The sequence below is a fragment of the Marmota flaviventris genome, chromosome 2 (genome assembly GCF_047511675.1).
Source record: "Marmota flaviventris isolate mMarFla1 chromosome 2, mMarFla1.hap1, whole genome shotgun sequence".
Taxonomy (NCBI): domain Eukaryota; kingdom Metazoa; phylum Chordata; class Mammalia; order Rodentia; family Sciuridae; genus Marmota; species Marmota flaviventris.
In genome coordinates, this window is record NC_092499.1 from 1,813,719 (window position 1) to 1,951,546 (window position 137,828).

The 137,828-nt window shown below is 57.2% G+C and overlaps 5 protein-coding genes and 1 long non-coding RNA gene across 8 annotated transcripts; 2 read left to right on the plus strand and 4 right to left on the minus strand.

Moving 5' to 3' along the window:
- The first annotated feature begins 6,239 nt into the window (after positions 1 to 6,239).
- Positions 6,240 to 15,391, plus strand: Cdca4 (cell division cycle associated 4). Its single transcript, XM_027946718.2, has 2 exons — positions 6,240 to 6,428; positions 12,590 to 15,391. Exon 2 carries the CDS (start codon positions 12,596 to 12,598, stop codon positions 13,319 to 13,321), a length of 726 nt encoding a protein of 241 aa, XP_027802519.2. The 5' UTR covers positions 6,240 to 6,428; positions 12,590 to 12,595; the 3' UTR covers positions 13,322 to 15,391.
- A 4,138-nt stretch (positions 15,392 to 19,529) lies between these two features.
- Clba1 (clathrin binding box of aftiphilin containing 1) lies at positions 19,530 to 26,954 on the minus strand. The gene is made up of 5 exons (XM_027946637.2): positions 26,152 to 26,954; positions 24,765 to 24,910; positions 23,120 to 23,249; positions 21,455 to 21,571; positions 19,530 to 20,236 (listed from the first exon to the last, which is right to left on the minus strand). Exons 1-5 carry the CDS (start codon positions 26,572 to 26,574, stop codon positions 20,072 to 20,074), a joined length of 981 nt encoding a protein of 326 aa, XP_027802438.2. The 5' UTR covers positions 26,575 to 26,954; the 3' UTR covers positions 19,530 to 20,071.
- A 10,514-nt stretch (positions 26,955 to 37,468) lies between these two features.
- Positions 37,469 to 40,216, minus strand: LOC139703262 (uncharacterized). Its single transcript, XR_011705664.1, has 2 exons — positions 39,951 to 40,216; positions 37,469 to 38,290 (listed from the first exon to the last, which is right to left on the minus strand). It is a non-coding gene; the product is annotated as an uncharacterized lncRNA (long non-coding RNA).
- Positions 40,217 to 48,800: 8,584 nt separating this feature from the next.
- On the plus strand, positions 48,801 to 69,173 carry Ahnak2 (AHNAK nucleoprotein 2). Its single transcript, XM_071609118.1, has 8 exons — positions 48,801 to 48,859; positions 48,969 to 49,067; positions 49,715 to 49,820; positions 50,487 to 50,624; positions 50,895 to 51,076; positions 51,190 to 57,207; positions 57,433 to 60,213; positions 60,700 to 69,173. The coding sequence occupies exons 3-8, from the start codon at positions 49,802 to 49,804 to the stop codon at positions 68,374 to 68,376; spliced, it is 16,815 nt and encodes a 5,604-aa protein (XP_071465219.1). The 5' UTR covers positions 48,801 to 48,859; positions 48,969 to 49,067; positions 49,715 to 49,801; the 3' UTR covers positions 68,377 to 69,173.
- A 3,429-nt stretch (positions 69,174 to 72,602) lies between these two features.
- On the minus strand, positions 72,603 to 80,142 carry Pld4 (phospholipase D family member 4). The gene is made up of 11 exons (XM_027946656.2): positions 80,041 to 80,142; positions 78,189 to 78,275; positions 77,580 to 77,743; positions 76,826 to 77,009; positions 76,342 to 76,462; positions 75,733 to 75,860; positions 74,537 to 74,737; positions 73,728 to 73,867; positions 73,426 to 73,591; positions 73,220 to 73,316; positions 72,603 to 72,934 (listed from the first exon to the last, which is right to left on the minus strand). The coding sequence occupies exons 1-11, from the start codon at positions 80,089 to 80,091 to the stop codon at positions 72,732 to 72,734; spliced, it is 1,542 nt and encodes a 513-aa protein (XP_027802457.1). The 5' UTR covers positions 80,092 to 80,142; the 3' UTR covers positions 72,603 to 72,731.
- Positions 80,143 to 89,593: 9,451 nt separating this feature from the next.
- Positions 89,594 to 114,792, minus strand: Cep170b (centrosomal protein 170B). Of its 3 annotated transcripts, none has more exons than XM_071607466.1 (19): positions 114,686 to 114,792; positions 112,211 to 112,342; positions 105,237 to 105,326; positions 104,031 to 104,111; positions 103,525 to 103,581; positions 102,278 to 102,416; positions 100,639 to 100,743; positions 100,034 to 100,504; positions 99,067 to 99,779; positions 98,647 to 98,808; positions 98,097 to 98,187; positions 96,214 to 97,932; positions 94,726 to 94,966; positions 92,983 to 93,142; positions 92,530 to 92,673; positions 92,320 to 92,408; positions 91,909 to 92,002; positions 91,756 to 91,807; positions 89,594 to 91,655 (listed from the first exon to the last, which is right to left on the minus strand). In XM_071607466.1, exons 2-19 carry the CDS (start codon positions 112,313 to 112,315, stop codon positions 91,408 to 91,410), a joined length of 4,761 nt encoding a protein of 1,586 aa, XP_071463567.1. In that variant the 5' UTR covers positions 112,316 to 112,342; positions 114,686 to 114,792; the 3' UTR covers positions 89,594 to 91,407. The 3 variants fall into 3 exon arrangements, with proteins under 3 accessions (XP_071463567.1, XP_071463566.1, XP_071463568.1); XM_071607465.1 differs by having other exon boundaries at positions 98,635 to 98,808; XM_071607467.1 differs by lacking the exon at positions 92,530 to 92,673 and having other exon boundaries at positions 98,635 to 98,808.
- Positions 114,793 to 137,828: the final 23,036 nt, after the last annotated feature.

The following is a 137,828-nucleotide window of genomic DNA, read 5'->3' on the forward strand; positions in this document are numbered from 1 at the left end:
AAATAAATATTGAAATTCTCTCTCTCTAAAAAAAAAAAAAAAAAAAAAAAGATACCTTTCTTCAAATAACCCAGCAGGAGGCAGTAAAACCTAAGTGATGTTCCGGAAGACTGTGTCCCCCTAGGTACTCAGCCAATGAGGATAAAACACTGGTTGTATCCAATCTGAGGGTCCTGACCACCAGGCACCTGATCTTGCAAGACCATCATTGAAGGAAAACCTTGCTTCTGCTGCCCTCATGTCTCTTAGTCCATTCTTTGGGCTTGGACAGGTAAGTGTGTTTTTCACTGGACCAGACAGGAATGGGCTGGACTCCAGCCAAAGGCTAGCTCCTTGCTGGACAAAGGGGCACCCAGGGATTGAGGCTGAGGCTCTCCAGGGCAGTGGGTGGAAGGCATCTTCCCAATCCCTGCAGGCAGACTGCGAGGGAGGGCCAGCTGTGTGTGCTCCACTTGCTCCCAGTCGCTGCCTCCCGGCCACACCTGTCCTCTCCTGCATGAATGATGGGCATGACAGGGTTTTGTCATCAGGCACTCCTGACCATAGTGCGTCCTGGCTCTTCCTGCTACAGACCACATCCTCTCCCCACAACACTGCAAGGGGCTGTGGACCGAAGGCACACACACCAGGTGAACCCCTAGGCGAGACAGCTAGGGAGAAGCCGCACTGGCCTCAGTAGGCTGGGAACCTCTTATTGGGGATTCCTGTGTCCCCTTGCCTGGGGACACAGTCCCAACAGCATTCTGAGTTGGGGGAGGCTTTCCAGAAACTCTGGCCCTTGGGGCCAGCCCCAGGGAAAAGGGGTGCTGAGACCCCAGGCCAGCCCAGGCTGAGGGTGCTGAGTGTGCCAGGTCCCCTTGAATGACCCTGTGTGGAGCAGCTTGCTGGCTCATGGTTGCGGGTCACCCACAGGCAGCCCAGTTCCACCTGGGGAAACAATCCAGCTACCTGGATACCACCTGTCTCTGGGAAGGCCTGGGAGGTTTGAGCCTTCCCAGAGACAGCTCACTTGAACAGGTCACGTCCCCTCTCTGCCTCAGTTTCCTCATCCATCATGGTGAGTCAGACACTGCCCGTAGGGCTGCAAGTCAGCAGTTGAGATGTTTATGCCAAGCCTGAGCTGCCTGCCCGGGGGAAAGTCCTGTGAAGATGCAAATTCACTTACTAAACCACCCAGCTGTCCCTAGTAATGGCTCTCCAGGTGCCAGTGGCAGGTCCTCAATGGCCACCAGGGGGCAGTACCCCACAGGGCCAGAGCAGGGGGTCCGCATGGCGGGCAGTGTCTGTGCCCACCCTGATCCTTTTCCTCCTCTTTGGCACATCCTTCTAGTCCCTTCCTAAATGTGCACCTGCTTATGGGCATCGTGGAAAATGCATGGTGTGGGTCTCTGTAAGGGGTGGTGAACATTTAAATTTAGTTTTAATTGACTCATAATAATTGAACATATTTATGGGGTACAGTGTGCTCATTTGGATACATGTATACAGCATGTACTAATGACATGAGTGTAATCAGCATTTCCATCTCCACAACAACATATCATTTCTAGGCGGGGCATGGTAATCCCAGTGACTCAGGAAGCTGAGACAGGAGGATGGCAAGTTCTAGGTCAGACTCAGCAACTTAGTAAAAACCTGTCTCAAAATGAGAAATAAAGGGGTTGGGTGTAACTCAGTCATAAAGCACCCCTGGGTTCATTCCTTAGTACTGAATACACACACACACCCACACACACACATATATAAACTATATGTACATATGTGTGTATATATGTATACATACACTTTATAATTGCCGTCTTTGAGCTCCTCTCTGCTCCATCTTTATAAAGTTATATTATGGTTATGGTGAACTCACTGCACTGTGAGACATGGAACTCACCCCTCCTGTCTGTGCTTGGGTCCCCTCTTTCCCTACCCTTCTCAGCCTCTGGTAATCACTATTCTGATTTCTGCTTCTACAATCAGGTAGTTTTTTTTTTAATATTTATTTTTTAGTCGTAGTTGGACACAATACCTTTATTTATTTTTATGTGCTGCTGAGGATCGAACCCAGGGCCTCACATGTGCTAGGTGAGTGCTCTACCGCTGAGCCACAACCCTGGCCCAAGATCAGGTAGATTTTTAATTCAACTTTTTATTCTGAAATAATTTCCAATTTATAGAAAAATGGCAAACAGTACAAAAAATCTGGATGCTCCCTTCCCACATGCCCCAACCTCTAATATTTTCCACATTTGCCTTATTATTCTTTCTTCCCATTTAACTTTTTTTTCTGCACCACCTCAGGATACATTGTAGACTGATGCTTGTGACCCTCCACATCTCCAAGTACTTTGGAAGTAAACAGACTTGCCGAATCAGTCAACATAAGGAAACTGCCACGTGTCCAAGGCCTGCAAATCTGCAGAACTCCTGCCAAGGTTTCTGCATTTCCAGCAGGAATCCCTCTGGAGTGAGGTCTCTAGAGTGAGGTCTCTCTGCTATGTGGCCTATCCCAGGCTCAAGGTGGCTATCTCGGTGGCACCGGCAATGCTAACTCCTGTTGTCTGGGTGAGGTGGGGGTCCACCAAGTCTCCCCACTGCAAGGTTAGTCAGTAAGCATTTTGCATTCATTAAATAAAATAAGTAGTTCCTGGGAGGTTGAGATCCCTCTGTGAGGTCTGGCCCCTTTCTCCCATATGCATGCATGTTACATACTTTCTATGTCTGAATTTAATTCAGGCTCAAGAGTTGTTCTTCGGGGCTGGGGATGTGGCTCAAGCGGTAGCGCGCTCGCCTGGCATGCGTGCGGCCTGGGTTCGATCCTCAGCACCACATACAAATGAAGATGTTGTGTCCGCCAAAAACTAAAAAAATAAATTAAAAAAAAAAAAAAAGAGTTGTTCTTCTGCTCTGTAAGGTAGGCTGGTGCTGTGTCCCCTCCGCCTGTCTGTCCACTCTTGAACACTCCTCACTTCCTGGAACACGTTAGTTTACCTGGCTCTGGTCTTGTCTTGGCCCTCCTCCCTGGAGCTGGTGGGGGTTGGAAGCCAAGACCTGGGCTCCAGGTGTGTTGCTGCTAGGGCAGCCATTTCAGAACTTGGAGTATACACGTCTGAACACATGCACATACACATATACGTCTACATCTATATCTAACTATAGTCAAACTGTGGATTTGTATCAGTATCTCCAATTTCAATCCAACAGCTGGTCCAGCCTGCCCATTCCTTATTTGCAGTTCCTTTCTCCAACAGTGAGAGGGCTTGAATTCTTTATCCACACTATATCTGCTTATTTTTTCAACTCCCAGCACCCTTCAAGATCCTTTCCCTGGCTCCCTAGGCAGGTTAAAGCTGTTTTTCATGAAGAGGTTAGAAAGGAGAAATGGAAGGTTAGAGATTTTCCCAGCTTGTAAGCTCGTAGTCTTGTTTTCTATTGCTATAACATAATATGTGAGCCTGGATATTATATGAGGAAAAGAGGTTTATTTAGCTCATAGTTTTGGAAGTTCAAGGGCATGGTGCTGGCACTGGCTTGGCTCTGGTAAGGGCCCTATGGCAGATGGCATTACAATGTTGAGAGCATGTGTGAAAAGAGATCACATGGCGAATCAGAGAGCAGGGAGGGCCAGTCTTGCTCCTTAAAAAAAAATTTTTTTTTTAGTTGTCAATGGACCTTTCTTTGTTTATGTTGATATATGGTGTTGAGGATTGAATCCAGTGTCTCACATTTGCTAGGCACGCACTCTGCCACTGAGCTACAACCCCAGCCCAGTCTTGCACCTTTATAACCTTCTCTCTTGGGAACTGAACTGGTACCTCAGAATACCCCTTCCGAGCATGATTTCTCAAGGCCCCACCTCTTAAGGGCCCCACAATCCCCCCAAATCATCACACTGCAGACCAAGCTCCCAACGCATGAACCCTGGGGACACTGAAACCATATTCAAACTACAGCTCAGCCAACAGGCTGCCAGTGCTGGGCACGTGATGGGAGACTGGAGACTCCTGGGCCTCAGACAAAAGGCTCTGCTACTCATGGCATTGAGGGCACAGTGGGCTTCATATTGTCCTTTGCTCCCCAGGTCCTTCCGGCAACAAGGTGCTTGGATGGCAATAGTGGCAACTGCTAGCTGGTCCTCATCTGGAGCTCAGGACCCCTTCCCAGCTTGTTCCTGTCATGGGTAAGATTTGGCTCCTGTGGTGTAGACCAGAGGTTCCTTTTTTTCTGGTGGCTGCGTCAATGTTCTGAGTTCTTGTAGGGAATCTTTAAAAACATGGCTGTGGTCCTCGTGACCCCCAACCTTGCATTTGGTGTCAGAAGTGAGGGCAGTGCTGTGGACTGTTTTTGAGTCTGTATGTGCATATTTCCCATCCTTTCATCATGAAAGGATGTCAAATCTTATCAGATGCTTTCTTTGTCTGTGCTTACTGAGCTTTTCATGCCTTTTTCTCCTTTATTACACTTCTGTGGTGAACTGTGTTGACTTTGGAATGTGAAACCAACCATGCATTCCTGGAGTAAGCCCAACTTGGTTGTGATTGATTTATTTTATCACGCTGGATCTGATTTGGAATCTTAAAGTAAGCTCATGAAAGACGAGCCTGTCCATTTTTCTTGTCCTCTCCAAGTTTCAGCATCAAGGTTTGGCTGACTCTAGTATAACAAACTGGAGACTTGTAGGTGGGCATGGTGGTCACACTGTACCCCCAACTACTCAGTAGGCCACGGCAGGAGGATTGCTTAGGCCTAGGAGTTCAAGCGCAGCCTGGGCAAATAAGGAACTTTTGCTTCTTAAAAAAGATATTTAGGCAGGTGCAGTGATGCATGCCTGTAATCACAGTGGCTCAGGAGGCTGAGGCAGGAGGATCGCAAGCTTGAGGCTAGCCTCAAAAACTTAGCCAGACCCTCTCTCAAAATAAAAAGGGTTAGGGACACAGCTCAGGGGTGAAGTGTGCCTGGGTTCAATCCCTGGTACAAAAACATAAAAAAGGAGGAAAAAAAGAATTAAGATTGATGATGCTATTTCTTCCACTTGGATGGAAGAAAAAAGAAAAAGGAAAAATTTTTTTAATAGATTCTAGTTTTTGTGGTTAAATTTCCCTGAACACATTAATTACAGTTTCCTGAAAACTTGACAACTCTGATATCTGTTTCTGTTATCTGCCCCTTCGGCCCCCCCGCCCCGTTTTCCCACCTTTTTTCGTCCTGACATGCCTTGTTAATATTTTATTGAATATTATTGGACACTGAGTGAAAGCAGAGTCCAGCTGCAGAGAATATTTTTGATCTCTGCAAATTTGGTGGGTGGAAAAATGGCATACATCACTGCTCCAATTTGCGTTGAACTTCTTGTCACCTGCTTAAGGGTGTGCGTTATCTCCTTTGCCCAGTTTCTACTGGTTTGGAGTCTTGTTTTCGTGCGCAGGACATCTGCGTACAGGGAACTGCATTTTCTGTGTGGGTCCGGCTACAAGCGTTTGTTTTTTACCGGACGTCGGACATGCAGAGCTCGCAAGTTCTCACAAGCTGGACTGCAGCGACCTGAGCGAGCTGGCTCCTCCGCGCCGCGCCTCCCCAAATGTATCCCCAACTGCGATTCTCTGTGGTGAACTGTGTTGACTTTGGAATGTGAAACCAACCACGCATTCCAGCACAATTCAGGTCCTGTCGCTCCTCTGCATCCCGCAGGAGGAAGCTGAGTCCCTCCCGGGGCCACAAGTCCCCCTTCCCCGGAGAGGCGGGCCCCTAGCGCGGGGCACACGGCGCGGCTGTCAGCGCCTCGGGCCTCAGGTCCACTCTTGTTTCTCCACGGCGCCGGGCGAACCCGGACGTCGCGCACGGCCCTACAGCGAGCCGCCCCGCCATCACGAAGCCGCCACTGCTCGCTGTGCTCACGGCTTCCTTGCTGACGAGCGGGACGGGCGGCACGGGGCACCCGGGCCTCCATACGGTAGCCCTGCAAGTCCTCAGCTACCCTCCGCCAGAGAGCTCGCGAGAAGGAGGCGCTGCGCAGACGCGGTCCCAAGCTCGCGCGGAGACCTGGGAGCAGGAGGCGGGCCGGGGCGCGCGGAAACCTGGGAGCAGGAGGGGCGGGACTGGGCGTGAGGGCACCTGGGTGCTGGGGGTGGGGCGCAGCGCCACGGGGAAGTTGGGGGCGGGGCCGGGCGCGAGGCCGTCTGGGAGCTGGGGCGGGGCCGGGCGTGAGGGCGTCTGGGAGTGGGAGGGCGTACGGCGCGGGGCAGAGTGGCGGAGCACGAGGGCCCAACGGCCACCGCCGCGCGGGAAGCGGTGTCGCCAAGCCCCGCCCCGCGCGGGTTTGAACGGAGCCCCGCCCAGCGCTCGGCCAATCGGCGGGCGCGCAGCGGCGCCATGGCGACCCTTTGTGGGCGCTGAGCGGCTCCCGGGCTCCGAGCTGAGCGGCGGCCGGCCTGGCGGCGCAGGTGAGCCAGCAGGCGACGGGCTTTGGGGAGCCTCTGCGCGTGCCGAGCGCTCGCGGGGTGGGCGGGTCGCAGCGGGCTTCCCGGCCGTTGCCACGTGCGCGCTCGTCGCACCGCGACCCTTCGGGAGGGCATCCGCCTGCCGATCGGAGCGACACCCTGCCGGAGGCCTCCTGCCCTCGGGCTCCGCGCCCCTCGCCCACTCGCTCTCGGTCCACCCTCCGTCCTCGGCTCCTCTCCGTCGCCCTCCGTCCACCCTCTCCTTCCTCCTGCTCCCACCCTGCCCGCGCCCGTGCTGACCCTCTGGCCTCTTCCTGCCCGGTTTCCCTCCCGAGGGCGCGTGGGAGCGCTGGGCCTGCCCGGGGTCCTGCTGGCGGAGCAGCCGCGCCGGGGATCCTTCCTCCCTCGGGTGCAGGGCAGGCATTCTTTGCTTTTGTTTCCCGTGTTATTTAGCGCCCAGGGGGCGTCTCTCCGCCTGCTCAGTGGACCGTCCTCCCTCTGAGCTGGTCGTGGGCTGCCCTGGACAGTCCTGCCTGTTCTCTTAGGTGGGACCCGAAAAAGCACCAGAGACAATTCCAAAAGCTTCTCTCCCTAAAGTAGGGTCACCAAGGAAAAGGCTTTTCTGAGCACTTTCCGGAGATGCACTGGCCCAGACAGCCTCCGTGTTTTTTCCCCTCCTGGCCTTTGTGTCTGGCCTCTCAGTCCATAGGACTGAGGTAACCATTCTTTCAAACGAGCTGATAAAATTAAGATTAACGTCTTAGGAACTTAGTAATATGACTGCTTTGGTCACCATGTTTTTTAGTGAAAGACTAGAAAGTCAGCCATGACTTTTCTAGGCAGAGCGGCAGGTTTTATCTGGGAAGGAGGCCAGGAAGTTCCCCTCAATTTGCCCCCGGAACCTGCTTCCAGGCATAAGAAAGTCTTATATCCTCTGAGCATCAAAAGTAATTGTAGCCAACTGGTAGGAGCTGTCAGCAGATGGTGGTGGAATGATGAACTCACATGCAGCCAGAGAGACCAGGGGACTCTGCACTTTCCCACCTTGTTACATCCTCCCTATTTTTTTTTTTTTTGATGATATATTTCACCTGAATCTGATTGTGTGATAGAAATGGACATTTTTAGCATTTAAGCCCAATATCCATAAGAGTGGTTGAGGTAAGAGCCAGGACTGTCCCTGACCACCCAGCCCTCCTGATCAGAATATGGGGGTCTGAATTTTCAGCCACTAAGAACTGCTGCTAGAGTACAGTATGCAGCTGGGGGCCGTCCCTGTCTGTCTCCCTTGGGTTGCTCCAGGGGAGCAGTTACAGTCACTCCCCTTGCTCCTGGCTAGCTTCTGCTTTGCCTTGCTGCCATCTCAAGAGTTCCTTTGTTCACCTGGCCCTGTCTTCAGGCCTGTGCTTGGCCTGGAGGAGGCCTGAGGGTGAGGATGGAGGGCTAAATCCTGCTGGTGTTGGTTGTTCTGAAGACACCAGTTGGTGGGATTTGAGTCATTTAACTAGACGTGGACAGACTCTGGCTTCGTGGGAAATAAGGGAGGTGTGAGATAGCTACCGTACTCTATGTACAACTTAGCAGGAAGCCAAGCTCTGCAGCCCACAGGGTTTTGCATTGGAAGGGCTAAGCAACCTCAGGGCAACCGCAGTGAGTTGTTCCCAGACCAGGTCAGCTGAGGAGGATCTGTGTTTCTTACCTCTGTCCCAGACATCCTTTAGGGCCAGTTAGAACCATGCTTAATGCAACTTGGTCTCCGACAGAGAATCTGAATAGGGGTTCCTTACAAGTCTCCTGGGCCCACTGTTATCCCCTTATTCTGGATCACAGGTTTTGGGCAATAGCACTTTGGGGTCATGAAATTGTAAAAACTGCCCATGAACTCTTTTTTGTAGTAGTAAATTTTTTTTTTATTGGAATAACAATATTACCACTTGCTTGGGATTAGGAGCACTTGAAGTGGATGATATTATTAGAGTGCACAGAAGGAGATCTGGCACACCTTACATGCAGAAGAGGCATTTGCCAAAGTGGCTTTCAGTTTTAATGTGGTAGCCCTTTACCACATCCTTAGCTGACTTATTTACTTATTTTCTTTGTAATCAAAGTATAATTTAATACAATAAAATGAACAGATACAGTGCAGTTCAGTGAATATTGACAGATATGTGTCCTATGTTGCTGAGGGGTGTGTCCCCACATCCTAGAGTCCCTCTGCCCCTTGCCAGCAGTTGCTATCCACAGCAGCAGCAATGTCTGCCGTGTATTGCTATCACTAGGTTGTCGACTCAGGTGGGTGGGTCATGCACTGTGTATTTCAGCATAGGACCTTTGTGATCCATTCCTGTTGTTAACAGAGGCCTCTATGTTTTTTGTTGCTGAGTTGTATTCCATTGTGAGACTACACTGCAGCTTATCCATGTAACTTGGGATTGAACTCAGGGGCACTTGGCCACTGAGCCGCACTCCCAGGCCTATTTTGTATTTTATTTAGAGATGGTCTCACTGAATTGCTTAGCAATTTGCTGAGGCTGGCTTTGAACTCGTGATCCTCCTGCCTCAGCCTCCTGAGCTGTAGACTTGTTTTTTATTTATTTTTGGGGTGCCAGGGATTGAACTCAGGGGCACTCAACCACTGAGCCACATCCCCAGGCCTGTTTTGTATTTTATTTAGAGACAGGGTGTCACTGAGTTGTTGAGCGCTTCACTTTTTGCTAAGGCTGGCTTTGAACTCACTATCCTCCTGTCTCAGCCTCCCAAGCACTGGGATTACAGGCATGCACCACTGCACACAGCAACTTGTTTATTTTTAATGTTTAAAGAATGTCCTCAAGCTGGGGCTGTAACTGGTGGTAGAACCCTTGCCTGGCATTCTCAGGGCCCTGGGTTCCATCCCCAGTACTGGGATGGGGGAATGTCCTCATCCCAGGGTGGTAAGAGAAGGCTAAGGGCAGAGTGTGAGCCCAGCAGAAGCATGGATGTGGAGCAGGGTCACTCTGCAGGTAGAGCAGTGAACTTAGAGAACTGGTAAAGCAGTAGGGAGAATTTTCCAGCATATGTGCAAACATTAATGCAGAATAAAATTGATAGGGTGGTTCAGTCCTCCCAAAAAGCAGCTTTTGTCGATGTGTTCAACAAGTGCCTTTCAAATGTTTCTGCCCCTGTCCCTGGTACTAATCCAGGAATCAAGGGTTAGGAAACCAAGTGCCAGAACCATTGCATCACCTGAACTTGGAAACCATTATTACCTGTGACAAAAATCTAGGTGTAGGTGAGTGATGTGGCCTGGCCAGGTACAGCTGCTGTGCTCCTGCAGACTCTGAGTGGGCATCTCCCCACTGTGGGGATCAGACTTCCATCCAGGCAGAGCTGGCAGTGGACCTGCAGGGAAGGGCTGCCTTGGGAAGGGCTGGGAGGAAGGGACCCACGGGTGACTGGCTTTCTCTGAGTGCTTAGGATTGTAGGACATTGTGTTTCGTGCTTTTTGATTGTCAGCAAGCTGTCTCAGCAGCCAGGCAGGTGAGAACAGGTGGTGGATGTGTAGGAGCTACTATAGATAGGGGACAGTTCCACCAGAGACGGAGGCAAGGGTGGGAGGAGGGCTATTTGTTTGCCCCTCTCTGACTAGTCCAACTCTGCAGCAGGGACAGAAACTAGAGCAGCTGTTGTTTTTATGTGTTGGCTGGTGCCTTTGTTAGCAAGTTGCTGTTTAGCTTCCTAGAGAGCCTGTGGACTTCCAGGTTGTCCTGTAGGTCAGCAGCTGGCTTGTGGGCTCCTTGCTGCAGGTTGTGGGCCAGGGTTCTGTTTGAATGTGGTCCAGCTGTTGCTGATGTGTACATTCAAGTTCTAAGAGCACATCCTGTTAAGGGTGCCTTGGTTTGCTTTCTCTGCAGCAGTGCCGTCCTGGCATGGCCTAGGGGCTGCTTACCAGCTGTAGCCGAGCACTGAACTCAGGCTTTTCACATTCCCTGGGGTCCTAGGACCACATCTGGCTTCCAGAACTCAGTGTGAGGGTCTTTGTTGAGTGTGCTGCCCAGAGGCTTATGACCAGGAGATAGGGGTGTCAAGGTCATTAGTTCTCAGGATAGTTTTGGAGCTGTGTTCAGGTTTGAGGGGTGGGTCTTGGTCCTGCCCCATTCTTACTCCTTTTGTGAGTTGCCCCATGTGCCCCTGGTAGGCTATCCTGACTTCTGGTGGACCTACCCAGTCATTACCTGGTTTCCAAAGTCAGAGAGGGCAGCCAGAAGTTTTGTAAACTAGGACTTAATTTATGACATTTGAGTCCTACATTAAATCTTGCAGAGTTGGAATTTTATGGTTGAAAAGAGAAACCCAGAACCAAAAGAGAAAGAGGGACTTGCCACGGAGGAATCTTTGGAGTTTAATTTTTTTCCCCCAAACAATTTTTTTTCTGTGGTTTGACATAATCTTATATTTTCTTGATAAACTTGACAATTTTATACCAGTGATTTAAATGTGATTGGGTTTTTAGAAACAGTAATTCTGTAAAAGTTGAATTTGCACCAAGACAAAGAACTTGAATGCTATAATACCAGACGGGATAGAGTGTAATGTGTCTTGGTGGTGAGCTCCTGTTCATTTAAGAACAGGTCCGCTGCTGTGTGCAGTGTGGACCTGTGTAGGTGGTCATGCCACTTTGCTGCTGGGGAAAACCATGGCTCAGGCTTAACTCTTCAGTTTGAAATTCTCTAGACCCACAGCAACTGGCACAGAGGCCCTGTGTGCGTGACCCTGATGCTCCAGGTGGGTGCCAGGGGCAGTGGGGAGTGGGGTCCTCTGCAGTGTAGCACACTTGCCCAGGTGTAGATCCCCTTCACTCCAGGGATTTCTTGTGCCTGCCCTGCATGGCCCTCCCACCCCTTAGTTTGCCACTGCATAAATGTCAAGTGAGATCCCACAGGGTGGTGATCCCTTGGCCTCTCCTTGGCCATCCCCAGCTGAGGGGACTGTTTCCAGCATGGAGCTGTTTGGTGTGAACACTGTGAATGTTCTTGTATACATTTATACATAAACCTTGGCTTTCATTTCTTTGGGATAAATGCCCAAGGGGTTACTTTAGTTAATAAAATTTAAAGTGTTGCAAGCATGGGAGGTGATATCTAGGACTTTGAAAGGATATTCAGAAGGACAGGGGATCTTTTCCTGTCCTTCCCAGGGTAGAGCCAGCAAGACAGTCACCACCAGGGCTGTCCTGGGGAGGGACACTTGGCAGCTGGTTCTTCCACACTGCATAGCTTACCTACCGCTTATTCCTGGGCCCTGCGTGGGGGACAGCACATGCCTCCCACATCAGCTCCCCAGAGCCACCTGGCTGCACTCCAACCACAGGGAGTCATTGGATTGAAAAAAAAAATCCTAAAAGTTTGCATTTTTAAAAGACTCTGAATAGTTTGAATTTATTCATTTATCTCAAGTTAGTTGAAATAAAAATGTTCAGCTCCTGCACGAGCATGGAAGGAGAGCCCCAGGTAATCACTGTGAGCCCCAGCTGTGCTGAGCCACTGTGTTACACAGCATGAGAACAAGGGGGCTTTTCGGGGCCCTGGTCCCTTCTGAAGGTGCTGCTGCGGAGCCAGGTAATGCCTGCCCGCTGGAGGACATAGGCCAGCGTTCTGATCTGTGCATCTCTGGAGTACGATTTCCCAGTGAGCCGTCCGCCATAGGGGACCATAATTTTGTTAGTGAGCTCTCGAAGGGAAGGAGCAGCCCTTCTAAAACATGTAGGACTTTATCACTGGTGAGGATCCCATAGCTAATCGGTTTTGGAAGGTGGACAGTATTGTTGATGTGGTCTGCAAGCCCTGTCCTCTCCATGGCCGTGTTCTGTGCCTCACCGCAGAGTTCCTCTTCTTTCACAGGCACGAATGCGTGGATTGTTTCATGCAGATTTTGAGCCTGGCTCTAAGAAATAAAGTTTCTCCTATTTCTGTTCATTTTTCTGTGGGTAGAAAAGTCGTGCTACAGCCTTAAGCTTTGTTGTTGCTGACAGTATGGCTGTGAGTATATCACAGACACAACGCTGCCTTCCAGGACATGCCTTTGTGCCCGTATGCAGATGCCCCTTCTCTCTTTGATGAGTGTCCTGGGGGCACTGTGCCAGGGTGCCAAGATGTGCTAAGTGGCGTCTTCCTTGGTTCCCACAGGGCACAATGTTTGCACGAGGACTGAAGAGGAAATGTGTTGACCAGGAGGAAGATGGGGAGGGTGCCTTGGCTGGCTTTGGCACTGTTCCTGCCTATAGCCTTCAGCGGCAGTCGCTCCTGGACATGTCCCTGGTCAAGCTCCAGCTCTGCCACATGCTGGTAGAGCCCAACCTTTGCCGCTCAGTCCTCATTGCCAACACAGTCCGGCAGATCCAGGAGGAGATGAGCCGGGATGGTGCATGGCGAGGGGCAGCACCCCAGAGTGCAGAACGGGTGCCGCTCGACCGCCTTGTGTCCACGGAGATCCTGTGTCGCACAGCAAGGGGGCCAGAGGCAGGGTGCCCTGCTCCTGACCTGGGAGATGACCCCTTGCAAGGTCCAGTTTCTGAACTTTCCACAATCAGCTCAGCACAGGTGCCGAGGAACACTCAGAGTAGCCTTTGGGATACAGGCAACCCTCGAGAAAACAGAGGAAGCTTTCAGAAGTCTCTAGATCAGATATTTGAGACCCTGGAGAACAAAAGTCCCAGCGCTATGGAGGAGTTGTTCTCAGATGTGGACAATTCCTACTACGACCTGGACACTGTGCTGACAGGAATGATGGGTGGCACTAAGCCAGGCCTCTGTGATGGGCTTGAGGGCTTTGCCTCGGCAGCCTCACCTCCCGGCTCCAGCTGCAAGTCCGACCTGGCCGAACTGGACCATGTGGTGGAGATCCTAGTGGAAACCTGAGGCCCCCAGTGGGCCACGGACAAGGCCACATGCCCCAGAGAGCTTACCTGATATACTGTGGCCCATGTAGAAACGCAGGGCACCAGTCCTGTGCAGAGTTCTCACCACTGCAGCCTGCGTCCTGGCCCTGTGGGGCAGTCTGTTGATTCTGAGAGTGTCCTGGGGCAGACTCAATGGCTCTGGCTCCGGCAGCAGAGGCCGGTGCTGGGAGCTGGAGCTCTCTGAAGGCGCCTCAGCCCTGGGCTAGGTGACATCCCACAGCTCCAGGCCCTCCCTATGCTGGCTGCACCTCCCGCGGAGATGTCGAGCAACAGGCTGCATTCAACCAACCTCATTAAAATCTAGATAGGTGAACTTTTAAAACTCAGTCTTATACGTTTGGGGCAATATTTTGTCTTTTAAGATATATTTTTTAAATGTTTTATACTCTTAGATTTTTGCAGCTATTTTCTTAAAAGTCTATTTTTTGTATAAACATCATTTGCTGCTACATTAGAAACTTGTATAACCTGAACAATTGCAGTTGTGTATTTCATTGTTTGAAGGTTTAAATAGTCATTTCCCACACTCTGATGCAGCAGCGTAAGTGTTCTGTTTTCTACTTTGGTTGTTCGCAGGACCCTTATGTCATGTTCTGTGTTACAACAGAGGATGCTTAAAATGAGAACTGCATGCAGTTAGAACCCTCTTCACTAGACCTGCTCTGAAGCCGTGTCTTTTTAGACTTAGTGAAAATAATGGAGGGTTCTATTTAAGCCTATTTATATATGTAAATGCCACTGGAGGGGAAGGTTGGGTATTTGTGTGAAATCACAGGCACCATTTGATCTTAAGAGTCTGGAGTCTCAGCTGTGTCTTCCATGAGGTGGTCACAGAGGGCGCCTCCCATCTGTTCCCAGCACGGCCCTAGCAGAGCTGCGTGCCCTTTTTAGAGCATACACATGGGCTGCTGTGTGCCAGACGTGTGTTTGGAAAGAGTGTATGCCTGTGTGCTGTTGGTAGAAATGCTTACACCTGCTCTATTAAATTGGTGCTAGAACAGAATTGTAAGGTTAAATTTAAGTCCAGAATGAAAGAACTCTGTAATTCATGTCCTCTCAATCCAAAGGATCACACAATGAAGGGAGCTGGTGTGGCCCTGTGCCTGGCTGCCACATCTCCAGATCCTTGTTGCCTACCATGCACAGGTTTCCTCGTGCCTCTTCTGACCTCCCATCTCTGAGCCTGACAGGCATGTGGTTTTCCTTTGTGCACATGACCATATTTTTTTGTATCAACATGACAGTGATGGATGTAAACCTCACTTTATTAAAAATATCCAGCGCACAAAATGGGAATGGTGTGAACTTTACCATGTCATCCTTGTTTTGTTTTCCTCGTTGGTTTCAGCTGTAATGTCTGTCTGTCTGTGGAGGTAGGGAAAGAACTTCACTTGAATGCATTAAATAGTCAATGGATGGTTTTTCTTTTCCTAAGCTTGGCGGGGCTTCTGCCAGTTTGCGGTCCAGGGATCAGGCAGCGTCACCGTAGCAGGGCTGGCCGTCTTTGGATCCACGGAGGGCCGCCTCCTGGTGGTGAGAGTGCTGCTACTCCTGGAAGCAAAAGGGTGCCTGCTGATAGCTGAAGCAGTGTTTGCTTTTTTTGCAGCATTTCTATTGCAAATCTCATGTGTTCAGCTTCAGAGGTGACAAGGTATTGCTGGCTTGGCAGGCTGGCAAAAGGTAAGACGGAGTGAGGGAACCGGCTGTCCTCGCGCACGGAGGCCTGGTGCCCCAGCTCCTACACCAGGCGGCTGCCTCCCCTTGTCTGCCAGGTGGTGGAGAGCCCCTCAGCCAGTCCCCATTCTATAAGCCAGGCTTATAGACCTAGGCCTGGGAAGGTACCTGCTTCTGCAGTAGTCCCTGTGGCTCATCCATTGTTTTTACAGAAATTTCTGGCTGTTTCATCATGTGTATGTGTGTTTTGAAGATGTAGACATAAGTAATTGACTGGAAGCAGTTTTCCAAACATTCGATAATTTTGTTTACAAAATATCTATATAATAAAAAATATGAATTCCAGTTATCCAAACTCTGTAGTGTTTTGTGGATCTGCCTCCAGTCAAACCCTGACCCCTCTACCCTGAGGGGTCAGGGTATTTGGTTTTCAACTTAGCTGACAGGTTCTCGTACGGCTAGAGTGCGTGCTCTAACACACAAGTATCGAGGTGGGGGCCCAAGACCAGAGCGTGCTGCGGAAGCCTTGGGAAGCAGCCCTCCTGCAGGGTTTCACACCCTCAGCCTTGGAGCCCCTTTGCCTTGGAAGCGCATTAGGTTTTTAAAGGTTGAAAAGTAAAGCACTGATTTTAAGTATGAGCACCAGTGCATGGCTGCAATCCAGCCACTCCGCAGGCCGAGGGCTGGGGTGTACTCCGTGGTGTGCACTAGGGATGAGGAGAACACGAGAGCCTATAAGTAGATTTTCCACAGTGTACTGTGCCACACGTCTGCCCAGGTTCTCAGTAGAGGCAAGAAGGGCAGGGCTGAGGCGAGTGGTGTCTGTGAGCTTGAGTATGGCCCCTCAAGGCACTTCAAAGCCCCGCAGGGTCAGCCGTGGGGAGCACTTGCCTGCAGATGGAATGAGGTTCAGCCTGGCCATTCCCACGGAGCCCCGCTGCTGCTGAGGGCCCTGCTCCCCTGCAGGTGACCATTTCTGGCCCATACACTTCATCCTGTGCTGCCCAGTAGGCAATAAGCCCCACTACTCCATCTGCCCTCCGTGCCTCCCGAGCGAGCTTGTGCTGCCCAGCTGGGATGCCAGGCCATTGGCTAGTGGTTTGCTTCCCAGCGTTCCCAGAGCCTGCTGACCAGCCAGGCCCACCTCTTGCTGATGATGTCAATGCCTGAGCAAGAGACTGGAGAACCTGATGGGGGGTGGGGGGCGCTGGAACGCTCAGAGAAAGCCCTAAGAATGAGGTGCTCAGAGCAGCCCCCAGCACGGCTGCATAGGGGGGTTGCTGCCTCTGTGGGCTGCACCTCGTCTTTTTTGTAAAAATCCCCGAGATGTGTAAATGACAGCTTGCAGCAGCCTTGGGGCTAGACGCCGTGTTCCTGTAGTCAGAATCTGGTTGGACCTGCTGACTTGCTGCTCTGCAGTCAGCAGGGCTGTGGGGGACCCACAGGTGAAGCCCAGAGTGAGCTGAAGATGCCACTGCAGCTGGACTCAGGGCAGAAACTTGGATGGGACTGAAACATGGGTGTCCTGCTGCCTCCTGCCCTCTACCTGCCTCCATAAGTGGCTTCATGTGCTCTCGGCACCTGGCGCTCAAGAAAGCTGCCACCCTGCCTGTGTTAGGCTGGGGGACAGGCAGGACCCAGGCTCCAGGGGAGCAGATGGCCCTGGGCACTAGGTACCCTGAACTGGAGCAGGCTTGATTCTTGGGAGGCTCTGCCAAGCCCTCACCTCTCCTTCCAGCTCAGGCTGTTGGCCTGGCCCCACTGGGTCAAGGCACCAAGTAGGACACACAGCGGGAGCATGGGCCCATGGAGGTACCAGGTGCATGACCTGGTACCCTAACACACTCAGCCCGTGTGGTGCCCGTCACCTCCTCTCCAGCCAGGGTGAACAAGGCTGGGGTATGGTGCACTGCCCAAAGCCCAGCCCCTGGTGAGGAATGAGCGGGGAAGGAGCTTTCCCTCTGGGCCAGCCTGCTGTTGCTGTGGGCAGCTGTCCAGGGTGGTGTGGGAGGGGCATGTGAGGGCTGGGGACTGGCTGGGGTCCACTGGCACCCAGCACCCAGGGTGTCTGAGTGTCTGAGGACCCTTGCTTACCCCGCCCCCACATTCCTGTGGTGGAGCTTCCTAGGGAAGCACCTGGCTTTTCTGTACTCTTCCCGAGGGCCACAGGGTCACAGCTCCTGCCAACACCTGGCAGGGGCCCCCTTAGCCACAGCCTACAGTTCCCTGTACTCCCCTGCAAGGACCCAGAAGACAGGCTGTACTTCAGAGTAACTGAGGCATGCTGTGCCCACCGAAAGCCCCTTGTTCACACTTCACACACTTCACGTAGCAGCAGAGGGGCTGTATCAGGCCCTTGAGCCTGTTGCCCAGGTTGGCCAGTTGTAAATGCTGTCTTTTGTTTTTCTGAAATGTGTATATATTTATTTTGGCAGTGCTGCCCAAGGCCTCACACATGTGAGGCAAGTGCTGTGCCTTTGAGCTACTTTCCCAGCCCCCTGAAACAATTTTTAAGCTAATCCGAGCTATAGGAGGCCATTTTCACCTTAAAAATCCGGTTAGCCTTAGAAAATAGAGCATGTTTATACATTGACGATTCCATAATCAGGAAATAATTCCTGAATATTCTCTAATACTTAGCTCATGTTCAGACATCTGTGCCCTAAATTCACTCCCCTGTACCACAAAAAACAAAAACAAAACAGTTAAAAAGGACATTTGGGGCTGTGGTTTTTTTTGTTTTTGGTACTGGGAGATGAACCCAAGGGTGCTGTATCACTGAGCTATACCACCTGCCCTTTTTTAAAATTTTGAGTCAGGACCTTGCTAAGTTGCTGAGACTAGCCCGGGCCATCCTCTGCCTCAGCCTCCCAAGTCAATGTGATGATGTCAGGCTACCTTTTCAATTTTTAAGAACAGGTTTCAGGGTTGGGGTTGTAGCTCAGTGGTACAGCGCTTGCCTAGCAAGCATGAGACACTGGGTTCGATCCTTAGCACCACATAAAAATAAATAAAGGTATCATGTCCATCTACGACTTTTATATATATAAATTAATTAATTATAAAGCGAACAGGTTCCATGCAGTGGAGTTCACAGCATACCCGAATCGCACCCCCTGGGTGATGGTTTATTGGAAACACTGGTCACACAAGCAGGGTGTGGCCCTCCTTGCCTCACAGCCCCCTCGTGGGCCAATGTGCTGCCGCTGTAGGCAGATAGCCCAGGACTCGGCATATCCCCATGCCGTGTGTCCCTGTTCTTTACTGGTTCTTCCAGTTAATCTTTAAGTGGGAAAATTCGAATCTACAAGGTATGTGCTGTTTTCTGCATGATGGGTGGCTCAGGCCCGTTAGTAGTGTGTCACCTCAAGAGTCATCCTGCTTTGTAGTGGAAACACAATCCAAGAATGTAACTGCTTGTGCGGTGGGTCTCCCGAGGGCTCATCCGGTGGGAGACGGCACCCTTGCCCCTGTAGCCGCATGCCCTTGGCTCCTGTGAGGGTGGCTTCTCTGGTCCACCTGTGCCTGGGGTGTGTCACCCAATGGCGTGCCCAGGGCTACCCCAGGTGGCAGGCTCCACCTGGCTGGTGGATGACAGTACTCCCTCATGCATGTGTACCACCTGCCTTTACCACTTGTTTGTGGGGGCCATGCGGCCCATTCCTCCCTCTATTGGGGAGCAGGCCACAAGGAAGTGGGCCTACAGATGCCTTCCACAGCCGGAACTGGCCATCCCCGGTAAGTGCCCAGTAGCAGGGCTGGGATCACACAGGCCGTGTCTTGGGGGCACCTCCATGCCGCTCTCCATGAAGGCTGCACTGCACTGTGCTCCAGCCGAGCCGGCAGGGCCCTTTCTTCCGCCCTCACCAGCAGGCCTCGGTGTCCCACCCGCACTTCTCTGAGCAGGACTGATCCTTTGGGCCATTTGTGTGTCTGTTCTGAGAAGTGTCCCTCCAGTCCCTTTGTCCACCTGTAATTGGTGACACTGCCCCTGCAAGGTCTGCACTCTCCCTGCCGCCCGCCTCCCTCTGCTGCGCAGAAACTGCCTTTTCCTTTCTGTGTGCTGGTCCACACGTCCTCTGGTTAAGGGCGAGAGGTCAGAGCAGCTTTCCTGACATCTGGTGCCAGGGAAATGATCTGAGCCACCCCTTGGTTGTGGGCCACATGGTATTGATGCACAGCCACCTGGGGTGACCAGGGACAGCCAGCTTCCTTCCTCCTGGCGGGCACAGCAGCTGTCACCTGCACCTGCATCAGTGGGTCAGGTGAAGGGAAGCTGGCACCTCCTGAGCAAATTGGTCCTAGAGTGGCCTTGGTACAGAGACAGCAGGGGCTCTACCTGGAGTGCCAGTCCCCAGCATGGCCTCTGTAGCCCCTCCAGCCTCAGGTCTCCCCTTCGGGACAGAATGTTGTCATCAGTCCTTGCAGAGTCAACGAGTCAGCAAGAGCACAGGCTTACTGAGGCCTTTTATTAAGTAAAGCTCTACAAAGTCAGTGCTGCCCGCTTGGCCCTTTCCTGGAAGAAAACCGTTGATGCAGGAGATGACCAGTGAAATACACTTGCCTACCCACCTGGGCCTCCAGGGCTGGCCCAGTGTGGCCTCCCAGCCATCAGAAAGGCCTGTCCCCAAGGCCACCAGTGTGAATGCGGTGGGGAGTGCTCATGGCACTTCCAGGAACAACACAGAAGCCCAGGACCTCCTGGGACCAGGTGCCAATGCTGTTTCTCAAAGTGCAGCTGTCTCCTTGGTGGTATTTCAGTACATTCCCCACTTTGGGCCAGGTCTGGGATCATCCCTGACATCCTCCACCAGGAGCAGGTGGCATCTGCTGGGCAGGCTGCAGTGCATCCAGAAACCCCTCCCCTCTGCTTGGGGACTGGCTCTGCCCAAGACACCCCTTCCTGATCAGATCTGAGGCAGGGGTTTTGAAAGATCCTAGGAAACTGATGTGGGTTTGGGAAACTGCTCTACAAAACAGAACCAAGCCCAGCCAGTGAGACGATGTGAAATGCCTACATGACAGACTCCTGTTTCTAGCACACATCCCTGTTAAAAAGCGCCAGCTTTAGGTGACGTGGAGGGAAAACCTTCTTTTCCTGTGGACTTGTGATGTGCCGCCCGTTTCCATGCAGGGGTGTCTTCAGAAAGAGGCTGTAGGTAATCAGGCTCCCCTGTCTGCTGCCAGGTGTCCCTGAGAGCTGAGAGGAGGGCAGCAGTCAAATACAAGTGCAGGTGACTAGAGGTGCCAGGTTGGCATCTGCCCTGCCCACCTCTGGCCCCTCAACAATCTCTCCTTGGTCACCATGATCCTAAAAACTTCATTGTGCAATGCAACCAGAGAAGCGCACGGGGCTGGTGTACTGGGACCAAGGCCACTAGTGGCCCACCTGTCCCTGGCCTTCACCCCACTGCAGCCAGCCACTGCCACCTGACTTCTACCACTGAGCAACATTCCCAGCCCTTTTTATTTTGAGACAGGGTCTCATTAAATTGCCAAGGCTGGCCTTGAACTTGGAATCCTCCTATTTCAGTGTCCCAAGTGTTGGGATTGCAGGTGTGTGCCACGGTGCCAGAAGGGCCAGTCTGTTTCCTAAGTAGGTTCCTGGCCCTTATCCTGGGTCTGGTCCCCCTGCTTTCCATGCTCCCGGCCTTGGAGTTCCCACATCGCAGCTGCTGGACCTCCTCGAGTGCTGGCTACTGTAAATGACACAGCTACAGACAGGTAACCTGTTGTGCTCAAAGACAAGTAGTGTCTACCTCGAGGCTTCTTCCAAAGAACAGAGGGACCCAGAGTCCTCTAGGGCCTGTGACAGACCTGTGTGTGTTCATGCAAAGGTCTTCCTGGGTGCCTGCACACCTGGCACCATGTGCCAACCATCAAGGCTGCAGCTGGCATCGGCTGGGTGGCACCACACCTGCCCCAGACTCCCTCGGCACGTGGCTGCAGTGTCCTCCCACAGAGAGCTGTGCCTCACTGCTGGCCCTCCCCTAGCAGATCTGTAACACACACTGCCCAGTGCCACGCTCTCCCACCTCCCACTCACACACAGAGCCCTGTGGCTGGGCCTGGCCACCTGCCCCTCCTGTAACCTGATCCAAGCTGGGCATGAGACGCCGACCCAGATGAAAGAGAGGGCTTCTAGAACACAATCTTCCACCTGCCCTTCTTCCTGCCTCGAGTCCCACTATGAGGGTGGCAGCAGGTCTCCCGAGGAAAGCTGCTTGGCTGACTTCAGGCGCCCACCCCTGCCCAGGCGGGAGACCCAGGGCTACCCTGCCTGCAGTGCAGCCTTCCTACCCGCACATTCTAAGTGCCTAGGCATCGAAGAAGAACAGAAGCCAGGCTCGATGAGGACACAGGGAGCTGTGTGCAGACCCAGCCTTGCCTCCTGAGGCCTCTTCTGTGGGGTGCTCACCTTCGTCTGGATCAGGGCTTTGCAGTGGGGCAGGTCGAAGGTGCTGAGTGCCAGCAGCTCTTCAGGACCTTTGAGGTCAGGACCTTCTGAAATGTGACCCTGGTCTCTGGAAGGACTCTGAGGAGACAAACCTCTATGTCACACAGCTGACAGGGTCACTGTTTCCTCTCACCTTCCGTTTTAACCGGAGCCCCTCTACCTTAATTCTGGACATGCATAGCCCCTGGGAGGGTCAGGCCAGGGCCCTCCCTGCTCAGTGCTGCCACCTGCTGTCTATCACCTGGTTCAGGGGCAGCCAGACCTGCCTGCTGTGGTTCCAGTGTGTCCCCCAGAACTTCTGTACTGAACACACAACCCCAAATTCACAGTGTTGATGGCACTTGGGGTGATCAGGGTAGAAGGAGGCCATGAGGTGGGGTCCTCCTAGCGGCACTAATGGCTTTATAAGAAGAGAACTGAGCTGGCGTGACTGCTCTGTTGCCTTGTGATGGCTGGCACCATGTTAAGGTGCAGCAAACAAGGCCCTCACCATGCCAGCACCATGCTCTCCTGGGCTTCCATACTCCAGAACCATGAGCCAAACAAAATTCTATGCTTTACAATTACCAGGCATTTTGTTATAAACAGAAAATGGAGTACGACAGTGTTCAACAGAAACACCCTCACGGCCACCTGAAGGATGAGCACCCACAGCCTGCCACTGTGGTAGCTGTCCTGCCTGAGCCTCCCCTCCAGAACCCCCTGGTTCTGTTTCCCCAGTGGTTTCCCCACCACGAGGCCTCCTGACCAGTCAGCATGGCACACTGGAGACATGGCCATCGTCCACATGACTATCTTCATTGGGCCATGAGGCCCGCCTTGTCAGCTCCTTTTTGAGCTCCATTTTAAAAGTTTCCACCTAAGAATGGAGGGCTGCGGCTGGGGCTCAGTGGTGGAGCGCTTGCCTAGCACGTGTGAGGCACTGGGTTCCACCCTCAGAACCACATAAAAATAAATGAATAAAGGTATATTATGTCCATCTACAACTAAAAACATTTTAAAAATACTCAAGAGTGGAAAAAGATCTGTTCTATATTGACTGCTGAAAGGTGGCCCTGTTACTGTTTCTTGATCACACAGGCCTGATGTGTGTACCCTGGGCTTGGCTGGCTCTGGGCTGCTCCTGCCTCATGCAGCAGCAGCTCCTGTCTATGAAACTCTCTCTGCCCATCATGGTGCACACTGGCCATCCTCCACACGCCAAGGGCCTCTCCCTCTCAGCCTCATGCCTGTGCCCATACTGGAACTTGCCCTTGTCCCCCTCAGCAGGCCCTGGCCTAACCCCAGCACCTCCTGCAACACCTGAGGTGCAAGCACACCTTGGTGGCTTGCAGTGCCCTGCAGAGTGCTCCCGCCCATGCTCTGAACTTCACGGTATTCCACCTCCACACATGGCACCTTCCTCCTCTCCCCACCAAGTCCATGTGCACCCTGTCTCCACATCTGCACCCACTCCTGCAGGACCCCGCACCAGTGTCCAGGTGCTGCCCACAACAGCCACACCCACACCCACACCCCTCACCACCAGTGGCCTTCTAAGTAGTCAGTTGGCCTTCCGGTGTCATTTTCTCCACCACCCTCCCTGTCCTGGGCCCAGTGACGTTTCCACCCCCTGAACCACGTCACCTTCTGAGCAGCTTCTATGCCAAGAACCAGGAAGAGCTTCTCCTGGCAGTGAGACTGGCTCCAGAGGCATCGTGAAGCAGACATGGTGCTGGTGTTCTGAAGGGCTCGCCAGACTTTTCTAGATTCAGAACTGGAAAATAGAGGAAGTCACTAAAGATGAACTTGAAAGCCTTCTGAGCAGGTCAGGAAGCCCAGTCTCACAAGCAGAGGAGCACCTGGCACAGGTGACACTAGATGGCGCCCCTTCAGGGGCCCTGGCCACCTCCTTCACTCAGACACACACCCCTGCGGTCAGTGTTCCTGATGCTGCCCTGCCTCTTCTTTCCACAGTGCGTCCCAGCACAGGAGGCCTGTTCTCATCAGGGAGTATCTTCAAGGCCAGATGTTTGCTGTCTGGTTCACTATTACAGCTGTGCTGGCCACAAAACCCATGTTCACAAACTAGGAAAACACTGAGGGCTCCCAAGAATGGATGAAGAAACAAACAGGGTATGGTCACCATCACCACCAGGCACTGGGGCAGAGGGGCCTGCTGGTCAGAAGCTTTTGCCCTAGTGAGGACATGGTAGGTATCCGACAACACGGGAGCAGATGGGACATGTTAAATGCCTAAATCATTTCCCAAACATGCCAATGTCTCGGAACATGCAAACAGGGTTCTTCTCCAGCCCAACAACATTCACCACCGTCTCCTGAGTGTCAGCCCTGCCAAGACTGACTCTAGAACCACTGTGCCTCTAGGGAATGGTCTGCCAGTGCCACCCCACAACCCTATGGCCTGAGGGGCCACTCTTGAGGCAGGCTCTCTCTGGGGCTGTGCCAGGCAGGAGCAGCACACACAGGGAGCCAGGCATGTGGACAGTGGAGGCCACAGCCTTTCGGGCTCCAGGTGTCCCTCCCCAGACCTCTGTAGCAGGCACACTGGGAAGGTGCTGGGTTACTGCACAGCAGTGGCCATGATGGGTCAAGCCAGAGCTCTGAATGGCCTGGAGAGCTGTAATAAAGCCAGGCCTGTCCAGACATGCACAGACCCCCATGGCTTGCTGACCTGGCCTTCCCCACATTACTGAGGGGCAAAGAAGCCTGCTCATCTCACTCTCTCCCCTCCTGGGGTCTTAGGCCAACTTATCTGGAGCATCTCAGCCCTTCACTGTCTCACCCTGGAGCCTGCTTCTGTCAACAGGTGCTGGAAGCATACCCTTTCAAAGCCACTGTCGGCACCCACTGCCAAGTGCACCTGATCTCTCTGGGAGCCTGCAGCCCTGCAGGCAGTACTGGAAGCACATGGCCACCCGTGGGTTAGTGGACAGCTTGGGGGTGTTTTCTACAGCTCTGTGGCTGAGGCTCAACCAAGTACACCAGGGCTGCTCTGGGGCCCACCATCCCTCCCATCCTCTCCTGCACTCGTGCTGAGACACAAGAGGGCTGGCACCTGGGCCAGCTTGCTCAAGGTGTGCAAGGTCAGCACTGCTGGAGCCTCCAGCTGTGCTGCCAGCTCCCCATAGGACACTGTAGCCCACAGGAGGCTACAGGGGCAGTGATGCTCTCCAGGAGGCACGCACAGAACTTTGTGCAGCCACGTTATCAAACAACCGTGCAGGTACAGCGCTGCCATGGGGTTCTTAGCTCTGTTGGTGTTCATTACCACAGTCTATGTGCAGATGCAAGGCCAGGGTCTTCTTCACTGCTTATGTCCAAGAAATGGTCTAAGGTGGAAACATCTTCAGTTGCCTGCTCAACTGTGACTTCTTGAAAAGCAAACCTAAATATGTTCTCGTACCTGAGAACAGGCTGGAAAGAAAGAACATTCCAGAATCAGGAGAAATACAGGCATTTAGGTCACCATATTCTGAGTAATTAATTTTGATACAAAAGAAACCTGAGCTCAACTGTGCAGTCAGTGCCACCATCACTGGACACAGCCTCTCCTAAAACCTCTGTTCTCTATAAAATCACAGTGAAAATCACAGAGCTCACAGGAGGTGGGTGAGAGCACAACTCAGAGCTCTCTCATCGGAGATGCAGGGAAAAGGTGGCCTTTCAAACACTGGCACAATTTTTCATGTGAGCTGGCTGAGAAGTTCACACATACAATGGATACAGCCTCACCTTGAAAAGGCCCTGAGGTTTGCAGGCAGCCAGGTGAGGGGTCGGGGACAGTCTGAACTGGGTAGTGTCCTAACACCAAGTGGGGTGGGGGTGGTAGTTATCTGAGGTGTGCAGGTGCAAGTTTTATGTCTATCAACATGCCTCAGCTCTGTGGGGTGCAGGTGTTCCATTTGCCTAGTGTTTCCTGCAAAATTCCCGTGTGCTCAAATGTTCCTTAGTGCATCAATTGCATTGGAAAGGAGTCCTGGTTTTAGAACAAGTGTTACAGCAGAACTGACTGTCCCAAGAGCGGGTCTCACCGAGGGCCAAGAAATCGTTGGTGTAGGAGAGTTTGGATTACCAGCAATACCTTTTACTTCCCTCCTGACTATTGAACTTATCTTTTGTTCCCTGGTGTGTGCGGTGAACCATCTGGGAAGAGATGGCAAAGAGAAACAACAGAAGGAGGAGAATGACCAGCAGAGAGGAGCCAGAGGCAAGGGTGGGCACTGAGTTCTGAGGAGCAGACAGGATGAGGGGCTGGGGCTCAGCTGGCCAGCTCCAGTTCCAGGGCCTTGCACAAAGCTATCTGGGATTGTGTGACTTTAGGACTTGGGACTTTATAAACCAGTAGAGCTTCTTCCCCATAGGCTCTGAATGAGGCCACACAAGTGCCACCTCTGCTGATGGGAAGTGGTCATGGAAAGTGGCCCAGCTTGGGTTGCCCCCACCTGGTCTTGCCCAATCCATTTCTGCAGGCTCTGCTGTCAACTGGTTCCTTCTCTGGCCTTGTGAGGACAGGACAGCCAACCCTATGACAAGGGATGGAGGCCAGAGAGAAGAGGCCCCTCAAAGGCTGGTAGCCCCCCAACCCAGTGCCTGATGCCTTTGAGAGGTCTTAGGGCATTTCTCACTCCGTCTGGTGACAAAGACCACAGAAATACCTCTGAAGATGGGTGGGAAGTGATTCCTGTTGCCCCGGATCCACCCTGGTGTGGCAGGTGAGAACCACCTTCCTTTAAGGCAGGAGTTTCTAGTGGCTGAGGATCGGTGGGTCTCTCCAGGAGTTCAAGGGACTGAGGGAGTCCAGACTTGGCTGAAGATTCTCTAAAGCCTTCAAACTCCCCCCACGTGCTGCTGAGCTCCCCAGCGTCGGAACAACTAGTGGTGCAAGTCGGAAGGCCCTCTCCCGTTGGGGAGCTGCTGGCTTTCCCACCTGGCACAGACAGAGGACCCTCACTGTAGATCCTTATCCGTTCCAAATTGTCACCACTCTGTCCTTCAGCTGTGTAGCAGCGGGAAACCTCCGCCCGTTCCCCTGTGAAGTCACTCACGGACTCTCCCCACCACTTCTGCCGGTCTTGCATCTTCGTGCGGCCAGGCCAGCAGACCAGATGAGGAGCTGCGCACGAAGCATACAGTTGCTGGGCTGAAGCTGCCCAGGGCTGCGCTAGACAGGGCCTGGGGTGCCGCGAGCCACGCTGTCGGGGCCGGCGTGGCTTCCGGGAGAGTGCCCACGTGCTGCTGTGGGCCGACGCCGCCTGGCCGCTCTTGATCAGTCCAGCACAGGGGCGTGTCCCGCGGCCAACCAAAGTGCCGGACCCGTAAGCCCACGGACAGGACCGCCGCAGTCTGGAGCGCGTCTTGGGGACCCCAACGACAAGGCGGGCTCCCGGGCTCTAGCGCCAGGCCCAAAAGGGAAGAAATGGCGCGGCGCTCTAGAGCCCCGGAGCGCGTCCCTGGCGGGAGGGCGAAGGGCAGCCCCACGCACTTCTCTGTGGCGGCTGCCCGCATCCCCTCCGGCCGCGCCAGTGTTGCCCGGCAACGGCGCGCGTCGGTCCGCTTCCGGTGCCCGCCGCCGTGGCGTCAGCACGCTGCCGTGGGCGTGGTCTGTCCGCCCGGCCCCACCCCTTGCTCTCCCCGCGCGCTGCACCTGCGGTGACCCCAAGAGCGGTGGCGCGGCCTGGCCGGGTCCTACGTGCCAGCCCGCGGGAGAGGTTCTCGCTTGGTGATCGCGCCCCGCGTGCCTTTGTGCACCCCGGTGCATGCCCACATGGAGCGCACACACCAGAATAAGCAAACGCGGGCTGCCGCTGGCCCTGGGTCGCACTTTCTGGTCTTGGTCCCCTCATCCTGCTGCGTAGACGCTGTAGGGGCGATTGTGCTTCTGGGGAAGGATTTTTCTACCGAACTGGAGGCTCCCTAAGGACCAGGGACCAAGTCTGTCTTCCCAGAACCTATCCCTAAATGGCTCGAGGTTGTAGGAGAATGAGGGTCCACTGCCTGCAGAGCTAGAGGAGGGGCACGATCCCCCCTGTCTGTCACGAGCCAGTTCCCAGAGTAGGACTAGTTGGGGTGGGGGGACAGTCACCCCCTCCTGCTGCCACCTGCCCCAGCGTAAGGGCACTAATGAGTGAGTTTTGCCCTCTGCCAACTGCCTCCCTAGGCATTCCTGGTCTTTTCCCATCTGTCCACATCCCCTGCCCACACCCCTAGGCTCATGAAGTCAACTTGTGCTTCACTCCATGTCCCCTGCAGCACCCCCAGACTGGCAGCCATACTGGCAGCCATGTTGGCCTCCTCTGGGAAGGGGAGGGCCACCTCCATGCTCACCCCACCTCCCGCAGCCTTCTTGAGCCCTGCAGAGGTCTGTCCTTGCATGACTTATCCAGCCTCTCCCTGTCCTCAGCCACGCTACTGAAAATTTTGATTTTAAAAATGACAAGATGAGATCATTCTCTGTACCCTGGACCACAGCCTCCTGACACCACCACCCCACACACTTCCTGAGAGGCAGAGCAGCCTGGCAATGCTCAGGAAGCCTTGCAGTCTGACTGCTCGGGACTAGGTCTCTGCAGCATCGCCCTAGCACCCATGGTGGCCCTTCAGGATGGGGGGTCAGACACTGACCACTGTCTGCTGGGCTTGCAGACAGTGGCTCCACTTGTCTCATTTTCACCCGGGATAGCCTCAGTCAGCAGTCCTGCTGTCTGTCCAACTCCCCTTTCCCACTGGGCTTGCCACCTTGAAGTCCAGAATTGGAAAGGAGATGAGAATGCTGTCCTCTTAGGGGCTGAGGTCTGGGCCCAGATGCCTGAGTGAGAAGGGGAGTGGGTCTGGAACACTTTTCCAGCAGCTTCCAAGTCCTCTGGGCCTCAGCTTTCATGTGGGAAACGTAATGGCCTTCAGGTGGTAATAGAGGAAACCACTCAGGCACCAAACAATGGCAGGTTCCAGCAGTACCTGACCATGGGCTCAGGTGGGGGCCACCTGCACTTCTTGAAATGGCAAATGAATGGTGTTTTGGGGAACATCACTCAGTATTTCCTAATCCCTGGCAAGCTGGGTCTTCTGAAGTGGAAGGGACCTCACATAAGTGATTGAAGCAAGGCTTTCGAGATGAGGAGGTAGTCCTAAATTATGTGGTTGAGACCCGCATAATCATGGGGTCCTCATAAGGAGAAAAGAGATGGAAGGTGTGGTGGTGCATCGGAAGGCAGAAGCAAAAGGATCACAAGTTCAAGGACAGCCTCGGCAACTTAGCAAGGCTCTGTCTCAAAAGAAAAAAATAAAAAGGGCTGGAGGTGTAGCTCAGTGGTAGAGCACCCTTGGGTTCCATTCCCAGTACTGCAGAAATAAATAAGTGAAGGGCTGGAGACACAGCTCAGTTGTAAAGTGGCCCTGGGTTCAATCCCTAGCACTGAAAAGGAAAGAAAGAAAGAGAGAGGGGGGAGAGGGAGGAAGGGAGGAAGGGAGGAGAAAGACTGGGAGATAGGTCAGGGCTAGAGAGAGAAGATACAAAGGTGCAAGCAGAGGCCGAACAAGCAAGACCACCAGCCACGCAGGACCACAAGCCCCTGAATGCAGGCAGCAGGAGGTCCAAAGGACCAGGAGGCTGAACTCCCCTGCAGCCTCCAGAAGGAACACAGCCTTGCCACCAGCACTGGGAGGGAGGATGAGCTTGTGCTCTTTCTAACCCAGGCCAGGTGTGGCATTTTGCCGCAGCAGACATTTGGAACCATTATACCTGGATGACCCCTAGTGACCACACTGAAGAAATGCTGTCTTGAGGAAGGGCCAAGGTGACCCTGACATTGGGTGACCAGCCCTGGCTGCAGAAGAGGTGGGGCGGCCCCGGTAGCTGCTAGGTGGCCTCTGCCACTTGGGCCAGCATCTGGGTGGAATTTCCTGCTTCACAGCAGGGGGCATGAGCCTGGGCAGGACCTCCAGGTGCATGGGCAGATCAGGTAGCTGCTCAGATTTAATTGGCTCCATGTGCGGAGGACAGTGGCCCAAGAGGAGTGATTCCTCGCTAAAGTCAGGAGGCCATGACTTCCCCAGGAGGAGACCAGGCTGGTCTCCCAGCCTCCTCTCCCTCTATTTGTGTCTACCCCCAAACCCCAGCCCTACTTAGAGCCAAACCTCCCCTATTCCATCCTCAGGAGGAAGGGCCACCCTGGGCCCTGGGGCACCTGGAGCAGGCGCCACTCTGCCTGGAGTCCGTAGTCACCCTGGTGGATCCTGGCATCACCAATAGAAAGAATTGGCTGAGCAGGGGTCCCTTGCCCCAGAGATACCCAGGTGTCCTGCTCCTCCAGGATGCCTAGACTCCAGGGAGATGTCCATCCCTGCCTGTGTCAGCCTGTGGTCCCTGGGTAGAAGGACCCGCCCTGGAACTTGCTGTGACCCTGTGTCCTGGTCCTAGGCATGTGCTGAGCTGTACAGGCACAGAGGAAGGGACCCCATGCTCAGCCCTGAGTCAGGCTCTTAGCTTTGGGGGAGACTGAGACAATTAGAGACAGGGCTGCTGTGGTTGTGTGGGCCATGTGCCACCTGCTCATGGCCAACGTCATCAGACCCTGGGCCAGCAGGCCTGGAACCATCCCCAACATCTCTGCAAAGGACGAAGGGGGCTAGGGTAGCTGAGGAGTCCTAGATGCCCCCACTCCCTCTGGCTGGGCTGGGCTGGGCGAGGCTGTGGCGGGAGGAGCAGGGACAAGGCAGAGCTATTTTCGTTATGCTGCTGCAGTTACTGCAAGGAGGCATCAATCATTGATGCTCTGGGCATCCCGGCCTGCCTGGAGATACGCAGGAGAGCAGGGGAGCATCCAGTGGGGGGCAGGGTGACATGGCCAGCTCCTGGCCCAGGCCCCACCTGGGAAGGAGAGAGAGCAGGGCGAGTTCTGAACTGGCCTTGTGTCCTCATGATGCTGGGGGATGAGGGGCACTGATTCTGGAGCTGAGCCCTGCTGCAGTGGCCTTCCCCAGCTGGCACATGTCCCCCGAGGGGCACTTGTGTGTGTGATAACAGGAAGTCCTGGCAGTGCAGGGCTCTGCAGTGGATGAAGGTCAGGCTTCAGCTGGTGGGAGGGATGGGGATGGGGCAAGACGCACGTTGTCCCGGCTTCTGCTTGCTGTGATCCCGGGGTCCAGGCTGGGCTTCTGAGACCTGGCCCTGGGTATCAAGGTCCAGCTTGTGACTGGCCCCATCTGTGGGTAGGCCCTCTTAGAGACAGCCTCAGGGAGACAGAGCCCACAGTTCCACAGGGACACTTGGGGATGAGTCTGGCCCCTGAGGTGGGGAAGCTCTCTGGGCTGACACATCAAGTTGTCTATTCCTCAAGACACTGGCCTAAGACCTATGAAGGGGCTCCCAGGAGGGCAACGGCAGGCAGGCCTGGGTTAGGGCGCTCAGCTCCCTCTTGACAGCCAAAAGGCAGCCCCAGCACTGGGGGCAGAGCAGAGCCAGACTCCACCTGCTGGGGGAGGCAGCCCTGGGGACAGGGCTCATGCCACCCTCAGTCTGGAGTCCAGGGCTCTAAGCCAGCCAGAGGCAACCCAGGGCTGCAGATGAGCAGGACTCCTGCAGGACAGTGAGCATATCTTGAGCTTTACCGAAGCCCTGGCCAGGATCTGGGACTATCTCTGTGCCAGGAGGGACAGGACCAGTGGACACAGCTCAGGGGATCTTTGTTGACCCAAAGTGGGGGTGGGGCCGGGGCATGGCCCTCTGGGTGTGATGCTCTCCCACTCTCAGGGTGGCACATGGAAAGGCTTGGTCCCACCAATTCAGTCTTGAGGGCTGTCCTGCTTTGCTGAAGGGGAATACAGGTAGGGGGAGCATTAGGTGAGCCCAGGGTCACACCAGGAGGCCACCCCTGCCTCCTCTCCTCCACGAAGTGGACAGGAGCCACTACAGCCCTGTGGTGATCACACCGGATGATCAGGATGTGTCACATGGAGTGAGTCCACTTGATCTGGGCAGAGCCCAGTGGACCACATGGCTTCCCTAACAGCATACACCTAATGGGGTAGGGGTCACAGTTGGGCCTTTTCCATAAGGCCCTTGATTCCACAGACTGGCCCTTGTTCCCAGGACCTGTCCAGGGACCCAGAAGCCAGATTCAGACACAGTGGAACAGCAGGCTGGGCAGACACAGGGACACAAATACCCAGGCACATGACGGTTCTCTCTTCCTGAACCCAGGGCGGTTCCCCAGAGGAAGGGGTGAGACCCTGTGCCCCTGCCTGAAAGACAGGGCTATGCCCCATTGTGCCACTGGAGGAGGCTGCCAGGGCCCTTTCCCAGCAGTGACTCCAGTGTCCATCTGACCTGCTACTGGCAGCCTGCCTGGCAGCTGCAGTCTGGCTAACGGGAACTGCCAGAGTGAGTCATCCCATCAGCTGGCTCACCTGGGCCCTACTGGTTGAGCACGGTCCCCATGTGAGTCTGAGACCGTGTGCATCTGTGTGTGAATGTGCAGGTGTCTGCATTGTTGTGCATATAAGTGTGTGTGCGCCTTAGTGTGTGCACATGAGTGTGTCTGGGTACGTGTGAATGTCTGCTGGACTGGGATGTATCCAAGGTGGCCTGTGGTCTGTGTACTGGTGTGTGTATGATCTTGCTCACAGCTGTGTCTATGTGGTCCTTCTGTTGCAGCCTGGCCCCTTGGAGCTTCTCAGCCTTCACTGCCCCCCAGGCTGCCCCCTGCACCAGCTTCCAGCCCCAAGAATAGGTGTGTGTGAGTGTGTGTGTGTGTGCGCGTCCAGCATGACCAGCACATTGCCAGGAATGTTTTTTCTTGGTAATAGCTGTCCTGTCTGGGTTGTACCTGCCTGCAGTGCCTCCAGGGTGGCACATGGGAGGGCTTAGTCCCAGGATTCTGCTTCTGGCCCAAGGTGTCCTCAAGTCTATGCCAAGCCAGGTCTCAGTAATCTCTCTGCTGAAAGAACTGTTGGGCCCTGCCCTCCATGCCCATCCCCTATGCATGGTGCCTATGGGGAGCCAAGCAAGCTTCCCAACTTGCCCTACTCCAGGCCTCACCAGGTCCCTTCTGCCAGCCTCTGCAATATATCAAGGTCCCCCTCACTCTGTCCCCACCTCACTGCCCTAGTCCATCTACTCCTGACTTACAGCTTTGCCCCCATCCCAGCCACCAGGGTGGCCTTTCCTCAGCTCCCACTGACGTTTGCAGACACAGGGACTGCTTGGAGCCCCCTCTGCAGAGCCACCCTCTACCCTGTCCCAGCCTCAGCAGGTCTAACCTTCAGGTCCCACCTCCCGCCCCCACCCTCTTCACCTACACTATCCGTCTGCCCTACTGGGAATACTTTCTGCCCTGCGGCTGGCTCACAGCTCACCCCCAAGGTTGCCCCAGCTTAGGTGTCTGCCAGGAGCCCTTCCCATCCGCAGCCCACTACCACCCAGCACTGCCCTGCAGAGCACCTCAACTTTACAGGCTTGGCTATGCCCTCACCAGCCCTGAGTCCCAGGTTAGGGCCAAGTGGGACGCTTGTCACCCCTGTGTCCCAGCCTCCAGGCTCTTGACAGGAACCTGGGGAAGGATGAATTCTGGGGGTGGTCCTGGACTCCAGGACAGCCCCCAGCACGGGCACTCGGAATTGCACAGTCCACTGCAGTCCTGCCCAGGCCACCCTGTCCTTCCTGGACCGTCTAGCCCAGTCTTTGTTCTTGCGGCCCGCCTCCCTCCTTCCTCTCTTGGAGAATTCCATCTTGTCCTGATCAGCCCAGATCACAGGCCGTGCTCCCGCTCCCCTACTGTTCCCCAGGTTGGAGGTGACAACTGGCAACAAGTGCCAGAGCCCCAGTGCGGGCAGGCGGAGGGTCTCCAGCCAGTTCTGCGGGCCCAGAAAGGCTGACTGGGGGCGCGAGGCGGGGCCAGTCTCAGGGGCCGGGGGCGGGCCTAGAGCGGGGCGGGGCCAGGGCGGCGCAGCCAATGGGCTGAATGAGGCCAGCGGCACCGCCCAAGCGCTCGCTGCGCAGTGGCCGGCGCGAACGGGGCGGGCCCGGGCGGGTCCAGCGCGGTGGTCGCAAGGCGCGAGCAGTGTCCGCAGTCCGAGGCTGGCCGCCCGCAGCAGCGCAAAGCTGCGAGGCCGAGCGCGGCGCCCGCCCGCCCGCTCCCGCGCTGGAGCAGGGACGGCAACTGGACACGCCGGGCCGCCGCTGGCCCGCACCTCCCGGCCGCCGCGATGTGCGACTGCTTCCACGTGGTGCTGCCCACCTGGCCCGGAGCCCCAGGCAGCGGTGCGCCTCCTCCCCGCCTGCAGCCCGCTCCCCTCCGGCGGGTGGGCTCCGCGGGCGCGTTGGGGGCGAGCAGCGCCGGCTGGGCTGCCGCGGGCGGGCGGGAGGGCGGGCGCCTCAGGGAGGGCCCGCGGGTCTCGCGCGCTCGGGTCTCAGCCTTTTACCTGCCCCTGTCTCCCGGCTTCCCACTTCCCTCTCCGGTCTCCATCTCGACCCTCCGCTCACGTCTCTCTCGGGTCTCCATCACTGTCTCCCTGCTCCTGTCTCTTGGCTCGCTGCTCCTGTCTGCTTCTTCCTCTCCGTCTTCGTTCCTTTATCATCACTCTCGGGAACTCTTGTCTTATTCAGAGAGGCGACTTTGGGCAGAGCATGGCCGCATGTTGACATGGACTGAGAACTCTGGGAACCAGGCCTGCCCTCTGACCTGCTTTGGGGGAAGCAGCTGGTGGGACCAGGAGTCAGGGCTCTTGGCCTTGATCCAGAGCTGCCAGGCTGGCCTCGGCAGGGTCCACAGCGTGGCTACTGCGTGTTTGGATCATCAGTGAGGTGGTGACTGTGGCAGGGCTAGACCTGAGGCTTGGGAAGGGGTCTAGTGGGGCCAGAGATCAAACCACAGGGTCCCTCTGTGTTGGGCAAAAGAGTGTGGGTACTGCCTACAGGGGTGACCCCTTCCTCAATCCTCTGCTGCAAAATGAGTACCTGGTGCTCTTTGTCTTTCTGTTCCTGCCCTGGGCCTGGGGCTGGGTGTCTCAGCATCTTGGAGGGCAGGGTGGAGCAGCAGGGGTTGTCCTTCAGGCTCTGGGTCAGCAATGCAGCCTGCCACACCCAGGGCACCTGGCCAGACCCTGGCACAGGGACTGGGGCAATGCTGCATTGGCACAGACTGGACCCTACTCCCTGGGGGAAAACAGGTCGGTGAGGCTAATGAAGCAGCTAGTGATGCAGAGGGGTGCCCAGGATGGGCGTGTCCCTCCACCTGCAGTGGAGCTCCCAAGGGCCCTCCTGTAGGACAAGGACTGAGGCCAGTGTGCGAGGGTTGATCTGCAGGGCCACCAGAGCAGGGAGCCTGGGCCCCTTCCTGCAATCTCCTTCACTGCACTTGACCTCCTGTTTGGGCTTCCCCTGCCTATATGGAAGTCTAAGGTACACTGACTTGCCCTGGACACCAGAGGGAGAGGGCTCTGGTGGGGGGAATAGATCCCCACCCTCTTCTTCCTTCCCTGTTGCTGTGGATGGGCTTCAATGGAGGGAGAAGGGTGGGGCCCCAGGGATATGGGTGATCTCTGCCTCCAGCTACCCCCTGCCTCCACTGCCTGAGGCTTCCAAGCTGGGGGGGGGGGGGGTCTCACAACCATCTCACCTACCTCTGGCTCCACAGAGCTCTGTTCTGGCTGCCCCTCCTAGCTGAAGGCCTTCAGTTCTGCTTTTGGCTTTGTGGTTCCCTGGCCCGTCTGGGTCAGTCCCTCCTCCTGTCCAGCCTATAAACTGCCTTCTTTTGAAGAATGAGGTCAGTGGTCCTCGCTGCAGCTTGGTGGGAGACCTGCCAGATCAGAACCCATGGGGGTTCCATCCAACATGAAGATCCTCAGGCCCTCTCCAGCCCTTCAAGGGGCCCTGGGACATGCTTAACTGATCAGGAACCTCTGGAGAGTTGGTCCTGGGCCTTTTCCAGCTTCAAACCCCCTTCCCACCAGCAGGCCAGAGCTACCCTTGTCTTTCTGCCCAGTCCAAAATTGCCTTCCTGTACCTGCCAGGCCCAGTTCCTGAGCCCCCTGGTGCCAGCCCCTCCCAAAGCCTATCTGGCTTCCTGCTACCCTGGGAAAGGAGCAGTCTGTGGTTCATCTTGTCTGGAGGTTGTCCCCTAGTGGCCATGCCGGGAACAGGGAGCCTGTGGTCCCTGCATAGGGATCCGCCCAGTCTAGGGACACTTCACCCAACACATTCATCTACCCCATGCAGGAGGGTAGAATTTCACTCCCGTGGGGGCTGGAAGTCACACCCACCCCTGTACCTGGGGAAGGCCTGTTCCTTCCCAGAGGCAGAGCTGAGTCCTGGGTAGTTAAAGTGGCGAGGAGACCCCACACACCCAGCCTTGGCCCCTGCCTGGGACCTGCAAGTGCCTGGTGTGGCCTGAGCATGTCCCCCAACTACACCCTTGCCTCCAGGGAGGCACTGGGTTCAGTGACACCATGACTGGTATTGGGGTGGTCTCTCCTCCAGGAAGGGGCCAGAGTGTAACTGGGGTCTTTCCAGGATTGTTCTGCAGCCGGCTGTGCCTCTGCATGCTATGGGGCTAGGGGGCTGCAGGCTTGGATCTTGCCTCTGCCAGTGGCGCCGAGGGCTGCCACACCGAGCTGCAGCTATGTAGCCAGGAAGGCTCTGGGCTGGCACTGCAGTGTTATTCCTGACCAGGTTGTCCACACTGATGGGGGGCTGGGACCCTGAGGCCAGAGAGGAAGGCCAGGTCCTGCACCATAGTGCCACTCCTGGGTGTCAGGTCTGCCTGCTCTGGGCAGTGATGTGGGTCTGACAGGTGCAGGCTCTGCCCTGTCCCACCAGGAACAGGGCTTCCAAGGCCCCTTCTCAGCCTGGAAGTATCCATGGCCAGGTTGGGCAATGAGGAGGAGGTAGCCATGGTCACCCTGGGATGCCACCCTTCTTGAATGAGGTAGGTTCTCAGAAGCCACACTGGGGGTGCTGTTGCTCCTGGCAACACTCCAAGTTGTTTCCCTGGCCAGGGGTCAAGCTGGGCAGTCCAGGGCTGAGGCTGTGCTGTCTCCTGGCCTCTGGTTCCTGTCCTAAACCTCAGGCTGTGCTTACCTGGTACAGCCAGGGCAAGGGGTGGGCAGGGCCCAGGAGTGGCAAAAGGGTGGAACTGGTGGAGCCCCCAGCCTCCACGTGCCCAAGCAGTTGTGTGCCTACCCCCACCCAAGGCTGCAGCAGGAAAGCCTTCTCTCTCTCTGCCTAGACATGCTCATCTGTCCTGGGCTAATTGTTGCCTCTTCCAGGAAGCCCCTGGATTGCTGGGCTGACCCAACTCTTCCTGACTCTGACCCTCTCTGTCTTCCCTCCTATGACTTCCTTTCAGAAGGCCTTTGTGTTTGGGGTTCAGCTGGGGCTGACTGCCCAGGGCATGGGGGAGGTGTAGGTGTAAGCAGGAAAGAGCCTGACCCCGGCAGCCAGGTGGGACACTGACCACCTGCGGGTCTCTGCCACCTAGTCCAGGAGTGAAAGCCAAGCTCTCCTCAGTCGCTTCCACACCCTGCACTCGAGGACAATCGGAAAAGCAGAGGATGCCACCCATCTCTGCCTGTCCACCCATCCATCTGTGTCTGAGAGCCACCCAGAGCCAGTGTGTCCTAGGGCCCTGGGACACAGGAGGTCACACGTGAGCAGAGCAGGGATTCACCCAGCGTTTGCAGACAGAAGGCAAGCTCTGCTGTGGCCATATGGCCTCAGGTAGTGGGGAGTCAGGAGGGCTTCCTGGAGGAAGGCCCACCCAGTGGAGACCAGGAGCAGCTCCTAACGAGAAGGAGTGCAGGAAAGGGGCTCCTGCCGAGGCCTGGAGAGCCCGGCAAAGAACCACAGCAGCAGAACCGGCGGGTCTGGGGGTAAGATGGACAGGTGGCAGGGAGCAACTACTAGGAGGGAAGGAACCCCCCATTTTTTTGGTGTTGGGGTTTGAACCCAGGGGTGCCTTACCACTGAGCTACCCCAGCCCTTTTTTAATATTTATTTTTAGGTGTAGTTGGACACAATACCTTTATTTTATTTTCATGTGGTGCTGAGGATGGAACCCATGGCCCCACACGTGCTAGGCGAGCGCTCTACCACTGAGCCCCAGCCCCCGCCGCCCTTTTTATTCTGAGACAGGGTCTCCCTGAGTTGCCCAGGCTGGCTGTTAAGGTGCAATCTGCCCAGCCTCCTGGGCAGCTGGGACTACAGGTGTGCGCCACCTTGCCTGGCTCCACATTTTGGGCAGCTCCAGTGGGAAGGGGTGAGGCTGGGTCTGGGAACTGCCCAGGTGTTGGGGGCTGAGCCTCGAGGGGGCTTGGCCTGGACAGAGCCTTAGCTAGAGGCGCAGTTAGGACGCCCCACTCCCTGACCTCTGCCCCGAGGGCGGCTTGGTCTTGAGGGGTGTCTGCCCTGCTGGCCCGTCTCTACCTCCATGTTCCCTTTGTTTTCTTTTTTTGGAAGCCGTGGCCAGGGAGCAGGGCCTGCCTTGCTGGGGTGAATATTTAATAGTCAGAGCAGTTTCTCAAGTGGAAAATTGGAACGGGGCCCAGGAGGCCTGGGGCGGGAAGCTGCACTCCCCTCCCGGCACCCCAGACACGCCCGAAACACTCCCAGACACCCCGCCCCCGCTGCCAGGCTCCTGTCCCCCATGGGTGTGCTTGTGAAGTGGGGTGGTAAATAGAGAGCTTCTGGCTGGATTCCTTCTTGCATGAGGCCTTGCTCCATGGTTGAGGTGGATGGTGGAGCTGGAGTTGACCGCCACTGGACAGGAGTTTGGGAAGGGATGCATCACTGAACATGGGGTTCTGGAAGGACAGCAGGACAGAAAGGCAGTCAGGGTGCCAGGGACACACAGCGGACAAGGCAAATGAGGGGCCTCCCGAGGCCTGGGCCTCCCTTCCTTTTAGCACAGGGAGGCAGCGGTCAGTGCTGGGCCTGTCTGCAGGCACCGGCAGCCAAGTGTCAGCTGAGTCAAGGCCTCTGTGTCTGCAGCTCAAGCCCTGGTCCTCCCCTGCTCTAGTGGAGTCAGAGCAAGGCTAGCCTCTCCTTGCCTGCTGGACCCCCTGACCTCTCCTTGCTTTCTGAGAGCTGGACCCTCTGTGCGCAAGGAAGAATGAGGCCTCCTACAGGGCACCTGGAGACAGGACCCCTGTGGTGACTTCCTCCCCGCCCAGCCTTGCTCCTGGTGCAGCAGCACCGACAGCTCTGACACATCCCCCGGGAATGCTCTGCTCCTACCGTGGCATCCATATCAGCTGATTCACCAGGAGCTGCCCACCCCCTCCCTGCCTGCCCCCTGCCAATGCCAGTTCCCATGGTGACGCTAAACTGGGCTGTGGGTCCCGGTGGCTTTGAGCTAGGTCTGCCTGTGCAAGTGGGCGCCAGGACACATCTAGGTCCCAGGGTCTGTGACGTGGCTCAGCAGTTACCTGTGGCTCTTCTACAGACTTAGCCTGGCCACTGAGCCTGGCCACATGGAACAGGGGTCCAGCAGTGGGGTTCCTGGGAACTGAGGCAGGAGGGCAAGGTCTCCTGGGCTGTCAGGTAAGCTTACTGTGGAAATGGACACTGACCAGGGGCAGGTGGTGGGGGTTGGCAGCTGTGCCTCCGTTCCCCTCCCCTCAGGGGACAGTGGTCCTGAGCGCAGAGCCATGGGCTCCCAGCCTGACCTTAGCCTTTCTGCAAACCTGCTGCCCCTGCCGGCATCTGCTACTCACCAGCTTGGGCCCAGGGCTGCAGAGCAGGCCATCTCGTTTCTGAGCAGGGAGCGTGCCCCAGGCAGAGCAAATGGCTCATGCCTGAGCCTGGGGACTGCAGAAGGCCTGGAGTGGGGTACCGTCAGTGCCTTACGGCAGAGCTTGAGTTGGTGAGGGCTGTGCCAGGAGGGGAGGTCATGGCCTCTGGGCCACCCAGCAGTGGGTGGCTTTGCAGGGCCCTTCCTCCAGCTGCTGTGAAGTGGGCATGTCCCAGCTGGGACCCCAACAACCATGTGATAGCCCAGGACCCCAGGCAAGTTGGCTGGGAGTCAGGAGGCCCCGTGCAGCTGCTGGGGTGGGTGGCTAGTTTGGTCAGCACACACAGGCTCAAGGGGACAGTGGCAGCCCATGCTGCTCGGGGCCAGCATTCCTCACCAGCTGGGCCAGCAGCTGGGCTCCCTCTGACCAGCCTGCATTGCCTGGCGTGCCCTGGGCAAAGAGCTGGCTGCCTGGTGGGGCAGTAAACAAAGTCCCCAGGTGAGAGCTGGGAGTGGGGCACAGGAGTGGCTGCCAGCCGGCTGTGGCAGTGTGAATAGAGTCATCTCCTTCTGTGACTGTTAGTCTTACATCAGGGCCTGGGGGGTGCCTGGTGCCGCCCTTGCCTTCCAGGACTGGGGTGTCCCTGGGTCTCTCATCCCATTTCCCTCTGCCTTCTCCTTACCTTAGAGCCTTCCGACTCACCTGGGGCCCTTCTCTTGCTGTCCCTCACCTCAGGGTGCCTCTGGCTCCCAAGTCCCAGTAGAAGTTCTGGCTCCCTCAGCTGCTGCAGGAAGCCCCCTCTCTGGGCCACCATGCCGGGCAGGGCTGTGGGTGCAGGCCATTCTGTGCTGACCCCCCCGGGGATGGCGGGACCCCTCCCAGCCCTGGAACCTTGGGCTCGGCTCCTCTGCTGTGAGGGCCTGCTCCAGCCTGCCCATGGGAGCAGGTACCCACTTCCAGCTGGGCCCTGCCCACTGGGCTTAGGGCACAGGGCGTGGCAGCCCTGGGATCCCTGCATATCTGCAGCCAACACAGCTGCTCTGTCCTGCCCAGGCTTGCTGGATGCCCAGAGGCACGAGCTGGGTGCTGAACCCTGAGGAAAAAGGGGGAGGTGGCAGGAAGGGGCAGGCCAGGCAGCTGAGCTCTGGGTGGTGGGTGATTGGGGTCACTGGACTCAGGAAGAGTGTTTCTCGGCCACCATTCGAACGGGAAAGGGTGTGGTTTGCTAAACATGCTGGGGCCCAGCCACACCAGGCTCATGGGTGCCCTGGAGCTTTGACGGCTGGGAGCTGTCAAGTCAGGGCCCAAGAACTGGAAGGGTATTTTGGGCCAGGCTGCCCTCACGGGTGGCAGCAGCCACAGCCACTTCCCCAAGGGCCCAGCTTGGCCACCCTGGGGTCTCCGGCCTGCACTTGGAAGGTACCTCCCTGCCCCGTCGCTTCATGCCCAGCCAGGCCAGCTCTGAGCAGAGTCTCCCTGAGGAAACTGAGGCAGGGCTGTCTCACAGCAGCCATCCGCACAGCAGGGACGCACACGCTGGGCTGCAGCGGTGACTCAGGAGGGCGTTTCCCCTCCGAGTCAGCTGCCTGGGCTGGGGGGCACTCAGGGTGGGGCCCCCGGCTCCCCAAGCTGAGCTGGGGAGGCTGGCCTAGCTCCTGGCCTGTGCGGGACCCGCCCAGCCCCTGCCTGAGGAGGAGGCCAGGAGGGAGGGACAGTGGAGGAGGGCTGTGCAGGGGAGGAACCAGGCGGGGCAGTCAGGGAGGCAGCCAGCCCAGGAATCTCTTCTGGGCCAGCTGGGAGAGCGTCTGAGGCCTGGCCTCCTCCGTGAGGCTGCTCCCTGCCCTGGGCAGCCTGTCCCCTTTCAATTTCAGCCCTGCGGCACCTGCCCCCTCACCACTCAGCAGGTCAGTGGGGGCCAGATGGGCTGCCGGCAAGGGGGGATGCAGGGGCAGAGCTGGCCTGGGCATCTCCCTGATGCCCTGTTCTGTCCCCGAACCCACTTCTGGCTAATGTTGGGGGCAGGGCTGTCGGTTCACAACAGCTCCTGCTAGCTGGTGCCAGGGCCAGTCAGGCTGGGCAGCCTGTCGGCAAGGGGCTATCTCAACTCCAAGTGGCCTCAAAACCAAGAGGCCCTGCAGCTCCCAGTTCCTGGAACAGTCTCTGGCCACCACACCCCAGGGTGTGCAAGGTGTACACAGGGCTCAGGAGGAGACCCTGGCCCTGGCCAGTCAGGGGCGGTGCCTCTCATTTGAAGGGAGCCTTGGCTAGGGGTATGTTGATGCCAGGGCACTGGCATGGCCATTTGGCAGCAGGACAGATTCCCAGGGCCAGCTGCATGTCCTGGGACGGTTCTAGGGTAGTAGTCGCTGACCTTGTCTGGCATAAGGGGACCTGGGTTGTGGAGGTGGCTCGGCAAGGCCTGCTTTGCTTTCCTGGAGCTGCCAAGGTGGACTCTTGGGCCTCAGGTGGGGGCCGCCCCTCTTGGTCACAGTGTCCTGGCATCTAGGGTTCTGGCCTTTCTACCCAGACTCAGTTGACGTCAGGGATGGGTGGGCATGGGAGGTGCACTGCTGGCTGCTGGATCCTGGGCTCACCTGCTGCCCTCTGGCCCCGGGACTAATCCCGCTAAAGCTGGGCAGGGCTTAGTCCTCGCCAGGGGTTTTGACCAGCTCCTTCCCTTTCCCTGCCCAGTGCACACCTCACACTAGCATTTATTATGCACCGACTATGTGCCAGGCTCTGAGTGCTTGGTGAGTATGGTGCTCTGAAGACCAGAACTAAGGAGTGTCCAGAATCAATGGCAGAGTGTCACCTTGTGAGTTCACTGAGTGAGGACACAGCATGTGAAGTCCAGAGGCAGGAGGGGGCGGGGCCCCAGGTGGAAGCAGAGAGGGATTTTAGATGGATGGCAGCAGGAACTACAGAGATTCTTCTGGGAGAGGGTGATGTGAACACCCGGTGGGCCAGGAGCCCTGGCCCCAGGGCTGCTGAGGCTGGTTCCCCACTCGGCCTCCAGCGCCTGGCTCCGTCTCCACATTCACAATAATCTCCAGAAACATCAGGGGTGGGGGCAGGCCCCTGACTGCCTGGGGTGTTGCTCATAAGGTCAGAGGGTCTCGTGACAGTCAGCCGAGCTTGGCAGTTTCCCTGAAGTCCAGGATGTGGTGAGGCAGAGCTGCAGGGGCGAGTCCTGTGGGCGCCCAGTGAGGGCAGGGCGGCGGTCTCCTCTGGGAGAGCCTGCTCACTCCACTGCCAGAGCCAAATTGGGGGCTGTCCAGGGTGTTGGGCAGGGCGCTCAGCCACACAGGCCTCTGTACACACTCTCTCAAGTGGATGGAGAAAGGAGCACCTCTGCAGTGTCCTGTCCCAAGGACCCTGTTGCCCTGGTGACATGCAAACAGGCCCACCACACGGGCCCAGCCTGGAGGCCAGAGCTCACCCTGGGTGGTGGTTTGGATGCAAACTTGAGTTTTGTTTAAGTGAACGCTCCACCTATGTGGCTCTGCTGAAGAGGGCCTGCGGGCCAGGTGTTGTAGGGTCATCTGGGGTGGGATGCCCTTCTCTGCAGTCCCCACTTGTGTCCCTCCCTGTCCCCTGGGCCAGTACCTACCCTCTCCCAGCCCACTGCTCAGGCCCACCCTGAGATATTCCAGTCACTGGAATCAGCTTTTCTGGGCCGGGGGCTCCCCTGGGGCTCAGGAGTGTGAGGGGCTGAGCTGGGTCTCCTCCCAGCTGGGGTCACACCTGCAGGAGTGTGAGGCCCTTTAGAGGAGCTGGGGGACTCCCAGGAAGAGGCACTGTGGAGGCCACAGACACCAGCACCCAGGACAGCTGGGCCCAGCCCAGGCGGGTCCCCTCCATAGCCTCCTGTGGAAAGTGGGGCTTTGTGACTGCCAGCCACAGTGTCACTGTCCTAGCCACAGTGCTCTCCGATGGGCTGTTTGCAGAGCTTCTGGTGGGCAGGTGGGTGGGATGCCTGTCCTGTGCTCTGGGGCCTGAGGCCATGCAGCTGGTGGAGGTGGGGACACAGGGTCTTCCTCTCCCAGGCGGGCAGGGCGCTGGGCAGTCCTCCTGCAGCAGGCAGGATTTCCCCCTTCCTGTTTGTGCGTCCCAGGGCCAGGCCCACGGCAGCTCCTGGGCACTTGGGCCCCTGGCTCCTGGCTGCGCTGCCTCCTGGCCTCTGCTGGTGGCGCTTCCCAGGGTGGCTAGGAGGGAAGACTGGCTACGCGTGGGCCTTCCTGAGGCTGGCAGTGGGCCAGGCCCCCAGGCCAGCTGGGCAGGGCTGGTTGGGCCTCTTCCTTCCCTCCTCCCCCTCCCGGGTTCCCAGCGCAGGGTGTGTCCTGCTCCCAGTTGTCAACACCTTTCCTCACGGCCCACCGCCCACAAGACGCCCCTGAGCAGATTTAGGTGCAGCTTCCCAGGGCCAGGGGTGGGTCCCTGCCTGACCATGAGGGGCCTCACGCGGGGCCCAGGACCCTCTAGCAGCCGTGGGTCTGGGCTCCCTGCCTGGAGGTCCTCTTTTCCAAGGAGCTGCCTTGCAGACCCCTGTCCTGTCAGCCACCCACCACCCCGTGCGAGATGCAGCCTCTCATTGGCTGTTTTGTCTGACCAGAAGGCCGCCAGGAGACTCAGAGGGAGAGGGTGGCTGGGTCTCTGGGTGTCCTGAGGAGCTTCTCAGGCCAGCCCCCTCCCAGCCCAGGGACCCCAGGCCCACCCAAGACTAGGGGAGTTGCGATGGGCCAGGTGGCCCAGGGAGGCCCAGAGCGGCAGTACCTAAAGGTGACCTGGGCAGTCAGTGGCCAGCATGGGGTGTGATGGGCTCCCACCATGGTGAGTCCCAGCTTCTGCCCTGCACTGAGCCTTCCTCAGCCTCAGTTTCCTCACATGTCACACACCAGGCATCAGCCTAACAGCCTGGGGAAGGAGCATTTGCTCTGGGACAGCAGAACGGGAGCCTAGCTCCTGAGGCTAAGGCTGCCCAGCTGTTGTCCAGCTGCCAGAAAGGGGAGCTGCTCAGAAACCCAGAGCCCCCCACCATACCTGCCCTGTCCTGCAGTCCTGGCCTGTGGCTGTGGCTCAGATGGGTCCTCTGGGGAACTCTGCAGGAATGGGGTGAGGGGCAAAGTGGGGCGCAGGCAGCTGTTTGGGAGGCAGTGACGGGGCATCAAGTATTCCAGTGGGAGCATCAGGGGACCCTGGGGGTGGCAGACTGGTGCCTGCCAGTCAAGGCAAATGAGATGGCCCTGGGAAGAGGCCCCATCTGGCCCAGGTCAGAGCTGTGCAGGAGAAGACTGCCCCCCACCTGGTTAGGGAGTGAGGGTCTGCGGGGGGACCCGGGGGGGGGTGCCAGGAGTATTGGGGACTTGAGTGGACCCCCTTGCCCAAGGTCAGACTTGCAGATGGGGAACCAGGGTTGTGGTTCTCCCATGGAGCCCTGGAGGCCAGGGGTCTGGGCCTGGCCACTGGAGCAGTGGGAAGGAGGTGGGGCAGGAAGTAGGGTGGGCCCCAGCAACTCTGGCATGACCCAGAGTATCTGCTCTGCCTTGGCCTCCTCTCCGTCTCTCCCGGCAGAGCCAGTCTCAGAGGCTGTCCCCTGCCCTCCAGAGTCACTTTGTGGAAAGACATGAAGGCCCAAGAGGAAGCAAGGGAGGGCCAGGTGCTGTTGGGATGCACAGGAGCAGCCCAGATGTGGCTCTGCAGACAGGAGCATCCAGGGCCTGACACTCAGGCGGGGTAAGCAGGCTGGACCCCGGTATCCACGAGGAAATCTGAGCTCAGGGTCACACAGCATATTGGTCAGAGACCAGCAGCCAAACCCAGACTCCTGCCCAAAGTGGGCTTCCCCATCTCCTTGGGTCCCAAGGGTAGGGCTCCTCCCTGTGGAACAGGAAGCACGGGGTCCCAGAGGCCAGTGCTGCACCCCACAGGTCAGATTTGCACAGGGGTCTGCTCTCCCTGATCTGCAAAGTCTGGCCCAGGGTCCTTAGGAAACTCGAGGCCCCTGGGCAGGTGGGCTGGAGAGGCACTTGTTCCTCTCATCACAGCAAGGTGCCTCAAGAAGGAGGCGGTCCCTGAACACGAGCCTGTGTGCAGTCCCACCAGCATGGTTCGTCCTTGCAATATGCACTAAAATCCAAGGGGGGTTGGGCCTGAAATTCTGTTTGTGGGAAGATTTTATTTATTTATTTTTTCTGTCTCAATAAAGCCTTATTCACAAAACCTGTCCGTGGGCCAGATTAGGCCTGTGTAGTTTACCTGATTTTATTTATATGTGTGTGTGTGTGGGTGTGTATTTAGTTGTAGATGAACCTTTCTTTTTTTAAAAAAAATACTTTTTATTGTAGTTGGACACAAGGCCTTTATTTATTTATTTATCTTTATGTGGTGCTGAGGATGAAACCCAGGGCCTCACACAGGCGAGGCAAGTGCTCACCACTGAGCCCCAGCCCAGCCTGAGAGTCCAGAATGAGCATGGATGAAGGAGGGAGTCACTGGGCCGGGTGCAAGATGGCAGGTTGGGTTTGGAGGGAGGTGGCTGAAGATGGACAGTCCTAGTCTCTTTTTTGAGACAGTTTCTCACTAAGTTGCTGAGGCTGGCCTCAAACTTAAACCCTCCTGTCTCGGCCTCCTGAGGCACCAGGATCCCAGGCATGGCCACTGTGCCTGGACAGTCTCTGGGATTCCCAGTGTCCCGTGCGGGCAGTGGTCCCCCGGAGTGGTGCTGTTTGGAATGTCCGCTGCTTGCGCAGCACTGACTGTTTTTACAGTTGATCTGACTCTTCCCATTCGTTGGCATAAAGTTCAGAATTTCCTCATTTTGATTTTATGTGAAATTTTTAAATTTTTATGAGAAAGAACACAGATTATGCAGCTATCCCAATCACAGGAACCCTTTGGGAAGCTGGCCGCCCAGGACTTCCAACGGCAGCGGGGCACCTCCCTGGTACCTTCTCTTAGTACCTTCTCCTACGCGCCGTGTTTGTGAGCTCCACCGTCCCGCAGGCCGGGAGTGGTCCACTCATCCTCATCCTCGGTGTTTCTCAGTCCACTCTTGACCGACATCTGAGCCTTTCGGGTTCTTGGGTGCTGTCAATGGGACAGCTTTGGCCACACCTCCTTGGCTCTTGAGTGGCTGGGCCACAGGGAAGGTAGGACATGGTGGCTGTTTGCCAGAGGCTGTACCAGTTTGCCCCCAGGCCTGGGACAGGGCAGGTCATGCTGCGCATCCTCGTCACTATCAGATGGCCAGGCTTCGCTGGTGGGCTGTGGCTTCAAGTGGCACTGCCCTTGAGAGGAGTGTGCCGGGCACTGCTCTATGTGGCACTGCCCTTGAGAGGAGTGTGCCGGGCACTGCTCTATGTGGCAAGTGACCAGTCCACTCTGGCCAGTGGCCCTTCCAGTGCTGCTGTTCTATTGGGTTGTTTTGTCTTTTCCTGAGCTGTGAGAGCTCGGTTCCTTCTGGAAGGAGGACCACTTTTTCTTGCGCTAGTTGGCCATTTGCACATCTTTTGTGAAATGCTTGTTCAGATTTACCTCATTTTCAATTACAAGTTTTTGGATTAATATATAAACACACATATAAATAGCAATGTGTGTACTAGCTGAGTGGTAGAGACATAATGTGTATTTTAGTGTTTCATTTTAATTACACTATTGACATACTGGCTAACCCAGGGGCGCTTAACCACTGAGCCACATCCCCAGCCCTTTTGTACCTTCTATTTTGAGACAGTCTCACTAAGTAGCTAAAGGTCTTGTTAAGCTGTGAAGGCTGGCTTCAAACTTGTGATCCTCCTGCCTCAGCCTCCTGACTTGCTGGGGTCACTTATGTGCACCACCACAGCTGCCTATATCTTTTTTTTAATTTATTTTTTAAATATTTATTTATTTTTTTAGTTGTAGTTAGACATAATACCTTTATTTTATTTATTTATTTATATGTGGTGCTGAGGATCGAATCCAGGGCCTCGCACGTACTAGGTGAGCGCTCTACCGCTGAGCCCCAGCCCCAGCCCCAGCCCACTATCTTTTTATTTTTTAAGTGGTTGCTTTATGGATAATGTTACGTATGTTTAACTCATCACAATCGCCTTTGGTAACATTGGACCACTTCAGTGTGAGAACTGACCACCGTAGTGCTGCCCTGCCCTGTCCTTTGTGCGAACTTATCACTTGCTTTTCCTCTGCACCTGGTACGTTTGACAACAAGCTTTTTTATTTTGCATAGAGTTCATTGCCCTTTTTCTTTAGAGCTTCATTGAGGTTTGTAAGCAGTGACACTAACCGTCCTAAGTGTGCACTTCAGTCATTTGTGGTGGCCTTGAAGACTTGTACCTACCATCACCATGAGCCCTTTGCTAGAACGTTGCTGCATCCCTGGATCCCCTCCACCCTGCTGACGCTGGGTCTCCCCCAACCCCAGCCCCGGGCGACACTGGGTTAATTCTGGTAGAATGAAGCCCCATCCCACTTCCCTCCGCTGCTGTTTGGTCCTCGTGGATTGCATGGCCTTGGTACAACCCCGTGACGTGGGCGAGGAGCACCGCTCTATCTACGGGGTTCACGGACTACAGCCTGTACCCCGATGAGCCAGCTGCTTCTGTAAGTCAAGTCTGGATGAAGTGCAGTCACGCTGTGCCCACTCAGCGTCCAGGCAGCCGCAGCTGCTGACCTGGAGGTGCCGGCCATCCGGGCTCGCACAAGAAAAGCGCAACTGCGCACTTCACACGGTCCTGTCAAATAAGTTAGTGAGAAGTGCTGCCAGATGTGCACGGGTCACTTCTGTCAGTGAGGGGGCCTGGGACAGCTGTGCTGGGAGATCAGGTCACCTCAGGACGGTGGCCTCCTGCTTGAGGACACACTATGATGGCTGGCTCTCGACCGGTTCCCCCGCGTGACGGACGGCCCTGGTCTTTTCTCTTCTGCGTCTCAGCCGCAGCCTCCTTTCTCTCCGGCCGTGCCGCCCCGGAGCTCTCTGAGGTCTGTTGGTTCCGCTGCTTCTCCGTCTCTTCACCTTGTGCAGTTTCTACTAACCACCAAGTGGACAGCTCTTTCTCTGGGCTCTCCAGACCTGCAGTTGAGCCACTCTGGGGCAGTTTCACCTTGGGAATGTCTGCACTGAGCGCGGCCACGCCTTCCCTCCATTCTCCAACACACTTCCCTCCAGCTGTGACAGGCTTTCGGTGGGTGGTCGCCTGCATCAAGGCACCTCCTGTGGCGGTTCAGAGACAGGGTCCGCTGGCCGCCTGCTCCTCGGCTGGGGCTGTGCCCGAGGTCTCTGTGTGTCTTGTCGTTTATCGCTGAGTGCTGGGCGTTGAGGTCAGGTGTTGTATCAGCTCTGCCTTCTGACTTCACCCCCCTGGAGCGGGCCACTCACTTCTGTAGCTATTTTCTTGACCAAATCTGCCAAGTCTGAGCACAGTGTGGGAGCTCCCCAGCTCCAGCACACTACTGTCCAGCCTCATGCCACGGCCTCCCCACCCAGTGGCTGTGGCTTTCCCCGGGACTCAGTGTCCACCTCCCCGTGTGCCATCTGGTCCATCCACCAGTGTGCCTCCACCAACAGCCTCTCTTCCCACAGTGTCTGGCCAGCAGCTGCAGCCCGAGGAGCCAGGTGCAGCTACTGAGGAGGACCGCACTGTAAGTGGGACCAGGGAGGGAGGGTGTCCGCCTCGCAGCCTGCCCCCAGGCCTTCTGGCCTTGCAAGAGCCTGAGTGCTGACAGGAACTCGACTCTCTCCTCCTGCCAGGTGACTGAAGGGCCTGTGGACGAGGTCATTCGGCCACGGCCACAGGGGTCCTCCCCTGTCTACGAATGCACAGCAGAAGGCACTGGCTTTGGAGTCCAGGTGAGCCCCGGGCGGAGCTCACAGGCCGAGACGAGGCCTGGGCACAGGGCCCTGCACCGCTCTCCCTCCCGATCACCTGTGTGGGCGGCCCACATGCATGTCTCTGTACAGCACCCTGCCCTGTCGGCTGCCATCAGGCCAAAGCTGTGCCCATCACTGTCCCCTCTGGGTCCCCTGACATGGAGATGCCTGCGGCTACTGAGCTCGTGAGGGTGGGGCACAGACCCAGGCTCCCATGTGTGGGGCCCTGGTGGGACACGGGACGTGTGCACATGTGCAGCCTTTGGGGAGGACACAGGCCCCCGTGGAGGACAGGAGGGGCCATGGGAGGAGACGTGTCCTCAACAGATGGCGTCCTGCCTTTGGAGCTCCTCCTCCGTTCTGAACTCCAGTGCCACAGGGCTGGCCGGGGGAGCTGAGGCTGGCCTCAGGTGGAGGAGGCCCTGCGCTGCCTTTTCCCTGGTGGCCCCCAAGGGACGCAGCTCCCTCTGCACCCAGCTGCACCCTGCAGCTCCCGAGTCCCTCTGCACTGGGGTCTGCTGCCTGGAGCCTTCTGTTCTCCCTGACCCAGGGCCAGGTGGGTGGAACCTTCTCTCCTGCCTGTCCCAGGCTGGGTGGCGGGTAACTCCCAACCCCTGTGGCTACAGGAAGACGCCCCGGGCCGGCGAGGCTCCTCAGGGAGGCGGAGGTCCTGGTGGAAGCGGGCCTCGGGGGACTCGCAGGTCTTCTCCAGGATGAGCCACCCAGAGGTTGGTATGCCAGACCCAAGGTGCTGAGGGAGGGTGGCGGGCAGCAAGGAGACTGGCAGCGTCCCTGGGTCCCAGGGAGGGCAGGGCTACGGGAGGCCCCAGTGACGAGGGCCCTGGGTGTGTGGTCCTCATTACGCCCCCATCCAGAGGGGTGGTGCCAGGTCGGGCACCTGCACGGGTTGCAACCAGAAGCTTCAGAGCTCTGTGGGTACCCTGAGGGGTGCGGGGGCCTCTGCTGGACACAGAGGCCACCATCATGTCCAACATGGGTGGCCTGCATCCCTTCCCTGTGTTGGCCTCAGGTCTGTGGCCCTGCTTGATTTGAGCACTGGGTGTTCTGCATGTGCCCAGTGCGTCATTGGTGAGGGAAGGAGGTTTGACCACAGTGCCTGCAGGGGCCATCCTCTCTGCTGGGCATGGACAGCCAGTCCTGGCAGGCTGGGTAAGGCTGTGGGAGGCAGCTCCTACCTGAGGCTCTCTGTAGCCGGCGGCCTCCAGTGCTGGGACAGTGCAGCCTGCGTCCATCTGAAAGGTGCCCCCACCTCTGCCTGTGGTGCCCACGGTGACAGGTGGATGGTGTGGTCCCCTTCTTGGGAGACGCCAGCCCCTAGCACTGATGGCACAGCTCACCGTGGCTCTGATGTGCTTCTACTCCAGGCTGTGCGGGAAGTGACAGAGGTGACACTGGAGACTGAGGTGGAGGCAGGAGCCAGTGGTTACAGTGTCACAGGTGGGGGACACCAGGGGATCTTTGTCAAGCAAGTGCTGAAGGACTCCTCGGCTGCCAAGCTATTCAGTTTGAGAGAAGGTACAATGGCCAATCCATCCCTTTCCCCATCATCTGGGCAAAGATGGCCGGGACATGGAAGGGACCCGGAGGGGGCAGGGCCACACCTAGATTCAGGACCACCCCGTCATGTCTCTACTCGTCTGCCCCAGGCTGGGCCACCCACAGTTCCTCTTGGCCGTGCAATGGAGAGAACCTCCATTTCTCCCTGTTGCCCCAGGGCTGGGGGTCCCAGTACCCCCGACTTGGTGGGAGTGGGAACTAAGCCAGAGCTGTTCCTTTGTCCTCTAGGGGATCAGCTGCTCAGTGCCACCATCTTCTTTGACGACATTAAATATGAAGATGCTCTCAAGATACTTCAGTACTCGGAGCCTTACAAGATCCAGTTCAGAATCAAACGGAAACTGCCTGCCCCAGAGGGGGAGGAACTGGCCGTCCCTGGCCCTTGGCAAGACTCCCAGGGCAAGGAGCAGGTAAGGCCCCTTCAGCAGGTAAGGAGAGGCTGCAGAGGCTGCCCCTGCGTCCTTGTGCACAGGGCACCAGGCTCTGCGCCAGCTCCAGTGAGTTCCCTCCCCCTGTGTTTCAGGACAAGGATGTGACTGACGAGTGTACAGAGACCCCTACGAAGACACTGGAGGCAGATGGTGACCGGGAGAGGCTCATCTCCAAGCCCAGGGAGAGCCGTGGCAGGCGCCCCCACGAAAGGCTCTCCTGGCCCAAATTTCAAGCCCTAAAGAGCAAGCGGGGGCCTGGACCTCGGCGTTCACACAGTTCCTCCGAGGCACACGAGCCTGGAGATGCACGAGACGTGTCCCCGACAAGCACAGACACAGAGGCCCAGCTGCAGGAGGAGCTCCGGGCACAGAAGGCAGGGCCAGGCCGCCAGAGGAGGAGGAAGTTCCTGAACTTCAGATTCAAGATGGGTTCAGGACAGGAGCCCTCTGCCGCAGGGCAACTGGGCAGAGAGGCCCACGGCAGGCCACATCCTGCTGGGGTGCTGGGGGAAATGGGCGCCTGGGAGGATGGGCCAGGGGCCACAGGGGCTCCTGCGGGAGGCAGGCCCGAGGAGAGAGCACAGTGGCAAGAGGCTGGGCCGCCTGTGCAGCAGGGAATGGAGCCAGGCCTTCCAGCACACGCCCTTGGTGACAGAGCTCCTGCAGAAGGGGTAGGGATGGCTGCCAGGGGCCAAAGGGAGACACAACCCGTGAGCACCCAGCACAAAGCAGGGGAGCACAGCAAGCCCAGGAGCGGCACTGGCGCAGGCCGCGGGATGAGCTGGGAGCAGGAATGGGAAGAGATTCAGAGTCTGGAAACGGGGATAGCAAGACTGTCCCTGCTGGACACCCAGGACCCAGGCAGCTCACAGACACACGGACCGGAAACACAGGTCCAAGTACGTGACTTAAAGACACCCAAATTTGGAATTTCCAAAGAAAAAGTAACAGAGACAGGAAAAGGTGGCAAAGGACTTGAAAAGAAGAAGGGAGAGCAGACATCACCAGGAGAGGACGAGGGGGGCCGGACGGAGGCCACCGCAGAAGAGGACACACCAGTGGGCACAGGGCCCCAGGCAGACGCTGCAAGGAGGAAAGAACAAAAACAGAAGACACCAAAGACACCGCAGGACGAGGGGGAGACACAGAAAGATGAGGACCCAGAGAGGAGGGAGGCTAAGGCGAAGATGCCCAGGGCGCCAAGGAGCTCCATGGGACGGTCACCAAGTCGGGAAGGGAGAGCAAGCTCACCTAGAGCAGGAGGGGAAGGGAAACGGGAGACGGCCCGCGAAGACAGGAGGGCGACGAGGGGACCTCACGCGGTAGGCACAGAAGACGCCCTGCCAGGGGAAGAGCAGCAGCAGAGACAAGTGGGAGCCACACAAAAGAGAGACGCGGCGACCACAGAGGAGAACATCAAGAAGGGACACAGGGACCAGGACGCAGGAGAGGGCCAGCTCAGAAGGCCCACGTTCAAGATGCCCTCCTTCAGCGGGTCCGCCGTCGGCAGGGCCTGGGACGCGTCTGTGGAGGTGAGGGCACCCAAGGTGGAGGCTGATGTGGCCTTGCCTTCCACACAGGGTGACCTCAAGAGCTCTGACCTCAGCATCCAGCTGCCTGCCACTAACTTGGACACCAGGGATGGCCAGGTGGACGTGACCCTCCCCGAGGCCACCTTGCCTGAGGGAGACCTTCTGGCAGACACTGACTCTGGAGCTGGCCTGAAGGGGTACCTACCCAAGATGCAGATGCCCAGCATCAAAATGCCCAAGGTGGACCTTAAGGGCCCCCAGGTGGACATAAAGGGTCCCAAGCTGGATGTGAAAGGGCACAAGGGTGAGGTGAGTGCCCCCAGCCTGGACATGGAGCTGCCCTCTGGACAGGTGGACATGCAGGCCCCCACCACCAAGCTGGAGGAGGACCTGGCTCTGGTAGACAAGGAAGTGGCCACCAGAGACAGCAAGTTCAAAAGGCCCAAGTTCAAGATGCCCTCTTTTGGCATCTCTGCCCCCAGCAAGACCTTGGACACATCCATGGAGGTGAAGGCACCCAAGGTGGAAGCCGATGTGACCTTGCCCTCCATCCAGGGTGATCTCAAAGACCCTGACCTCCACATGCAGCTGCCTGAAGCCAATGTGGACATCAGGGCTGGCCACATGGACATGACCCTCCCCGAGGCCACCCTGCCCAAGAAAGTGCTACTGGCAGCCCCTGATGCTGAAGCTGGCCTTAAGGGGCACAAGCCCAAGGTGCAGATGCCCAGCATCAAGATGCCCAAGGTGGACCTCAAGGGCCCTGAGGTAGATGTCAAGGGCCCCAAGCTGAACGTGAAAGGCAAGAAGTGCGAGGTGAATGCCCCTGACCTGGACGTGGAGTTGCCATCAGTGCAGGTGGACACACAGGTTCCTGGTGAGAAGCTGGAGGGGGACCTGGCCCTGGCAGACAAGGAAGTGGCCACCAAAGAGGGCAAGTTCAAAATGCCCAAGTTCAAGATGCCCTCCTTCGGTATGTCGGCCCCCGTCAAGACATTGGACACATCCATGGAGGTGAAGGCACCCAAGGTGGAAGTCGATGTGACGCTGCCCTCCATCCAGGGTGACCTCAAAACCTCTGACATCAGCATCCAGCTGCCAACTGCTGACCTGGACACCAGGGCTCGCCAGGTGGAAGTGACCCACCCCGAGGCCACCGTGCCTGAGGGAGAATTTCAGGTGGCCCCTGCTGCTGGAGCCAGCCTGAAGGGGCACCTGCCCAAGGTGCAGATGCCCAGCATCAAGATGCCCAAGGTGGACCTCAAGGGCCCCCAGGTGGACATAAAGGGCCCCAAGCTGGAGGTGAAAGGCCCCAAGGTTGAGGTGAGTGCCCCCGACCTGGACATGGAGCTGCCCTCTGGGCAGGTGGACATGCAGGCCCCCAGTGCCAAGCTGGAGGGGGATCTGACCCTGGAAGACAAGGAAGTGGACATCAAAGACAGCAAGTTCAAAATGCCCAAGTTCAAGATGCCCTCCTTCGGCCTATCTGCCCCCAGCAAGACATTGGACACATCCATGGAGGTGAAGGCACCCAAGGTGGAGGCCAATGTGGCCCTGCCCTCCATCCAGAGTGACCTCAAAACCTCTGAACTCAGCATCCAGCTGCCTACAGCCAACCTGGAGGCTGGGGATAGCCAGGTGGAAGTGACCCTCCCCAAGACTACCCTGCCTGAGGGAGAGCTGACGCCAGCCCCTCCTGCTGGAGCCAGCCTGAAGGGACACCTCTCCAAGGTGCAGATGCCCAGCATCAAGATGCCCAAGGTGGACCTCAAGGGCCCCCAGGTGGACATAAAGGGCCCCAAGCTGGAGGTGAAAGGCCCCAAGAGCGAGGAGAGTAGCCTTGACCTGGAGATGGAGCTGCCATCAGGACAGGTGGACATGCAGGCCCCCAGTGCCAAGCTGGAGGGGGACCTGGCCCTGGCAGACAAGGAAGTGGCCACCAAAGACAGCAAGTTCAAAATGCCCAAGTTCAAGATGCCCTCCTTCGGTATGTCGGCCCCTGGCAAGACCTTGGACACGTCCGTGGAGGTGAAGGCGCCCAAGGCAGAGGCCGATGTGGCCCTGCCCTCCATCCAGAGTGACCTCAAAACCTCTGAACTCGGCATCCAGATGCCCACTGCTGACCTAGAGGCTGGGACTGGACAGGTGGACTTGACCCTACCCAAGGCCACCCTGCCAAAGGGAGAACTGCCGGCGGCCCCTCCTGCTAAAGCCAGCCTGAAGGGGCACTTGCCCAAGGTGCAGATGCCCAGCATCAAGATGCCCAAGGTGGACCTCAAGGGCCCTCAGGTAGATGTCAAGGGCCCCAAGCTGGACATGAAAGACAACAAGGGCGAGGTCAACACCCCTGACCTGGACGTGGAGCAGCCATCAGTGCAGGTGGACATAAAGGCCCCTGGTGCCAAGGTGGAAGGGGCCCTGGCCCTTGCAGAAAAGGACTTGGCCACTAAAGAGGGCAAGTTCAAAATGCCCAAGTTCAAGATGCCCTCCTTCGGCCTATCTGCCCCCAGCAAGACATTGGACACATCCATGGAGGTGAAGGCACCCAAGGTGGAGGCCGATGTGGCCCTGCCCTCCATCCAGAGTGACCTCAAAACCTCTGAACTCAGCATCCAGCTGCCTACAGCCAACCTGGAGGCTGGGGATAGCCAGGGGGACGTGACCCTCCCCAAGACCACCCTGCCTGAGGGAGAGCTGACGCCAGCCCCTCCTGCTGGAGCCAGGCTGAAAGGACACCTCTCCAAGGTGCAGATGCCCAGCATCAAGATGCCCAAGGTGGACCTCAAGGGCCCCCAGGTGGACATAAAGGGCCCCAAACTGGACATAAAAGGGCCCAAGGTTGAGGTGAGTGCCCCCGACCTGGACATGGAGCTGCCCTCTGTGCAGGTAGACATAGAGGCCCCTGGTGCCAAGCTAGAGGGGGACCTGGCCCTGGCAGACAAGGATGTGGACACCAAAGACAGCAAGTTCAAAATGCCTAAGTTCAAGATGCCCTCCTTCGGCCTGTCGGCCCCCGTCAAGACATTGGGCGCGTCTGTGGAGGTGAAGGCGCCCAAGGTGGAGGTTGATGTGGCCCTGCCCTCCATCCAGGGTGACCTCAAAACCTCTGACATCAGCATCCAGCTGCCCCCCGCCGAAATGGGGGACAGGGCTGGCCAGGTGGACGTGACCCTCCCTGAGGCCACCCTGCCTAAGGAAGAGCTGCCGGCGGCCCCTGCTGAAGGAGCCAGCCTGAAGGGGCACCTGCTCAAGGGGCAGATGCCCAGCATCAAGATGCCCAAGGTGGACCTCAAGGGCCCTCAGGTAGATGTCAAGGGTCCCAAGCTGGACATGAAAGGCATCAAGGGCAGGGTGAGTGCCCCTGACCTGGACGTGGAACAGCCATCACTGCAGGTGGACATACAGGTTCCTGGTGAGAAGCTGGATGGGGACCTGGCCCTGGCAGACAAGGACGTGGCCACCAAAGAGGACAAGTTCAAAATGCCCAAGTTCAAGATGCCCTCCTTAGGCGTGTCCGCCCTAGGAAAGGCCTTGGACGCGTCTGTGGAGGTGAAGGCGCCCAAGGTAGAGGATGATGTGGCCTTGCCGTCCACACAGGGTGACCTCATGAGCTCCGACCTCAGCATCCAGCTGCCCACTGCTGATCTGGACACCAGGGATGGTCAAGTTTACGTGACACTCCACGAGGCCACCCTGCCTGAGGGAGAGCTGCCAGTGGCACCTGACACTAAATCCGGCCTAAAGGGGCACCAGCCCAAGGTGCAGATGCCCAGATTCAAGATGCCCAAGGTAGACATCAAGGGCCCCCAGGTAGATGTCAAGGGCCCCACGCTGGACGTGAAAGGCTCTAGGGGCGAGGTGAGTGGCCCCGACCTGGACATGGAGCTGCCCTCTGGGCAGGTAGACATACAGGCCCCCAGTGCCAAGCTGGAGGGGGACCTGGCTCTGGCAGACAAGGAAGTGGCCACCAGAGACAGCAAGTTCAAAAGGCCCAAGTTCAAGATGCCCTCTTTTGGCATCTCTGCCCCTGGCAAGACCTTGGACGCGTCTTTGGAGGTGAAGGGGCCCAAGGTGGAGGTTGATGTGGCCCTGCCCTCCATCCAGGGTGACCTCAAAGCCTCTGACCTCAGCATTCAGCTGCCCACCACTGGCCTGGAGGCTGGGACTGGCAAGGTGGACGTGACCCTCCCCGAGGCCACCCTGTCTGAGGGAGAGATTCCGGCTACCCCTGCTGCTGGAGCCAAGCTGAAGGGGCACCTGCCCAAGATGCAGATGCCCAGCATCAAGATGCCTAAGGTGGACCTCAAGGGTCCCCAGTTGGACATCCAGGGCCCCAAGCTGGAGGTGAAAGGCACCAAGGTCGAAGTGAGCACCCCTGTCATGGATGTGGAACAGCCATCAGTGCAGGTGGACATACAGGCTCCTGGTGCCAAGGTGGAGGGGGACCTGGCCCTGGCAGACAAGGACGTGGCCACCAAAGAGGGCAAGTTCAAAATGCCCAAGTTCAAGATGCCCTCCTTAGGCGTGTCTGCCCCAGGAAAGGCCTTGGACACATCATTGGAGGTGAAGGTGGCCAAGGTGGAAGCCGATGTGACCTTGCCTTCCATACATGGTGACCTCAAGAGCTCTGACCTCAGCATCCAACTGCCCACCGCAGCCCTAAACACCAGGGATGGCCAGGAGGATGTGACTCTCTATGAGGCCACCCTGCCTGAGGGAGAGCTCCTGGCAGCCCCTGACTCAGGTCCCAGCCTGAAGGGGCATCTGCCCAAGGTGCAGATGCCCAGCATCAAGATGCCCAAGGTGGACCTCAAGGGCCCCAAACTGGATGTGAAAGGCCCCAAGAGCGGGGTGAGTGGCCTTGACCTGGAGATGGAGCTGCCATTAGGACAGGTGGACATACAGGCCCCCACCACCAAGATGGAGGGGGATCTGGCCCTGGAAGATAAGGAAGTGGCCACCAGAGACAGCAAGCTCAAAAGGCCCAAGTTCAAGATGCCCTCTTTTGGCATCTCTGTCCCCGGCAAGACCTTGGGTGCATCTGTGGAGGTGAAGGCACCCAAGGAGGTGGCCGATGTGGTCCTGCCCTCCATCCAGAGTGACCTCAAAAGCTCTGACCTCAGCATCCAGCTGCCCCCCGCAGACATGGGTGACAGGGCTGGCCAGGTGGACGTGACCCTCCCCGAGGCCACCCTGCCTAAAGGAGAGCTGCCGGCGGCCCCTGCTGATGGAGCCAGCCTGAAGGGGCAACTGCCCAAGGGGCAGATGCCCAGCATCAAGATGCCCAAGTTGGACCTCCAGGGCCCCCATGTGAATATCATGGGCACTAAGCTGGATGTGAAAGGCCGCAAGGGCGAGATGAGTGCCCCTGACCTGGACATGGAGCGGCTCTCTGGGCAGGTGAACATACAGGTCGCCACTACAAAGCTGGAGGGGGATCTGGCCCTGGCAGACAAGGAAGTGGCCACCAAAGACAGCAAGTTCAAAATGCCCAAGTTCAAGATGCCCTCCTTCGGTATGTCGGCCCCTGGCAAGACCTTGGATGCATCCATGGAGGTGAAGTTGCCCAAGGAGGAGGCCAATGTGGCACTGCCCTCCATCCAGAGTGACCTCAAAACCTCTGAACTCAGCATCCAGATGCCCACTGCTGACCTAGAGGCTGGGACTGGACAGGTGGACTTGACCCTACCCAAGGCCACCCTGCCAAAGGGAGAACTGCCGGCGGCCCCTCCAGCTGGAGCCAGCCTGAAGGGGCACTTGCCCAAGGTGCAGATGCCCAGCATCAAGATGCCCAAGGTGGACCTCAAGGGCCCCCAGGTGGACATAAAGGGCCCCAAGCTGGAAGTGAAAGACCCCAAGGTTGAGGTGAGTGCCCCCGACCGGGACGTGGAGTTGCCCTCTGGGCACATGGACATACAGGCCCCCAGTGCCAAGCTGGAGGGGGACCTGGCCCTGGAAGACAAGGAAGAGGCCATTAAAGACAGTAAGTTCAAAATGCCCAAGTTCAAGATGCCGTCCTTTGGTGTGTCTGCCCCCAGCAAGACCTTGGACACGTCCGTGGAGGTGAAGGCACCCAAGGTGGAGGCCGATGTGGCCCTGCCCTTCATCCAGAGTGACCTCAAAACCTCTGACATCAGCATCCAGCTGCCTACAGCCAACCTGGAGGCTGGGGATAGCCAGGTGGACGTGACCCTCCCCAAGACCACCCTGCCTGAGGGAGAGCTGACGCCAGCCCCTCCTGCTGGAGCCAGGCTGAAAGGACACCTCTCCAAGGTGCAGATGCCCAGCATCAAGATGCCCAAGGTGGACCTCAAGGGCCCCCAGGTGGACATAAAGGGCCCCAAGCTGGAGGTGAAAGGCCCCAAGGTTGAGGTGAGTGCCCCCGACCTGGACATGGAGCTGCCCTCTGGGCAGGTGGACATACAGGCCCCCAGTCCCAAGCTGGAGGGGGACCTGGCCCTGGAAGACAAGGAAGTGGACATCAAAGACAGCAAGTTCAAAATGCCCAAGTTCAAGATGCCGTCCTTCAGTGTGTCTACCCCCAGTAAGACCTTGGACACGTCTGTGGAGGTGAAGGCACCCAAGGTGGAGGCCAATGTGGCCCTGCCCTCCATCCAGAGTGACCTCAAAACCTCTGAACTTGGCATCAAGATGCCCACTGCCGACCTAGAGGCTGGGACTGGACAGGTGGACTTGACCCTACCCAAGGCCACCCTGCCCAAGGGAGAGCTGCCTGCGGCCCCTCCTGCTGGAGCCAGCCTGAAGGGGCACTTGCCCAAGGTGCAGATACCTAGCACCAAGATGCCCAAGGTGGACCTCAAGGAGCCCCAAGTGGACATCAGGGGCCCCAAGCTGGACATAAAAGAGTCCAAGGTCGAGGAAAGTACCCCCGACATCGACATGGAGTTTCCCTCCATACAGGTGGACATAGAGACCCCCAGTGCCAAGCTGGAGGGGGACCTGGCCCTGGCAGACAAGGAAGTGGCCACCAGAGACAGCAAGTTCAAAAGGCCCAAGTTCAAGATGCCATCCTTCGGCATCTCTGCCCCCGGCAAGACCTTGGACGCGTCTTTGGAGGTGAAGGGGCCCAAGGTGGAGGTTGATGTGGCCCTGCCCTCCATCCAGGGTGACCTCAAAGCCTCTGACCTCAGCATTCAGCTGCCCACCACTGGCCTGGAGGCTGGGACTGGCAAGGTGGACGTGACCCTCCCCGAGGCCACCCTGTCTGAGGGAGAGATTCCGGCTACCCCTGCTGCTGGAGCCAAGCTGAAGGGGCACCTGCCCAAGATGCAGATGCCCAGCATCAAGATGCCTAAGGTGGACCTCAAGGGTCCCCAGTTGGACATCCAGGGCCCCAAGCTGGAGGTGAAAGGCACCAAGGTCGAAGTGAGCACCCCTGTCATGGATGTGGAACAGCCATCAGTGCAGGTGGACATACAGGCTCCTGGTGCCAAGGTGGAGGGGGACCTGGCCCTGGCAGACAAGGACGTGGCCACCAAAGAGGGCAAGTTCAAAATGCCCAAGTTCAAGATGCCCTCCTTAGGCGTGTCTGCCCCAGGAAAGGCCTTGGACACATCATTGGAGGTGAAGGTGGCCAAGGTGGAAGCCGATGTGACCTTGCCTTCCATACATGGTGACCTCAAGAGCTCTGACCTCAGCATCCAACTGCCCACCGCAGCCCTAAACACCAGGGATGGCCAGGAGGATGTGACTCTCTATGAGGCCACCCTGCCTGAGGGAGAGCTCCTGGCAGCCCCTGACTCAGGTCCCAGCCTGAAGGGGCATCTGCCCAAGGTGCAGATGCCCAGCATCAAGATGCCCAAGGTGGACCTCAAGGGCCCCAAACTGGATGTGAAAGGCCCCAAGAGCGGGGTGAGTGGCCTTGACCTGGAGATGGAGCTGCCATTAGGACAGGTGGACATACAGGCCCCCAACACCAAGCTGGAGGTAGACCTGGCCCTGGCAGACAAGGACGTGGCCACCAAAGAGGACAAGTTCAAAAGGCCCAAGTTCAAGATGCCCTCCTTAGGCGTGTCCGCCCTAGGAAAGGCCTTGGACGCGTCTGTGGAGGTGAAGGCGCCCAAGGTAGAGGATGATGTGGCCTTGCCGTCCACACAGGGTGACCTCATGAGCTCTGACCTCAGCATCCAGCTGCCCACTGCTGACCTGGACACCAGGGATGGTCAAGTTTACGTGACACTCCACGAGGCCACCCTGCCTGAGGGAGAGCTGCCAGTGGCACCTGACACTAAATCCGGCCTAAAGGGGCACCAGCCCAAGGTGCAGATGCCCAGATTCAAGATGCCCAAGGTAGACATCAAGGGCCCCCAGGTAGATATCAAGGGTCCCACGCTGGACGTGAAAGGCTCTAGGGGCGAGGTGAGTGGCCCCGACCTGGACATGGAGCTGCCCTCTGGGCAGGTAGACATACAGGCCCCCAGTGCCAAGCTGGAGGGGGACCTGGCTCTGGCAGACAAGGAAGTGGCCACCAGAGACAGCAAGTTCAAAATGCCCGAGTTCAAGATGCCCTCTTTTGGCATCTCTGCCCCTGGCAAGACCTTGGACGCGTCCATGGAGGTGAAAGGGCCGAAGGAGGAGGCCGATGTGGTCCTGCCCTCCAACCAGAGTGACCTCAAAAGCTCTGACCTCAGCATCCAGCTGGCCACTGCCAGGACTGAACAGATAGACGTGACCCTTCTCAAGGAAGGCCTGCCCAAGGGAGAGCTGCCGGTGGCCCTTCCTGCTGGAGCCAGCCTGAAGGGGCACCTGCCCAAGGTGCAGATGCCCAGCATCAAGATGCCCAAGGTGGACCTCAAGGGGCCCCAGGTAGATGTCAAAAGTCCCAATTTGGATGTGAAAGGCACCAAGGGCCAGGTGAGCACCCCTGACCTGGACATGGAGCAGCCATCAGTGCAGGTAGACATACAGGTTCCTGGTGCCAAGCTGGAAGGGGACCTGGCCCTGACAGACAAGGAAGTGATCACCAAAGAGGGCAAGTTCAAAATGCCCAAGTTCAAGATGCCCTCCTTCGGCATGTCTGCCACTGGAAAGGCCTTGGACGCATCTGTTGACATAAAAGTGCCTAAAGTAGAGGCCGATGTGGCCTTGCCTTCCACACAGGGTGACCTCATGAGCTCAGAACTCAGCATCCAACTGCCCACCGCTAACCTAGACACCAGGGATGGCCAGGAGGATGTGACCCTCCATGATAGCCCCCTGCCTAAGGAAGAGCTGCCAGGGGAACCTGACATTAAATCTGGCCTAAAGGGGCACCAGCCCAAAGTGCAGATGCCCAGATTCAAGATGCCCAAGGTGGACCTCAAGGGGCACCAAGTGGACATAAAGGGCCCCAAGGTGGACGTGAAAGGCCCCAAGGTCGAGGTGAGTGTCCCAGACCTGGACGTGGAGCTGCCCTCTGGGCAGGTGGACATACAGGCCCCCAACACCAAGATGGAGGGGGACCTGGCTCTGGAAGACAAGGAAGTGGCCACCAGAGACAGCAAGTTCAAAAGGCCCAAGTTCAAGATGCCCTCCTTCAGCATCTCTGTCCCCGGCAAGACCTTGGATGCATCTGTGGAGGTGAAGGCACCCAAGGAGGTGGCCGATGTGATCCTGCCCTCCATCCAGAGTGACCTCAAAACCCCTGACCTCAGTATCCAGCTGCCCACCGCCGACCTGGAAACCAGGGCTGGCCAGGTGGATGTAACCTTCTCTGAGGCCACCCTGCCCAAGAAAGAGCTGCCGGCAGCCCCTGCTTCTGGAGTTGGCCTTAAGGGGCACCTGCCTAAGGTGCAGATGCCCAGCATCAAGATGCCCAAGGTGGACCTCAAGGGCCCTCAGGTAGATGTCAAGGACCCCAAGCTGGACATGAAAGGCACCAAGGTTGAGGTGAGTGTCCCCGACTTTGACATGGAGCTGCCCTCTGTGCAGGTAGACATAGAGGCCCCTGGTGCCAAGCTAGAGGGGGACCTGGCCCTGGCAGATAAGGATGTGGACACCAAAGACAGCAAGTTCAAAATGCCCAAGTTCAAGATGCCGTCCTTCAGCATCTCTGCCCCCGGCAAGATCTTGGACACGACTATGGAGGTGAAGGCGCCCAAAGTGGAGGTCGATGTGCCCTCTATCCAGGGTGACCTTGAAGCCTCTGACCTCAGCATCCAGCTGCCTGCCACCCACCCTGACGCCAGGGCTGGCCAGGGGGACGTGACATTCCCTGATGCCACCCGGCCCAATGGAGAGCTTCCGGCTACCCCTGCTGCTGGAGCCAGCCTGAAGGGGCACCTGCCCAAGGTGCAGATGCCCAGCACCAAGATGCCCAAGGTGGACCTCAAGGGGCCCCAGGTAGATGTCAAAGGACCCAAGCTGGACTTGAAAGGCACCAAAGGTGAGGTGAGCACCCCAGACCTGATGGTGGAGCAGCCATCAGTGCAGGTGGACATACAGGCTCCTGGCGCCAAGGTGGATGGGGACCTGGCCCTGGCAGAAAAGGACGTGGCCACCAAAGAGGGCAAGTTCAAAATGCCCAAGTTCAAGATGCCCTCCTTAGGCGTGTCTGCCCCAGGAAAGGCCTTGGACACGTCTGTGGAGGTGAAGGTGCCCAAGGTGGAGGCTGATGTGACCTTGTCTTTCACACATGGTGACCTCAAGAGCTCTGACCTCCACATGCAGCTGCCTACTGCTGACCTGGACAGGAGAGATGGCCATGTGGATATGACCCTCCATGAGACTGCCCAGCCTGAGGGAGAGCTCCTAGCAGCCCCTGATTCAGGAGCCAGCCTGAAGGGGCACCTGCCCAAGGTGCACATGCCCAGCATCAAGATGCCCAAGGTGGACCTCAAGGGCCCCAAGCTAGACGTGAAAGGTTCCAAGGGCGAGGTGAGTGTCCCAGACCTGGAGATGGAGCTGCCCTCCATGCAGGTGGACATACAGACCCCCAGTGCCAATTTGGAGGGGGACCTGGCCCTATTAGAGGAGGATGTGGCCACCAAAGAGGGCAAGTTCAAAATGCCCAAGTTCAAGATGCCCTCTGTAGGCTTGTCTGCCCCAGGAAAGGCCTTGGACACGTTGGTGGAGGTGAAGGTGCCCAAGATGAAGGCTGATGTGGACATGCCCTCCATTGAGGGCGACCTCAAAGGCTCTGACCTCTGCATACAGCTGCCCGACACCGACCTGGACTCCAGGGCTCTCCAGGTGGATGTGACCCTCCCCGAGGCCACCTTGCCGGAGGAAGAGCTTCTGGTGGCCTCTGCTGCTGTATCCAGCCTGAAGGGGCACCTGCCCAAGGTGCAGATGCCCAGCATCAAGATGCCCAAGGTGGACCTCAAAGAGTCCCAGGTGGACGTCAAGGGCCCCAAGCTGGACATAAAAGGCTCCAAGGGCAGGTTGAGCACCCCTGACCTGGAGCTGCCTTCTGTACAAGTGGATATTCAAGCCCCTGGTGCCCAGCTTGAGGGGGACCTGGCCCTGGCAGACAAGGAGGTGGCCACCAAAGAGGGCAAGTTCAAAATGCCCAAGTTCAAGATGCCCTTCTTTGGCATGTCTGCCCCAGGAAAGGCCTTGGACACGTCTGTGGAGGTGAAGAGGCCCAAGGTGGAGGCCGATGTGGCCCTGCCCTCCATTCAGGGAGACCTCAAGGACTCTGACCTCAGCAGCCAGCTGTCTGCCACTGACTTGGAGGCTGGCGCTGGCCAGGTAGACGTGACCCTCCCCAAGCCCACCCTGCTCGAGGGAGAGCTGCAGGCGGCCCCTGACTCTGGAATAGGCCTGAAGGGGCATCTGCCCAAGATGCAGATGACCAGCATCAAGATTCCCAAGGTGGACCTCAAGGGGCCCCTGGTGGATGTCAAAGGCCCCAAGGGTGAGGAGAGCACCCCAAACCTGGAGATGGAGCTGCCCTCCATGGAGGTGGACATACAGGCCCCCAGTGCCAAGCTGGAGGGGGACCTGGCCCTGGCAGACAAGGAAGTGGCCACCAAAGACAGCAAATTCAAAATGCCCAAGTTCAAGATGCCCTCGTTCAGCCTGTCTGCCCAAGGAAAGGCTTCGGATGCATCCGTTGAGGTGAAGGTGCCCAAGGTGGAGGCCAATGTGACCCTGCCGTCCATTCAGGGCGACATCAAAAGCTCTGAGCTCAGCATCCAGCTGCCCACCGACCACCTGCAGGCTGGGCCCGGTGAGGTGGATGTGACCCTCTCTGAGGCTGCCCTGCCCGAGGGAGAGCTGCCAGTGGCCACAGTCTCTGGAGTTGACCTGAAGGGGCACGTGCCCAAGGTGCAGATGCCCAGCATCAAGATGCCCAAGGTGGATGTCAAGGGCCCCCAGGTGGACACAAAGGGCCCCAAGCTGGAGGTGAAGAGCCCCAAGGGTGAGGTGCTCCCCTCTGAACTTGATGTGGAGCAGCCCTCCGTGCAGGTGGACACACAGGCCCCCGGCGCTAAGCTGGAGGGGGACCTGGTTGTGGCAGAGGACTTGGCCCCTGAAGACATCAAGTTGGAAAGTGGTGATGTAGACACGTCTTTTTCAAAAAGAGAATCAGAATTGACATTTCATAGACCCCATTTTAAATTTTCTAAATTGTTCAGTCCTCCTAAGAAATCCCCTCGGGGTACTGCTGGCGTGGAAGAGGCCCCCGGGGCCTGCCTCCTCCGCGTGTCCCCAACATTGTCCTCACAGGTCCCTGGGGTGGAATCGCAGGAGTGCACGGTGTCTGGGGTCACTTCCTCTGTGGAGAGTCCCAGTTTTCTCACGTCTGACCTTCCTTTTGCTGGAGCTGACGGTGCTGCGGGGCGCGCGGGGCCCCCTGTTGTCACGGGTAGTGAGCGTCCCTCGCGGAGCCAGCCCCCGGAGGCCTGCTTCCCTCCGGGTTCCAGAGCCGAGTGCCCGCAGGCCTCCTGCTCTCCACAGCGGGGCGCTCCTTCTGCTGGTTCTGAGAGCCCTGCTGTCTGTGTGTCAGGCCCAGGGGACCCCGAGCCTCCTGCACCCCTTCCCCGGGTGACTTTTCCTAAGTTCCACAAGCCAAAACTTGGGTTTTCCTGTGCTGCTGCAGCTGTTGCTGAGGCAGATTCACGTGCTGCCGAGGACAGCCCCGGCCTGTCTCTGCTCGGCCCTGTTGAGGCAGTGGATTCGTTAGGTGAGGGTGCCGTGGTGACCGGTCTGCCTGCCTCTCAGCCCCTGTCCTCAGGTGTCCCTGAGTCCCCAGGGAGGGAGGAGCACTTGGGTCTGGCTGTCGTTGGAGGCCCAGCTGAAGCCGCTGACCGTGATGGGAAGGGCAGTCCCTTTAAGATGCCTCGCCTCAAGCTCCCGTCTTTTAGCTGGTCTCCGAAAAAGCAGCCAGTGGTAACAGGGGACCCTGGGGGCCACCCAGAGGACGCCACACTCAGCCTGGTTCTGGACACAGACGAAATGCATACCCAGCACACGGTCCAGGTGCCCCCAACGGAAGCTCAAATGCATCTGCCTTCAGAGAAGGAAGGAGAGAAAGGGAGGCCGAGGAAGCCTGCCTTGGCCATGCCCAGACTTCCACTTCCCAGACGGAAGGCTTCCAAGGCGCAGGAGAGCTTGCCTCCAGGAGACACAGACGCTGCATTGTCCAGTACCACAGATGGACCTGACTCCGAAGCCACAGAGAGGGCCAGCTGTGATGGTGGTCAGGGAGACACTGGCGTGACGGCCGGCCCCCTGGAAGGAGATGGGGGGCATGTCCAGGTGCCACAGGCCCATCCTCCCAGTTTGTGTTTTGACAAACCCAAGGTGGAGGTGAGTCTGTCGAAGGCTGACCTGCACCTTCCCAAACATGACCTGGCTATCAGAGGTGACAGCAAAGAAAGCCGGCTCGGGGACCTCTCCATGAGCCAGTCCCATGGGGAGAGGATGGCACACCCCGAGGATGTCCCCACTGTGGAAAGCCCAGAGGGGGGCACTGCCACCAGAGCAGCACCGGCAGACTCGCAGGCACACTGGTTCAGGATGCCCACGTTGCGCTTGCCTGGCTTCAGGCGCTCTTCCTCCAAGGAGCAAGGGGGACCCCGGGAGCAGGACACAGCCGAGATATGCAGGCTGGCTGCCCCCACACCAGCAGAGGCAGCCCCCGATCCTGGGTCAATGGCAGAGGCAAGTGTGTCCCCACGGCCCCTAGAAGCCCAGATGGAAGGGGCCGCTCCTGAGAGTGAATCCTACGCAGACGTCCCAAGGTGTCATCTCGAGAGCCCCAGCTTAAAGCTGCACTTCCCCACTGCTCCAGTGTCCGAGTCGGGCCTGCCCAGCCCTGGGGGCGGGACCCATCCAGCCATAGACCCCCTTCCCCTTCAGATCCCTGGAGTGAGGCCTTCTGAACCCTTGGCTCCACCAGGAGAAGCACGTGGGGAGCCTCTTTCCCAGCCAGGAGGATGTGACCTTGCCAAGGCAGAGGCGAGAACAGAGATGTGGTCCTTCCAGCCCAAAGGTCCTCTGAAACTGAAGGCTTCCAGCACTGACGTGCCATCCCAGGTTTCCGTGGTGAACGTGAATCAGCTCTGGGAAGATTCTGTGCTAACAGTCACATTCCCCAAACTGAAGGTGCCCAGGTTCTCCTTCCCCGTGCCCAGCTCCGAGGCGGACGTGTTCTTTCCTGTGGTGAGGGCAGTGCCCTGCACGGAGGCAGGCACAGAGGTGGCCCTTCTCCAGGACAGTCCTGGGCTCTGGGGAGCCAGCCTCCTGAGGGCCTCTGGCACTGTGGTGCCCGGGGAGCAGCCTGAGGGCCCTGACCTCTCCTCAGAGGTGTCCCCAGTTTCTAAGGTCAGAGTGCACATTCAGGAGTCCCAGGGTGAGAGTCAAGGGGTCACCATTTGCAGCAATGTGCAAGGAGAGTGCTCTGATATGGCAGCACCCGAGGCCCCTTCCACTCAGACTGTGCGGGAGTCTGAGATCCCCACGTGCACGGTTCAGATGCCTTCCTATGGGTTCTCCTTGCTGAAGGTGAAAATCCCAGAGCTGCCTGCACAGGCTCGCACGTACACCACAGCTCAAGACTCCGCAGCAGGGGAGCACTCGGGAGGGTCCCCAGGAGGAGACACCGTTCCTGGAGATCCGCAGCCTGACACTGGAGAGCCATTTGAGATGATCTCCGGCAGTGCCAACCTGCTGGGGCCACCAACATTCCCGAGTGAGGCTTGCTCTGGCCTCCAGCTTGCAGACAGTGGCTCTGATGAGGAGCCAGCAGAAATTCTCGAGTTTCCCCTTGACGACCGCCCGGAGGCAACGACCCTGCTGGCAGGTGAAGACAGGGCTCCCAAAGAGAAGCCAGGAGGTAAAAAGTCTTCTGGGCTGTTGTGGTCTTGGCTTCCAAACATCGGGTTCTCTTCCACCAGCGAGACCAGTGCCGATGCCAGGGATGACGCCCAGAGGTCTGCTCCCATCCAGACACAGCCTGGGGCACGGCCAGACCCGGAGCCCGAGAAGAAGCAGGACAGGGCAGGCTGGTTCCGGTTTCCCAGACTAGGGTTCTCCTCTTCCCCTGCCAAGAAGGGCAAAAGCTCGCAGGAGGAGGCAGGTCTGCCCGGGCAAAAGCTGCAGGAAGAAACAGTCACCTTCTTTGACGCCCGAGAAAGTTTTTCCCCTGAAGAGGAGGATGATGAGGTGGCAGCAGGGGCTGCAGGTGCCAGGCTGGGGTCCAGAGTGATGGTGGCATCCCCAGCAAGAACAGAGCTGATCCTGTTGGAGGACAGCAAAAGTGTTGGCGAAGGGCCTATGCCCAGGCCCACAACTGAATGAGGGTAAGAGAGGTGCGGCCAGTCAGCAGGAGAGAGATGCAGAGGGCAGGGGTGGAGCGCCTGGGGGCCCTGGGCTGGCCGCACACGCATCCACCTGGATAACGGACCGGAGAACCAAGCAGAAATGAACATGAACATCTGGGTCACATGGCCCAACCTTCCTAAAATGGAACCAAAAACGTGACCAGCTCCCTCCAAGCTTTGGGAGCACAGAGGTGCCCAGACTCCCACCTGTATGGATTCACCCAGCATCGTGGGGCCACTGGAGGCACAGCTGGAGAAGCCTGCTGGTCTGCATGCATGAGCTCCAAGCGGCCTGCAGGAATGCCCAGAGGGGCCGCGCTCCTGACGGCAGGGTTCTTGTGCCCACGGGTGTCGAGGCGGTTGGCGTAACCTGTGCCCTGCGTTGCCATCTCGTGGTGAAGCCAGTTCTCTGGCTCCAGGCGGAGCACGCGGTGTTCTTGAAAACCTGTTACTGGCTCACGTACAAGCTGGCTCCTTTGTCAACATCCTCCTCGTGGCCAGCTCCAGGATGCCTTGTGATGATGCTGGGCACACAGGAGATGGCCAACGGTTGCCTGATGGGAACTAAGTGGCGACAGATGTTAGGACACCTGAGAGTCATCGCGAGACACCGATGTGTTCTCCTCAGTTTCTCCAGTGTGCACAGCCCCACGCCGTGGCCCCCGCACCCCTTGAGGTACACATTGTAGCCAGGCTCAGCTGCCCCTGGATAGGCAATAAAGCGCTGTATTCCGTGGTAAAGGCTTCCGCGTCCTGTGTTCCAAACCCCCAGCGCTGTTGCCTGTCCTGCGCACACTCAGTCCTGCTCTCCACCAGGCTGCTCCAGAAAGCAGATCCAGGGTGCACAATGGGTGGCCATCCTGCTCCTCTGTCCAGATCGAGACGAGGAGGGAGACAGGGGCCCTGAGTCCATGTGGGTGGGGACCCAACACACACCCCTCTCACCGGCTGGAAGCAGCACTGGCATGGAAGACAACATGCAGAGCAGGACAGCAGAGCGGTCCTGGCTGGAGGCCCAGCTGTCCCTGGCAATGCTGGCCTGTCCTCACAAGCTGCTTCCACCACTGTGGCCTTCAGGGCAGCCCACAGGAAGGGAGTCCACGGGGGGCTGAGCAAAGCTGAAGGTTTCCTGCATCCTCCCTGCTGCCCTGGCACGTTCCTGGCTTTGGCCTGGGTTTGCAGTGTCCTGAGGGGCAGCTGGAGCCTGTAGCAGGCCTCTTCTGGCCCCAGCAGGCTCCTGTGACAGGTGCTCCTTGCTCTGGAGGGAGGACAGTTCTCTCCTGTTCTGGAGGACTGTGGCTGGGGCGCCCACTGCTCCCGAGGATGCCCACTCCCTGAACTGCCCTGTGAGGGCCTGAAGGGTGGGGGCCAAGGTGTGTGGGAGCACGCTGGGTGCTTCTCCCTGTGCCACTGTGACCCACCATGTCTATCCTTGTGGATGGCTAGGAGGGTCACCCACGTCAGGGGACATAGCGGCTCTTAGAAAGGGAAGCAGGCTTCTGTCCCACACTCTAGTGGGGCTGTTGCATTCTCCACCCAGGGTGCTCCGCTCCCCTCTGCCCAACTTCCCAGGGTGCTCTGCTTTCCTGTGCCCCAAATGTACCAGATGGCTTGGCACAGTCCCAGGGAGCTCACGGGGTCTACCTCGCTCCAAAGGCTTCTGCCCTCTGAACCTGGAGCAAGGCCTGAGGAGTGGGATGCCAGGGCTGGAGGCCAGGAAGGAGGTGGCTGTACAGAGGCCCCACAGGATTTTCAGGGACCTTGGTTCCCCGTGTGTGAGTCATCTATGCTACAAAAGGACACCATCACCACTTAGCACCTAAGACAACACACGTTTATAATCCCCATTTCTGACAGTCAGGAGTCCAAGTGTGGCTCAGTGGGTCATGGGTTCAGGGCCCCACACAGCTGCCACCAAGATGTCAGCAGGCTGGGTCTACCTTGACTCGTGTTCATTCCCTGAGTGCTGGGTGAGTGAGGGCCTTGGCTTCTGGCCGGCTGGAGGCCACCTGGTACTCGGTCACCTGGACCTCCCCATAGCACAGCTCTCTTCATCAAAGTTAGCAGGGGACAGACTCCCGACAAGACAACAGTGCAGTCTATGTCATGTAACCAAGGAGATGGCAGCCTCCATCACCTTCGTGTGGGCTATTAGTGACAAGCAGGCAAGGAGGTGAGATTCACAGGGGCAGAGACCACGGAGGCTGGTTTCCAGTCCGCCTACCCCATCCAGGGAAAGCCACGTCATGGCGCCCCATCCCCAGGTCTCCCGAGCCGTGTCAATCTGGGTCGGCTGTGGAGAACCGGTGTCTGCTTTGGAGCCGGCCTTTTAGGAGGTCACTGAGATGTGGCCACAGGACCCCTGGGTGTGGAAGCAGGCCTTTCCAGGCTGAGGGCCACCAAAGCTGCCCAGAACACCGAGTGTCTCTTGGGCATCGTTTCTAGGCCTGGACAGCGGGGGCCGGAGACCAAGCCCACACATGCAGCCCTGAAGGGCAGAGGTGGGCGAGAGAGTGTCTGCTCCAGAGAGGGGTGCTGCTCCCGCTCCTCGGCCAGAGGGGAGGTCTGGGTGGTGGGGAGGGGAAGCACCCTGCAGGGAGCGGCCACAGCAGCCTCCGGGTTTGGCTCTGCCAAGTGCCGCGCACACCTGGACCCGGGACCAGGAGCTCCAAGGGGCTCGCAGGGCTCGAGGATTCCCAGGCCTCCCACAGACACACTCTCTCCAGATCCCCACAAAGCAGGCAGGAGGCGGGCTGGGTGTAGGGGACCTTCAGCACGGACCAGAGGGTGAGGGGAACAAGTGCAAGGACAATGACGAAACGGAACTTGCAGCTGCCTGTGCAGACCGGGTTCGCCCTCCAAGAGCACAGAGGACCAGAGAGGGCAGGGAGACCACACAGTGCGGCACCAGCAGCCTGGCGTCCATTCACTGTCGGGCAAGCCAAGCTGCAGTTTGTGTGCCTCTGGGCCTCGGCAGGCCAAGTGGGCCCCGATTCTTGGTCAAAAGCCACCATGTGAGCAAGGGTAAGTGCTGAAGCAGGCTTCTGACTCAGTGCACAGAAGAGAAAAATCAGAACTCAGTCTCCAAAATGGGCTAACCTCCTGCTTCTGCATCAAGGACAGGGGCTCCAGTGAGGTCCTTCCGACTCCCTATCCCAGCTTTGTGTCCTCTTCCTCCCGGAAGCTCAAGTCCAGGTTCTCTGGAACCCATACTCTAGCCCGGCCACCAGGGCCCTGCAACCTGGCCCGGTTCTAACTCAAATCCTGGGCCCACCCTCAGACCCCAGGCCGGCGCCACAAAGCCCTAGGTCTACCCCCACGTACTAGCCCCACCCACACAGCCCCAGGACCCACGCCAAACGCCAGCCACACCCACACGGTCCCAGTCCTGCCCCCACAGGCCAGCCCCCCGCCCCTCCTATACACTCTGGCTTCTTCCGAGTCCTGCGACTTCCAGTGACAAGCTGCCGGCGCAGTTTGTGTTGCCGTGAGCCAGCCCCGGGGATCTCACTCTCTCAGAGTGGAGCCAGTGCTGGGGCTTCGGATTAGGAGAGGGTAAGTGCGGCCCGAGTTGATCCTTGGCGCCAAGGACCCCTTCCAATCCCTAACTCCGCCCCTAGGCTCCTAAGGCTCTGCTGACCCTGTGGACAAGTAGCAGGGCTGGAGTGACCACAGAGACACTGACCCTTTGCGGGGTCCCTGGGGCAAGGGGTGGGACACTGGCTTGCAGGCCTCACTTGTGGGCTGGGATCACTCCCTAAGGTCAGCAGTTTGCACCCACCCAGAAGGTTAGCACGCCCCCCTCTGGAGAATCTGGGTAGGAAGGAGCTGCCGAGCCTGGACAGAGGCGGCTGTGAATCGCAGCCATGATAAAGAGCGCTTCAACGGGAAGCCGAGGCCAGCGGCTCTGGGTACACCCGACCGGGGCGAGACCTGCAAACCGTCGGCATCTCTTACTGGGGGTGGTACTTGGGCAGTGCTCAGCAATGCCCGCAAGCTGTATGCCTGGGTCTGGCCCAGCCCTCACGGGTGGGTGGCCAGTGAGACACAGCTGGGGCTGGTCCTGTGGCAGTCGAGGCCTTTCCATGTAAGGGCTACAGACCCTCCTCCCCTGAGAAGCCAGTGCCACCTGAGGGTCTGCGGAGCTTAATTCAAAATTGTCAGAACCTGTGTTCATCTGAATTGCAATTCTCTGGCCCCAGGTAACGTTCTTTTGCATTTATAATTTCTGAGCTTCAACAGCCTGGTGGACAGCAGGGTTCACTGGTGGACAGCAGGGTTCACTGGTGGACAGCAGGGTTCACTGGGGACCAGGAGCCAAGGGGTTGGGTCTCAGCCCTGCCAGACACAGTCCTGGCCTGGGGCTTGTCCGTCCAGGCCCACAGCATAGCGGGAACTCCAGTCACGCTCAAAGAGTCGCCGCAGTTGTTCCTGTGCGGGCTGCACCCCTGCCTGGGCACCGGGGGCCCTCTGGCTGACCACCAGACCCACGCCCGAGGTGCTGCTGAAGTAATCCTCCGACCAGTTGGAGGTGCCTGGGGAGGAGGTCCAGAAGAGAGGCTGGGGTGCTGGGCTCAGCCCCTGCCACAGGCCCTGGACTGTGGCCCCAGCTGTAGGTGGGGACAGTGGGCACACTGGCTGCTCTGCTATCAGTCCAGCCAGGGCAGGTGCAGGAACTCCACCAGGTCACCGTGGGATGGACATCCTGGGCCCTGCAGCTCAGGATTCCTCTGCCTGCCCCTTGACAGATGCCTGGTCCCCAGAACTCCACTGGAGACCCTGACCGCCTTCAGCAGTAGCCAGGCGTCCCAGCTGCTCACCTATGTAGGCTGCCTTCTCCGTGACCAGGAATTTGTTGTGGTTCACCCGGCTGAAGGGGATGTTGGAGTGATTCCCCACAGGCACGATGAAGACTTTCTTTGGAACAGAGAAGGGGCATGGGAGGGGATGGGAAGGGAGGGAGGGGAGGGAGGGGAGGGAGAGGAGGGCCCACCTCCCCCAGCCTCTCCTGGGAGCAGAGCCTCACCACGTCCACTGAGATGCCAGCGGAGGGGTTGCTGATCGCCTGCAGGGACCGCAGGTAGGGGAACATGGTGGGGTCCGTGCCGAGCCCGCAGCTGACCAGCAGACGCACACGTACACGCCGGCCAAAGGCGGCTTCCCGCAGTGCATTGTCCAGCACTGGCCAGTACCTGGGGAAGGCAGGGTCAGGGTCCTGCCTCAGGGCCCTGGGATGAGCAGGGGTCCTGGCAGAAGGGGAGACCTGCGAACCCGGGAGCCGCCCATGGGGGGGCTGTGCTCTCCAGGGCCTCGCTTCCCAGCGGTCACCTGGCAGGGTGGCTGAAGCGCGTGGTGGGGAAGTACTCCATCACTGAGGCAAAGATGAACTCCCGGGCACCCTCCATCACTGCCAGCACTGCATCCAGGTCCTGGGTGCGGCCTCTGGGGCAGAGGGCTGGTGGCGAAGCCTGTGGTGGAGAAGCACCCCTGCAGCACTGCCAGGGCCCCCACCTGGGCCCCACATACCACCCAGGGGGCTCGTGCTGGGGGAGGGGAGGCGAGCTGCACTGCCTGGGAAGAGGGCTCTCAGCAGGGCCCTGGGCCCGGCCTGCACCTAGCCAACGGCCAGCCTCTGGGGCTCTGGGCTGCACTGACTCTTCACAGACTGCTCCTGCCCCAGGAACCTTCTCCGCTTTCTCCAGAGTGGGACCCCCTTATCCAGGGTCTCTCCGCGTTCTGACATAGTCTTGGCTGCAGACCAGTCACTAGGGTGGCTGGGGGCTCAGAGGGTCAGTGCTCTGACAGAGGGGAGTCGTGGGCATCCCCTTCCGCGCTGCAGAGTGTCTGATGCCTGGCGTCCCTAGCCCCCACAGCCTCTGAGCCCACCCACACTCAGCAGTCTGTTTGAGACCCCAAGGGCCACAGATCCCGCTGCCTCTCTGGCCAACTGTCTCCCACAGATGGCGCTGACCTGGCATCCTTTCCAGGAGCTGGGCCTGCTTGTCCCTGGCACTGGTCTCTGAGGACCCAGAAGCTGCTGGTGGTGCTGAGGACTAGGCCCAGGGTGTGGCAGGGCCCTTGCTGGTCTGGCCAGCTAGGGGAGAGGAGGGTCCTGATGGCCTCTCTGCCCACCTTACCGAGAAGTAGGCCATGGTGGGCAATCCGTCAAAGTGGCCCCGGAGGGGCTGGAAGCGGTTGATGTGGGATGAGAAGTTCTGAGGCCAGGTTTTGGGGAGGACAGCCTGGGGTGCCCCCAGTACCCAGTACGTCTGGAAAGTTTTCTCCAGGTCCTGGGCCAGGCGGCTGCAGTTGTAGATAATGGCTCCAAGTTCCTTCACCTGCAGGAACCAGGGTCGGTAGCCACAGGGAGCAAGGCCTACCAGGGGAACCTGGGGCCCATCACCTGGCGCTGGGCAGGGTGCAGCCCTTCCCCCCTGGCAGCAGCTCTGCGGCGTCACCTGCAGGACCTGTGACAGTGCACCCAGGTGGAGGGCCACTGCTCCCTGGGTCCCTGTTTTTCCTGAGCGGTGTTTTCTAGTGCTGAAAGCGATGTTTGTTGGACACCCCAAAATTGCATAAAACACAAGGAAATAAAATTGCTCTAAATTGCACTGTTAAGGGATAACAACTGCTACCATGATCACATTTATTCTCTCTCTCTCTCTCACACACACACACACACACACACACACACACGATCTCTTTAGTGGAATGAAAGTACACTCCATGGAGAACTTGGGGCCACTCATCCCAAGAGAGGAAGCTGCTCACTTTGGTCTTTGACATGTGGTGTGTGTGGTGCTGTGGGTTGGACCAGCCTCCAGCATGTGCCAAGCTCACACTCACACTCTGCCACTGGCTTCAGCTCCATCCCTCGGACACATTTTTGCTTTTTGATATTTTTTAGTTGTCAGGGGATCTTTTATTCATTTCTATGTGGTGCTGAGGATCGAACCCAGAGCCCTGTACATGCCAGGCAAGCACTGGACCACTGAGCCACGACTCCAGTCCCCCTTGGACATGTTTTTAACGCACTGCTTCTTCTAAAAAGCCTCTTGCTTTGTAATCTGCATCTTTCTCTGATGGCTGTGGTCTAAGCAACTTCCTGTCCTTAAATGTTACTCCCTGGCATGAGTGCTGGGCCGGTGGAGCCTGTGTCTGATCATTTCCTCTACAGAAAGGTGATGGCATGGCTCTGTGACCCAGGATTCCATCTGCTGACTTCTCGTGACACTGACTTCCTCTGACCAATGGGGACATCAGGCAAAGCCCTTGGGACTCGGAGGGGGAGGAACTCCAGAGGGGCCTCCTGTCCATGAGTCCTGGGACTTACCTGCGTCAGGGACCGCCAGTCCATGTTGGCACTGCCCACGTAGATGTGCCGCCCGTCTACAACCCAGAATTTGGAGTGCAAGACACCCCCAGTGAACTGCCTCATGGGCACCTGTCGCACTTGGGCACCTGTGATGGAACACGGGCTCTTTGTGTGTGCTAGCTGCAGGGTGAGCCTGATTCTGATGTGTCGGTCCTCAAAACAGCAGTGCCACCTCAATGTGGACGCTCTCCTCACTTGACTGGTGAGGAAATGGAGGCACAGCTGGCCCTGGGTCTCTCTGGGCAGCCCAGCTCCAGAGCATTTGAGATGACTGAGCCTGCTGTCACCTGCCACCTGGCCTCAGCCTCGTCCTCAGGGCCAAGCAGCAGGGCACCCAGGCCACCCCACACTCTGCCCTGTGGAATGTGCCACTCTGGCTTCTGGGAGTCTGCCTGAGTCCAGGTGACATCAGCTCAAGGGAGCTCAGAGTCCTGGGCTTCTCCCTCCAGGGTCGAGGGGAGCAGTGGGGGCCTCCCCCACCCTGCCCAGCAGTTCAGTGGCTCTTTGCCTTTGTCCCGTGGCGTCGGCAAGGCCGGGCCGCAGGGCCAGGGTGGAGAGGGCGCCTACCGTGGGCGGCCAGGACCTGCAGGTCGGTGGAATTCCTGGTCAGTGACGGGCTATTGGTGGCCACCATCAGGGAGATGTCCTTGTCCAGCAGCTGCTGCAGCTTCTGAAGAATAGCCTCTCCCTGTGAGGCCACGCTGGCCATGAGAGGTGGCCCCCAGCTGGGCCCTCTGTCCCTCCCCCCAGGACCTGTGGCTGCCCATGGCCTAGGGCTGGGCCAAGGGTCTGGATGACCTTGGCTGGGAGCAGAACTGCACTTAGGCCAATCTAAGTGCTCTGACCCCCAGGGGCCTCCCCTCTACCCTGCCCAGAGCTCCCAAGAAAGGGCTTTACCCTGCCCTTTCCCAGTCCCCACCATCGCACTGGCCCTGGGCCTGGGCCCCAAAGCTCCACACAGATGGGTGCCCTGACTTTCTGTGTGCCCATCCCAGGGGCAGGTTGGGGCAGCCTTTAGTCTCAGGGACAGGGGTGGGGGCCAGGGATGCACCGGCTGGGAAGACGAGTCATTGACCCCGATGTCAGGCCCCGTGAGGGACCAGTAGTATGAGGCCACATGGATGCTCTCCTGGGCAGTGTCCAGCAGCTGCAGCCAGGCCTGGGCCAGTGGCTGGGCGGATGGGCTGCCAGCTGCAGAGGGCAGGTCCTGAGGGATGCTTTCCACAAGGACAAGCCTGGAGAGAGAGGCAGGAGGGGGCCGGGTGTGGCTGCCGGAGCCACCAGCCTGCCTTGGCCATCTGCTCCCTCCCTGCCGCCCAGCGGGAGGCACTACGGCCCATGTGGTGAGGATCCGGGAAGGGCAGCTAGACGGAACTGGCGGAGGAGGCCTGAGCCCCACAAGCTGTGGCAGCAGTGACACCCTGAGGGGACGGGGCTGCCTGGCCTGCAGCCAGGCTCCACCCCAACCCGATGGATAGTGAGGTGAATGGGGAGGCTCCGGGCTCTGGGACCCCGACAGCAGGGAGCTGCCTCGGGGCAACAGCACCAAACCCCGGGATGAGAGGACCTGAGGTGCCAAGACTCACTCAACAGCGGACAGCGTTCACCAGCCTTGCCAGGGCCCCGGGCAGCCCTGTTTTCCGCCAAGAGTCCCCAGCCCAACTTGAGCCTGACACTCCAGGCCCTTCCCGTGACCCATGTCCCCTGCAGGTGCTGGTGGGGGGTGGTGCTCGGCCCAGAGGTGGTGGAAAGCAGGCACTGTCCAGGAGACCTGCCCCCACCGCAGGCCCTGTGGGCTCACTCACTGGCAGGAGTCCCTCTGCTGCCCAGCCTCTCCTTCCAGGGCCTCCCAGGACTCAGGGGACACTTCTTCGGGGTGCTGGTGCCAGGCGCGAGGAAGGGGCACTTGCCACAGGAGGTAGGTGAGAGTCACGAGGCCCAACCCCAGCACGGCCAGCGTCCCCAGCACCTGCGGGAGACACTGTCTCTACAGGGTCCTGGGCGGGCCGTGACCGCCCCCCAGTACGGGAACAGACTGCCAGGCGCTCCAGAGGGCCCTGCTGCAGCTGGGCTAGGCCTGGCGGGGGAGGAGAGGGGGACAGAGGGAAGCCAGGCCCTCTAGGTTGGGGTTGGTGGTCTGCAGCCCACTGTGTGGCGCGGTGGTCAGCGGTAACTGGCTGCCCCAGCTTCCCTGGCCGTGAGATGCAGGCAGGGTCTCCAGCAGCCCCGGGGCTTACCTCCCCGCTGGCCTGCCCTCCCACCCAGGGCTGGTTTTCTCTTCTGTACTTGGGCCCAGGGTTCTAAGATTCTATTTAAAATTGACTTTTAAAGTAATTAGAACTGGGAATTGGGCTACAACTTGTCCCAGGCTGTGGCGTCCCTGGTAAACCCTCCCGCGAGACCCCGGGTCCTACCGTGCTGGTTCTGCCGCGTGGGCTGCCGCGTGGTCTGGGGCAGGGCCACGCGGGGTCCTCTGCTGTTCTGCATAGTGGAGCCAGCAGCTGCAGGAGGAGTCTGGGCTCACAGGCAGCTCTGGCACCACGGTGTCAGCCCTTTGTGGGGTCCCTGCAGACACACGCTCAAACCCCCCGGAGTGGGTCTCAGCCCGGGCGGGGCCGGGCTCCGCTGCACACCCGCCACGGGCAGCCTGCGTGTGGACCCGGAGCTGGCTGCACGTGGCTGTCCTGGGGCCTTGGGCCTGTCTAGCCTGTGCCCTGCAGGCTGTGCTCCCCTCCCGGTGCCCCCGTGGCGGGGTCTGGACGTCTGTGTCTCGGTTCCTTGTTTCAGCCCAGCTGCAGCCGAGTCTGAAAGCACTCTTTCTGCTTTTTCGGCTTGGTTCCTCCTGACTGGCCCCAGCAGTTGCCCCCCTGCCAGGGTTGGCTGGTCTAGGCCCCTGGGTATGTGACCGCTGCTGGTGGAGGCCAGACCTGGTGGGGGACGCAGGCAGCCAGAAGCCTCCAGCAGACCGCGTTGTGTCCAGGGCAGGGCCTCCCCTGGCAGCAGGGAGTCTGCAGTTCTGGGATGGACTCACCTGTGCCCACAGAGTGGTCCCTCCATGGGGAGCTGGGAGCCCGGCTGGCACCACTGCCCTGAGGGCACCACAGAGCAAGTACCTGGGAGCTGTGTCCACCCTCCCCGGGTACAGGGAAGGGCCTGTGCACAGGATGGGGCCACTGTGCCCTCTAGCCCCCGACTGAAACACCACAAAGGCCCTGGTGACGCCAGGGGTCCGAGGTTCAGGGCCCGGGGGGCACTGGATGCCTGTGTGGAGTATGGGGCTGGGCGAAGGGGCCCCTGGGGCTTCTCCCTGCTGTCCTTCCCAGCTGGGGCTCAGAGAACTTGGCCACCTCAGCCTGGGAGGGTGCCCAGGGCCTGGGGCTCTGTGTGGCCCAGAGCCAGAGCGCCACCGGGTGGTGGGACCCGAACCCATAGCTTGAAGCATGGGGGACATGGGCTCAGGCAAAGTTACCAGGCCCAGGGTCCCTCTGCCCAGGTGTCCCTGAGGAGGAGAGTAAGGGTGACACCCCAGGCCACCTGGGCTCGAGCTCTCAAGATGGCCGCCTACACAGGGGTGGCCCAGGCCCTGCGAGGCCAGCTTCAGGCTTCCCCTCCTCCGTGACTTTCTGGGGAGGTGGCCTGGGTGGGGTTCTGGGCTGGGGCACTGGGGACCCTCGGGGGCTTGCTCTGCACTCCGGCTGCCCCTCCTGGGAGAGGGCTTTTGCCCTCAAGGTGCCCAGACAGAAAGGCTGTCCAGCACTGCAGCCCGCTGGACCTGGGTCCTGTCAGGGGCGGCTCAGGCACCACAGACCCTCGGACCTCCTTCCAGCCAGGGGACCACACTGGGGCTAGGGGACGGGCCTCCTAGGGCCTGGGCAGCTGAAGCTCTGTCCTCCCACAGGGGCCCTGGGGACCTGTGTGGCCCTGGGGGAGGGCTGGCTATCTGATGGAGGGAGGCATCTCAGGGCTGAGCTGGGCTGGGGGATGGGCCCTGAGCCTCCCCAGCCCCATGGTGGGCCGCCAGGGAGCCCTGGAGGCATCAGAGGCCACAGCCGAGGTGTGGGGATGTGCCCTGCAGGGCGTGTGGCTCCCTGGATGTCCCAGCTGTCCTGGCCGCACAGACTGGGCAGGGAACCGGTAGTGCAGGGCCACTGGAGGCTGTGTGAGCCCCTGGGCCTGGGGCGGCTGGGAGCATGAGCCGTGGTGGGGACAGCAGCTCTCCCCAGGGCTTTGGCCTTCTCCACCCAGCTCAGGCCTCCCGGCACCTACCTCTGGGGGCCCTGCCTTGGCATCCATCCGGGCTCCAGTCACAGACTGCATCCCCCGGCTCAGGGCAGGCCCTCCTGCCTCCTCTGCAGCCCACTGCTTCCCTCCGGGCCACTTCCTCTTTTTTCTGCCTACCCCACCCCCAGTTAAGAACAGACAGCTAGAGCTGTGTGGGCCACGAGGGGTGGGGCTGAGGACTTTCACCCGAGAGAGAAACCACCCCTCAGCCCTCCTAGGGGTCACACAGAGGGTTCACCTTGACCACAGGCCACAGAGACCTGAGCACCCAGACTGACCACATCTAAGAGCAGGTGGTCTACAGGCTATGATGGCTCCACAGCCACTGGGGGTGGGTCCTGTGGGCTCCCAGTCCCCAACCCCTAGGGTCCCTAGCTTCATGGTCCCACAGCTGCTGCTGGAGCTCAGCCATTGTTCCATGTGCCCAGCAGAGGGGGGCCGCTGCACTTGATCTGCTGTACTTTGCCCTCCGCCCTTTTGAAAAGAGAATAAGGGACATCCCAGAGGGGGCTCCCCAGAGCTCCCACGGCACCTTCTCTTACCTGTGATCTAGAAGTCGATGGAGATCTGGTCACAGGCCTGCACCTAGCTGCACAGGAAGCTGGGAGGTGGAGGCTGCTGGGGCCTCTGTACCTGAGAATGCAGAGGCCTGGCTACAGGTCAGCCTCACCCACACCGCCGTGGCCGGGGTCTCCCGAGTACAGTCCCTCTGGTCCTTCAGACTGGGCCTGGGGAGTAGCCCTCCGCTTGAGGTCAGTGCTTACTCACCCCTCACTAGGCGGTGAGCTTCTGTCCAGGGTGCTGACCTCAGAGTGTCCACAGGGAAGGACATCGGCTCACCGAGGCAGGTGGTGTTCCCCAGAAAGGGAGGGAGTCCTCGTCCCTCAGCCAGCAGGGGTGTCCACGGCCGCGGAGGACAGTGTCGTGGAGCGGTCTGCTGTGGCGGGAGCATCACGTGGGCCTGCAGCCCCACGCAGCCTGGCCACCACACCCACAGCGTCCTTCCCTGCCTCTTGCGTGGCCAGGCAGTCGCCCATGCAGACCCTTATTGGCCACCTGAGCAGGGGAGTTTGTCCACCTGGGGGCCGTGAGGAGCATGACCACACAAGATGAAACCATGCGCAGAGAAACAGGGAGATCGGGATTTAGGTGGACACCAGGGGCTGGGGCGGGCGTCACCGGCCTGCCGACTGATGCGGGTTCCCAGGCTGGAGGCGCTCCCACCATGACCGAGGAGCCCCCAGCTCCCTCCACTCCACATGCCACCCACTCCCGGGCCTGTGCTGCGCTGTAGGCCCTGGGCTCCCACGCAGGCACCGTGGCAAGGTGGTCTGTCCTCCCTCTACACGGTCAGGTGGTCCTGCAGCCTCGCTGCAGTTGACTTTCTGTACTTTGCCCCCCACGCTTTTAAAAACTTCTCTCTTGTCCACTGTGGAAATCACTGAGTCTGTGTTTTCTTTACGCTTTTTACCACATCCCAACGGTTTGAAAAGTACGTACTTTCCCTTCAAAAATAATTATTTTATGGGCACCTGAAAATACATGAGATGCACATGGTGACAGTGACGTCAGTGACACTAAAGCAGGCATTTGTGCCAGCACGGGCCTGTGTTGGAGCCACAGCCATGCTCTGAGCCCCAGCGGTCCACTCCCTGGGACCGCACCCAGCGGAGACTGTGCTGGTCACCGCCTCCGGCTCCTGGCAGGATGTGGCTCACCCCCGGCTGCACTTGACCTGGAGATTCTCCTGTAAGCACTTTTCTCACGCAGATGTGTGGCTGCTGGTCCTGGGTCCCGTGGACCTTTGGGAAGGAACCTCATGCAGAAGAGATCACAGTACGCCATGCTCCACGCGTGGCCTGTCCACAGTGGCTGAGTGGAGGGACGGGGTGTGGACCTGGGGTTCGCCTCTGGGTCCAGTGTGCTCTCCCTCTGGCCTCGGGAGCTGGGCCCGGGCAGGCGCAGTCAGCTTTAGTAGATGCTGCCACTTCTCCCAGGACACCCGAGCTGGGTTGTAGGGCCGGCCCAGGGCTCTCGGTTCAGCTGTGCGGTAGGACGGTTGGGCCCGCCATGGTTCCAACCTGCAAGTCTCTGCTGGCCACTGGTGTGGAGCCTCTTCTAGTCACTGACCACGGAGCCTCTTGGACGGTGCCTGTCGGAGTCTCATGCCCATCTTTCACCCCCTGGCTTCTTTCTCTGACTTGAAACGTTTGTTTTACGCTTTGGATACAAATTCCTTGTAGGACTTTGAGGGCGTGACGTCTTTCCTCTCCTCTTCCTTCAAGGTGAATTTGGATGAGTGGACGCTCTGAGTTTAAGGAAGTTTAATTTATGTTCTAGTAGCTTCAGTTATTTAAAATGTTTCCTTTGTAGGGAATGCTTTTTATGTGCTATGAAGAACCGTTGTCACTCAAGTCACCTTCGGATGACTGGTTGTCACAGCGTCCCCTCTGGGTTGGAAGGGGGCTCTCGTTCTCACCCCGCCCTCTGTGTGTCCTGAGCCATTTCCGTTGCTCTGCATCGAATCTCAGCAACGTGCTGATGAGACGTCTTAGGGATCACCTGTGTCTTTTTCTCCACAGTCGTTGGGTGTTTGGGATCCAAGGGCTCATAACTCTCCTGACCGCTGGACCACCTTGTGCCACTGCTTCTTTGAGGATGTTTCTATCCTGCCCTGTGGATTGCTCCACGCCCCACAAAGTCGGGCCTGTGCTGTGTTTTGTTTGTTTGTTTTCTTGTAAGTCTTCTTTCCCTTTTGTCTGTGATTCATTTTAAGTGGTGTCTATCATTGCATCTTCCAGATGCAGAAAGACTAGGCCTGGGATTGTGGCTCAGCGGTGGAGTGCTCCCCTAGCACAGGCGGGACCCGGGTTCCATCCTTAGCACCACATAAAAATAAAGGCACTGTGTCGTGTCCATCTACACCTAAAAAAAAAAAAAGATGCAGAAAGACTTAAAAAAATGCTGTTTTCCTTAGCCTGCCCGTCGCTGTGTGTTGGGTGTTTTCTTGCCTCCAGATGTGCCTGCTCTTTGCAAGTCTGGTCATTTTAAAAAAAAAAAAAAAAATATATATATATATATATATATATATATATTGGTTGTCAATGGACCTTTATTTTATTTATTTTTATGTGGTGCTGAGGATCCAATCCAACCCAGGGCCTCACACATGCTAGGCAAGCGCTCCAGCACTGAGCCACAGCCCGGCCCAAGCTTGGTCATTTTTGATTGGACATTATGTGGGTGCTGGATTTTGTTGTGTTCCTTTAATGAATGCTGGACTTTGTTCGGGCAAAGATCCTTTCGTCTTGGGACTTGCCCTTAAGCATTGCTGGGGCACAGAGAGGACCACAGCTGGCTCAGTCCTGCTCGCGCTGCCAGGCCTCGTCACGAGTTCTGTCCTCTGGAGCACAATGCGCTCGGCCAGGTCGGGTTCAGGACCTGTCTGGTGGCCATTCCCAGCCTCCTGGGGCTCCTGTTGTGTGTGTAGGCCGTGGCCTCTCTCCTCTGCCACTGACTTGGTGCTGTCCCCTCCGTCCTGCTGTCTTGCTTGCTGAGCTCTGGCCACCTTGGCCCCCCCACCAACTCAGCCACCTTGCCACCTCTTTGGAGGACCCTCCCTGTGTGATTACAGCCACCATCAGTCAGTAAGTGGCGACTGCGGCTCATCTGGCTCGTCCCCCTGTGAGGGGACAGTCCTGTGCCACCACCGCCCAGTGTCTGGAAACTGCTGTTTTGGGTATTTCCCACAGTTCCAGGAGAGGGACGAGGCCCCACCTGACTTCTTGTTAAAGCTGATTTTTTAATTCTATCTATTTTTGAGGTGCCGGGATGGAACAGGGGCCTTGTGCATGCTAGGCAAACGCTCTACCCTGAGCCACACCCTCAGCCGTTAAACTTCATTTTGAGCAGGATTAAAGTTTACTGTCATTTGGGGGCATATTTTGAATGTTGGGCAATTATTTCTTTTTTTTTCTTTTTTATTTCATAGCTTTATTGAGGTAAAATTTAACAATAAAATGCACACATTTGAAGTATGCGATTTGATCAGTTTTGACCTTACACATATATAACCAATACAATTGTTATGGGCCAGGCTGTATGGGCAATGACCAGACTCCATTTACCCTGAGACCCCATATCATATAGGAAATGCTTCTCCAGTGGGAAAGCCCCACCTCTGACCCATTCACATACCAGCACAGCACTAGGCAACACAGAACAGCAATTCTTATACAATGTGAAATTGTTCTTTGGTTTCCATTTTTCTTGGGTGACTACCGCGTCAGAGATTGATTGTCTAGATGTTAGTGACCACTCTCTAACTTGTAGTCAACTGGAGTCATTTTGGTCCCCTTCCCTTCTGCTTGCTTGCTGCTCTGCCAGCCTGGAAAGTCCTGTGGGAAATACCAGTGGACACACTGCATTGTCTCACTGGCTGCCCAGTTCAGCTCTCTACCTGCTTGTCTACAGCTATGTCCGCCCAGATGTGGTTTTTGCAGTTTTTGCCCTTGAATATCCTAAATGCGCAGGCTCGGGGCTGTTCCTTGCAGAGACAGTTATGGGTTCTGTGGGGAGCAGTCACTGGCCGGCAGGTTGAATAAAGACTCTTCAATTTGGACAAAACTGGGACTTGGTTGTTTTCTGAGCAACCTGCCCCACAACACAATCAATATAAAAAGCATTTTTGTTACTCTTTTAAAATTTGAAATCATACAGACCGTGTTTCCTGCATGATTTATTACATTACAATCAATCATCATAAGACTCATAGAACCCCACCCCCACATCACAACTACTTCAAAATTAAATGGTGCACCTATAACTATCTCACAGGTCAAGGAAGAAAGCACAGAAAGGTAAATAAAAGTGCTCTGTACTAAGTTATAATAAGTGCTTAAAACCCAAAATCTCTGGGATGAAACAGTACTCAGAAAAACATTTATAATTTAAAGTACTTGTATCAGAAAGAAGCTAGAATAACAATCAGATTACTTTTAAATTAGGGAGTAGGATGGAAAAAGTAAGAGTGGGAGCAGAAATACATGAAATAGAAAAGAAATAATACAGCTAAAATTGATAAAAATCAAGTAAGTCTAATCAAGGAAAAAAAGCAAGAACACAAAATTGATATCAGTGGAAAGGGAGCTATCAAAGTACCCCTTCAGATGCTAAAATATATTAAGGTCATATTACAATTGAACACCAACTTATGTGATAGCTTATATAACATGGTCTATATTAGAGAAAGATCCGTGTGCTTATGAGAAGAACGTGTATTGATCATTGATGGATAATATACTCTATATATGTCTGTTAAGTTTAAATTATCAATGATGTTTTTTTACCTCTATAGATTCTTTATTTAGTTTTTGTTTGGAGGATCTACCTGGTGGTGACAGGGGTATGTTAAAGTTACCCAGTATTATTGTGTTGTGGTCTATTTGATTCTTGAAATTGAGCAGGTTTGTTGATGTACTTAGATGCTCCATTGTTTGGGGCATAAATATTTATGATTGTTATGTCTTGTTGATATATAATTCCCTAAAGCAGTATGAAATGGCCTTCTTTGCCCCTTCTGATTAACTTTGGCTTGAAGTCCATTTTATCTGATATGAGGATAGGAACTCCTGCTTGTTTAAGTGATCCATGTGATATTTTTTTCCCCAATTTTTTTCTCCTTCAGTTTGTGGATGTCCTTGCCTATGGGGTGAGTCTCTTGGAGACAACATATTGTTTAGTCTTGTTTTTTAAAACCAATCTGCCAGCCTGTGTCTTTTGATTGATGAGTTTAGGACATTTACATTCAATGTTATTATTGAGAAATGATTTTTTTTAGAGAGAATTTTTAAAAAATATGTTGTGGATACAACATCTTTGTTTGTATGTGGTGCTGAGGATCAAACCCGGGCCGCACGCATGCCAGGCGAGCGTGCTACCGCTTGAGCCACATCCTCAGCCCGAGAAATGATTTTTATTCCCTGTCTTTTTCATTTATTTCTGGTTTTTACTTTGAATTATCTTCTCCTTTGATTGCCTATTCTTTTTTTTAAAGAGAGAGAGAGAGAGAGAGAGAGAGAGAATTTTTTTAATATTTATTTTTCAGTTTTCAGTGGACACAACATCTTTATTTTATTTTATGTGGTGCTGAGGATCAAACCCAGCGCCCCACGCACGCCAGGCGAGCGCGTTACAGCATGAGTCACATCCCCAGCCCTTGAGCCACGTCCCCAGCCCGATTGACTATTCTTCTAGCATAGTTCCTCCCTTTTCTGGTTTTCACTTTTATTTTTCATCATGAAATGTTTTATTGAGTATGTTTTGTAGTGCAGGTTTTCTACTTGTGAATTCTTTTAACTTTTTTTTTTTCATCATGGAAGGTTTTTATTTCATTGTCAATACTGAAGCTTAATTTTTCTAGGTATAGTATTCTTGGTTGACATTCATTTTCTTTCAGAAGTTAGTATACATTATTCCAGGACCTCCTAGCTCTGAGGATCTGGGCTGAGAAATCAGCTGAGATCCAGATTGGTTTCCCCCTATATGTAATCTGATATCTTTCTCTGGCAGACTTTAAAATCCTTATTCTGTATGTTAGGCATTTTCATTATAATGTGCCTTGTGTAGGTCTGTTGAAGTTTTGTACATTTGAGGTCCTGTAAGCCTCTTGTATTTGATTTTCCATTTCATTCTTTAGGTTTGGAAAACTTTGATATTATTTCATTGAAAAGATTGTGCATTCCTTTTGTTTGTATCTCTTATAAATCTTAAATTTGGTATTTTCATGCTATCTCATATTTCCTGAGAGTTCTGTTCATGGTCTCTTAACATCTTTTCTCCATAGTTAGCTGTTTACAACATTATACATTTTGTCTCCATTGCCCAAAATTCTGTCTTCCAAGTGGTCTAGTCTGTTGGTGATGCTTTCCATTGATTTTTTAAATTTGGTTTATTGATTCCTTTACTTCCAGGATTTCTGCTTGATTCTTTTTTCAGAATCTATACCTCTTTTTTGATCTTTCACTTCCTGTATTTTCTTTCTGATTTCACTCCTTATATCATCCTTTACCTCACAGATCAGTTTGACTATATATACATTCTAAATTCCTTCTCTGACATTTCTTCCACCATGGTGTCATTAGATTCTCTTATTGAAGTATCTTGGTTTGTTTGGGGTGATTTGTTCCCTTGCTCTTTCATATTATTTGTGTGTCTACCCATCTAGAGTATGTATCTGACACAAAAGAGTTTCTACCCTGTGGACTTGTAGTGTCCCTGAAGGTTTCCAGGACCTCACAGCATAGGGACAAATAATAACAACCAATGCAAACAACATACAGCATAAACCCAAATAGTTCCTACTATGACATCTACAGTGCTAATTGTCACAGTGAACAGAAATGATATGTTCAGTATTGCCCACAGTAAAAACAGTAAAGTTTGCAAAAGGGTTTATAATTTTGAATGCTTGCCTGGGAGAGAAGAGAAGTGATGCAGCATGTGATGATTATGAAGGAGGAGGAGTTTGTTTGTTTGTTTGTTTGGTGGTGTTGGGGATTGAACCTAGGACCTGGTCATGTGAGGCAAGCACTCTACCCACTGAACTATATCCTCACCCCAAGGGAGGAAGAGGGAAGATAGAAGTAAAAAACTAAAGGAAGAGTGAAAGAACAATAGAGATTGGCTGTTAGCAGAAGAAGAGAGAGAAAGAAATAGATGAGTGAAATATATATGTATATAGATTAAAAATTAGAAAAATAAAAAATATAAAATTTAAATATACTACCAAACATCCTAGTGCTCAAAATATTGACTCGTGAAAAATAATTGGCTTCAGAAATGCTAGAAATGGGGGGAAAACAAACATGAATCTGTCTAAATGTCCATGAACCATTAAGGTCACAATTAAACAGAGAAAATAGAAAAGAAAAAAGAGATCTCCATGAAAAGTTAAAGAATCGAGTCCTTTGGAGTTCAGAACATTCTCAGTTTCCCCTCTCAGCGTGTTGGTGGGTGGCTGGGGTGAGAAGGGGATCTTGGAGGCGGGACTCCCAGAGGCAGACTTCAGGCTTGGGAGGGCTCAGGCTCTTTGCTCGGTGCCCACTGCTCTGGAGGTGTTAAATCAGTGCCCTTCCATAGTTGGGCCATTATTTCTTAGAATATATTTTTCTGAAAGTTTTCTCTGAGAACGAAAGGTCACTCGTTTTTGCATGGAAAACCACGGGCCTGGTGCTTTCTGGAGATCAGTTTCTTTAGAACAGGGACATCAGTGGCAGGTGCCGGCGTGCAGGTACACGTTGGGGGCTTTTATTCATTTCTGCAAATGAACTGAAGCCCACACAGGCTCAGAGCCACTGACCTTCCACCTCTGTCCCTACTGGGGTCTTGCCCAAGCCCCACACCTAGCTCCCCAAGTGCGTCCCCAGCCAGTGGGAGCTCACCTCACCACTGGAGCTGCTGCCGTCCAGCCACGCACCTCTAGGCCAGGTGATCCAGAAGGTTGAGCACCGTGGCCCCCTGCCCCCAGCCCTGGCCTACTGCAGGCCCCAGCCTCCCCTCCCCAATTCCTCTCTTATACCCCCAACTCACTCCCCACCAGGCCAGGCCACTCTGTGTGGCAGGTCTACCTCCTCACTACCCTGAGTTCAGCCACCCATCCAGGAAGATGAGGAAGACAAGCCCTGGCTCCGTAGGACAGGGACCTGAGTGTCAGCCCCCTGGCCTCCACCTCCTGCAGCCACTGGTCGCTGGGTGGTCTGCTCAGGCCTCCAGGAAGGCTTGCTGACTGTAGGGCCCACATGATCCACTCCGATGCAGACCTTGGGGCCCCCAGCTGGCCTAGCTTCCTCCTCCGTGAAGGTGCCAGGCTGGGGTGTCTGCCACAGAAGTGGGGCCTGTTCCTGAGCCACTATGGGCAGCTGCCAATGGGGACTGTCAAGATTCAGGAGACGGGCCTGGCAGCTGGGCAGGTGCCAGTGAAGGGGGTGGGCTTGATGGGGGCCACAGCATGTGCTCGGCACCAAGAAGCCTGACCACTGACCACTGCCTTGGCTACTCCCCAGGTTCCCGGGCTGCATCCTGCAGATGCCCAGCCAGCAGCCACTTGCACAGCAGGGGCCTTCTAGGATCAAGGTGGTGGGGACAGCGATACCCTCAGGCTTGAAGACCCAGAGCTGCAGGCACCCAGTGATGTAGGTCAGGGGAAAGAACTGTGGTGGCAGGGACTCCTGGCACAGGGTGCTGGCACCTGCTGCCCATTTCTACACAGCTCAGGCATACTGTTGGGTGTTTTTGAATGCCGTGTCACTGACGTCTAAGATAAAATATACTTTCTCTCGTTAGGAGGGACCATCTGCCTGGCTTTCTTGCCTAGGCCGCCACCTGGTGGCAACACCTCTGAATTGCAGCCACAAGGGTCTGGGGGTCAAAAGGCATGTTTGACCCCATGAGGAAACTAGCTGGGTCCCAGGCAGCACCCCACCCCAAGACCGTGGATGGAGGAGCAGACCAAGGCAGCAGACACTGGTGTGCTGCCACGTGATACAAGAATGATTTATTAGAACTGCATGACAAATCATATAAAATAACCATTTTCTGAAAGACACCCACGAGACCACCTGAGAACAGTGTACAGCCATACCTCCAAGAAGCCAGGCAGGTAGGTACTAATCCCAGGTCAAAGGCTGGAGGGGAGGAACACAGGGACTCGCGTGGGGGTGGGGACACCAGTTTGTGCATAAAAAGAATTGTACAGCAGTGAGCAGGGGTGAGGGTGGATAAGTCTTGGACAAGGCAAGTGGCCACGGCTTGATTCCGGGAAACAGGATGTGGGCAGCTGGGAGGGGCATGCAGGGGTGGGCGGCACCCGGGCAGGCTGGACTAGCACCTCCTCCAAATGGACAGTGGGCTCTGGGGACAGGGCCAGGCGGGATCCCCCAGCCTCCCTGCACACACACACATAGTGTACACACACACGTACACACACGTAAACATGAGGTGGGCCGGGGCACGGGTGTGCAGGGCCCTGCACTGGATTCCACGCCAGCTATCTGTAAACAGGGAGCCCATCACCCGTGGGGCCTGCAGCCACCTCCCACAGTGGAGGGCCCACCAGGGTCCCACGCCTGCACTGACACCAGGAGCAGCGCAGGCACAGCCACCATCTGATCCCAGGGCATGCCCCACCCTACCACAGCCAACAGGCTCTTTGGCTTGGTGGCCCCAGAGACGGCCACCGCTGCAGCAGGGGAGCAGGTTCTGCTCCCCGGCATGCTCCCAGCTGAAGGATCCTGAGAAAGCACAACCTTCCTGGGCCAGCCCCTGCTCCCCACCTCGGGTCAGGCCGCAGGAGCCTGCTGCGGAGGACTGACTCAATGCCACAGAAGAGGGAGGCCGGGGGCGCGAGAGGCAGCCATGTTGTCCAGACCACCAACCAGGGAGCTTCGGGGAGCCTGCTTCCCAGCCCCTTTGGTCTTGCACTCACCTCACCCGGGGGCTGTGCGCCCATGTGCCCACCCCCAAGCCCCCTAGAAGTCCAGGTCCCTGGCTGGGATGACCTCTGCCGCTCTTTGCAGTCAGCATGCCGGCGGACCTGGGCTGGCTCTAAAAGGACCCTGTCTCCACAACTCTGCACCCGGGTCCACAGGCCAGCTTATGCCACCTGCCCACACGTGGGCCGTCTCCCTGGGGCAGCCCGAAGCTCCGTGGGTTTGGCAGTTGTGTTGGCACCAGAGGCTTAGAGTTGTGGGCTTTCTGCCTCAAACACCTCCAGGGTTGCTCACCTGCCCAGGCTGCTGACTGGAGCAGGTAGAGCCACCAGGGCAAGTCCTCTCCCTCCTGGACAGGAGTGGGAACATGCCCGAGCCCTCCCCAGCTCCACGTCTGGCACTGAATGACCCATGCCCAGCATACAGGGTGGCAACAGGTCAGTTCAGAGCCTCCCAGTGAGTCCAGGCAGGGCCCTGACAGGCTGAGGGTAGCATTGTGGTCACCTGGTGGGACCTCCCTGCAATGGCACAAACTACATTTTTCTTTAAAGCTAAGAACAAAACTAACAGTGATGAGGGGTGGGTATGTGTCCTGCAGGGCTTGCTCTTGGCAGTGGCCACACCAGACACTGGGCCAGGAGGCTTGTGGGGGTAGGGGCAGCCATTGGAGGCTGGATGAGGTTGGGGTGCTGGCTGGGGCTGAGGAGGGGGCCTGGGTGTGGGAGGTGCTTGCCCATGGGGTTATGGCACATGTGGGGTTTTTCACAGAGAACTGCCTGAGGTCGGGCAGGTGGGACAAGAGGTGGGTGGGCAGGTACAGGACACATGCGCACAGGGAGGCTGGCCTGGCCCTCCTGGCCTTGGCCTAGATCAGGAACCTCTCTGCATCGGGGAGGAAGGCAGGCTCCGGGAGGCCGGGGGGCCCACAGTTGGCCCGCTGTGGGAAGCTCCTCAGGGGCAGGGCTGGCAACAAGGTCTCCACTGAGGTGGGCGTGGACGGGCTCTGGGCTGCTGTCCAGCCCTTCCCGAGCCCGGGCTGCCCCGAGCTTGTGCAAATTCTGTTTCCTGTGAGCAGGTCCAGGTTCCCACTGGGGTCCACGATGGCATTGATGACTGCAGGGTGGAGGTCAGGAGGGTCAGGCCACAGAGGGTCCAGCAGCAGGGTGGCCCAGCAGCCTCCCCCTCTCCTGCCCCAGGGCTGGGCCTCACCTACCTTCGAGCTGCTTCTGCACTCTCCGCAGTTCCTTCAGGATGGAGCTGATCTCCTGGGGAAGAAACAGTGAGTGGGTGGAGCAGGACCACTGGGGCATGCCCTGCCAGGTCTGGGGGGGTGGGACCCTGCCTGACCCTGCCCACCCAGCCTCACCTTGTTTGACGTCTTCAAGATGGGCACCTCATTCTCGGCGTTGATCCTGGCCTCCAGGTCCTCCCATGCCCGGCCCGTGTTCTGGAACAGGATCCTTCCAGGGGAGGGACAGGACAGAATGAGGATGCAGGGGACCTGGGCGTGACACCTCCCAGACCTCTCCTGCTCACGTGACCCATTCCTGGGCCCCAGAGCATAAGAAGGGCCAGGCTGCTGGTGCTGTGGTCCCCATCTTCGTGCAGAACACTGAGGGACTAGGGAGGGAGGAGGTGGGGTTCTCCGAGCCTAGGTTCTGCTTGCCGCATGGGGCCGGATTCAGGCGAGCAAGCGCACCATGTGGCCCCGCAGGCCACGGCCCGACAGGGTCTCGCCCACCTACCACATCAGCCCCTGCCTGAGGGCCAGACTCACTTCATCTTCTCAGCAAGATGCTCCGTGTTCTCGCGGATGGCATGTGACAGCTGGGACACAGGATTCAGCATCAGGTTATCGAAGATCACCTGGGAAGACCCGGGCATTAGCATGGCCCAGCAGTGCCCAGGTGGCCCTGCTCACTCCTTGCACCCAGACAGCCGGTCAAGACCCCGCGAGCATGGCGGTGGGGCAGGAGGGGACCTGCACCTCCTCGCGGCTCCGAGGCCGCGTCTTGTTGGCCAGGGCACCCTCTCGGTTGTCGTTCATGTTCTGGTCGAAGTCCCGAGAGTTCATGGAGCCAGGTGGCACCTTCTGGAAGTTGAGGCTGGCCTCTGGGATGCGCTGCACCAGCTGCAGAGGGGCAGGGCGGGCAGCATTGGCACGCTTGGCGGAGGGCAACCACCAAAGGGTGGAAGGAGCGGCCCCTCTGCTACAACAGGCAGAGAGCATGAGGGGCTCTGCCCGCTCAGTGCCCCCGGCGCCTGCTCCCTCGGATGGGGGCAGCTGAGCTTCAGGTGTGTTGGCCTCCCCAGGCCATGGCCTCTTGGGGGGGTGGATGGCAGGGGGTCAGCCCAGAGGGTCTGAGCTCAGGGTGTGCAGGACTCTCCCTTGGTAGCAGGTACTGCCCCTGGCACATGCACCCAGGAAGCCAGGGCTTACCTCCTCACGGGCGGAGATGGTTGAGGCGGGGGTGCTGGGCACATTCCCAAGAGAAGGACTGCGGGTGGGCCCTGGTGAGCCCAGCGAGTCACCGTCTCCAGCTACGTCGTGGATCTCCTGGGCCAAAATAGCCACGTCCTTCACCAGGGTCTGGCTTAGCCTGCAGCCGGCAGGAAGGACAGGTCTGTGGGGGTCCTCATGGAAACTCCCGCCATGGGGAAGGGGCAGCAGGAGCCCACGGGCCTCGAGGTTGCCCCCACCTGATAGTGCACTTCCTCCAGGCACAAGTGGGACCCTGCCACGTTGACGTGGCACTGGATGGGGGACAGGGGCCTGGGATATGCAACCCCCCACTCTGGCCCCAAGCCGTGGCAGCAATGGAATGGGCCAGAGCCCCACCAGGAGGTTCCACTCACCACTGCCCTGGGGAGGGACAGGGTGGGTCTGCCAAGAGGAGGGCAGTGCCCCCCCTGCTCCTGGGCAGGACTGGGCATGGTGGCTGCTGGGTGTGGGTGCGACTCAGCCACAGGGTGTGTGGGGCACAGGACCACCCCTGCAGGCAGGAGAGCTGAGGCAGGGAAAGGGTGGACCACCATGGCAACTAGAACTTGGGGTTCCTAACACCCTGGGGGAGAGCTGGGCAGAGGGTGGGGGCAGAGCCTGGAGGCCAGGGGCCTTTTGCAGGCAGCGGCCAGGGAGCAGGGCATCTCCCCGTGCCCTGGTGAGGGCAACAGGTATGCCCCAGCAAGGCACCTAGGCAGCTGGAAGGGGCAGAGACCTGTTGGGGGTAGACGCTGTTCCCTGGCCCTACCACCCACATGGCCTTAGCTGGGGCCACACCCTGGTCCTGGGGCCCATGGAGGACCAGGTCTCTGTCCCCAGCTGTCACAGGGTCTCCACTACCTGCCCCTCTGTGGCCAGCAGTGCCTCTGGCCCATGCCCCAAGCTGGGCTGTCTGATCAGCCTCCCCATGCTGCCCACCAGGACTGCCTCACTGGTCCCACCCCTACATTACAAGAACATACAAGGACGTCCCTCTGACATGGGGGACGTGCCTTGTCTGCTGCTGTGGGCCCTCTCTGCCCAGGGACACACTGGCACTCAGGATCCCCCCGCCCTTCGCCTCGCCCAGGTACAGTGCCTCCATCCAGGGACCACACCTCTCTTCTGGGTGGCCAGACAGTCCCCATGCTCTGCTCAGGTGGCATTATCCAAGGGAGAGCTCCGCCCCAGCCCTGCTCTCTCCCAGCCCCCGACACACCTACTCCACAGTGGCTTCAGTTGCCATCCCTGCCAACATGCCTGTGTCCCCCATCTTCTTGTGGGTCACTCTCTGGAGGGCCACCTGCCTCTCGTCAACTTCGGGGTGCCTCAGGGGCTCTCAGGCTGAGCATCAACAAAATACGTGGCATCCACCTAGGTCCAGGACCTCACCTGTCCCTCCATAAACCTTTGAGGCCCAGCCTTTGTGGCACTGACCACTGCTCAGGGGAGACCATGTTCACTCCACTTATCTCCCCGCACCGTCCTCCCATCATCTGGGCTGGAGACCGACAGCTGCTGAATGTCCACGTGAGGAAGCTCATTTCTAATAAAAACACTGGGGTGCCCTCCTTGTTCCTGGGGCCCCTGATCCTCATGGGCAGATCTCCTTCATCCACTGCCCGCCCAAGCATTCTCCACATCTACCTGGGGCCAGGAGGAGAGCCCCAGTCCAGCCCCTGCCGGCTCTTGGCCACTCACCTGGCTATCTCCGCGATCTCTGCTGTCTGCACGATGAAACCATAGGGGTCAGGCTCCTCCTCGTCATCAGTGTCCCGGAGGCCGGGGGCCCGGGGGCGAGCACGGCCAGCACCGCTGGCCCGGGGGGTCTGCGTGGCTGTTGAGGCGTGGGAGCGCGAGTGTCTGGGGGAGCCGTGGTGGGAGCCGTACTCCTCCTCGGAGGTGGACGTGTAGTCCGAGCCCTGCTGCCGGCGACGCGCGTCTTGGATGAGTGGGTTGGTTCAGGAGCAAGAACAGAACAGAGCAAGCTCAGCACCCATGCACCCCCAGGGCCCTTGAGGTCCCCAGACTGCAGGATGACTGCAGCTGGCGCCCATACCCAGAAGCTCTTCAGCAGAGCACCAGCAGTCGCTGAGCTGCAGGGACCACAGGCCACCACCAGCCACCACCTGCCCAGAGAACACGTGGGCTGAGTGGCCAGGTACTCCCAAGTCCACCTCAGTGACCCAAGTGACATCTATCCCTGATGAGACAGGAACCAGTCCAGGACAGCAGGGAAAGGTGCTGAGCCGACATGGAAGATGGGGGTGGACCTCCCCTGAGGGTCAGCCACACAGGGTTAGGGCACAGGGTGAGCCCAGGCACGCCCCTGGGCAGGGTCCTGGCTCTTGACCCAGCCCTGAGCTGAGGCTCTGAAGCAGGCTCTGTGGCTGGGGTTGGGCGCCTGAATGCCTGGGAGCATGGAGGTGTGACATGCAGTGACAGTGGGTTCTGCCAAGCAGACTTCCTGCCAGTGCACCCAGCAGCCATGGGTGGGCGGCAGGTAGTGGGGGCAGGTGGGCCAGCCCTGGGCAGGGCAGTGCGGCCAGAGCAAGGGCAGAGCTGCAGCTCCTCAGCCTCAAACCAATCTACTCCATGAGCACAGCTCCCCTGGCAGGTCAGGAGAGGGCAGGCTGTGTGTGTGAGGACCCTGTCAGGGAAGGTGGGCAGCAGCTCCAGCGGCCACTGTCACCTGTCGCTGGACACATGGGCCTCGGGTGCAGGGTGGGTCTCTCATGGGGGTCTGACCCAGCCTTCCCTGGCGGAGAGGTCTGTGGGCTCGGAAGGCTGTCAGAGAGCCTCCCACCGACGGCACAGGCATCCAGTGCTCTCCCCTGGGCTTCAGCCACAGCAGCACGGGGAGCAGAGGACCACGGAGAGCCCCCCCAGGTCCCCAGGCCCTGTGGTGGCTGGCTCAGGAGTCACAGGAGGACTCAGCTAGAGTGTAAGAGCGGCAGGGCCAGCCCCTGGGCCCAGTGGGGAGATGGGATGTGCCCCTTGTCCCCAGGGAGGTCAGAGTCATCTGCCTGCACGGGGTGGGGGGGGGGCAGCAGGGACACTGCAAGTTGGCAACACAACCTCCAGCTCTGGGAGCAAGGGCTCCCCTGGCTGCCACGGGGCAGGCAGGCGCTGGAGGCCGCCCTGGTCCCGGCCCGCTCGCCAGCCCGCCAGCCCGCCACCCACACTCACTGGAAGAGTATCTGGCGCTGCCTGGGCGAGCCCGGCTGAAGGGCTGGCGGGAGCCCACAGGGGTGGCAGTGGCGGCGGCGGCGGCGGCCTTCCTGGCAGCGGCGCGGGCTTCGGCCATGGTGGGCTTGCGGCTGGTGGAGTATAGCTCGACACTGCGGCCGGAAAAGCCTGCGCGGGCCGGGGCTGTCTCAGAGTCGCTGGGCCCTGTGAAGGAGCCTGCCCGCTTCCGGGGCATGGCCAAGATGTCCAAGCGCGACAGCTTCTTGGCCTGCTCAGGAGCTGGCCGGCCGGCTGGCTCGGAATTAGCCGGGGGCCCCCGTTCACTGTCCATGGCCTCGGTGTCTGAGGTGTCCCCCAGTCGGGCTCGTCTCAGGCGGGAGGCCCGAGTGGGCCGGGGGGTGGACAGGCTGTTGGAGCGGGTCAGTGCCTGATGTACCTTCTGGGCACTGGTAGAGCTGCGGTTCTGCTCTTCCCGAGCAGCGGGCGATGGCGGGGGGGCCACTGGCTTCCGACGAGGTCCTGGCCGACCTGCCCCAGTGGCCTCCGGGGTCTCATGGTTGGAGATGACCAAGTCTGAGCTGGATGGGTGGGTGAGGCCAGAGCCCCGCTCATCATCAGGCCAGTCCAGGGACCCTCGGGGCCCATGGCCCCGCCGTGCAGCCAGGCGTCTTGGGGGCTCCCCGCAGCCCAGGTCTGCTGGGCCTGGTGGGTGCTGCTGCTTCTCGGACAGCTGTTCCCGGGTGCTGCTCTGGGTGGCACCCCCAGGGTCTGGCACTGCTGGTGGGGAAGGCAGCTTCTCCTGTCGCCCTCGGGGCTGGGGGGTTGTTGGACTGGGTCCATTCTTGCCACTGAGCAGGCTGACGGTGCTGGCCGTGTCCACATCTGAGTCCCCAGACAAGGAGTCCTCTGGGGGCCTAGGGGTGCTGCCCCCCTCCCCCTCTTCCTCTGCAGACTTGGAGAGCAATCGTGCCTCCAGGGCCGCCAGGGCCGACTCGGTCTCCTTCAAGATCAGGTGGGTGTCCTGTGAGTGGCAGTCCATGCGTGAGGCCCGGGCTGCAGCCAGGTCCTGCAGGAGGGGGTGACTGGAGATGTGCGGGAGCTTGCCAGGTGCAGGGCAGCTGCTGGCCGGCTCCTTGGTGAAGCTTTCCTGCCGCACAAAGGCCACAGCTTCCTTGGGAGGGGGCAGGCAGGGGCTGTGGGGCTCTGGGGACGGCCCAGTGCGTAGCTGGATGACCATCCTCCCGCTGGTACTGACATAGAGGCCATCGCTGGCTGGGGGGCTGGTCTGGGCTGCCCGACCAGGGCCCTGCACCTCCCCAGGAGCCATGTACGGCTTCTGGGAGGAAGCGGCCTCCCTGCTCTGGCCTCCAATGAAGAAAGACGTGGGGGCCGGCTCCCCAGGAGTCCTGGGTGAGCGCCGCGTCCCAGCTGGCCCCTCCTGGGGGCCCCTGCGTCTCCCCTCCAGCTGCTCCGCGCCTGGCTCTGGGACCCCGTCCGACCCGCTGGCATCACTCAGGCTGTCGGGCTCCAGGTCCTCCTGTCCCACGGGGTAGCTGGCCGGCTCTCTGCCCAGGTCGGGTGGCCCGGGCCCACTCCTTCTGGCAGCCTCGTGGCCTGCAGGACTGGCAGCCCTGTTGCCCGGTAGCCGTGGGAGCAGTCGCCGCGTGCGAGCAGGCAGGGGCCCCTCGGCTTCTCCAGCCCTGGGCCCAGGGCCGTCGTCTGCAAGGCACAAGGACAGCCGGTCAGAGCGCCTGCAGGTCTGCAGCCCTGAGCACGCGGCCCCACCCTGCTCTAGCCCAGGACAAGGCAAGCCAAGAATGTGGCCGGTGGCCTGAGGCTGTCCTGACCTGGCCTCCACCCCATGGCCTCCCTGGGTCACATACCTGGCAGACCTGGGTCTGAGTAGCTGTCGGCCAGGCTGGCCCAGCGAGATACCCACTTCTGAGCCCCAGGGGAGCCCGGAACCAGGAGGCCCTGCAGAAAGAAGGGCAGGAGTACGTGTCCACAGCATGGGCAGCACACATCTGGAGGCCAAGGGCCAGGAGGGTATCCACTTGTGCTACCTGCACCTGCCACATGCACCCCCAGGCACAGACAGCAAGGTGACCCCACTCTCACGGTCTCACCTGGGCCTGTATCAGCCCATCATGAATACCCACTGGGCAAGCTCTGCCAGAGGGGCAGAGTTGGGAGTCAGGGCTCAGCTCTGGTCAGCAGCTGTGGCTGTGCCCTGACCCTTGGCTCCATCAGTCCAGTCTAGGGCAGCCCATGCCCCTGGTACCCAACTCAGCTTGGCCTCAGAACCCGGCCCTGAGCCCTCCATGCCAGAGCCCAGCCCAACTGCCCTGGGAGCCTGCCCTAATCAGAGGCCTGCTGACCTCGGGCCCCAGGCCCTCTCTGGAGGGCCACCTGGGCTCACACCTGGTGCTCCACCTGGGGTGCCAAGCCTGGTGGCCGGGAGGCAAACTCCTGCAGCAATGCCATGCGCTGGGCCACACCCTCATCACTGGACTCCTCTCTGTCCCCTTTGATGACTGGGCGAAAGGTGGCCGCTGACACCCTGGAGAGTTCGGGAGACTCGAATACCCCAAATACCTGCAAGGAGACAGCACTGAGGGTCAGAGGTGCCTGGTCCCACTCCTACTGCAGGGGACAGGGCAGAATGTAGCTGGACATGTCAAGTGGGAAATGGGCCCAGCTCCAGCCAGGTAAGAGGCTGGGACAGGGCTGCTATGAGGCCTCCTGGAGCCCCTCCACCCAGGTGGACCAGGCATGGGGCCAGAGGCCTGGAGCAGACCAGTGGGAGTGCCCTCCCCCCGTGCCCCATGGGCACTCTCCTAGCTGCTATGGCACCTGGTCAATCATTTTGCGGGCCTCCTCCACCTCCCTGTCCTGGGCCTCTGTCTCGATGGTGTAGGTGCCCGCGTCACTGAGGCTGTCCTCCTCCTCCTGTCTGCGTGCCTTGGTGAGCTGGGGGTCTGTGGGAGGTGGTGGGGGTGTTGGGGGTCCCACGGGGCTGGCCCCTCGGGGTGTCAGGGGGGCAGGCAGCACTGGGGGCACCTTCTCGGGGCCAGGCCTGGTGGATGGGGAGCTCTCCCGCAGACACTGGGCCATGAAGTCCTGGGCCAGGCGGGAGCGGCGCCCCACGCTGCCAAAGGGGCGGGCAGGTGCCCGGGGGGCGGGCGAGGTGCTGCCCAGCCGCTCCTCAGTCTTCTCCCGTTTGAGTGAGCTGGCTCTCTGTGGTCCCGAGCCGCCGCCTGCCGTGCGGGTGGGAGCACCCGGGCGCTCCCTGTCGGCAGTGCCCGGGCCTCGGCGCCTGTCGGGCTTGGGCTCCCCGGCAGGCGTGTGTGTGAAGGACTGAGAGCGCTTCTTGCGGGGCGTGTCCTCGTCAAAGAACTCAATGACAAAGGCCTGCTGGTTGTGCAGCAGCTCCTGCGGGTCCCGCTTGATCTGCCTCTGCAGCCGCACCTGCTCCCCGGAGCCCTCGGCAGTGGCCCCGGCCCCCGTGGCCGCCTTCCCCAAGGGGTCCTCGGAGTCGCTCTGTGTGCCATCCTCATGCTTGTGGCCTGGGGGGGCAACTCATCAGGAGACAGCACTCAGCCCAGAGGCCTCGCTGCCCTGGACAGAGGTGAGCCATCACACGTGGTCTCACGTGGGGAAGGGCAGGGCAGGGCACCCCACATGCAGGACCCTGCCCCTCAGGCCCGTGGTTCTCGGGAACTCATCAGTGAAACCGACCAAGCTGATGGGGCCCATCGCTGGCATGGTGGACGTGCGGCCACCCACAGCCCCCACCTGCTAGCCCCTGGGCAGCACTCACCCTTCAGGGTGCGGGTGTGGATGGGCAGGTCACTCTTGGTGCTGTGGCGGTCATCCCCGGGGCCGGGCCGGCGCAGTAGGCTGGGGTCATTCTGCACCAGCCAGTCGGCCACCTTGGTCTCGGCCGAGACGGCCTCCACAGGCGTGGGCTCCTTGCTGGGCGGCCTCCGCTGCCGCAGGGAGAACTTGGTGATGTGGTCCTTGATCTTCAGCTTGCCGGGGCTGCCAGCGTCGAACTCAATGGTGAAGGAGGCGTGGCTCTGCACCACAGGGGCCGCGCCCTCACCCCCCTCCTCGTCCTTCGTGGGCACCTCGTGCACAGGCGTCTCTGGGGGCCGTGTGGGCTGCGGGGCCTCCTTCGTGGGGATCTCGAAGTAGCTGGGCTCCCGCCGGAGCGAGTAGCCCTGGGGCTCCACAGGTGCACGGAAGCCATCCAGCTCTCCATCCCGCTGGGCCGCCTCCTTGGGACGCTCTGGGGGGCAGTGTTCTCAGACCAGGCCTCGGGGCAGCCACCCTCTGCCACCATGCCCGTCTCCCCGCAGGGCCCAGCCGTCCCCACCCCGCGCCCCCTGGGAGTGGGGAGGCGTGTGCCAGTGTGGGGCCCACCTGGGCAGGGCTCCTCCTGGCGCCGGTCCTCGGGTGTCGTGCCACCGTCGTCCTCACCCCACCAGGAGGGCTGCCCATAGAGGGGCGTGCGGTAGGCCACTGCCTCTGTGGGGGGAGTTGAAAACTCTGGGACTGGAGCTGGGGGACAGGCGGGGCTCTGGAGCGGGCCCTGGCATCACCTCCTGGCTCAGACTGTGCTACCGAAGACCCTGCTGGCAGCTCCCTGCTCTGAGCCACATGCCTGGGGAGGGACAACTGCCTGCAGGGCCTTGTCCCTGCCTGAGCCTCCTTGGGAGTGGCCATGCAGGAACTATCCCTAGGGGTATAGTCCTCCACAGCCCATCCCTGGGGCAGGCAATCTGGTCAGCCCTGGCTGGCCCTCTGCTCCTGGAGCCTGCCCGACACCCCCTTCTGGCCACGAATGCTCTGTAGATGGCTTGTCACCCAGGCCCACGTGGCACCTGGGTGCTTTGGAGCACTGTTTTATGTCTGAACGCTGGCCTCCGAGGTTAAAGTCACAGCTCATGTGAACTCTGGTTTTCTAATCCCTGCTTGCACTGGTTCCGCCAGTCAGCATGGTGGCTGCGAGGTAGCAGAGGGTCTGGAGGCCAGGCCACCGTCCAGTACCCCGTGCTCCTGTGGTGAACCTCCCTGGGCAAGTGCCCCTCCCCAGGACCTTCCTTGACCCAGCACAGCAGCACACATCTGCTTCAGGGCAGCCCTTCCCTGGTATATGGCCCAGACCCTCCACTGCCCCTCGGGGCTGAACCACCTTCCTGCCCAGCTGACTGCTCTGAGCCACTGTCACCAGCTGTGTGTATTCACAGCCTGGACGCGGACAGGTACTCCAGGTGGCTCAGATGACTTTCTGGAAACCTTCCCAGTTCCAAAAGACAAGCTTGGGCTGGGCTCCAGAAAGCAAAAGGTGTGCAGCTGCCCCCCAGCCGGACGCTGGCTGCTCACAGCTCCTTGCTGCAGATGTGCAGGCCAAGGCTGGGGGGAGGACAGGCAGAGTCCCTGGACACACCCCCTTCCATCTCCACCCCGCATAGCCCGCACACCCAGCCAGGTGCTCTCTCAGGCCTCCCAGTGCTACACCCTCCCCCTGTGCCCACCCAGAGCTGGGTGGCAGCTATCATCTCACGCAAGACACAACCAGGTTTTGTGGTGGAGGCCCCCCAGCCCCCGGTGGCTCTGTGGTGTAGAATTGCGTCCAGATGTCTGATGCTGGGCAGTTTAGCCTCCGGCATCCACATTCTGCCTGCCTCTGACCTGCTTGAGACCACATGGGTGGCCAGTTGGTGGCCCACCAACTGCAGACCTCTGGGATGTGGTGTGCCTGGGCAGGTGTGTACAGAGTGAGGGTGCAGGTATGTACGGGCACGTGAGCCCGTGCACAAGGAGGCAAGGTGTGCCCTAAGTGCGCAAGCTGGGGTGCAGGGTCATGCAGGGAGGGGAGGAGGTACACTTTGGGGGAGGTGGGGTACAGTGGGGAAGGACAGGGTATGATGGGGGGAGCTGTGGGAGAGGAACATGGTGTGAGGATAGTCACTAGGTGGAGGAAATATTGTGGGTGCATGGTGGATGGGACATGAGGATGGTCCACCCTGTCCCTGTTCATCACCAGCCCAAGGCCTACCTGCTCCAGGTCTCCGGTCCCCCTTCTCTGGCCTGGGATGCAAGGACTCGCAGTAGGGTGTGTGCTCGGGCAGTGCCTCGCCTTTCTTGGGTGCTGGGCCCTTGACGCTCACCTGCAGCTGGCTGGTGTACTTCTCATGCTACGGGCAGGCCGGCAGGGGTGAGGGGTGGGCACCAACATTGGGATACAGCCACCCAGGGTGGACCCAGCCTCTCCCTCCCACTTGGACAGAACATGAGACCTGCCCATTTGGGCAGCTCAGGATCCACACCACAGGCCACAGAGCTTTGAGGGGCAGCTGGGGTTTGCTCTGATGGGAGGTGGCAGGCAGGGACACCAGCACAGAGTGCCTGGACACTGCCATCTCCAGGCCCCACCAGAAACAGGTCCAGGTGGCAGGGTTTTAAGTGCAGGGGTCCTCAAGGTTGGGGACCAGAGACACATGTATACTGGCAGAGTGGGCTCACAGGCCCTGCTGCTCTGGCTGTGCGACCTCATGCTGCCCACGGTCATTTGAAAAACAGGCTGAGGATGGTCCACCCACTGGGCTCCTGGCTGAGCTCTGAGCAGGTTCCCACACACCTGTGCCCCCAAACAAACAAGCAAAGGCAGAGGGGACACCTGCCTCCTGTGGCTCCCCAGGTCCCAATGAGGGCTCTGCACACATGACCCAGCATACTCAAGGGCACCTGCTCAGAAGGTGCTCCTGTGGCCTCCACATGACCCTTCTCATACCCAAGATGCTGGTGGGCCCTGGGTGGCCACAGGGGTCCAGCTTCTTGCCCCACCGTTGGTATACTCTGCTCCCAGTGAGACTTCTGTTCCAACGGGTGACCTCAGCAGCCCCTGTCTGGGCTCTTGGCCACCTACCCAGCCTTAGAGGTCTGTCCTCTGAGCCACAGAGCCAAGCATCATAGGGACTCACAGCCTCCGTCCTCTCAGTGGTCCTGATTGCGGCAGGCTGATGGCTCAGCCTTACCGCACCACTCCCTCTTCAGGTGCCCCACCATCTGCCACTGCATATGCCTGGAGAGTAATGGCTACTTCCTCACCTGCCAGACTGGGCTCTCTGGCAGGGCAGGACAGGTCAGACTGATTCATGGGACCCACAGCCAGGATCTGGGCCTGGGGAATGTATGCCAGGGAGATACGGCAGAGGAGGCAGAGATGGGGGGGATGGGGTCAAGGTCTCACGGCCAAGGAGTCCAGGACTGGACCTGCTCGGTCCTGGGCTCACCGGCACTAACCTTGAGTGCCTCCTCAGGAACACGGTGCTGCACACGCTCTAGCACGTACATGTTAGAATGTGGACTAGGTTAAAGAGAACACAGAGCAGAGAGAGCTGGGAGGACGTGCACCCAGAGCATGGGGGCCAGTGTGGGATGCATGCCCAGGGTGCATGGGCCAACTCAAGCCCAGCCAGAGCTCCCTAGCCATGTCCCACATGCTCAAAGCACAGGACATCCAGCCTGAAGAGCTTGCGGTCAAGCCAGGACCCTGGTTCCAGGGAGTGGTCACTTGATCCCCAGCCCTATGTGACCTCGGGCTCAGCAAGTAGGCTGGCATAGGCCTAGACAGGGACGGGAGCTCCCTGGGTCCCCAACAGGAGGTGGAGCCCAGCCGTGGGCACACTGCTCTTGAGTCCCCAGGCCCTGGCTGTGAATACTAAGGCCCTTACACAGTTCCGGGACGAACTGTGATCCTGGTTCCGGAAGGAGAAGTCCAGAGGAGGGGAGTTTCTCAGGAAAAGGATATCGTAGCCAAAGCGGATGACATCATTGAGCTTCAGCGTGACATACTTCTGATCTGGGATGCGCACATCATTCACAAATGTCTGTGGAGGAACGGGGCAGTGCTCTGAGCCGTGGGGTCCGCCAGGGACAGCTGCCGAGGCTCTGCAGACCCTCCCTGCTGACCTGTGTCCCTGGCTGACCTCAGGGTGCCACAAACAGCCTACAGCTCTGTGGACATTAGAGCCCAGTCAGGTAGCTGGCCCTCCAGGGCCCAGGAGTGCAGATCAGGTCAGCACCCCGGGGGCCCTCTCAAGCCCATGCAGGTAACAGAGGAACACCTGTTATTCATGCAGCCCTGTACAGGTGGGCTGCCCCATCTGATGAGTGTGCTTAAGGGGAGGGGCTCGAGGCAGACCCCAGCTGGGCCTGAGGCCCCCTTGCTGAGAGCATGTTGAGAGGCTGCAGAGGGTAGGACCTCGTGCTTGTAGGAGGCTCACAGTGTAGGTAGGGCCTGAAGCCATGGTGGGACCCCGATTCACAACTGCATGGGTGGGAAAAGGATGCACCCTGATGGCTTGTTTTCTTATTAAAATAGCATCCCAGGATGGCCCACGTCCACCAAACAGAGATCCCAACAGGTACCTCCAGGATCAACACCTGTGGCCCTGTTCTTCCATTCCACACACCGGGCTCTTCTCAGCCAACCCTCCCGACTCCTGCAACCAGGGCCTCCCTCGTGGCCACCTCCCTGCTCCTGCCAGTGACAACTCACGGAAGGGAAGGTCACAGAACTCCCATACCCAGAGAGGGCACTTGGGCATGGGTCCTTCCATGGAGGTACACTTCCCAGCCCTGTCTCCTCTACCGCCTGAGGTGTCCACTCACCGGGAAAAAGCCACGCCACCCCTGGAGGTCAAGTCCTAGCCAGTGAAAGCCCTTCTGGCCTCTAGCAGAGAGGAGGATTCCTCCCTAGGGGAGCAGGAGGCTGGGAGTAGACTGGGGAATGGGGGTGGGGCCAAGCTAGGAAATGAAGGAAGGGGGCAGAGCTGAGGGGAGGGGCCAAGGACAGGAGATGAGGCAGGGCCAGAGCTGAAGGGAGAGGCCAGAACTGAAGAGTGGGGCCAAGGTAGAGGGGAGGGGCTAGAGCTGAAGTGCCTGGTCAGAGCAGGAGTAGGGGGTGGTGCTAGGGCTACGGGGAGCGTCACTGCAGAGTCCACCACACTTACCCCATTGAGGCTGCCCAGGTCCTTCACCCAGTGCTCGTCACGGTCCTGGTCATAGTTGATGACGGCATGCTGCTTGTCCACACTGCGTGACTGGGGAGGCATAGAGACAGCCTCAGATGCCTCATCTCAAGAGGAGAGGCACCCCTGCGGGCCCACCCAGGGTGGAGCACCCCAGGCTGCCTGCACTCTTTAGCAATACCAATACTAGCCCCTGAGCCCCCAACCCCTGGCAGAGGGCACCCCTTAATGCCACCAGGACAGGCCACAGGGCATTAGGGCAAGATGCCTAGGCCACTTCTCCCATCCTCTGCTGCCCCCTGGCCCTGCTTCCAGGAACGCCCTCTCCAATGCCCCCTCCCATTCAGCAGTGGGAGCCCATGGGAACCCTGTCATCTGGGACAGGCTGTTCTTCTAAGGGCAGGCAGGGGCGTCCAGTAGAACCCAGAGGAAAGCAGAGCAGGAGACTTGTCTCAGGGAGGGACCTCCTCCTCCTCCTGGCCTTGCCCCACAGGGCACACAGCCTCTCAGTGTGATAGACACATATGCGTGTGAGTCTCAGGCTCACTCCTACGCTGAGAGTCACCCAATTCCACCTCTAGCTGCCACCCACCCTCCACACCCTGGCAGGCCAGGGCCTGGCACCTGCCCACAAACCCCTCATCATACACATGGTACTTCCACCTGAGTCTCAGTTTCCCTGGCCACCAGACTACCCAGGACACCCCCCCCCCCTCTCCCTCTCCCTCTCTCTCTTTTTTTAGAGAGAAAGAGAGAGAATTTTTTAATATTTATTTTTTAGTTTTCAGTGGACACAACATCTTTATTTTATTTTTTATGTGGTGCTGAGGATCGAACCCAGCACCCCACGCATGCCAGGCGAGCACACCACCGCTTGAGCCACATCCCCAGCCCCCAGGACCTCTCTTAAGGACAGTCACCCCAGCTCTCTCATGCTATCAGCCTTGACTGGAAGACCAAACTGAGCCCCCATGCCCTACCAGGACAGAAGCAGAGACAGGTCACATTCTATCTACTTAGGGTCTGCCAGTAGGGGCCATGTCACCCAGTCCACAAGGCCATGTGTCTCAAGTCTCAGGTCTCAGCACCCAGCATCCCCACCCCCCCACACCACAAATCACGTTGCACAGCTTGGGGCTGTGGGTGTCCGGGTAGTGGCTGCATCCCTGCTGACCCTCTCCCCCATGTGAGAAGCCACAGGCCTGGGGCCCAGCCAGCAGGACCAGCCAACCCTGGGAAACCATCAAGGACAGTGTGTGCTCCAGGTTGCACCCCCGCAGGACACTGAGGTCAGCCTGCAGAGCCCCCGTGGTGAGATTAAGGGCTGGCACGACTGCTCCCTCCTCCCTTCAGGATGGCCCCCAGCCACAAAGGTGGTCCAGGACCTGTGTTCCAGCGGGACCTCCCCCCAAGCTGGTCATTCACACCTATGGCCACTGCAGAGCCCCTCCTCCCTGATCCTCTCCACCTGCCCTGCTCCATCAGTAGATAAGCACTGGAGGCCCCCAGGACATAGCCTCCTTCCTTGTCAGAGTCCAGGGAACACAGCAGGGGCTGGGGGGGGGGGGGGGACACAAGCAATGTCACATGGCTTGGCCCAGGGTTAATGTCTAGCCCTGCAGGTGTGCCAGCACAGACCCTAGACAGCACTGCAGCTAGACAGACTGGCCTCCATGCTCCCATAAACACTGCCACTGAGGAGGGAGCACCCAGAAGCCCCAAGGTGTCCAATTTGCCCACAAGGATGGTGCTGCACTAGAGACCTGGGGAGCCAGAGAAGGGAGCACGGGAGGGCGGGGCCCAAGCCACACTCTGCACTCTGTCTTCTCAGGATGTGGGCAGGGTGTGGGGGACAACTGACCCAGGAGCACTGGGTCCTCGGGCAGCCATCTCTGAGTTACCTCCCTTGGCACAGCCCACATCATCCATGGGAAATAGAGGTTGGTGGCTCTGCCAGCCAGTGCCTTCACTGAGAGGCCTCAGGACCAGTGCTGGTCCAACTCACCCACCCCCAGAGTAGCAGGACTCTGGCAGAGGGGGTCAGACCTTGAGCCCCTGAGCCCCACTTCTTCCCCGTCCCAGACTCTTCATCCAAAGCTGGCCCCCAGCACCAGTCTCTGCCCTAGAGAGGACAGGCCTGAGGGGCATTCCCAACACTGCTCCCTCCACTGGCCTCAGCCTGTTCCCCAAGGCCTTGGACGCTCCTAGTATTTCCTCCTCCTACAGGCCCTGGTGGCCGGCAAAGAGCAGGGGAGGCACTGGCTGGGGGACACGGGCACTCCTTCCTCTGGGCATTACTCCCCCAGGGAGGAGGGCCATAGGGTGGAGGGCCTTGAAGCCCTCTAGGGGAAAGTGGGTACCTGACGCGCAGACCATTTGACTGCCCCTCTGGGCAGCCCTGAAAGACAGGCACCTGGTTCCTACTCGGAGCCCACACCAGCAGCCAGAGGCCTAGGGCTCTGAGACGGGCTGGAGGCTCACCTCTGCCTGCCACCCGCCATCTACACAGGCCAGCTCGCTGACATTCAGAAGGAACCCTCCGCCTCAGAAAAGCAAAGCCTGAGCCTGAGAGCTGGGCTCGGGCCCCTCCTTGGGCCAGGGTCTGGAAGGGGCATGGGGGAAGAGTATGGCCTGGGGGGCTTCTGAGGCCACCTGCTCTCACCTGAAGGGTGCCCAGGACAGTTCCGAGCTCTGCTGGCCTGAGGTGAATAGGATGGGCAGCTTAGACACTGGATTTGCTGAAGACTGAGCCTTGGAAGGGCTTCCACCTGAACTTCCCAACCTATGACCCCATGGGCCTGCTGTCCACAAGCCAGCCTCCCTGGACACCCTCCAGGCCCTCCCCAGGAGCGCCAGCCCAACATACCCCTTGCCACTCCCAGGCACACACACCACTGGTCTTCATCCTTAGTCCTCAAGCTGTGGCCATACCATGGCCACTCCCCCCGTCTGCCCCACCCCCACCTGGCCCTTGCCAGCATTCTGATCTTGTTACTCTGCTGCTGAAACTTTCCGGGACTGTCCCTGGCCTGGGAGGAACAGTGGCCTTGCCTGAGAGCCACAGGCCCTGGGGACCTCTCCTTGCCCTCTCCCTGCCAGTCCACCATCTGGCTTTGGTCACACCATTCTGGGGACTCTGAAAGCGTCATCATTGAGACCCTCGCCTGGCCCTGGTCTTAGCCCACATAATACTCTCTGTCCAGGCTCACCACCTTCCCTGTCCCCAACACCTCCCCTCTCCCAGAAAGATGCTTCCCCCACCTCCGGTTCCCAGTTTCTGGACTCAACACAGGGGTCCCACCAGCCCCCAATCACACCTGGGCCTGGGCTACCCACGTACTCCCAGATCTGACCTTCTCCTGCTGGCCAGGGCCTTGTCCCAGACACCCTTCTGCCATGCCCCTCTCAGATCACAGATGTTCCAGGAACTCGTGTCCCTCTTCCAGAAACCTCCCTCCCAGCCGCGACACCTCAGACCAGAAGCAGACCCCCACCCTGCCAAGCCCACATGCTCAGGGGCTAGAAGCCAGCCCACCCATGAGAGGCAGCTCCTGGCCCAGGGCTCAGACCTGAAGCACACAAACCAGGCCTGCAGGAAGGGAGGCCTCTGACGGCAGAGACCAGAGTGCGAGGCCACCAGGGGCTTCGGAGTTGGAGAAAAGGTCTAACAATTTGTACTCACTTAAAAATGGAATAAAGATATGTCTCCCAAGTTTATGTCTGATGTTCCCTGTAGAGGAGAGCCCTGAACTGGCTGTGCTGACCCTAGTAGTGGTCACAACCCGAAGTTCAGGCACACTGTCCTGCCAGCTCATCCCGAGTGTCACCACAGTGAACCCGCAGCAGGCTGGCTGGACTTGCTGCCAGCAGGGGCTCCCAAGGCTACTCTGATTGTGGTTTCTGGTTCAGGAGGCAATTGTCCGAGTCCCAGCTGTCATACTTGCCCATGGACAGCATGGTGGAGGCCAAGAGGACAGAAGACACTTCCCCACGAACTGGCAACACACACGCACACACACGTGCGACATACGAGTACTCACACACACAGACACGTGTGCGCAGGCCTCCCAGCCCCCATGCTCATCCTCCTCCCCTGAAGGGGCCCTCCTGCCTGGCCCCTCTGCCACTCTTGCTGATCCTCCCTGCTCACACTGTGGGCCTGGTCAGCCCTGGAGCCCCAGTCCTGCCCACAGTGCTGCCTTCTTTGCACCTCTCCCCATATGGGGGTGAGCGGGGACATCTCACTGATGGATGACATGTTTGTGCCCAGCTCCTGCCTGGAGAGGACAGCACGGGAGCACTTTCTGGGCCCCGAGAGGAGGCCTAGGGCACTCCAGGAGCCAACGGGAAGGCGCTGGCTAGTGGGCTGGGGTGGGGACTGATAGAGTCCACATGGGGAGGTAAAAGTGGAACCAGGTCCCCTGGGAAGCCAGGGCAGGTGTGGGGGCTGGGACTCCTGTCTGTGAATGGGGTGGGAGGAGCACTCAGGGACTCGGAGTGCGGGGTGAGGGACAGGAAACAGCGGAAGACAAGGGGCCAGGCTGAGCCCAGGTGCAGGCCTCTGAGAGCGCTGGTGCAGCTGTGGAGTGGGGCCAGAAACTAGAGCCAGGGAGGGTGCGGGACAGCATGTGACCGCCTGCCAAAGCAGGAGCAGAGGGGCCTGAGGGCCCTCAAGTGCAGGTCCCAGAAAGCCACTGGGAAGGGGATGGTCACACGTACCCAGCTCCTGAGGGCCCAGAGGGGTGGTCAAGGGAAGGCAGCTGGGGAGCCTGCAGCCAGCTGGGATGGGGGCAAGGGCTCAGGTGGGGGTCTGGCCGGGTGGGAGAAACACTGGGTGGGCTGCTGGTGGAGGAAAGAAATTCCCAGCAGAGGTGGCTCCACGGGGCGTGAGGAGGAAGGGAGGCCGGCCCGACCCAGGCCCAAATGGCATGAGGAAGGGTGACCGAGCAAGGGCCACAGGGGTGAGGACAGGGAAGGGGCAGCTGCCAGGGTACCGAGGGCTGCCACCTGCACTCACCCTGTGCCTGCACCAACTCCTCAAGCTGTCTCCCATGCAAGACGTCACATGGCCACACCACCCAGGACATGGAGCGCCAGAAACGCAGGCAACCCAGGAGGGGCCACCTGGCAAGAAGACCTGAGAAGCCACCACTGTCCTGCCCTGCTCAGGGCTCTGCCACTCCCAGGCTGAGAAGCAGGACTTGGGCCTCAGCCCTGTCTGGGCACCCCAGCACCTAAGAAGAACAGCAAGCAGCGCCAGGGCAGGGCCACCGAGCGCCTAGGCTAGGTCCCCCGAAACCCCAGGCTCCCTGTGGCTCCTCTCAGAGCCCTCCTGGCCACCAGGGGGAATGGCAGGGCACACCCTCATCACACCTGAATCAGGGCCATGCAGCTCCACGCCACACTGTGGAGCAACCCGCAGGTCAGGCTGGGGCTACTCTCCAAGGCTGGGGACACAGCCTGAGCCCCCACATCTTACACAGTCTTGGTGCCTTTCAGTGAGTAAAAGTCATCACCAGATGGCTTCATAGCACAAGAAAATGATTCGAGGTGAGTGTTCCACACACGGCCTTGCCTGTCCCTGTGGCTGTCTTTGAGCGACACACCCCTGCAGAGGCAGTGGGAAGCATTGGCCTGCTGCTCCTGCACACAGCTGCTGACATGGTCTGACCACCTACAGAGGCACCAAGAGGGTAAAGGGCAGAGAATAGTCTGGGCCCAAGGAATAACCTGAGGCGTGCCAGGTGCAGACCCAGGCACATGGGAGGACGTCTGTTGAGAAGCCACGGTCTGGCTCAGCCCTCTCTGCCCTAGGACAAGACACCGCAGACTGGGTATTTGTAAACTACGGAGACATCACTCACGATACCAGAGGCGGGAGGGCCAAGATCACGGTGCCTGAGACCAAGGGCCCTGTCTGCCTCAGTCCTTTCTTGGCAAGCCCCTACAGGCTTTCTTAAGGACCCTCATCCCATTCATAAGGACCATCAAGTCCTGATCCCACCAAAGGCCCTGCCTCTCAATACCATCACCCTGGGGACATGTTTCTATAGGTGAATTCAGAGGGACACAAACTCAGACACAGCACAGACACAAATGGAGTGTCACTGGGACAGTGCTTTCCCCAGATGGAGGTCAGCAAATATGTGCTGCCCAGGTAAATGTGCTTGTGAGGGTACCCTGCCACAATCCCGGCCCTGCCCACCTGACCGAGCCGGGTGCACCCAGGGAGTGCAGTGGCAGCCAGGGTTGCACATAGGAGGCCACGCCAAACCCAAACGTCCTGGGGGGTGGCAAACTCTCCCTCAGCAGCCCCTCAGCTGAACAGACAGGTTGCCCAATAGGATGTTCTTCTCCTTCTGAGGGTCCCAGGAGGGGCCAGGGCCTGTGTGCATGCTGAAAGGTGGAGTGCAGGTAGGCTACAGGGAGCCCAGCTCATTCAGGAAAGGATATCCCAGGCCAGGATGGCAACACTGCCCTTCCTTCCCAAACAGGCACATGCAGAAGCCCCAAGAAGCCAACCCAGACTCTGAGACCCAGGGCATCCAGAGAAGAACTTCTGATTGCCCAGCACTCCTCCCTACTAGGCCCTTCCCACCTGGGGCACCATTAGGAAGCCCCCAGCTTTCACCTGGACACATAGAGGAACAAGACCACCAGGACCACCCTCAGATAGTTCTGATGGCCGGACAACGAGGACATGGAATACCCTCTTTCCAGCAGCTTCAGCGGTGAGCCCTCGGCCCTCTGCCTGCACAGGGCAGTATCACCTTCCTGGCCCTGATGCTTTGAGGATCCAACGGAAGCCCAGGCACTTTCCCGTAAGAAATGGGCCTGACACACAGAAGCCTGTGCCCACAGCACACTCATGCCCCCCCATTCCTGCCCACAAGAGGCCCCAGAACCCTCCTGTGGGTCCAAGGACCCAGGCAAAGAGGCCCCAAGCCCCCACTCACCTGCAACATGAGCTCACATTCATCGCGTCCCACAAAGATCAGCTCGCGTGGTAGCCGGTGGCGGGTGCCGCTGCTGCTCACCAGAAACCACGACGTGACGCTCATCTTGGTGCTGACGAGGCCTATCTGGCCCTGGAGGGAGGTGGTCATAAGAGTGGGGCTCCCTGGTCTGGGCCTTGGACCCCTGGACACACCTGAGGCCCACCAAAGATCTGCCCATCTAAGCTCAAACTGGTTGATTCCAGAACTGCTGGGCTTCAGCATAGCAGGCCACCCACCCCTCCCAGGCGTGCCTTCAGTCCCACTGCCTTTGTCTTGTATGACCTGCCTCTCCTTGGAGGCCTACCTGTGGACCCCCCAAGTCCTCCCCATCCCCCAGGCCCCACCTATCCCCCTTCTCTCTAGGTGCCAAGGGACAAGGTCCATGGAATGCTGGCTACACTGTCTGTATGTGAACCCACATGTCCACCTGATCCACCAGGAGCATCTCACAGTGACCCCTCAGGGTTCCCAGGACATAAAACCTGAGCCAGAGGGCCCACTTCTCCAGCAGAACTCTCTGGAAGCCCTGACACAAGAAGGCCTCGGGCGCAAGACTGGCTCCATCATGGCTCAGTGCAAAATGTAAGTGCGGTGGCCTCGTCTAGGCTTACAGAGAACTTGTGGCTCTGAGAGCAGAGCATGCACTCAAAGGCGGGGTCTGGGCAGGAGCTTGTACCCAGTGTACACGTTCCTTTCCCAGGAGGCCAGCCCTGGGGCTCCGAGTCCCTGCACATCACAATCTGCTTCATGTAGAGAACAGGTGAAATTAGGAGACAAGTCCAAAGGTGATCTGAAGACTGGTCAAGAGGTGAGGGCAACAACCCAGGACAGAAGTGACAGTGCTGGGACCCTGGTGAGTGCATAGGTGGAGATAAAGGCAAGGCCACTGCAAGTAGAGGTGTGGAGGTGGACATGAGGGTGGGACAGAGGAGCTGGGAAGGACTGGAGGTCCTGGAAAGAGCTAGACAGGTGGGGGCCATCGCTAAACTGGGAACAGTCACACAGGGTCCCCCACAGACCTCCCAGGAAGTGCACACAGTCTACACATATGAGGTGACACCAGTCACCCTGGCCCTTGGGGCCCAGGCCTTATACTGCAAAGCCCAACACCCACACCAGAGGCTAAGCCCAGCTCTTCACTGAGGTCTCAGCTGCATTCCAGGTGGCCAGTGCAAGACCAACACCATGCTCCACCCATCTGAATGCCCAAGGGGCCATGCATTCCATGTGTACTGTCACCTTGCCCAGCAGGCAGGAAGAGGGAGAACTGTCTGCACCCGGAGGAGGCAGTTTCAGTTCACCAGCACGCCCCTCATTCTGGGACCCCTGCCCTTTCTTAGGGCCCAGCCTCCAGAGAGGAAACCACTGGAGGCCTCAGGGTGAAACTTCAGAGTCTCCAGAGCCCAGACAGCAGACACAAGGCCTCCACAACCCTACCACCCAGAAAGCCCTGATCCTGCTGGGGGAGATGACAGGGCTCTCCAGAGAGCCCCCACCCCATCAGAGTCTCCCAGTCCCCATTCAGCCTCAGGTCTCATTCTCTGCTGTCACCTGCTGCTGGTTCCCTGTGGCCAGCAGACTGGGCCTCCCCCACAGGAGGCCACAGCCTCTGCCTAAAGCAAAGGGAGGTCAAGCCCCCAGAGCCTGGTCAGGCGGCTCTGCAGGAGCCAGGCCACACACTGTCACCACCAGCCCATCCTGAAAAGGCCTGGGAGTCACCAGAGGTTCCCAGCAGCCTGCCGCGGGTTTGGGGCTGGGCTGGCCTGGCCATGGTTGCCAGGAGGGAGAATAATAAACACCCCAAACTTGTCCCCTCAGCTATCCCAGCCAGAAGGGCCACAGCCCAGAGGGGGGGAGGAGAGGAGGCAGCGATGCGGAGAGGCTGGGGACAGCAACGAAATAGGCTGGCGGCTGGAAGGAGCAGGCAGGCTGGAGACAGGCCGAGAGGTGGCAGGGACAGCGAGGAGACGGCGGCGGCGAAGGGAAATGAGGAGAGGAGGAAGACAGAGGGAGGGACAGAGGGAGGAGGCCGGGGAGCGGCCCGGCGGGAGCGCCAGGCCTGGAGGGGGAGGGAGCGGCGCCTTCTCCTGAATCAGCGCTGGTCGGGGGCGACCAAGGCCCTGCCGGTGCCAGGGCGGGGACCCGGGTCCAGGCCTGCCCCCTCCACAGGCCGCGTAGACGCGCACCGGGCCAGGCCGCGTAGACACGCGCCGGGCAGCCCCTCCCTGCCTGGCGCAGACCTGGGACGCCTCCGCGGCGGCGGGGACCGGCCTGGCCAGGTGCGCCGGCTGCCCCCACCCCCGCGCCTTTGTCGGGGCCGCTCGGGGACCTCGCTCCCCTCCGTCCTTTCCCCGCGCCGGGTGCGGCCCGAAGGCGCGCAGGTGCCGGCGACTGGAGGCCCCGCCGCGGCGAGCGCGGGCTGGCGCGTCCTACCTGCGGTTCCGCTCGGCCCCGGCTCGGCTCCCGGCTCGGCCCGGCTCGGCCCGGCTCAGCCCGGCTAGGCTCGGCCCGGCCCTCCCGCCCGGCCGGCCGAGCGCTGGGCGGGGCCGCAGCCTAAGACATGCCCGGCGCGGCCCGCACGCTCGCCGCAGCCCCGGCCGAGCCCACGGGCAGAGCGGCGGCCGGCGACCTCGCGCGGCGGGTCCCTGACGTCTGCGGGAGGCACGCCCCGCCCCCGCCCCGCCCCGCGGCCCCGCCCCCGGGCACGCCCCGCCCCCGCCGGAAACCAGGTTAGGGCGGGGCGGCCGCCCGCAGGTGAGTGCGCCCTCGTGGGCGCCGCCCAGAGGCTCCGCGGGCCCCGCCCCCGCCCCGCCCCCCGCCCGGCTGCCCCCGGCCCCCAGCCACCGGTCCCCAGCCCCGCGGCCCCCTGTCCGCGGCCCCCGGCTCCCTCACCCCGCCCCCGCCCACCTGCCCACCTACCCCGTGGGCTGCTCCCAGCCCCACTCCCCTCCGGTCTCCGCCCCACCCCGAGTCTCAGCCGCGCGACCGGTCCCTGCGTACTGGGCGGAACCCGGTTTGCAAAGCAGCTCAGCGTGCTGGCACTGGGCCTGCTGGTTAACGCTTAACCTCGCTTCTGGAGCCCAGCCGCATCCCTAGCCCCCAACCTTTGGCCCCAACTGTCCAAACGAGGGGTAGAGGGTGAGGGAAGTCGGGTGAATCCCAGAGGCCGACTCAGCCCGATCGGGAGCTTTCCTCCCTGCTCACCGCGCCTGGCAGATGGGGCGTGGGTCCAGTAGCCTCAACTGTGACCACATCTCTCCAGCCGGCTGGGGGTGGGGTGGTAGGCACGGACGCGGCCCTCCCTGGACGCCCTCTGTGGGCCAGACCTTCCCGGGGGGCCGGGGCGGGGCTAGGGCTGGGAACTCCAGGGCACTCCCGGTTCCTAGGGTAAGTTCTCACGGGCTGCGCTCTGTGCCAGGTGCTACTGTAGAGTATCCAGTGTCCCTGGAGCGGAGAAGGGGAAGGGATTAACGCTGGGGGCAGGGCGTCTTTGGAGACGCTGTGGACGAATTTTCGAGAGGGCATTCCTGCATTCCAGGTGGGGAAACGGTGTGAGCGAAGGCGTGGAGGTGAGGAGCCCTAGTGGGGCTTTATCCTAAAGGTGCTGGAGCTGCCGGGCCTGCCCTGACTACAACAGCGCCTGCCCCGCCTCGCACCAGGGCCTACTGGCCACTCCGTGGTACCTGTCCACAGCCTGTGTTGACTGACAATCGCTGGGCCCGATCTGGGGGCGAGAGCACTGAGGGGATCAGATGTACCCCCAAGGGAGTGTGCCAGGTGGTGGACACTATGAGTACGCCAGGGAAGTACCCGCATGGAGAAGGTGAGATTGTGGGGGAAAGGGAGGGCCCTGTGGCCTGATGATCAGGCATTTGGACGCCATCCCAAGGACAATGTGGCACCAAAGTTTTGATGCCAGACTTGTTCAGACGAAGGCTTTAGAGAGTACTCAGGTGTCCACGCGGGTGGGTGGTAGAACTTGGTAGGGGTGGGCCTTGTGTCCAACCAGAGGCCCTGGGCTGGAGAGGTAGGGCAGAGGAGGACCTGAGGAGGGCAGATCTAGTGGGAACCAGGAGGAAGAGGGACTGTTGGTCACCTGTTTCCCAAAGAGTAGGTCACAGGCCTGCTCTCCCAGAAGCTCCACCTACTTCCCTCTGCCCTCTGCCCTCTGGGGCTCTGGGGAATCCCCTTCCACAGGACTTCATCCCCTCCTGATTTTGCCTTTGTCCACATCTTGGCAAGTGACCCTTTATAAAAGTCATTTTTTCTATTTTTGCCTTTCTTCTGCCAGGACCTGGCCTTCCTCCAAGGGGAGGGGGAGGCAGGGATGATGCCCCCAGTTCTTCCTGGGCCTCCAGAGCCAGCTGTGTGGAGGTACTGGGCTGAGGTACCGGGGCCAGGGGAGCAGGTGTGGAGTCAGCAGTGGGGCCTTGGACAGGAGCTGGAGGACTGAGTGGGCCAGTGGCATTTGGTCTCTCCAGCCAGGGAGCAGTGTTAGTACTGCCCAAGCACCGTGATGCTGGAAGCCCACAGGAATGGATCGTGGCTCTCTTGGGTGTACACCGAGAACCCACTGGGAGACCAGGAAAGGAAATGAGGGAGGGGGTGAGGCTCCAGTTCACCTAAGTTGGTCCAGACCTTACATGCAACCCCAGTAAAATTAGCTTCAGACAGTTTTATAAATACACAAAAATTTACAGTGGCACATGCCTGTAATCCCAGCAGTTTGAGAGGCTGAGGCAAGTTCAAAGCCAGCCTCAGCAACAGCGAGGGACTGAGCAACTCAGTGAGACCCTGTCTCTAAATAAAATACAAAGTAGGGCTGGGGATGTGGGTCATGGTCAGTGCCCCTGAGTTCAATCCCCTGTATCTTCCCCAAAATTAAAAAAAAAATGTAAACAAAAATTCTAAACTTCATGAAGAAATAAAGATGCAAAGATGACTGGTCTTGAAAGGACTGGAGTAGAGTTTCTCCAAAGAAGATACACAAACCACCAATAAGCACATGGAAATAATCTGACACCACTAATCATTGGGGAAATGCAAATCAAAACTACAAGGAGAAGGGCTGGGATTGTGGCTCAGTGGCAGTGCACTTGCCTGGCATGTGTGAGGCACTGGGTTCCATTAACAGCACCACATATAAATAAATAAAGGTCTATCAACAACTAAAATAAATAAAGGTTAAAAAAAAAAAAACTACAAGGAGATACTATCTCACACCCAATAGCTACTACCTGAGCAAATCAAGTGTTGGCGCAGGTACAGAAGAACTGGAGCCCACTGCAAATGGGCACAGAAAATGGTTCAGTTGCTACAGAAAGCAGTGAGACAGTTCCTAAAAAATTAAAAATTACCATATGATCCAGCAATCTCATTTCTAGGCAAAATTGAAAGTGGAGACCTGAGCAGATGTCTGTACACCCATGTTCATATCAGCAGTGTTCACAGCATTCCCAAGGTGGCAGCAACCCAGTGTCCACAACAGAACAAAATATGTGTGTGTGTATAAACTGTGACTAAACCTTGCAAGGAAAGTGGGACACAGGAGCAGCGTTGATGATCCTCCATGCTGCACTGGGTGGAATGAGCCAGTCACCAGGGGCCCAGTAGTGCACGTTGCACTCATGCGAGGCCCCTGGAGTGATCAGAGTCACAGACAGAGGGTGGCGTGGTGGGTGCCAGGGGCGGGGCAAGGGAGATGGCGAACTGGTGTCTAATGAGGACAGAGTTTCAGTTTGGGGAGATGGAAAGGTTCTGGAGCTGGAGGGAGGCAATGGCCCCCTGGCAGTTTAATGCCACTGGGTTGTTGCCTAGAAATGGTTCCTGAGTCAATGGTGTGTTTTGTACATTCTGCTACAATAAAAAGGGATGAAGAGCCCATAAAACTTAGAAAAGGAAACAACACTGGTACACTGTCCTAGGACCAACCAGGACATTGTTTTCTTTTTCTTTCTTTTTTAGTTGTTGATAGACCTTTATTTTATTTATTTATTTCTATGTGGTGCTGAGAATCAAACCCAGTGCCTCACACATGCCAGGCAAGTGTGCTGCCCCTGAGCCCCAGCCCCAGCCCCAACAACCGGGACATTTTGTTAGCAGCTTACTGGACACAGGCCTGAGGTCATGGCCACTTAGAGTGATTTTTTTGTGCATGTTAAAATCCACGAGGAACAGGGATTGATCATGGAATTAGGGTGTTGAGACAAGAGGGTGGCCATCTAGGGAAAATGTGCCCTTGGATCCCTATCCTCCTCCTGTGTAAGAACTCCATAAACCAGAAGTTTAAATGCAAAAAACAAAACCACAAAAGCATTAGAAGGAAATACAGGAGTTTATTTCATAATCCAAGGTTTTTCTAAGCATGACACAAAAGCAAAAGCCACAAACACATTCCTGAAAAGCGTAACTAAATTACCCATGGAAACAATTGCACTGACACAGTTTTAGAACCCAAGGACTGCAGCATGCTGGGGACGCAGGTCAGAACTCACAGGCCTGGCCGGAGACGGCTCAGCAAGCCAAGGACCCCGCACCTGGAGGGTGCCAGTGGCTGATGCCATGGGATGCTTAACTTCACCCACAATTAGAAATGGAAGGATGGAAGGGCTGCAGGGCAGGTGGGCAGCCCAACTACCAGCAGGAGTGTGAGTGCGTCGGGGCGCAGGTACAGGCACAGGGCTTCCGCCTCCCCTGGGGCACTGCCAGAATTGTTTTGATGAGGATGCTACATTAGTGGGAATTTTGCTGTACTTTTTTTCTATTTTGGGAAGGGGTCTTACTTTGTTGCCTAGGCTATTTTATTTTTATTTTTGTGGTGCTGGGGGTTGAACCCAGTGCATGTGAGGCAAGCACTCTACCAACCCAGAAATATCCCCAGCCCTGCCCAGGCTATTTTGTTGAAACCTTTAGGGGACAGGGTGAAGAGGTAGGAATCCCCAAGGAATGTTTCAGAGTCAAGAGGTCATGTGGATTGGGGTCAAGGACACCATGACCTCAGGGCCAGACAGGACCCAGCTGGTGCCTGGGGCTAGAGGCAGTATGTAGGTATCCCTTAGGAGTCACAGTGGGGGTCAGTGGCCATCCCAGCCCTACACAGCCAGCCCTGCCTGTGAGCCTTGCTCACCCACACTACCTGCCCCCACCCCACTCATGCCTCCACACCCCTGCATTCCCACCCCAGTGCTGCTGGCCTTCCGGCCTCCTGCATTAGCACTCCACTGCTCCCTGACATTCACCCCCAAACCCCCTGCCCCAATTGCCCCTGCATCCACGTCTCCATTGCCCCCATGTCCACTCCATTGCCCTTGCATCCACGTCCCCATTGCCCCCTGTGTCCATACCCCCTGTCTACTCTCCATCGCCCCATGTCCACTGTCCATCTCCCCTTGTGTCCACTCTCCATCATCCCTGTGTCCACACCCCCATTGCCTTCTGCATTCATGGCTCCATCTCTGGCTCTGGGCTTCTGAGGCCAGTCTGGATGGGACACTGACGATGTGTAGGGAGAGACGTGGAGGATCCCTGAGTTCCTGTCTGAGCATCTGATGGGCACAAAGCCAGCTCTCCTCCTGGCCAGGCTCCTTCCCAGACTTCACTCTCCACACACATAATTCCACGGTTCCCCTGGTGGACAAGGCCAGAGAAGTCGCAGAGCTACTTCCTTCCTGTGGGAAGCCTTTCTCAAGGGTCCAGCAGAGGAGAAGAATGGCCTTGGTCATCTTTGGCAGATCCCTGCTTCCAACCGCCACTGTTTAGGCCCAACGGTCACCTGCCCTGCAGCCCTTCCATCCTTCCAACCCAGCTGGGTGAGCTCTTGATCTGGGGATGCGCCAGGTCCAGGACTGGGCATGGGGACATGACTGGCTTTTATGAGGAGATATGAGGAGAAGCATGCTGGTTTGTTGTGTTTTTTTTTTTTTTCTTTTTTTGGGGGGTGGGGAGAGCTTCTGAGAATGCTGTTCCTCCTATTAAAGAAATAAGGCGGGCTGAGTTTGTGATCTAGTGGTTGAGCATTTGCCTGGCATGCATGAGGCCTGGGGTTTGGTCTCCAGCACTGCGAAATAAATAAATTAATTAATAATAAATTAATAGAGATGCGGTAAGGTAAAACACTCTGCCTTGCATTTGCTGCACTTTCTGTGAGAGTTTGTGATGCTTAGAGCTGCAGGAGCCATCTTGTGACCAAGAATAGACTACGTGGAGCACAGCAGAGGCGATTCCAGGTCCCGCGCAGCTGAGCTGGGCCCAGTTGCAGAAACTCTTTATTCTCATTAAATGAAAGAAGCACAAAACCCCCTGTTGTTGAAGCACTGTCTTTGGAGTTTCTTTTAATTGCAAATGAAACATGCATTTAGGGTAGTGTGGTTAGCTCAGCTCCTTCCAAACTCTCTTCCTTGAATACTGGTGAGACATATTTCTAAGAAATACATGTCCATTTTGGTGATATTTGCACAGATAATTTTTAATAAAAATGTGTTAGCTCTGCCTTCCACCTCCATCCCCCGATCCCCATAACTACTGACTTGGAGCCAGAAACTACCATGAACTCTCTTTCTTGGGAAGGTGACATTGGGAGGAAGATCCTTCAACTCTCCCCTACTAGGCCATGAATTCTTCCATCTTGCATTCCTATAAGGAAATCCCTGAGGCAGATCACTTTATAGAGAAAGGATTCCCACTGCGGAGGGAAGTGGCTCTCAGACCCTCTCTGGGCCTAGTCCCCCAAGGTAATTGCAGGGCTAGGTGTGTGGATGAGTGGAGGCTGGGAATGAGCATCCACCTAGAGGGGAGCTGGGCTCTGTGCCCCTGAGGCAGGTCAATTAGGCTCACATTTCTGGAGGCCAAGGTCCAGGGCTGCGTCTGGTGGTAGCCCTCTTGCTGGCAGAGTTCCTGGTGGTGCAGGGCATCACATGATGAGACAGGGAGCACACGTGTGCGAGTGTGTGCTTGCACACTGGTCTCTGAAGCCACCAGCATGCAGTCCTGGGCTTCACCCTGTGACCTCCACTAATCCTAATCTGCTCCCAAGGCCTTTCTGACACTGTAGTCAGATTAGGTTTCCTCCCTTTAGAGCTGTCGAGGGGGGCTCGATTCTACCACACGAACCCTGGGGGCACTGAAACCAGGCCAGAAACCCTGGAGCAGGCGCCCTGGCTGCCCCATACCCTGGCCAGGCGCGAGCCCTGGGAAGGAGGTCCCCGGAGGCAGCTCTGGGGTGGGCGCCTGGTGTTAAAAAGGTCTCAGCGAATTTGAAGATCAGAATAATGGAGTACGTCTTCTGGTCACAGTGAAATCGTGCCAAAGCATCACAGGCAAGGCGGGTCCTGGAAAGTGAGCGTGGACACCTGCCTATCGTCTCTAGGAGTGGCAGCTCCTTGAGTTCCTCTGCCTTCTGGGAAGGCCCCTGTCTGCCCAGACTCCTGCAGGAACCGGTCCCCACCCCAGGCTCACCTCGGGCTGCCCACCTGTCTCGACTGCCTTCTTGCCCCAGCTGCTGCGCTCCCTGTGGGGAGTCCCCACCAGGGTGGTCGCCCCCAGAGTGCCCTCACCTCCGTTTCCTCCCTAGGAGGTCTTGTCCTTGGGCAAGCACTGGCCATCCTCCCAAGCGTCCCAAGGAAGCCTGCAGGACAGTCAGCCACACGTCTGCGGGAGTGGGAGGCGCAGAACTAGGTGGGCCAAGACTTCCACCCTGGGACTGAGCCCGTGGCCCAGGTGGACCTAGCCGCACCAGTCCAGGGGGCCGCTGTCCAGAGGGGCAGGAGCTCCTGGCCCCTAGTGGAGATGCTGACTTGTGTGTCCTGCAGGTGCCCTGTGGAAAGCAAGAAGGGGGCCAGAAGTTGTGAGCAGGGACTCTCACAGGCAAGGACCCCCTCAGGGAGCCCAGGAGGCAGAGGCCAAGGGCGAGCGGTGGCTCGAGGCAGGACTTCCATTTGCTTCACTGGCTTTTAGGATGGGGAGCCTGCAGTGGTGGAGCCAGCAGCGGGTGGAGGTGCTGGGGCACTGGGAGCTTGGTGGGGACGGCTGGAGGGGTCACAGGCCACCAGCAGAGAAAGGCAGCAAGTGGAGGGCGGCTGCAGTGATGGAGCACCACTGTGTGCTGCCCCCAAGCCCTGGCCTGGCCTTCACACCACCTCCACTTGCAGGTGATCACAGGCAGCTCCTGTGCTGAGCTGGGCATGAATGGTGGCAGCAGGTGTGCGCCCAGAGTGGCTGGCGTGGCTCCTAAACAGGCCTCTGGGCATCATCCCCCAGACCCAGGACTTGGGGCCTCCCACCTACACACATCAGCCAACGCGGCTGGACTTTCTGAAGATCTTGGTGCTTCTCTTCCCAGGACCTCCCCTCCCAGCAGGCAGGGACCAGCCATCGACCCCCCACCCTTGGAGGGAGTAGCTGGTGTGTCCACAGGGACAAACCCAGGGTAAGCAAAGACACAGGGTGTAGAGGGGCACTGCCCACCTGTGGGGGGGTCAGACAGTCCAACTCCACTCCAGTGGGGCCACGTGACCGTCGGTGCAGGACAGCCACCAGCCTGTGAACACAACAGAGGTGCAGACATTTGAAGAAAATGGTACCAAGCCACCTCATGTGCATAAACACAGGAGGCCTGTGAACCACGGCCTCAGCAAAACAAGCTGGTAAGTCGTCCAGAAGAGAATATTCAGTGATCAATGTTTTTTTCTGTGTTAATAATGAGCTTCTAGCAATGGAAATGGAAAATCTATCTTTATAAGAGTGAAAAAAATAGAACATGCTTAAGAAAATCACTAAGGAGGCACAGAACCTAAATGAAAAAAAAAAATGGAATGAATGATACAAAGCAGGATCTACACAAAGGAAATGCACTACCAGCTAGAAGCCAGGAAGGTCGGCATGGTGGTAAGATGACCCAACTCTTACATGGAAGTGTAAGTGGCCAAGAACAGCCAAGCCCAGAATGGGGAAGAACAGTGAGGGATGATGCCTTCCAGATATCAGCTGGAAGTCTCTAAGGCTACTCCAGCCCAACATGCATGGTGTTGATTTAGGACTAGCAAGTAGATTAATGGATCAGAATTGAAATCCTCTAAACAGACACATTTGACAGACAGAAAGGTAAACTCATAGGGAAAGGATAGGTCTGTTGTTCAATGAATAACACTGTGCCAACACAATGAGATCACTTCTCTAAGAAAAATTCACATAGCAGGCAAATATTAAAACCGGACCTTACAAATACTGGAACACAGAAGTAAAAAAGGTGGGAAAAAACAGATTAGCACGAATGCACGTGCTGTGGGAAGAACTGGTGCAAGCCAGGAGCCTGGAGCTCCTCAGGCGTGCCAGACCTTGGTGTGGAGAAAGACACCCAGACAGGCTCCACGAGGAAGTGGAAGGCCGGGAAGGCACGTCTGCAGAGAGACGACAGACGAAGAAAGCACAGCACAACAGAAAGGGTCTCTCGGAAATTCATGGGAAATCAGAAAAATGGACCAAGGGCAGTTAGTAATTCACTGAAAGGCAAAGATGAGCGGCTGACAAACATGTGAAGATGTTCAGATCCACCAGCCATCGGGGAAGTGTCGATTGAAGCACCCACCAACACGGCTCTATCCCAGGCCCCAGAATGCAGTCAGGCTAGCCAAAAGTGCCAGGGCTGGGGACCAGCACGTGCCGACAGCAGAACGAGAATCATTATGGCCTCCTTGGAAGCAGTCTGTCAGCCGTCTTTTTAATACAATTAAAAAGACCAAGGGATATGACCCAGCAATCCCCTGAGAATTTCTGCCATAGAAATAAAACAGGGCTGGGGTTGTGGCTCAGGGGTAGAGCACTTGCCTCAAATATGTGAGGCACTGGGTTTGATTCTCAGCACCACATATAAATAAAAAATAAAGATCCATCAGCAACTAAAATAAATAAATGAAATTTAAAACACAGAAAGAGGGCTGGGGATGTGGCTCAAGCGGTAGCGCGCTCGCCTGGCATGTGTGCGGCTTGGGTTCAATCCTCAGCACCGCATACAAACAAAGATGTTGTGTCCGCCAATAACTAAAAAAATAAAAAAATAAATAAATAAAATAAAACACAGAAAGAATACATGTTCACAGCTGTCTGGTACAGCATTGTTCACAGTGGCAAAACAAAACAAAACTATGGGAAATAATGTGAGTAGAAACATATGTAACTGATTCCTTCATTCACTAGTGCATTTACCAATTACATATGGTACCTTGTTCCATGTTTCTAAGATTCCAGACTGAAACAACAAGCAAACCAAAGCTCTAGCCCTTAGGGAAGTTTTTTTTGTTTTTGTTTTTGTTTTTTAAGTCAAGGAAATAGAAATAAGTAAGCATAATTAAAATTTAAAAATTTAGGTATTGATGAGTCATAAGTAAAAAATAACCCAAGAAATAAAAGGAAATTTAGAAAGCAACAGCATCTAAAATAATTAAATACTTAGGAATAAACCTCTGAAGAGGCAACTCTACAAGAAGATGAAAGATTGATATGCCCCAAACCCACAAAACACTGTTGAGAGAAATTAAAGAAGAGCTAAATGAATGGAGAGAAATTCCATGTTCAAGGACAGGAAGATTTCCATCCCATGTTCATGGAATGGAACGGTATCCCAGCCTCACAGAAAGGAAGGTAATGAAACTACATCCCATGTTTGTGGATAGGAAGACTAAACATGGCTCAGATGCCAATGCCTTTCAGAGATGGTCAAATAGCATCCAGTCTCCATCACAATCCCAATGGCATTTTTTTTTCCACAGAAATAGAAAAGCCAAATCCTCAAATTCAAAGACTCCAAATAGTAAAAATTGTTGTTAAAAAGGAAAATAAAGCTGGAGGACTCACATTTCTCAACTTCAAACTTACTACAAAGCCATAATAATTAAAGCAGTGTGGTGCTGGCATAGACAGACTAGAGGGACAGAACAGCAAATCAAGAAAGACCCCCCCCCCCATATATGGTGGAAAAAAAATTTTTTTTGTTTTTTTTTTGTACTGGGGATTGAAGCAATTTACCACTGAGCCACATCCCCAATATTTATTTTTATAAAATAAGTTCTGCACCGAGGACTTGCAGGGCACTCCTCTGAAACAGAGGTACAAGTGTCCACCTCGCCAGGCACACCGGTCAGCAGGAGGGCAGGACCGCAGACTCGCCAGGGCGGCTGCTCCTTTGCGCTTTCTAAAGGAAACAAGGAACATGGGCGAGGGCGTGGAGACATCGGGATTCACGGTGGGAACGCAAAACCTTGTGGCCACGACGGAGGACGGCCCAGCGGCTCCTCAAAAACCAAACAGAATGGCCAGTTCGACCCCGCGATTCCACGCTCCTCGCGCGGAGGAGAAGCACGGCGCCCGGGGGTGGATGGAGAGACCCACGGCGGCCCTTGCCCACCGACCGGACGGGCTCCACCTCGGAGGGTCCTGCACAGGAGGACGGGAGGGCCCCGAGAGCGTGGCCAGAGAAACGGGTCAAACGCAGAGCCCACGGGCCGCAGCATCCCGAGTGGGCACTCGCAGGGACCCGCGGCAGAGAAGGGTCAGCAGGGCTGGGCAGAGGGAGGGGAGGACGTTATTCCTTAGTAACGGGCACAGAGTCGGGGATGATGGGAAAGTTCTGGAGACAGGTAATGGTGAGCATCCCACGACACGGCTGAACTGGACACTGAAAATGCTCAGGATGAATTTCGTAGTGTATACTTTTGCCATGACAAAAAAGAAAAAGAATTTTGCCTGGGTGTGTGGCACGCACCTGCAGTCCCACCTACCAGGAGGCTGAGGCGGGATGATTGCTCAGGCCGAGAGTTCAGGGCCAGCCTGGGAAATGCAGTATCTCTTAAAAATAATAAATTCAAATCAATGTAGATGTATGTATTAAGAAATGGAAGGGAAGTAAGCTCCTCAGAGCTCTAGAAAACACCTATTCAACAAAGGAGGGCAGTCTGAGGCCGCATACCTGAGAGGGGAGAAGAAAGGAAATGTCTGAGTAAGCCTGCCTTAGTGGCCACACGTTAAACCTGAGGACATTAAGGACTGATTGAAAGGCAGAGACTGGCAGGGCGGAGTTAGAAACACCATACGGTGTCTGCTAGAGACACACTTAGACACACAGCACAAAATATTGAAAGCACTGTGGTAGGAAAAGATAAAACACAAACCATAATCAGTTAGAGCCTTTATACTAATATTAGAAAGCATAGCATTAAGATAAAAACTGTCACTAGAGACAAAGAAGGGTGCGTTATGATGATGAAAGGAAGCTGTAGCAGTCAGAAACACACACGGACCTCTCAACAGAGCCCCTGGGGGACAAATAGGACAGAATCAGAGGAAGAAGTAGAAGATTCAGCCACCTGGTGGAGATCTCAGCCACCTGGTGGAGATCTCAGCCACCTGGAGAGATTTCAGCACTCCACTTTCAGTAACGGATGGAGTCCCTGACAGAGGGGTCTGGACATCATCAACCCACCAGCTAACAGACCGTGGAGACGTGTTCCACTCAACCGCATCAGTACACGCACTCTCGTCCAGTGCACAGGAACTCACTCCGGAACAACCAGTCAGGCTACAAAGCAAGTCTCAATAACTGAAAAGCTCTGAAATATAGAAAGTACATTGTCATTGTGCTCCAAAGAGACGGAGCCACTAGGGGAGAGAGAGAGACAGAGCAGGCAAGGGGGGCTATGGGGAGGGGGCTCACATGAGGCCACAGGTCGAGCCATCCTACCCTAGGCCATCTGAAACGCAAGACCCTGGGGTGACAACGTCAAAGCTCAGCCCAAATTGGAGAGTCTTGGAACCTAAGAAGCTCCTGGCATAACTCTCAGTCTGAGGCTGAAGGCCCAGGACCCCAGGAGGCTGCTGGCACAAGTCCCGGTGAGCCTGGAATTCTGGTGTCCAAGGGCAGAAGGAGGGACAGTGTTCCAGCTCCAAGGGAGAGAAGGGAAATCTTTGCTGTTCTGTTCCATCTGGACTGAGGGAGGGTGCCCCACACGGAGGGCAGCTCCTCACATGCCAGCCTCCTCTGAAAACACCCTCACAGACACCCAGAAACAATGCTGCCAAGACACTGTGCCACCAAGTCTTTTAAGTTAACACCTAAAATCAACCATCACACGAAGTATGCTCTCCAATCACAATGGAAAAACTAGAAATCGATAACAGAAGGAAGTGTGAGAAATTCACCCACATGTAGATATTAAACAACACAATTCTAAATAACCAAAGAATAAATAACAATGACATTCTAAGTACTTTGATATGAATGAACATGAAGACATGACATTCCAAAAATTATGGACGTAGCTAAAGCAGTTTTAGAGGGGAATCTACAGCTGCCAATGCCTTTGTTAAATACAGACCTCTGAGAAAAACCTCAGATCAATACCCTAAACTTCCCACTGAAGAAACTGGAAAAAGAGCAAACCAAACAAACCCAAAGCAAGACAAAGGAGGTGGATGATGAAAAGTGGAAATAAATGAAATAGAGAAAACATGAATGATAGAGAAAAATCAATAGAACCAAAGGTTGGTTCTTTGATAAACAAAATCAACAAGCCTTAAATTAAACTGACCTACAGAGAAAAAAAACTATAGATTGATAAAATCAGGAATGAAAGTGAGTACTTTATTATCAACCTTAGAGAAATGAAATGGAGCCAGGCATGGTGGCACACACCTGTAATCCCAGTAGCTCGGGAGGCTGAGGCAGGAGGATGGAGAGTTCAAAGCCAACCTCAGCAAAAGTGAGGTGCTAAGCAACTCAGTGAGACCCTGTTTCTAAATAAAATCCAAAATAGGGCTGGGGATGTGGCTCAGTGGTCGAGCGCCCCTGAGTTCAATCCCTGGTGCCCAAAACAACAACAACAAACACCTACAAAAACTAGGTTAGGAGTGGAAGTTCCCTTCATCTAATGAAGGGCATCTATGAAGACACTCTGCTACCATCATGCCTAATGATGATCAATTGAGTGTCTTCCCTGCCCCAAGACCAACACATGTGCCACTTCCACTGGAAACTCTAGTCTTAGCAAGGAAAATAAACAAAGGACATCCAGATTGGAAAACAAGAGACAAAACTACCTCTATTTGCAAATAACACAATCTTGAATATAGAAAGTCCTAAGGCTACCACTCACTACACACCTATTTGAACTAAAAAGTCATGCAAAGTCAACATACAAAAAGAAATAGCTTTCTAATACACCAATGATTAATTTGATGGAAAAGAAATCAGGAAAACAATTCTATTCACAATAGTCTCAAAACAACAACAACCAACTAGGATAAATCTAACCAAGGAAGTGAAGGACCTCGACAATGAAAATTACTGAAAAAAGAATTAAAGAAGACACTAGAAGATGAAAGGATAAGCAGAGTTAACCGTGTTAAAATGACCATATCACCAAGAGTGAGCTAGAGATCCAGAGCAATCCTCATCAAAATATCAATGATGTTCTTCACAGAACTAGAAAAAAAGAGTCCTAAAACTCAATCGGAGGAATAAAAGACCCAGAGTAGCCAAAGCAATTCTAAGTCAAAAAAGCAACGAGGCCTCACAATACCTGACTTCAAATTATACTGCAGAGCTACGGTCACAAGACTGCAGGGTACGAACGTGAAGACACACAGACCAGTGGGACAGAGCAGAAGACACAGGGACAACCCACACAGACACGGTAATCTGATCCCTGACAAAAGCACCCAAAACATGTTTTGGAGAAAGACAGTGCCGGAAAAACTGGATGTCCACATGCAGAAGAAGAAACTAGATCCCTATCTCTCACCCTGCACGCAAGTTAACTCAAGTGGATCAAAGGCCTAGGGAACCAGTAACACTAGACCAGAAACTTTGCGACTGCCAGAAGAAAACAGGATCCACACTGGGAATACAGGCACAGGCAGTGGCTTTCCCCAGGGCACCCCTGAAGCTCAGGGAATAAGTCCAATTCATTTTTGTGAATTCTGATTCAGAAATGGATGGCATCAAATAAAAACTTCTGCAAAGCAAAGGAAACAAGACCATTGAAGAGAGAACCTACATAATGGGAGAAAATATTTGTCTACTACTTTTCTGATAGCGGATTAATATCTAGAATTATATAAAGAATTCAAAATACTTCATCCCCCCCAACCCACAAATAACTCAATCAACAAATGAGGAAAAGAGATAAACGAACACTTCTCAAAAGAAGTACAATGACCAGAAATACATGAAAAAGTGTTCAACATCTTTAGCAATTAGGGAAATGCGAATCAAAACTACACTGAGATTTCATCTCACTCCAGTTAGAACAGCAGCACCAAGAATTCAAATAACAATAAACGCTGGAAAGAATGTGGGGGGACAAGGGGAGCTCAGTGGTAGAGCACTCGCCCAGCATGTGTGAAGCACTGGGTTCAATTCTTCCGCACTGCATATAAATAAATAAATAAAGTCCATCAATGTATGTATATATATATAAAAGGCTAAATTTAAAAAAATAGAATGTGGGGAAAAAGGAACATGTTATGGTTCAGATATGAGGCATCCCCCCAAAGCTCCTGTGTCAATGCAGGAATGTTCAGGGGCCGTACAATAAGACCAGGAGAGCCTCAGCCTAATCAGTTCACCCTAGTTTGAATGAACTGACTGGGGGAAACTGTGGGCAGGTGGGGTGGTGGCTAGAGGGGGGTCCTGGAAGAGTGCATCTCCCCTGCAGCCCCTTCCAACACCCCTTCTTTTTTGGTATTAGCAAAAAAGTTTGTTAAGTTGTTAAGATGTTGAAGCTGGCTTTGAACTTGCCATCATCCTCCCCAGCCTCCCGAGCTACTGGGACTACAGCGTGCACCACCGCACACAGCGCTTTCTCTCACTTACCCTTTGCTGAGTGGCTTTCCTCTGCTGGTCCTTCCACCATGAGGTGCTGCCTCACCTTGAGCCCAGGGCAATGGAGTTGGCCATCTCTAGACTGAAACCTCTGAAATTGTGAGCCTCAAATAAATTTTCTCTCCTCTAAGTTGTTCTTGTTGTGTGTATTGGTCACAGAGATGAAAAAGCTAACTAAAATGGAACTTTTACAATGTTGGTGGGACTGTGTATTAGTGTAACTACTATGGAAATCAGTATGGAGGTTCCTCAAAAGGCTAGGAGTGGACTGGGCGTGGTGGCACATGCCTGTGATCCCAGCAGCTTGGGAGGCTGAGGCAGGAGGATCTCGAGTTCAAAGCCAGCTTCAGCAAAATGAAGGCGCTAAGCAACTCAGTGAGACCCTGTCTCTAAATAAAATACAAAATAGGGATGGGGATGGGGCTCAGTGGTTGAATCCCTGTGAGTTCAATCCCCAGTACCCTCTCCCCATAAAAAAGAAAGCTAGGAGTGGAACCACCCTACGACCCAGCTATACCACTCCTTGGTATTTATCCTAAAGAATTAAAGTCAGCATACTATAGTCACACATGCAAACCCATGTTTATAGCTGCACAATTCACAATAGCCAAATTATGGAACTAGCCTAGGTGTCCATCAGCGGATGAATGGATAAAGAAAATATGGTATATATACACAATGGAGTTTTATTCACTTATAAAAAGTGAAATGATGTCATTTTCTGGTTAATGGATGAAACCAGACAACACCAAGCTAAGTGAAACAAGCCAGACTCAGAAAATCAAAGGCCAAATGTTTTTTTTTTCTTTCTCTACTTTTCTTTTTTTGGTATTAGGGACGACTAAACCACACCCCCAGCCCTGTTTTGTATTTTATTTAGAAACAGAGTCTCACTGAGTTGCTTAGCACCTTACTTTTGCTGAGGCTGGCTTTGAAACTTGCCATCCCCCTGCCTCAGCCTCTGAGCTGCTGGGATAACAGGCATGTGCCACTGTGGCTGGCGTTTTTTTCTTATATGTGGATGCTGGAAAGAAAAAAAAGAAGAAGAAAGTGGGGGATCTCTTGAAAACACTTGCAACTCAAAAATAATTTTAAAAACTGACCTAATAAAAACATGGGCAAATGGTGTGAATGGACATTTCTCCAAAGAAGCATATAAAAAGCACATGAAAAATAGGCAACATCAATGGTCACTAGGGAAATGCAAATTAAAGCCACAGTAAGACACCCGTCACACTAACAGGCTGGCCACCATCAAAACTCACCCAGGACACGCATCGAGGCTGTGGACCCTGGGCCTCAGGCTGCTGGGAGTGAGACTGCTGGCACACAGCAGGTAACACAAGATTACCATGTGACTCAGAGACCACACTCTCAGGGGTGAGCAAGAGAACTGGAAATGTGTCACCGCAGACGCTGGCACCCAGGTGCTCACAGAAGCACTGTTCAGCAGGCTGCGGGAATTGCCCGGATGTCCACCACCAGGACTGGACTAGCAGAGCATGGTCCATCCACACCAAGGAGCATTCTTCAGCATGAAAGGGAATGAAGTGCCGATGCACGTCCCAACATGAGCCTGGAAGCCCTGCCCTGAGCCAGCCTCTCACAAGGCTGGATTCCGCTCGATTCCATCTTATCTATAAAGCCCAGAGCAGGCTGATCCACAGAGACAGAAAGCAAATCAGTGTTTTCTCGGCCGGAGGAGGGTTGGGAATGACTGATAATGAGGGCTGGTTTCTTTCAGAGATGATGGGAATGTTCTGGAATTAGATAGTGGGGATGTTTGCACAACTACAAATACCGTGAAAACTCCCAGATCATACATGACATAGCTGTGAGCTTTGTGTCACGCGAATTCTATCTCAGTTTTGAAAGTCTTTTACAAGAGAGGAGTCCGAGATATCCTTTCAGGCTATTCTACGAGAACCTTGCAGGCAAGCCCTGCACCTTCCACTGTGTGCGAATCATCCTTCACCAGAAAATAAAGGGAGCATGCTCACAGCCACAGTGGTGCCCAGGGTGTCCTTGAACCCCTGGGCTCCAGCGATCCTCAGCCCCAGAGTGGGGGACATGGGTGTGCATCCTAGTGCCCTGCGTGACTTCAGGCTGGAGCCCAGTACTTCCTGCAAGTTAGTTCTCAGTCAAAATGTGCTAAGACAGCAGCAGCAGGGTGAATGCACGTCTTTATTCAGGTAGGTGTAAGACACAGGTCTTGGTCCACCCCTGCTGCTGTGACTAAATGCCACAGATGGGCATTTATAAATTGGACACTGATTTCTCACAGTTCTGGAGGCTGGAATCCAGGGTCAAGGGTATCTGTTGAGTGTTGGGGCTTGTGCCTTCTCACAGTGTCCTCACATCGGGGAAGGGGTGACTTTGTTCCCTCGCCCCCATGAGCATGGAGCCCTCGAGGTTGATCACTGCTCCAAATGCCTCACCTCTTAACACCATCTCCTTGGGTTTGTGGTCCAACACATGGATCTTGGAGAGGCATATTCATTCACCCATAACCCACAAAACACAATTTTTTTTTTTAAAACAAACATAAACACACATCCCAGGACTTTGCCAACTGCTGGTGTGCTGGGCAAGCGGCTGGCCAGGAGAGGACGTGGGCAGCGGAGACTCAGAGATCAGACCAGCTGTGGCTCAGGAAGCCTCCTCGAGCTCCTGGGTCCAGGGGTCCTGGGGGCAGGTGGGCCCTCCTCCTTCCTGACCACCCACATCTTCTCTGCACAATACTGCCCCCCGGGGGCAGCCACCCCGACAATGCAGAGGCCCTTGTCCCATCTTCAACCTTCCTGGCCTGGCCCCACACGGTGCAGACAGCACCCACCTTCCCAGGCCCCGGCCCTCCCACTCTGCTCTGGCTGGCTGTCCTCCATTCCTTCTAGCCTCAGCCTCCACCATGGCTCCCTCAGAAGCTGTGTGCACAGCTCCAGGCCATCTTCCACCCTGTGGTCACACCTCCAGCCTGCAGTACCCGGCAGTCCCCAGCCCCCAGCCCCACCCAGGCCTTTCTCTGCTCTTTAGGTTACAGTGTCCACCCAAAGTGCCAGAGCAAGATCATGGTCCTGCCCTGCTGATCCCCACTCTGTCCCCAATCCACTCGTTCAGTGGACACTCAGCCCTGGTACCCTCCTACTGCCCCTTCCCTGGACACCAGGTCCAGACCAAACTAGGCCCTGTGTTCCACCCTCCCTGTTCCTGTCCCCTCACTCTCCATTTAGTAGGCAAAGCCACCTACCCCAGTGAAAATCCTACTGGGTCCCACTGCAGCTTAAACCCTCCAGCCCATTTTTCTCCTAGGAACCCACCCCACCCCGTTCAGCCCCTCCTTAGGCCCCTTCCTCTGATCTCTGGCTGCTAGTCAGATCTTGGCACGGCTGTCACCTCCCCTGGGGCACCTTCCCCTTTCCCGGAGGACCCTCACCTTCCGGAGCCCTACAGAGCCTCGCAGGCAGCTGGGACCCCTCCAGCTCAGCGCAGACGGAGCCGGGGCGCCCGGGGTCTCTGCGCTCTGCCCTGTCCAGGACAAGGCGGGAACTCAGCCATCCAGGGACGCTGCAATTGTACCAGCGCCGGCTGGGTAGAAGGGCAGCACTAGCCCTGGGGTTCCGCGCTAGGAAGCCTCTGGGTGAGAGCCCCGCGTCCACTCCTGATGCGGAAAGAGGGAATCCTCCGGCGAGGCGCCGTTGCGCCGCGTTGCCGCCAGGGGGCGCGCTGGTCCCGGGGACCCGGGGCTGGCCTCTCCCAGGCCGCGTTTATCAGATGCTGAGCGCGAGGAGAGGGGCTCTTGGGTCAGTACGCCGGTCCCCGGCTGGCGCGGCTCGCCACCGAGCGACAGTTCGGGGCTGGCCACTGTGTGGCCTGAGGATGACCTGGGAACCCCTACCCCAGATGTCCCCAGGGCAGAGCTCCTCGGATAGAGCGAATCTTTTGCTCCTGGACCCTCCTTTACCCTGCAGGGCCGAAAGGGGCAAACCTTGGCCACGTCTGCCTAGGGCGGTGCCACTCCGGCCTGAGGGGTTCTGCAGCCTGGGCAGAGCCTGGACAGAGCACCCACCCGCATCTGCCCCTGCCCCACGGTCCTGCAGTGTGGCAGTGGTAGCCAGCACGCGGCCCTGCGCCCGCCTCCTGGCAGAGCGCCTTCCATCCAACAGCCAGGCTGTGGTCAGAACGCAGATGCGATCCTGTCTTCCAAATCCCTACGACAGCCCCTCAGGCCTGTGCCACTGTGCCCCGCCCCCACCGGACACCCTGGCCTCCTTGCTGAGTCCCCCTCAGGCTTCTCTTCCTGTGGTCCCTCTGCTGGAATCTTTCCCGCTGTGCCTGCCCAAAGATCGCCAGGTGAGCCAGGTTGTCCTGCCATCACACCTGTCCTTTGCCAAGATGTCCTTTGCCTGCTGGGCCAAGGGAGACTGCACCTTCCTTCAGGAGTCTGCACTGGACGACCCAGAGCCTTTTAGAATCATCCAGAGCCCTCAGGTGAGCTTCTGCAGCAGACCCCAGGAAACCCCTGGAAGAGCACCTGCATCCCTTCCCTACCTGGGCCTCTGTCTCTGTCCCCACAGCAACCACTGCCCCTAACCCAGCCAGGACAAAACCTCAGTGGCTCATCCGTGCAAGTCCTGCAAGTCCGTCAGGCCCCTGTGATCAGGGTTTCCAAGCCTCCCAGAGTGAGCGCTCAGGCAACATCCCTGGCCCGTTTGCCATGTGACTGATCAACTTCCTACCCGCCTGCCCCAAACAGCCTCTGTCCTTCCATCTATGCCCGGGTCCTTATCCCCATCCCCCACCTGATTCATCCTAACCCCCACCCATCCATCCATTCCTGATTCACTCTTCCACCTATGTCCTTCCCTCCTTCCCCCTATCTACTCCTGATCCAACTAGTCATCTCTCTGTACCTGCTTTTTAAGGCATCTCAAATCCTAGGGGTGTGAACTTATTATCTGACCAACTCCTCCCTCCCATCCTCTAATGACATCTTAGCCAGGGTCCACCCTGTTCAAATATTCTTTTTTTTTTTTTTTTTTTTTTTAGAGAGAGCGAGAGAGTGAGGGGGGGAGAGAGAGAGAGAGAGAGAGAGAGAGAGAGAGAGAGAGAGAAGTTTTTAATATTTATTTTTTAGTTATCGGCAGACACAACATCTTTGTTTTGTATGTGGTGCTGAGGATCGAACTCGGGCCGCACGCATTCCAGGCGAGCGCGATAACACTTGAGCCACATCCCCAGCCCATGTTCAAATATTCAAATGGTCCAGTTAGTTTAAAATACCTCCCTCTCAGGGATCAGGGTGATGGAGGAGCCAAGGATGAGGGAGATGGAGAGTGAAATTAGTCCAATTATGTTTTTAATGCACAAATATGCCACAACGAAACTCACAATTCTGTATAATTAATTTGTATCAGTAAAAAACAAATGGACAGGGGGATTCAAGATGGCAGGTTAGAGGAAGCCTGCATTCCTAGTTGCTCCATGGCTCAGGATTTGACCAGTGGAAATACAACCCTCGGTGAGCAAATGGCCATTTGTGACAATTTTTATTTTAAATATAGAAATACATAAGAATACCAAAAATGGACATAAACAAAAATAAAACTGATATGCTTTTTTAATATTTATTTTTTAGTTTTAGGTGGACACAATATTTTTATTTTTTTATTTTTATGTGGTGCTGAGAATCGAACCCAGTGCCTCACGCATGCTAGGCGAGCACGCTACCACTTGAGCCACATCCTCAGCCCCGTTATGCTTTTTTTTTAATTTTTTCTTTTTAAAATTTTTGTTTTGGGGTACCAGGGATTAAACTCAGGGCGCCAAGCCACATCCCTAGCCCTATTTTGTATTTTATTAGAGATAGGGTCTCACTGAGTTGCTTAGCACCTCAAGAAATTGCTGAGGCTGGCTTTGAACTCGAAATCCTCCTGCCTTCGCCTCCTGAGCCGCATGGATTACAGGCGTGCCCCACTGCCCCAGCCAAAACTGATATTCTTTCATTGCTGGCGCTGTGGCGCATGCTTGTAATACCAGCAGCTTGGGAGGCGGAGGCAGGAGGATTGCGAGTTCAAAGCCAGCCTCTGCAAAAGCGAGATGCTAAGCAACTCAGTGAGACCCTGTCTCCAAATAAAATCCAAAATAGGGCTGGGGATGTGGCTAGGTGGTGAGTGCCCCTGAGTTCAAGCCCCAGTACCAAAAAATTAAAAAATAAAATAAAATAAAAACCTCACATCCAATTTAATGTCCCTGTTCCCACCGATTCCCCACCAATCCCCTGTGGCTGGCTGTATGTGACCTAGGGGACCTTCCCAGGCAGGGAGGTGCTCTGCTCCTCTATGCCAGTTCCTTGGACTGAGAACCAGGGACCCACCCTCCCTCCCTTCTCTGAAGTCAGGTCCTTCCTAGTTGGGGGTGACAGGAGGGAGAGAGGGTGACATGGCCCCTTCTGCTGTGACCCGCTCTCCCTCCCTACAACTCAGCAGTCTCCACAAAGTGGAGGTCATGTTCTTCTTAGCACAGAAGTCGGCCTCAGTTGGAAGGCCCCTCCCTGAGACTCCCAGAGGGCAGCTGCATGTCCCTTGGGCCCCACCAGCAGCTCCTGGCTCTGGGCCCTTCTTCACGATCATCGTCCTCCAGCTGGCCTAGCCACTGCCTGCGGGTGGGGGTGCTTAGTTCCCGGCCATCCCCTACCCCCTTGCTGCTCCTCCTGGAGCCTCTGGCCACTCTGAGCCCTGGAAGACTGGCTGCTGTGGATGGCCCCACAGGGGCTCCTGGGCCAGCTGACTTCTGGCCCAAAAGTTAACATTTTTAAAAAATGATTTTGTGGTTGTTGTCAATGGACCTTTATTTTATTTCTTTATTTACGTGGTGCTGAGAATTGAACTCAGTGCCTCACACATGCCAGGCAAGCACCGTACCACTGACCCACAACCCCAGCCCTGTTAGCCAACTTTTAAAAGGAACAGCTAGCTGGGTCTGGTGGCACATACCTGTGAGCCCATAGCTTGGGAGGCTGAGGCAGACGGATTGCAAGTTCGAGGCCAGTCTCAGTAAGTTAGCCAGGCCCTGAGCAACTTAGTGAGACGCTGTCTCCAAATGAAAGGTAAAAAGAGCTGGGGGGTTGCTGGGGTTGTGGCTCAGTAATGAGCACGTGCCTTGACACATGAGGACTGGGATCTCTCCTCAGCACTACATGAAAATAAATAAATAAAATAAAGATGTTGTGCCCATCTACAACTAAAAAATTATTAAACAAACCAACAAACAAAAAAGAGCCAGCCACTTGGCTCAGTAGTAAAGCTCCCCTGGGTTCAAGCTCCCATACCTAGATAATTAAATAAAACAGAAAAGGCACAGTTCACTTTGGCTCACCATTTCATACGTTTCCGTCATGGTCACCCGCCTTCCTTGCTCCTGAACCTGTGGAGAAGCAGCGCAGCGTGGCACAGTGTGGCAGGAGGAACACAATGCCTTACCTGGGACACAAAGGATGGGAAGGCAGCATCCATGTGCCCTCCAGGGCTCAGGGACCCAGACCTCCCCCAGGCACCACCCCAGGCACACCCACGGACCCAGACCTCCCCCAGGCACCACCCTGGCCACACCCCAGGGACCCCAGACCTCCCCCAGGCACAACCTTGGGCACACCCCAGGGACCCAGACCTCCCCCAAGCACCACCTCCTGTGGCTCCATCACCTCCCCAC

Bases quoted from the DNA above. Each gene is read 5' to 3' on its own strand.
- Pld4 (XM_027946656.2), bottom strand. From the start codon at position 80,091: ATGCAGTCTGTGACTGGAGCCCGGATGGATGCCAAGGCAGGGCCCCCA. The intron at 78,276-80,040 runs GTAGGTGCCGGG...CTCCTCCTGCAG, and splicing joins CCAAGGCAGGGCCCCCAGAG to CTGCTGGCTCCACTATGCAG. The intron at 77,010-77,579 runs GTGAGTGAGCCC...CTCTCTCTCCAG, and splicing joins CAGCAGAGGGACTCCTGCCA to GCTTGTCCTTGTGGAAAGCA.
- Clba1 (XM_027946637.2), bottom strand. From the start codon at position 26,574: ATGCAAGACCGGCAGAAGTGGTGGGGAGAGTCCGTGAGTGACTTCACA. The intron at 23,250-24,764 runs GTAATGAACACC...TCTATTTTCCAG, and splicing joins GCATCTGCACATAGACTGTG to TTCTGAATCTAGAAAAGTCT. The intron at 20,237-21,454 runs GTGAGCACCCCA...CCCTCCTCTCAG, and splicing joins AAGCCCTGATCCAGACGAAG to CTCTCAGGGACACCTGGCAG.
- Ahnak2 (XM_071609118.1), top strand. The intron at 50,625-50,894 runs GTACAATGGCCA...TTTGTCCTCTAG, and splicing joins GCTATTCAGTTTGAGAGAAG to GGGATCAGCTGCTCAGTGCC. The intron at 57,208-57,432 runs GTGGAAGCCGAT...AAGATGCCCAAG, and splicing joins TGGAGGTGAAGGTGGCCAAG to GTGGACCTCAAGGGCCCCAA.
- Cep170b (XM_071607465.1), bottom strand. From the start codon at position 112,315: ATGAGCGTCACGTCGTGGTTTCTGGTGAGCAGCAGCGGCACCCGCCAC. The intron at 104,112-105,236 runs GTAAGTGTGGTG...GTTCCTCCACAG, and splicing joins ACCTGGGCAGCCTCAATGGG to ACATTTGTGAATGATGTGCG. The intron at 99,780-100,033 runs GTGAGTGCTGCC...TTGCCCCCCCAG, and splicing joins CCACACCCGCACCCTGAAGG to GCCACAAGCATGAGGATGGC.
- Cdca4 (XM_027946718.2), top strand. From the start codon at position 12,596: ATGTTTGCACGAGGACTGAAGAGGAAATGTGTTGACCAGGAGGAAGAT.